Consider the following 109,203-nt stretch of genomic DNA (forward strand, 5'->3'; position numbering starts at 1 on the left):
GAGTGGATGAAAGCACCCCACAACCTTGCCTCTGGGGCCACCTCACATCCTAGGGCTCAGGAACGCCCTGTGCGGTGGCACGTAGAGGGTGGGATGGGAGGCGGAATGCTCTACACCCATTGATCTGGGGTGCCCCAGTCAGGAGTATCTGTGGGAGGACTCAGGAAAACATCCCGCGAGGGCTAGGAGTGCGCGGGACGTCTTCCCAGTGCGATCTGGACTTTTGCTCTGTTTGCTCCAGGCTGTGAGAGCCAGGAGCACCTCTGCACACTGAGGGTTGGGGTGCGGGTCACCATAATCGGGGAAGGGGTGAGGGGTACGAGGAATCGGGTCACTAGCACACAGATGTGACCAGGGACGCAGGGACACGTTTCCAAGTCGGTTGGGATTCCTCCACGTTAGTCCCCGACCTCGCGCGCGCGCCCCCGCCGGACCTGTGGCGTCCCAGTGATTGCACTGACAGCTACCCAAAAGAAGTGCTCGAGCCAGCTCTGCTCGGCTTGCGCCACCCGCTCCGGAACCAAAGTGCGGAGGGTACAGTGTGGGGACAAGGAGGGTAGACGGACCTGCGCCGGAAGTGAGGCACTTAGCCCCCGCGGCTGCTGCTATGGCGCACATCACCATTAACCAGTACCTGCAGCAGGTGGGTTTCGCTTGGTGTCCTTGTCTACTAGCCACGGGGTGAGTCCTAGAACCGAGTCGGACAGTGCCTGGTGTCCTGCAGCTGGCCTCGAGGCGAGGAGGGTCTGCTACGTGCACTGAGCATCCTGCCTTGCTCAGAAGTTGCAGGTGCTTCCCGGTGGGACAGAGGAGGATTCGAGGTGGAGGTAGCAAGATCGGGGTCACTTGTGGAAACGGTTGTCTGTGTAGCACTGTCTGCACGAAGCACTTTGTGTCTTTAGGCAGCGGCGTCCATCAAGGCTTTGCTCACAGCCTGCCAATGGCACAGGCAAACAGTGTTGCATCTGGGCGGAGGGTTGTGTTTGCGTTTTCGACACAAACCTAGGGCAGAGGGCCTGTTAGGATGTTGAAGGTGTGAATCCCACTAGGCAACACACCTGGTGCATTGGACAGCCAGATGGGAAAGTCTGATGAACGTTCTAACTGGTTATACTGCTGCACATGGCCGTTTATGAATCTTGGATTTGCACTTAGCCCTATTGTCAAGACCCCCTTTTTCTGTCCCAAACACCTCAGTTTGTTTACTATAGTACGAGAAGTAGTACTTGCGTGTTTCTTAAGTAGTGGCACTATTTATTGTTGGTGCTGTGTGTCCATGTATATTCACTTTGATTCCATCCCAAGGCCCTCCTTAAAGAGCTCTCGATAGGTGGCCAACCCAAGTCTTCTCAGCTCAGAAGCATCAGTTGAAACAGGCTCAGATTCTGGCTCTGCATTGCACATATTTAATACTTAGCAAGATGCTGTTTCTGGAGATCATGCTGGTACTCCAGTGACCTCATTGCTGGCTAAGAGACCAGTCTTTATTTCAACAAATTGGCAACAGCCTGCCTGTTGACAAATTGTCTCTCTTTCCCCTGATTCCTACGTTAATTTCCCAATAGCTGTTGGGATAGGGTTGGTTGAATTTTGCCATCCTTGCAGATAAATAAGGTAGCCTGTTACTCTTTTGTGGTTGCTTGGGCCAGGAATAAAAGTTTTTCTCTCCTATCACAGGGAATGGTATGGCATCAGTACGCTTGTGCTGGTTCCTGGGTATCCAAGTCCCATAGTGGTGATGTGATGGCCTGCAAGGAGTTCCTGCCTGTGTTTCAGAGAGGAAAACATGGAGTTTGAGTAATCTATCCCTTACAGCAAGGAGTGAGGTCTACTTTTCTCCAAGGTCAAACAACAAGGAAACTTTACCCCTTTCCCAAGGTTAACAGCTATAAAGCACCTCTAATTCAGAACCCACAGCCAAAGAACATCATAGACATCATAGCCTTAAGAACAAGGGCATTCCCTGTAAGCACCATACATTTAGTAGCCTGAAAACTTTGACACTGACGCACTCTTCATTTTTCACTCTTCTGCAAATTTTCTTAGGGTTTTTTGAGTCCAGCAATCATGTTGCACATTGCATGTATTCTTGTTGTGGATCATGTGAGGCTGTGAGCTTCCTGTCCTCCAGTCCCCTTTGTAGGGGTGGCTTACCCTCAGGAGAGCCCTTTCCCAAACCAGGCACTGTATCAGTTGGCCAGGCTATGACTTCCTCTTTTCCTTTATATTGGTTCTCTTTTTATGTGGACTGAAACACGAGGGTCTTATGCATCTGGGCTGGGGCTCTCATTCATTGAGCCACATCCCAGTCTGCTCTCTGTGTCTCTGCTACTTGTATTTTAGGTTAAGGAGTAGTTTCTGTGGTGTAGAGATGGCTCGGAGGCTAAGGTTATTGCTGATCTTGCTGAGGACCTGGGGTTAGTTCCCAGCACCCACATGGCAGCTCATAAAATAAAATAAAGTAGCCAATTTTTGTTTGTTGGCTTGCTTTTTAAGACTGGCTCTCTTTATGTAGTCCTGGCTCTCCTGGAACTCAGTAGATTAGGCTGACCTTGAACTCAGAGATCTGCCTGCCTCTGTTTCCCAGTGCTGGAATAATAGCATGTGCCACCAACACTCAGCTAAAATGAATAATAAAAAGTAAATATTAAAAAATAATTTCCTTTATACTCTTTCTTTAAAAACAATTATGGATATGTAGGTAGGTAGGTAAGGAAGTAGGTAGGTAGGTAGGTAGGTAGATATTTGAGACAGGGTCTCTGTACATAATCCTGACTGTCCTGGAACTCACTGTGTAGACCCAGCCTCCTTGAGCATACAGAGATGTAGATCTGCCTCCCTCTGCTTCCCAGGCGCTGAGATTAAAGGCATGAGCTGTCGTACACATTATGGATTATTTTTTAAAGGAACAAATCTTTTTTTTTTAAAGATTTATTTATTTATTATATATAGCTGTCTTCAGACACTCCAGAAGAGGGCATCAGACCTCATTATAGATGGTTGTGAGCCACCATTTGGTTGCTGGGATTTGAACTCAGGACCTCTGGAAGAGCAGTCAGTGCTCTTAGCCGCTGAGCCATCTCTCCAGCCCATGGATTATTTTTAATACCTAGTGATACTTTATCACCACTGTTACTCTTTGAAAGCTCAAAGTTCCTGAAAGCTGCCTCAGTTGGTTTCTATGGCTTCTGAACCTGGCCCTGTCCTTCCTTGAGCCTTTTTAGGGCCACATGATTTTTAAGCTCACCCAAGCCTCCCCTGATGCAGCTCTGGCATCAGCCCTTTCTCCAAGGAGCTTTGCTGTCAGTGAGGAATGGAACTTGTAAACAAGCCTGGTACCAGGTATGTTTGCTGTGGGATTTCTAGAGAGAAAGGATGTGTTCAGTTTTAAGGAACTGTGAGGTTTAAGAGCAGGCAGTACCCCGTGGACTGACAGGACCTGAGAAGACCTAGGGTAGTTGGGAGAGATGTCCTCTGGGGTACCTGAAGCACACTCTCTCCTGATGTGCAGGCCCATTGTGCACAGGTGCCGCTTGGGATATAAATCCATGGTCCAAATGGTGTCTCACCTAAAAGGATGCAGCTTCTGTGTTAGCGTGGCTGGCTGCCAGGGATGAGGTATCTATGGAGTGAGCAGACACTTAAAAAGAGTACTGGGGACTAAACCCAGGAACTTGCACCTGCTAGGACCATGGGGCTTCATCCTCAGCCCCACCCCCACCCACGCTACTGTTTTAAGATTTATTCTTTTTTTTTTTTTTTTTTTTTTTTTAAGCTTTGCTTATTAGGGCCTGTCACCACCCTTATTCTTACCCACTCCTAAGTTCCTTATGTTGTTATCGAGGCAGGACTCTGACAGGACTTTCTTAGAGAGTCCAGGCTTGTGCGTGATGTCCGCTGAGTTGTGCCAGTTGCTAGCTAAGTTGTACTTTAGGCTTTAGGCACAATTAGGTGATTATGGATGTACAGACCTATGGTGTTAGGGTTACTTCCCCCTGCCACCTCCAAGGTCACTGACAAGGGAAGGTACTTGGGAGTGCACAGTTGCAGGTGCTGCTCCCTGCTTTGTGGGACTCTGGCTTACCTGTTCGCTCACCCTCGGCAGATCCCATGTTGAAATGACGTCGTTTCCTGGGTAGCTTTACATTTCAATTCTCCTGGCCTCTTTCACAGAGGAAGAAGCTGCTCCTGCAGCGTGCGGTTCATTGCTCAGGTCCCGTGAGAACAGATCGTGTCTACCTGCTCAAGTTTCCCCTTCCCTTTTTCAGGTATATGAAGCCATTGACACCAGAGATGGAGCGTCCTGTGCAGAGCTGGTGTCCTTCAAGCACCCTCATGTCGCGAACCCACGGCTCCAGGTAGGCAGTAGATACACCCATGGTGTCTAAAGAAAATGGAGAGGGGTGAGAGAATGCTGGCTCTCAGTCTGCAGATAGGAAGGGCTATTCACAGGCATCTTGAGAGAACTGTGGGACAGTCAGTTTTCTACAGATATTTAAAGTTCGAATATAAGTAAACTAATATTGCCACTCTCATTTGAAAATTTCTAAGTTTCTTGAAGCGAGCCTAGCTCACTTGGTCCCGGCACCCCTATGTGAGAGTGCTGTACTGGCTGCTGTTCAGCTGGGATGACAGGCGTGTGTGACCAAGTAGGCCTGTCTCTGGACAGTAATCCACTGACCTTTCATCTGATAGCGTCATGCTCATAGTCAGCATATGCGACAGGTTTTTCAGGAGGAGCTACAGAATGGTGATTTCTTTTCTTTTGAAGTTTAATTTTAAAATTACACATATTCATTTGTTTTTGTGTGTATGTATTTGGGCATGCATGTGCCATGGTGTGTGTGTGTGTGTGTGTGTGTGTGTGTGTGTGTGTGTGAAGATGAAGGTCAGGGGACAACTTATGGGAGTTGGTTCTCTTCTTCCCATGTGTGGGTTCTGGGAATTGAACTAAAGCCACCAAGCATGGCAGCAAGCCCCTTCACCTGCTGCGTCATCTCCCTAGCTTGGAACGGTGATTTTCTAGTCTCAGCATTCTCCCTTCCCTCCTTTGTGAGTAGGTGTGCGGGTCTGTATTACGATGGTGAGTTCTCGCTGACTTCCTTTTCTATTAATTCACTTTGTACTAGTTTACTTTTAGGAAAACAACTGGTAGATAGGAATGCATTTATACATGCGTAATTCATACATACACTGAGATTGATTTCTGTGGATGGTGTGCCTATGGAGGCTGAGAAGGCCCTTGTGTGACCTGCCATCTTCAGCTGGAGCCCCAGGGAAGCCAGCGCTGCAGGTAGACCCAGGCCTGCCTGAGATGCGATAGTGTCTCAGCTCAGACGGCTGTCAGGAGCCACAAGGCCGTGTTCTCTTTTTTCCTGTTGAGCCCCTGAACTGGTTGGTGGGTACTCACTCTGCTAGGCAAGGGTGTCTCTTTCACACAGTCACCAGTTCCAGACACCCTGAAGTCACACTCATCCTAGGTGCTCTAATGCCAGTCAGATGACAACATGTAAAATTCATCCTCAAAGGTGTACTCAACTCATCTAGTCTTCACCACGGAAGGAAGGGAAAGTTAGAAATTACTATTGACCCTCAGCCCAGGACACTTGTTCCTCGTAGGAAGCTGTGCAGTGACCCCTCACATGACATGTGAATTTATTTATTGACTTTATTTATGGAAGGAGCTCTACACCTTGTTTATTAAACCATAGGAGTTGCTTATGTGTTTCTTGACTGACTAGCTTTAAGTACTAGAATATGTGTGAGAGCCTATGAGACGGAGGGTTGAGTAAAAGTCTTACTGAGCAAGCCTGGACTTCTGTGTGCCATGGCATATGTGGGCCTACACACACACACACACACACACACACACACCCCAAATAAAATATGTATGAATGTGCCTAGCATCTTTTCTGGCCTGCAGCAAACATCTGAACTGGATTCTTGGGCTTCTTGTTTCCTTGAAATACAGATATTGGTGGAGCAATGAGCTTCCCTTTAGAAGTGCCAGAGTGAACTATTTATTTCTTTGGGCTGTGAGGTTCTGAGCATGCTCATCTGAAGCTCTTTGTGTACATGGATGTCTTTCATGCCCCTAACTTTCTTTTGCTCCTTTCTCCCTGTGGATTAGATGGCCTCTCCAGAAGAGAAATGCCAGCAAGTTTTGGAGCCCCCTTATGACGAAATGTTTGCGGCTCATTTAAGGTAATCTTCTGACAGTAGGAAGACAAACATATGACAGCTGCATGCATGTAACACACAGCTGCATGCATGTAACACAACACTTGTTCACTCTGACTCTATCAGGCGTCATTGTTTGCAGCAGTGATAATTAACTTGGAAAAATGGACAAATGTGTCATGTGCGTCTGTGTCACCCTGGTATTTCTCCTGTCCTCCTGTGCTTGTAGGAACTGAGGTCTTGCTCTTCCTGTGGCATAATGTGGTTTTAATATCTGCTTTGTGGGGAAGAAAGAGAAGACCCTGAGCGAAGCAAAACAAACCATTGCTTCTTGTTATTTACACGTCGCTGCTTTCACTCCCTGTGTCAGGCAGTTCAGACAGAACTACGTATCCTAAGCCATGTGCACAGGACCATGCCTGCCTGCGTCCTGTTGTATTTCAGAGTGAGCCGGGCCAGGCCTTGAAAGGGTTGGGGATGCCGCTGTTGTTTCTGGCAGGAAGAGGCAGCCCTGTGTTTCTAGCTGTGTGCTCTCTGCCGTGAGGTTCCAGAGTGGTGACGAGTCGGCTCTGGCTGCAACAGGAACCTAGACAGTGAGTGTCTTTGGAGGCTCACTGACAGTGAGGGCCATGCTTGTCTGCAGTCCCTCTGCTCAGAGCTGCTGAAGGATTTCCATTCTAGCATTCAGCAGAGTAGTGTTGAACCTGTGGGCTTCACCGTCCGTCAGCCACTTTCAGTCAGTGGCCCTGGTGTTTCCTACATCTGCGGTTCCCTCAAGCAAGCGCAGGAAGAGGTTGGGCCGGGGTGTGAGAGAACTGCACTCTGGGTGGCATCCGGGTGCAGTGCGTAAGATGCTCTTCAGGCTCTCATGTCTTTTCCAGGTGTACCTACGCTGTGGGGAATCACGACTTCATAGAGGCGTACAAATGCCAGACAGTGATAGTCCAATATCCTTTACCACTTGTGTTATCGAGGCTCACAGGCTGCAAACATTGGACCAGCTCTTCAAACCTTCAGCTACAAAAGAACTAGTCTCTTGGATTCCTATATTTAGGCTGACACCATAATGGATTTTATTTATTTATGCTATCCAGGGTTACATGAGGCTGCTTTCATGCCAATGTATTTACTCTGAGGACAGTCCCTCCCATACCCCTCTACCCCATCCTTTCTTTCCTTTCTCCAACCCTCCCATTAGTCCCCTGAGCTCTGCAGACAGCTCCTCTTTCCTTAATGTCATCGATAGATACATGGAGGGTGAGAAGAACATAGTTTGTGTTTGCGTGTGGTGCATGTACATAAATGCGTGGGTGCCTGAGCCTCTGTGCACACACACAGGTCAGAAACAAAAAAAGGATGTCTTTCCTCTGTCTTGAGGCAGGATCTCTCACCGAACTACAAGTTTACTATTCTGAGTAAACTAGCTGGCCAGCAAGCTTCTAGGATCTCCTTGTCTCCGCCTCCCAGCACTGGGGTGTCGGACACACATGAATTTCCAGATGTTACAGACACACACAGCCATTTCCAGATGTTCATTTAGGTATTGAGGTATTAAGTAGGGTCTCATGCTTACACCAGAAGCACTCTTACCACAGAGCCATCCCTAGCTCCAAGAATAAGGTTTTGTTTGTTTGTTTTGCTTATAGACTAGCTATAAATGGCCTTTGAACTCTACCAGCTTCTGCCTCTCAAATTGTGAGATTAAAGGCCTGCACTATCATGCCCAGCCAAAAATAATGTTTTGATAATACTGTTATGTATGAAGATGCCATAGTGAAACCCGTTATTTTGCATACTAGCCTAAAGACGTAATTAAGAAAAGACTGTTTTGCAAGTGTGCTCGGAGGAACTGGTTAAGTCATAGTGCCCATAACCCAGCCTGAATGGAGAGGAGTGGGCTCACATACGTAAGTCACCCTCATTCCGTGACCCGAGAGCATGCTAAGTATTGGTAGAGCTCTAGATTTTAGGTAGAGCTAAAATTTAAACCTAAATAAAATTTAGGTTTGAAAGCTTCTGTGTTTAAATACAGCAAGAAGAGAATGCTACTATTCAAGTCTCCCTACAATGTAGGACTTACTAGTGTTGGTAAAACAAACCTTATAGTAGAGATTCTTGACCACTTAAATGTTGCTTATAATCAATGGATTTAGAGAAACCAAGTACAAATGTAAAAGAGAAAAATCTCATGACAGGATGGGGACATAGCTGAGTTGGTAACGAACTTGCCCCATAAATATAAGGACTTGAGTTGGAACCCCAGCACCCACAAAAGAGGCAGGCGTGGTGGTGGTGTGTGCTTATAATCCCACCACTGGGCAAGTGGAGACGGGTTCATGGCTAGTCTAATTGATGAGCTTCAGATCCCAGTGACAGACTGTATCTCAGAAAAGGAGGTGAATGGCCTAAGGAATGACACACACATGCACACACAGGCCTGTGTACGCACACACACACACGCGCGCGCACACGCACGCACACACACACACACACACACACACACACACACACACACACACAGTATCTTTCTTTTTAACTGGGGGATAGGGTCTCACTATGGAGGCTGGCCTGGAACTTTCCTCTCCCAAGTGCTAGGATTAAAGGTGTGCCCCATGCCCATCTGTATGAAGTGAATGCATTGAGTCTACTTGGCTGCTGACATGTGGATATCGTGGTGTGTTTTCTAGCTTCAAAATTTTACAGAGTCATCTAAAGAGCACACTTTGCCCTTAGTCTACTTTTACTAAGAGTCGTATTTCTTAAATTCTGTGCGACGCCTTCCTTAACACAGCACATCATTCCTTCGGGCTTTCCAGGCTCACAAAGAAGAAAACTGGTAAGCATAAGCAGGAGCGGCTGGAGATGGTGCTGTCAGTGTGGGCTCGGGTTAGACTGACATGGACAAGTCGGTAGTAAGCGCTCCCTCAGGGTTTCTTATCACCAGACTGCCCTGACCCGCCAGCTCCCAAGTGATGACAGACTTATTTGTGAAAGCTCAGGGCATAACTTAGGCTGTTTCCTAACCAGCTCTAATTAACCTGTTTACTCGTGCTCCGCCACATGGCCGTCAGTCAGTCACCTCTCCTCAGTACCACCAAACTCTGGGAAGTCCAGCCTGTCCCTTCCTGCCTCACTGTAGGCCTTCAGCTCTTTATTGAACCATTCAGAGGGCAGATGAGGAGGATGCTTACAAAACACTGAGGCAATGCTTCATAAAAACAACAGTGCCAGAGCCCTGCCCTCTGCTCTGCTGGGACAGAAGTCAGCATTTGAGAAATACAGAGGCAGCCTTACACAGTGCATAGGAAATGGCCTCTGCTATGAGAAGGGTTATAAATACCTTGTCTCCCCCATGTTTGCCAGTTTTTAACTTTGTGTTTTAGACAATGGGTGAAGGCCACTATAGGTCTTTTGTATTATCTTAAGCATTTTTTTTTCTTCAGTGCTGGTACTACCCAGGTCCTTGAATGTGTTGGGCAAGCACTCTGCCACTCCCTAGACTTTTTAACGAGTTTTCTGAGACAGGGTCTCAGAAGCCCTGGCTAGCCTCAAACTCAGTGTATCAAGATGGCCTTGAACTTGCTTCCATTGCTTTAACACTGAAACTGCAGGCGTGTGCGGCCACCCAGTTCACACCGAGCTGGGGATCAGGCCCAGGCCTTGTGCATCAGCTCCCTGACTGAGCTACATCCTTAGCTTCCAGTTTTTGAGGGGCAAGAGTTTGAGGCAGGATCTCTGTAGTTTGGACAAGCCTGGAAGTTTTCATTCTGCTCCGACTTCCCAATGCTGTGATTACATGTGTGTTCTTTCATGTTTGATATTCATATTCTCCCTCTCCTTCGACTTCTCCCTCTCCCTCTCCCTCTCCCTCTCCCTCTCCCTCTCCCTCTCCCTCTCCCTCTCCCTCTCCCTCGCCCTCGCCCTCTCCCATCCTCCCCAGACAGGGTTTCTCTATGTAGCCCTGGCTGTCTTGGAACTTGTTCTATAGACCAGGCTGGCATCAAACCCAGAGACCCACCATCCTCTGCTTCCCGAGTGCTGGGATTACAGGCGTGCACCACCAGCAGCCAGCTGTACTGTTTCCTTCCCGAGTGAAGACTTAGCTTCTCCATAACTGAGAGCTCAGTGCTAGCAGCAGTTGCACACACACGGCTCCTGCTCAGAGCCTCAGTGTTTTCAAAATGGAGCTGTTTGCTGGTGGTGGAGACTTCGGGAAGGACACAGTTTTGGGAGCTCCCAGATAGACTAGGATCCAGTTCTCTAAGCAGGGTTGGGATAGTGGTATGGAGTAAGAATTAAGTATTTGGCCAGGAAGTCTGTCTGTGTGATGCATGCAGGATGAGGCGCAGCCACCTGAGCGGGGAGGCGTGGACCTGGTTCTGGGTAGTGTCTGGGTGTGGTGGAGGGATGCTGGCCTTCGAGCTCCTGAGATGTGTTTGCTTCTCGTCCTCAGGGCTCTGCCTGTCATGTACGCAGTAGCACTTGACCTCCGCGTGTTTGCCAATAATGTAAGTTCAGGCCCTGCCCCTGTTGCCTTGAGTTAAACATGTTGGGTGACTGCCTCCTGCTCAGTTTCCAGTCTTGAGGGATGAGTAGGTGGGAGGTATCTGGTGTGAGGAGGGAAGACCGGGCAGCAGCTTGGCCGTTTTGTCCCCTGTTCATGTGGACACACTGTGGTGCTGAGTGGACTGATGTGGAGCAGGTTTGCTCCTCCCTTTCTTCTGAGCTGTGGCCTGCACTCAGGTGGTAGCTAAGGGGGCACAGATCCTGGACTTTACAGTCAGCCTCCCTCAGGGGGCAGCAGGCATCAGCTCTGGAGCCAGAAGCATCTACTGGGGCTCAGACCCTTCATGGTCTGTTGGTGATTTCTGGTTCAAGACCAGCGCTCTGTTCTTCTCACAAGGCAGTTGCAGACCTGGGACTGTTAGGCTCACATAGCTCTGTGACAAGGACCAGGCTTCCTGTTGGCTCTGTGAGAGCCTGGTTAGGACAACAGAAATGCCATAGGCAGGGATGAGACCTGTGATACAGGGTAACTGCCCCGCTCAGCAGCACTGTCCGTCAGACTGTCTGCTCCAGTGTTCCACAATAAGTCTGCAGCAGCAAATAGCAAGGCCTCGGCCCCAACCCACTTGCCAGCAAAGAGGTGGTGACTATGCTCTCCCAGTAACACACGAGGCCAGCAGAGAGCCACTGAAATGGCACATGCACAAGGCCTGTACCCCAGAAGCCGCCGACCCTGAAGAGACTTCCAGCAGACTCCACAGCAGTCGTTGGATGAACCAATGCGGGTTTCAAGGCAGCCGTCACAGTAGTGCTTCAGTGGCAATGAGGGGCAAACAAGTGAGAGAGAGCACTGAGGTTCCCAGCAAAGAGCTAGAAGATGCACAGAACCAAGGGGACTCAGACTGGAGCAGCTGAGGAGCAGTAGGGGCTAGAGAGGCCGCTCAGTGGGTATGGACACTGGCTTCCCTTACAGAGGACTGGGTTTGATGTTCAGCACCCATACGGCTCCTCACAACAGTCTTACTCCAGTCCTGGGGCATCTAATGCCCTCTTCTGCCTCCATGGGTACCAGATGCACACACGGTGCACAGACAGACATGGGTACCAGATGCACACACGGTGCATAGACAGACATGGGTACCAGATGCACACAGTGCACAGACAGACATGGGTACCAGATGCACACACGGTGCACAGACAGACATGGGTACCAGATGCACACGGTGCACAGACAGACATGGGTATCAGATGCACACACAGTGCACAGACATACATGCAGGCAAAACACTCAGACACATAAAGCAAAAACAATCTTTTGGTGCTTGATTTAAACAGACAAGAAGGGAATGGCATTACCTGTGTCTCAGACTCTTGACCTAATTCTGTTTAACAGAGACCATCTGGGTCTTGCTGACCTGCATTCATTCCATTGTAATGTGCTATTTGTTCTTGACATAACCAAAGCCCCAGAAATGTGTGTGTGTGTGTGTGTGTGTGTGTGTGTGTGTGTGCACTCACGTGCTTAAGGAGGAAGAGGCAGCCTCAGATGTCACGGTCTTGTGACAGGGTCTCATCAGCCTGGAACTTGCCTACTAGGCCAGGCTGGTTGGCTGGGATTACAGGCACTGCACCAGGTGTTGTGTTGTTGTTTAAACTGTTGCTCTGGGAATCTAACAAGGACCTGTGCTTGTAAGGCAGCCGTTTCACTGCCTGAGCTGCCCCCCAGGCCCTGAAGCATGTCTTAAAGGGTGGTACATTGTGGCTCCCATGGCTGCATAGCTAGGGACCCCCTGCCTGGGCTCAGCCCTGCCTACATTGAGCCGGGCCCTCCCACATCAGTGACTACTTAAGAAAGTACCTCAGAGACAGGACTACAGGTACACATGGAGACATCTTCTCAATAAAGATTCCCTCTTCCCAGCCAGGACTAGGTTTGGGTCAGGTTGACAAAAACCAACCAGGTCAACTGGGGCTGGTGTCAGCTTGACTTGAGGACAGATATGGGAAAATATACATACTTCCCAGTTCTTAAAAGTTGTCTGAGAAGGGCTGTAGAGATAAAGCTCACTGGTTAGCACTGGCTGCTGCTCAGATGTGTGCACTGTGGAGACTTTAGTTTGCCTCTGTTTGCTTTAAAAAGTAAATCGATTTGTATCGCTAGGCAGATCAGCAGTTGGTAAAGAAGGGGAAGAGCAAAGTTGGAGACATGCTGGAAAAGGCCGCCGAGCTGCTGATGAGCTGCTTCCGAGTCTGCGCCAGTGACACGTGAGTGAGGTCTGCGGGCTCTGTCTGTCTGTCCGTCTGTGCCAGTGACACGTGAGTGAGGTCTGCGGGCTCTGTCCGTCTGTCCGTCTGCGCCAGTGACACGTGAGTGAGGTCTGCGGGCTCTGTCCGTCTGTCCGTCTGTGCCAGTGACACGTGAGTGAGGTCTGCGGGCTCTGTCCGTCTGTGCCAGTGACACGTGAGTGAGGTCTGCGGGCTCTGTCTGTCTGTCCGTCTGTGCCAGTGACATGTGAGTGAGGTCTGCGGGCTCTGTCCGTCTGTCCGTCTGCGCCAGTGACACATGAGTGAGGTCTGCGGGCTCTGTCTGTTCGTCTGTGCCAGTGACACGTGAGTGAGGTCTGCAGGCTCTGTCTATCTGCGCCAGTGACACGTGAGTGAGGTCTGCGGGCTCTGTCTGTCTGTCCGTCTGTGCCAGTGACACGTGAGTGAGGTCTGCAGGCTCTGTCTGTCTGCGCCAGTGACACGTGAGTGAGGTCTGCGGGCTCTGTCCGTCTGCGCCAGTGACACGTAAGTGAGGTCTGCGGGCTCTGTCCGTCTGTTCGTCTGCGCCAGTGACACGTGAGTGAGGTCTGCGGGCTCTGTCCGTCTGTCTGTCCGTCTGCGCCAGTGACACGTGAGTGAGGTCTGCGGGCTCTGTCTGTCTGTCCGTCTGTGCCAGGGACACGTGAGTGAGGTCTGCGGGCTCTGTCCGTCTGTCTGTGCCAGTGACACGTGAGTGAGGTCTGCGGGCTCTGTCCTTCTGTCTGTCTGTGCCGGTGACACATGAGTGAGGTCTGTGGGCTCTGTCTGTTTGTCTGTGCCAATGACATGTGAGTAAGGTCTGCGAGCTCTGTCTGTAAAGGGAATAAGAAAAGGCTGCGTGCACACCGTGTCAGAGCGTGTGTTGGTCTGTCCCTGAAGAGCTCTCCCTGGACTCTGTCCTTGGTGCTGTCCACACCTTCTTCCTGACACTTCCTCTGTCTTCCCTTTTGAAGTCCCTGCTAGGTGCACGCAGCCTGGTTCTCTCTCCCTGTCAGTGCTCTGGGCAGGGCCCTTGTCTGGCTCCACGGTTCTGACAGTCAGGCCCCCTCACCCCGGGGGTACACTGAGCTTCTCTTGTCACTGACTTAAGCACTGCTGCTCTGTCTAATGAGGTTTTAGTCTCCTGTGGACAGTTCATTGAGTGGTTGGTTTATTAGATTCTTTTGTTCTTTTGTTTTTGTGTTTGCAAGACAGGGTTTCTCTGTGTGCTTGTCTGACTTATTTTACTTTTTAGTATTTAATTTTTCATATCCTCTTGATCATGCTCCCTCTTTAATTTTGTGTAATTTGTCTTAGCTGGTTTGCAGCATAGCTGGTTGGATTTTTTTCTTAACTAAACCTTTGTCCATCTTTTCCTAAAACTCCATCTCCACCAATGTGCTATATAATCGTGTTACTTCATTAGGAGTTTACAGGAAGTGCGCATGCACAGGTGTTAAGGTGAGCATGGTCTTGCTTTACTACCCTTGCTCTGAGCTGTCTCAAGGCTTTTCTTCCCTGTATTCCAAATTGACTGGTTTGTGTTGATGTTTGGTTTTTGTGTTTGGAGACCTTGGCTGTCTTTCAGCTCTGTCCTCCACCTTTCTTCATGTCCTTCCATGATTAGAGGTCTCGGCTGTTTCCTCACCTCTCAGCACCAGTCTTACCTGACTGTCCTTCTGTAGGTGAAGGTCTCAGCCATCTTCAGGCTCTCACTGCCCAGCCCACAGTGGATGGAGTTTCCGCCCATAAGCTCCCACTGTGCCTTGCACTTAGCACTGTCACGGGTGGATGCTGACCACTAGAGATGGATTAGACCACTGAGGAGGGCTCCTGCTCTCTGACCATCCAATTCCTGCCACAGTAGCTTGATACCTGTTTATTGAGTGGACAGTTGGAGGTTCATGGTTCTCCGCAGCATGACCTCCTTGACCTTTGACTGTCGGTGGTTTCTCAGATTAGTTTGCAAAAAAACCCAAGCACAGTAAAAATACCTGTGTATCACAGGACACCACCACAAGTTGAAACAGCCATATTTAAAAACATTTGACATAGCATGCCTGATAAAGGTCTAGTATGGGCTGTGAAATGAACTGTTAGAACTGAACAAGAAGGGACAAACCCTGTTTAAATGAACGTTTGCCTCTTTGGTTTTTGTTTTTTTTAAGACAGGATTTCCCTGTGTAGCTCCAGCTGTCCTGGAACTTACTTTATAGACTGGGCTGGCCTTGAACTCACAAAGATCCGACTGCCTCTGAGTGCTGGGATTAAAGGTGCATTCTACATGCCCAGCTGTAATGACTATATATTTGGAAAATCTAAAGAAGAAGAAGAGGAGGGGGTGGGGAGAGGAGGAGGAAGAGGACGGAAGGAAGGAAGGAAGGAAGGAAGGAAGGAAGGAAGGAAGGAAGGAAAGAAAAGAAAAAAAAAAAAAACAGGTGGCTAGTGACAGGCCCTAGCCAGCTCTAAATCAGCAGTCACCATGGACCACAGTGAGCTTCCTCCTGTGCCCGTTACAGGGGCTGGGATCACAGAGTAGGAAGTGCACACTGCAGGTGGGCTGGGTGGTCAGCTGCATGGCTGGGTGTGTGACTGTTTCTCAGAACGTTAGCCTGACGTTGACATGTGCCACCGTAGCCAGATGCTGCCCAGAAGGCAGGCAGACTGAGCAGTCTCCTGGGCAGTGCAGGGATGATGAGTCCAGGGATGATGTTCTGTGTAGCTCCTCAGTCATATACCACGACTTTCCAGAAGGGCTCCACAGTCTCCTGGGTGGATGATAGTGTGGACATGTTGTTGTGGATGCCCTCAGCATCCTTGATGGGGCTGAGCAAGTTGGTGGTGCAGGAGGCATTGCTAACAAAGCTGCGAGAGTTGTCCTACTTGTCATGGCGCACACCCATTGCAGTCATGGGCTCGTCAGCACAGGTACACAGGATAACGCTTTGTCCCTACTATTAAGTGGGCTCTACAGCGTAGTGGGCCCCAGCACCTCCTCATTTGGTGCTGTCTGGATCTCACTCCCATTGATGGCAGGTTTCCTGTTCTTAATTAACCTGACCGTGCCATGGAACTTGCTGTGGATAGAGTCCTGCTGGGACATGCAGACCTTGAGGTCATTGAGGGGTCATTGATGGCAGCAATATCCACACCAGTGCCAGCGCTGAAGGCAGCTCTGGTGACCAGGTACCTGCTGCAGCTAAACCCTTCACTCCCGCCTTCGCCATTGTGTGTCGGAGAAGAGCTGGCGTGCGGGAGGACACAGCTGTCTCTGGGACGGCGAGGAGCAGAAAGCTGCTCTTTCCTTTTTGACTTTACCTATTAGAACCTTTTCTTTGGTGACTGGCGTGAGCTGTGGGGCTTTCTCTCACAGTAGTAATGTGTCCTGGTGGTTTATTTTGTAATTGATCACTTTTGTTTGTTCTTCTTGTAGCCGCGCTGGCATAGAGGACTCTAAGAAGTGGGGGATGCTGTTCCTGGTGAACCAACTATTTAAAATCTACTTCAAGGTTTGCTTTGCATGACTTTCATAAAGTCTTGTTTTCTGTCTGCCTAGATAAATTCTTGCTTTAGTGTGCCTTCTGGCATGCATTAGGAAGGGATCCTAACCTCATCTACATTAATAATCCTAATTGCTGGTAGTCAGTTCGTGCCTCCCAAGAGCAAGGCTCTGTTTTAAATGCAAGGCCCAGAGCTCAATGGAGAAAGCCTGCACAACCTTCTTCAGAACAGGGCCTGTCCTGTGCCACAAAAGCAAATCAGAGCTGAAGGTTCCTGAAGACCCGATTTAGGATAGCTCATGGGATGCAGCTACTTCAGACACAGGCCTGAGCACTGAGTGACCAGCCCCGTGGGGATGGGAGTGCTGAGCGTTTAGTAAGTGGTCCTTGAAACAGAGCTGGCCTTGAGTGTGTGTGCCCACTCTTTGGAGCCTTTCGTCCTGTCCTGTGTTGTAAAAAGAACTTTATGAAATTAGGGGGATATGTAGACATGTGGCTGGACAAAGGAATTGAGTTTTGCTTCATAAAGACAAGTGGGCAAGGGGCAGCTTGTCCCACTTGATGAAGACTCTGCCTTTTACTTCGTGGGACATTTAGTTTGTCCGTGTCGGTGTGCGCCTTGAGTGCAGGCTTTTCCTCAGACCTTGGCTCTAGCTCCCCTCACAGAGTCCAGGCTTCTCGATTGAGTGTTGTCTGTTCTACATAGTTTTTTATTTTTTACGGAAATGTTGATGTCCTTGAAATTCATGTTACAAAAGTAAAACAGACGTTCATGTCTGTCCTTCCATCTGCCTGTTTTGTTGATATTGCTTATGAATATTTTAAATGGCTTCTTCATTGTAGATCAACAAACTCCATTTGTGTAAACCTCTTATCAGAGCCATCGACAGCTCGAATCTGAAAGATGACTATAGCACGGCACAGAGGGTCACATACAAGTACTATGTGGGGCGCAAGGCCATGTTTGACAGTGACTTCAAGCAAGGTATGTTGATAGCTCTGTTCCAGTGCTCTAGGTAAGGCGTGCGTTCTGCCTTACTGACTGACGGGGTGGTCTCAGTGAGTGTAGTGACTGTGTTTTATTAAGGTGAGCTGTATGTGTAAACCAAGTCCAAATTACAGAGGGAGAGGGGGAGGAGAGAGAGATGGGGGGAGAGAGGGGAGAGAGAGGAGAGAGAGCGAGCACTGCATGCATATCCACATGTAAATGTATGCCACATGTGTTGTGCATGTTCTCACAGAAGTCAGAAGAAGGTGTTCGATTCCCTGGAGCTGCAGTTACAGGTGGTTGTGAGCTGCCCATGTGGGTCTGGGAACTGAACTTGGGTCCTTTGGAAAAGCAGGAAGTACTTTGAGGACTGAGTCATCTGTCCGATGCCCTCTTTGCTTTGTTTTTTGAGACAGGGTCTCACTCTGTAGCAGACTGTCCTGGAATTTACTATGTAACCTAGACTAGCCTCAAATTCATGGGTATCCTCCTGCATCGGGCTCCAGAGTGTCCTGGGATTATAGGGATGAGGTACCACACCTAGATTTGTTGTATTTTTGAAATTTATTTTGTGAGGTGCATGTGTGTGTGTGTGTGTGTGTGTGTGTGTGTGTGTGTGTGTGTGTGTGTGGTGTGACTTTTGGTGTGTGTGTGCCGTGGCTTATCCATGGGAGACAGATGACAACTGTGGAACCCTTAGGTGGGTTCAAGACTTCCCTCAGCCCTTCAGGCCTCACAGCCAGCCCTGTTCTCAGCCATCTTGCTGGCTCCTATTCTTTTTTATGTATTTTTCCAAGTGCTTATATTTTTGACAGTAAAGTAATTATGCAAGTGAAAAGTGATACTTAGAAAATCTTACTCTATGTAGCATTCCTTCTCTTTTTTTTTTTCTCTTTTTCAGAGCTGGGGACCGAACTCAGGGCCTTGTGCTTGCTAGGCAAGTGCTCTACCACTGAGCTAAATCCCCAACCCCTTTCTATGTAGCATTCCTAAATGTATGTCAAAGCTGCCCAGCTATCCTGCAGAGTGCTCAGGGGTGGGGTGGCTGGGTCAGAGGGTAGTTCTGTTTTTTAAGACTGATTTACATAATGGCTGTATTGATTTTCACTCATACCAGCAGTGAGTAAGGGTTTTTTCCCACATCATCTCTCATATTTGTTGACAAATTTCTTTTTTAAAAAACCCTTTTTAAGATTCATTTTATTTTGAGTTAATTACATGGATGTGTATTGGGGTAGGTATTTGCACGCCTTATTCTAGGAGGCCAGAAGCTTCAGATCTCCTGCAACTGCAGTTACAGGCATTTGTGAGCTGCCAGGTGTAGGTGCTAGCACCTACGAACTGAACTCGGGCCCTTTGGAAGAGTAGGATGGGCTCTTAGCCATGCTGACTGTGGTGAGTTGCGGTATCAGAAGTAGTTCAGTGTCCATCACCCAATGCCCTGTTCTAAGATAGCCATGCACTCCTTCTCCAGGATGTAGCAGGGAGTCAGCCTCCGAGGGGCGGGTGCTTAGCCTCTGCTGTCTGCCCGAGGTTCTGTGAGAGCAAACAACTGCCCCTTCTGTGGAGAGAGCTTGAGCTTCAGGCTTGCATAGCGTCTTTTTCCTTTTCACCTGTGTTTTATAGATGATCCAGTTTTTACAGAAGGGATCTCCTTGATTATTGCCCGTTTCTCTTTTCCATCTTAAGCAGAACGCCTAAGTTAGGGACATTAGAGATGACATCACATTGGAGAGCTCAGTGATATTTTGGGAACCCTAATAATAGCCAGGTCGGTGTATTCACGCTGCTTCCCTGATGCAGCCAGGTGGGTGTATTCACACTGCCTCCCTGGTACAGCCAGGTCGGTGTATTCACACTGCCTCCCTGATACAGCCAGTGGGTGTATTCACACTGCTTCCCTGGTACAGCCAGGTCAGTGTATTCACACTGCCTCCCTGGTACAGCCAGGTCGGTGTATTCACACTGCCTCCCTGGTACAGCCAGGTCGGTGTATTCACACTGCCTCCCTGGTACAGCCAGGTCGGTGTATTCACACTGCTTCCCTGGTACAGCCAGGTCAGTGTATTCACACTGCCTCCTTGGTACAGCCAGGTCGGTGTATTCACACTGCTTCCCTGGTACAGCCAGGTCAGTGTATTCACGTTGCCACCCAGGACTTTCTTTCCCAGCTCTTTTAATGTACTTTAAACCTGAATGATCTTGAGCCATTGGGGTTGCTGAACTATCTGTGCTCTGAAAAAGAACTAGGCTTGTCCCTGAGTATTCTGTCTCAAGCTCTGGTTGGAAACCATCCATTTATCCATCCATCTACCCATCCATTTATCTTTCCTTATTTCCTTCCTTCCATCCTTTCTCTTTAAAAATTAATTTCTTGAGAATTTCATACAGTGTGTTTTCGGTATATACATTTCTCCCAACTCCTCCCACTTGCCCCCCACTCCTTACCCCTCTTTGCTTATAAAACCCTATTTATCTCAGAGCCTCCTCATCATTTGTCTCTCTGTTTTAGTTTCTGGGCCCTGAGGTCACAGAACCGTCACGCCTGGCTGTCAAGTTCATTCCCTCCCCTCCCTTCCTTCTGTCTGCCTTTTCTTTTCTTTAAAATGTATTTTTATTTTATTGAGTGTTGCCCACATATATGTAGGAATCACACTGTGTGTATGCAAGGTCCATCCAGGCCAGAAATGGTGTCTGATTCCTTGGAACAGAAGTTATGAATGATTGTGAGTCCCCCAATGTAGGTTTTGGAACCAAGCCTGAGTCCTCTGAGAGCTCTTAACAAAACAACACACAGAGACACATAACAGGTCAATGTTGCTGCCCATGTATGTTTTCTTGGGTTTGGGCTCCCCACCACAGTGTCCCCTAAAGGCCACAGTAGGAATGTGCTGACTGGAGTGATGCACCAGCTGTTGTCTTCCCTGACAGCCGCACCTCTGCGGGCTTCCTATGAGACAGTTTGGGGTGGGTGACACAGGCCTGCCCCAGTGGTGGTTACCTCCAGGTGTGAGGTGAGAGCTTCACTTTGGCAGAGCCACACTATTTGGGATCAGAGGTGGCTCTCAGTGCAGACTTCCTCAACGCCAGACTCTAGTCTGTGTGAGGGCACCTGTGCTTCCCAACATAGTTGTGGCCTAACAGTCCAGGAGAGACCTCCACAGCAGGTACAGGTCTGACCCCCAACACCGCTCTCCTCTGACCTTGAGGCTTTGCCCCTGAGGAAAGGCTTTCTGCTCTCAGCTGAACAGGTCTCAGTAGTGGGGTAACCTCTGAGATCCATGCTGGCTGTTACTGCACAGTCTGCCTGAGGGCATGGCCTTTGGCCAACTGAATATTTATTTTCTGTATTCTTAAATCTATTAGGTGTGGGCAGGACAGGCTTAGATTACAGGTTGCTAAGATCATGGTTAAGCGCGGTGGTTTTAAGTGACACTGTGTGCTGCCCACAGCCGGTTTTCTCACCTGAGTCCTGGCAGTGTTTTACAGATGTTGCATTTGTGTTTCCCAGATTTAACAGTAATCTGCTGATGTGCAGGTGACAGTAGCAAATTAGAATCTCAACAGGAATTAATATACATAGTTTCCTGTTAACTATGCCACCTCTGACCACCATGGCAAGCCAAGGACACCCAGGCAAATTCTTGTTGAATTTGGGGCTGTGGATTTTACATAAGAAAAGTCACCGTATGAAAATGAGGCAGGGTTGCTGCCAGAGTTTCCGGAGGGAAAGCTGCCTTTTGCACAAAGGCCATGGTGGTGGAACAGTCAGAGGGTAAGATGCGGGCTGTGCGCTCGGATCTCATGGGAGGGGTCCGCTCTCTGCAGCTGAGGAGTACCTGTCGTTTGCCTTTGAGCACTGCCATCGCTCCAGCCAGAAGAACAAGAGGATGATTCTGATCTACCTGCTGCCAGTGAAGATGCTGCTGGTGAGTGAGTGGGAGGAGCGGCCTTCGCAGCTCACTGTGGCTGTGGTGAGCTTGTGCTGAGACGTGCTGGGCCTGCGCACAGCACAGCAGAGCTTGCACATGTCTGCACGGCATGCCCACAGCTCCAAGGCCTTCCTGGGAGCTTTGTTGTAGTTACTTCTCCTGACGGAAGCTCTGGACTGCAACAGCCCTATAACAAGTGAAACCGCACACGTTACTTCTGTTTCTTAGAAGCTGAATTCAGGTCAGTGAGTTAACTAGAAGGGAAAAAGCACCATCCCAGCTGCCTGTGGGAATCTTAATCATAATAAATAAATATTTTTGAGACAGTCTTAAGTATCTCAGGTTGGCTTCAAACTTAATGTGACCTAGACTGTCCTTGAACTCTGATCCTGTGCCTCCACTTCCCAGCTGATGGGGTTGCAGGTACATCTCACCGTGAAGGTCAGTTGATACTTGACCAGGAAAGCCTCATGGGTAGATATACCAGTCAACTGGCACAGCGTCTGAGGAAGTGCTTCTTTTCACATCTGACACGCAGCTGGGGGAGGCCAGTAGTGCTGCATGTGGCTGAAACAGATAGTTCAGAGTAGTTTATACTAACGGGAAAGCAGTAAGGTCGCCACCTCCCACCCCCAGTCCTCCTCTGGGAGACATCCTCATCCCCAGCCCTGTGCTTACCCTGGCATTTCTTCAGTTGCCACTGCTCTCAGAGCATAAGTGACACTGCACATGGGATGGTCACTGCTGAGGTCATGCCAGCACATAAGTGACACTGCACATGGGAAGGTCACAGCTGAGGTCATGCCAGCACATAAGTGACACTGCACATGGGAAGGTCACGGCTGAGGTATAGCCCACTGAGTTGAAAAGCTGGTGGTGCCCAGGCTTCCTTATTTCTTGACCAGGGTTTCCGTTCTCCAGCACTGTCACATTGACGTTCTGTGTTTCTCTGTGTGGCTGTGCAGACCGCAGCACTCAGAGCTCAGAGGGTGACTGTCCCCCTTCCACTCTGCGGGGATTGAACTTGGGTCATCAGGCATGGTGGCAGGTGCCTTGACCTGTCCAGCCTTCTACCTGGCACAGACTGGGATATTAAAGCCTTGTTCAGCTTCTTACATTTGGTTCCCTATGCTTTCGTTTCTCTGTGTGATTTCGTGATGAGAAAACCGTGGAGATGTTGGGGCTGCAGAGACAGCTCAGGGTTAGCAGTGTTTGTTGCTCTTGCGGACATTTGGAGTTGGACGCCCAGCATCTGTGTCACAGCTCACAGCTGCCTGGAACTCCAGCTCTGGACGATCAAATGCCCTACAGCCATACTCATCCGTACTTTGTTGTAAAGTGGAGCTAACTTCCTGTCGTAGGGTCACATGCCGACCATCGAGCTCCTGAGGAAGTACCACCTGATGCAGTTCTCAGAAGTGACCAGAGCTGTCAGGTAGGCCCAGGCTTTCACAGTCTTAAGAACAGGAGACTAATAGATTTTGCACACGTTGTCCTGGAAGCCATGTTGACCTCTCTTTCTGTGATTTTGCCCTATGGCCCACGTGGTGTTTCTCCTTGCCCAGTGAGGGCAACCTGCTGCTGCTCAATGAGGCGCTGGCAAAGCACGAGACTTTCTTCATCCGCTGTGGTATCTTCCTCATCCTGGAGAAGCTGAAGATCATCACTTACAGGAACCTCTTCAAGAAAGTGTGCGTGCCTGGGGCGCTCAGTGAGCAAAATGCTGTGTGTAAGCTTGTGGGCCGGTGCTGGAGCCCAGAGCCCATGTCCAAGCTGGAAGGCCACATCGGGCATCTTAGGTGTAAAAGCAGCAGAGACAAGGAGAGCCTCTTTCAACAAGGTGGAAGGACGGCAAGGACTGGCTGAGCTGTTCTCTGAGCTCTACATACACACCTGCATTCTCACACACATATACACACATACACACCCTTCATACACACACACACACACACCCTTCATACACGCACACACCCACACATACACACCCTTCATACACACACACACATCCTTCATACACACACACACACCCTTCATACACACACACATACACACCCTTCATACACGCACACACACACACATACACACCCTTCATACACGCACACACACACACACATACACACCCTTCATACACACACACACACATCCTTCATACACACACACACATACACACACACACACCCTTCATACACACACACATACACACCCTTCATACACACACACACATACACACCCTTCATACACACACACACATCCTTCATACACACACACACACATACACACCTTCATACACACACACACATATATGTACACCCTTCATACACACACATACACACCCTTCATACACACACACACACGAACACACACACACACACACGCACACACACACTCCCCAAAGAAAAGAGAGTGGGCTGCCTTGCAGAGATGATGTAGCCCATTGTAGCCTATGGGGGCAGCATCCTGGCCCTCTTGGGACAGAGGCTGAAGGCTGTGTGACGACATAGCAACAGATTCAATATGAACTTGGGGTGCCTGACACCTGCCTGTCCCCGCTGTGGAACTGCTGTCCTCTTTCCTTTTCTGCCATGGCAGCTGGCTTCTCTTCTCAGCACTGTGTGTGAGGAGTTAGATGGGATAGTTCTTTTCCTGTGTGTGATTAACAGTGGCTCTGGGACACAGAGTCCTGTTTTACAGCTGAAGGCAGTCTATCAGAAATAGTACGGAGGAACAGGGATCATAGGCCATCTCAGAGTTAATTGACTTATGACAAAGTATGATTGAAGATTTAATAACTACTCAGGAGACATCTAAAACATTCTATTCGTACAGTGGCTGCTTACAGTACAAAGCTTATCCACCACCGTGTTGAATAGCTGCTGTTTGTGGGCTGTGTTTTAGGTGTATCTCATCAGGAAGGACTTAAAACATGTGTGAACATTTGCTCACCAAATGACGTCTTTTCCTGTCCTCTGTCCTCTTGTGCCTGTAGTACTGAGTCCTGTTGTTACTCACAGCAGTTTCCTTTCTCTGTAGATATTTGCTACTCAAAACACATCAGCTGTCTCTAGATGCCTTTCTGGTTGCTTTGAAGTTCATGCACGTGGAAGATGTGGACATTGACGAAGTCCAGTGCATTCTGGCCAACTTGATACACATGGTGAGTGAGTCTTGGCCTGCTCTCAGCAGGGCTGTGATATGGTGACAGTGTCACCAGAAGACCTTTTCTATTTATGAGGGCATTTTCTAGTAGAACTGATTTTCCCCCAGTAAATACTATTTAAAGGGCCTCGTGTGGGTCAGTGTAGAGGGGTACAGCCTGTATTAGTGTGCTCTCTGCCACGTGTGTCCCCAGGGAAGGGAGTTTCCATCATCATGACATAGTTGACGTGACTGGGACTCAGAAGTGTAAGCCTCTATCTTTTCTCTGTTTCAGGGTCACATTAAAGGTTATATCTCCCATCAGCATCAGAAACTGGTCGTCAGCAAGCAGAACCCTTTCCCTCCGCTGTCCACGGTGTGCTAAGGCCCAGGCCCTGCAGGTGGAGAGCTCCTTTTGCAGCTGTCCTCTGTAGCTCAAGTCTCCGGGGCTTCCCCAGCCCCCCGAGGCAGCTGCCAGCACCTGAGGGACTCGCCGTGTTCCCATTGTCCTAATCATGCCAGCCTCGCTAAGACCTGGAATTCTTTTTCAGGACGGACAAACAGCCTGCTGCTGGCCTGTGGTGCCTGTGAACTTCTGGGAGGGAAACAGCTATGCTTCCGTTTTATGTTGTTTATGGAGGCTGTCTTTGTAACACTTTGTAGTGTTTTCTTTCTTTCCTTCTTTCTCTCTTCCTTTTTAAGAACAGGTAATCCACATTTATACAGCGGGCGGGCGCCTTCTTGTGTGTTAAGTGATGTATCTATTTTCATATGCGAAATGTCAGCCTTTTGTGAGCTCAAAATGCTTAGTTAACTTGAGGCTTCTTTTTAAAAAGTAGAATTTAGGGGCTGGGGATTTGGCTCAGTGGCAGAGCGCTTGCCTAGGAAGCGCAAGGCCCTGGGTTCGGTCCCCAGCTCCGAAAAAAAGAACAAAAAAAAAAAAAAAAAAGTAGAATTTAGGGGGTGGAGAGGTGGTTCAGTCAAGACAGCTACTGCTGTGCCAGAGGGGGTGTGTTTGTTTCCTAGCATTCACATGGCAGCTCACAGCCATCTAACTCCAGTTCTAGGAATCCATTGCTTTTGGCCTCCATGGGCTCCTGCACATGTATGTACATAAGCTTACTCGGGCAAACGGGCAAATGTAAGCAAATAAGTCTTCTTAAAGAAAAGCAGAATTTAGTCTGATGTAAAATTTTCAGCTCTCTGCTCATTTTCCTATGGTTCTGAAGGCTATGGGACTAAGGCAAGGCCTGACTGTTGGGCTCTGGTCAGGGGCCCTTCTGCGCTACTGTTGCTTGTCCTCGGCCTCTCTTCCTTTTCCTACAGCCTCTGTGCTGCCAGGCCCTCACTCTGCAGCTATGTCCAGCTTAACCCCTTCCAGAAACTCTGTCTCTAGGCAGTTGGCCTGGACAGGGCTTCAGCAAAAGATTCTGGGCACAAAACATCCTGCAGTGCTGGAGACTGCTGCTGCTTTCTCCTTCCTCTTCTTCCTCCTCTTCCTCCTCTTCTTTTTAATAAATAGTTTATTTATTTTATGTGCATTGGTGTTGTCTGCATGTATGTCTGTGTGAGGGAGTCAGATCCTAGAGTTACAGATAAACAGTCTTGTGGATGCTGGGAATTGAACCCAGGTTTCCTGGAAGAGCAGTGGGTGCTCTTAACCACTGAACCATCTCTGCAGCCTCTGATACTCCAACTTCTTTTTTTTTTTTTTTTTTTCCCGGAGCTGGGGACCGAACCCAGGGCCTTGCGCTTCCTAGGCAAGCGCTCTACCACTGAGCTAAATCCCCAACCCGATACTCCAACTTCTTAAGAGTGTATGTTTCCTCTGTGTGTTATTCCATCCATCCATCCATCCATCCATCCATCCATCCATCCATCCATCCATCCATCCATCCATCTATCTTTTTATACAGCCTGGCTGGTCTGGAACTCAGTGTAGACCATGCTTTCTCATGATGTCTTCTCACCCCTGTGTCTCCAGACCAGGTGCTCAGGATTACAAGTGTGTGCACCGTGGGAGGCTTATGTCCCCCTATTTATGAGAAGTGCACCAAGGTGGGAAAGCTAATATTAGTCTCTGCAGCGCTGTTGCAGTCAGAAGCCGCCCCTTGTGCAGACAAGTTCTGATGGAGCTTACGTGTTCTCAAGTGGGGCAGGGCACAGGGCTTCCCCTTATGTGGCTGCTTCATTAGCATCCTCTCGCAGATGACAAAAATCACCCATCCCTGCCGAGAAGCACCAACATCCCCACCATCACTGTGCCGGGAAGCACCAACATCCCAACTTGCCAAATCTTTGCCAGGTCAGACTTTGTAGCTTTTGGTGTCTGCTCCATGTGAAGGGAAATGGTCCTGGGGCTTAGAGGGCAGTTCACTCATGACTGGTGTGGACTGGGACGCACTGGGCTCATTGGGGTGTGCACGCGTGGACAGCTTGTATTCCCCACATGGCCATCTCCAGCAGCTGAAGCTGGGTTCCACAGGAAGCGGTGCCTTGAGTTATGAATTTTACCATTCTCCAGCTGAGAACATTGCCTGTGCCACGTCCCTGGTCATGTCCCATGACCCCAAGACGTACCCTCTGAACCGGTAGCTACGATGTGCAGAGAAGCGTCTGGCATTGAGTATGGCCCCTATCTGGCAGTGCTGATGACCTGTCCAGTGCTGAGCCTGCCCTCCCGTGTCCTCTGAGTCCTCTCTACAGTGTTAACTGTGCAGAGCTACCATGAGAAGCTGACCCAATGAAGTGGCATCCTTGCAACTGTTCAAATATTGGGGTTGCTATGAGCAACCTGGATCCCATCCTTCAGAGTTTAGAAGCCACAGAACCAACTTTTCAGGCTGCTCCACGTAATTTATTAAACAGTGACATCCCAAGTCAGAACCTGAGTGAGATGATGAACAGTTGAACTTGGCAGTAAAGAAGCAATGTGTGCTCATGTGCTGTCTCCACAGTGTGTGCTTGTGTGCTGTCTCCACAGTGTGTGCTCGTGTGCTGTCTCCACAGTGTGTGCTCGTGTGCTGTCCCCACGGTGTGTGCTCGTGTGCTGTCCCCACGGTGTGTGCTCGTGTGCTGTCCCCACGGTGTGTGCTCGTGTGCTGTCCCCACGGTGTGTGCTCGTGTGCTGTCCCCACGGTGTGTGCTCGTGTGCTGTCCCCACGGTGTGTGCTCGTGTGCTGTCCCCACGGTGTGTGCTTGTGTGCTGTCCCCACACTGTGTGCTTGTGTGCTGTCCCCACACTGTGTGCTTGTGTGCTGTCCCCACACTGTGTGCTTGTGTGCTGTCCCCACAGTGTGTGCTTGTGTGCTGTCTCCACAGTGTATACTTGTGTGCTGTCCCCACACTGTGTGCTTGTGTGCTGTCCCCACACTGTGTGCTTGTGTGCTGTCCCCACACTGTGTGCTTGCGTGCTGTCTCCAGTGCCCTGTGTGTGAACTCCAATGTGGCACACAGACCCATACATTGTGGCTAATTTGCATCAACATCAAACACTCACACTTAACCCTTGCCCAAGGATACACTGGTTTGTTCCCTTATACTTGTTTTTGTGAGACAGTGTCTTACTCTGCAGCCCAGTCTGTCTTCAGATTTGGGGTTCCCTACCTCGGCCTCACTTCACCTGGCTTTCCCTCCCCCCTTTAAATGTCATCATGCTATACCTCAGCTATTCCTCTTTGAGATGAGGGTGCCAAGGCCCAGGACACTAGGATCTTCATAAGCACAGCCTCACTGGCCACATGGCTGAGCTGCAGGGCTCCAGCACTCCCGGGAGCTGCTGAGGGCTTCACTCAGTGTCTAGTGCATCCTTGTCAGAAGGTCCACGGCCCTCTTCCAGTATTAAGCCTGCTCGCCTCTTCCTGGCCGTCAGTGGGCCATATCAAATCAGAATGGGGTTACCCTTTTGTCTCCCTGGGAGCTCCGAGAAGCTCCTGTTTCAGAGATGTCTGTTACAGTGTGGTTTGTGACACACCAACTGTGACGTAACCATGTGTGTTCACGGCCTCTCTCCACCTAGCTCCCACTCAGTAACTTAGCTGGTTTACGACAGACACTGATTACTTCACAGTTCCTAATCTTTTTCTCCCCCTGAAGCCCTTTGTTTAGATAAAAATTACCAAGGCAACTTCCTGATGGCTAGCTTTCCCAGGGCCAGAAGATCTGTGCTAGCTGCAAGGACGCAAAGGCAGCAACAGTCTTAGCAGTGTAGACCCTGATCCACTATACTGACATGCCAAGCAGGACGTGCACACTGCTGCCATCGGGGCATGAGTGTTATGGGGTAAATAACTGCTTCCTGGTTGATTTTGAAGCCTCCTCCACAGGGATTCCATGCTTGAAGCTATCATCTTTGTCAAAAGCTTGTGACTGGGGGTGGGTGGGGGGTGTCATAGGCCTAGGGTAGAAGCTGCTAGTGTTACTTTGCTAAATGGTCATGTTAAAAATCACCCTCTAAATGTGTTCATATCCTTAGAGCTGGACTGTTCACAGAAGCTTCTTTTATAATGGGCCGAGATTAATGCAAAGCTGCAAAGTCAGTCAAAGCATTGAGAGTAAGGGGCCAAGTGCTCAGTCCTAAGTGGGACATCTTAATCAACAGGCCGCAACTCTCCCCTTCCCTTGTACCCTCACCTCCGCCTCCACCAGGCTTAGGGAACTTTGTGGAAGGGAATCAGGAAGAGCATACAGTGAGGAATGGCCTGAAGTGCTGTCTTCTGGTCACACAGACTCACAGCAGCTGTGGTGACCTGTTCAAGGCTGCACAAGATCAAGCCAATGGGATTGTGGCATAGATGGGCATCCACTGTCACACTCCTCCCTGGGGAGCTGTTGGCAGTCGAAAGCTGCTGGGGGGGGGGAGGAAAATTACGTTTTTGAGGATGCTCCAGCGGCTGGCCCGTCACCATACACACAAAGATAGCGCTAACTGAACTTAGTGGGTTCTCAGAAAGAAGACATGTAGGAGAGACACATTGAGGGAAATATAAATGGGGTTGGAGAAGGGAAACAGGGTGTGGGTGTGGTCACATTTCATTGTATGCGTGTAAGAAATTCTCAAGAATAAAGAAAAATGTAAAGTCCCAAGGAACGAGAGGCCATCTTCCAGTGGTAACTGTGACAGGATTTGACTGCTTGGCAGCCATCGTAATCTAAGTCATCAGCTACTTCATGATCTGGTTAAACCACATGGAGTATCTCGGGACTGAGGTGAGGAGGAGCATGTGTGATTGCCCTGGTGGTGGCGGCGAGCTTAGGATCCCTGTGAGGAACCAGGTGCCCTTGTGCTGGCGGGTCACCACACTTCCTTCCACCCAAGGCCCCATCACTTCACTGCCCTTCTCACAGCTTGTCCTCGTAGTGACGGTTACATTCAGGATCTGTCCACATTCCTCCCCATCTGTTTGTGTGACCGAAAGCATCGTCAGTGTGCGATCCAGGTCTATGCCATTAAGCATCCAGCCGCTGAGGACACCCTTCGTTCCAGGGATAAGGACATGCTCTGCAAAGTCCCTCTCTGGGACACAGACAGGGAGCGCTGGGATGGGACACTGCAAGGGTTTCTCCAGCTCGAGCAGTGAGACATCGTTCTCCCCCGTCTCCTTGTCGTAACGCATGTGCACGTGGGCGCTCTTGATCCTGATCTGCTGGTCATCATCTGAAACCATGAGCAAACCACCCAGCTTACATTGCTTTGTCTTCAATGGTGAGACAGCCGCCAGGGACTAATTGCTCAGTGAGACCCTGGCGGGGCAGCAGCACCGTTCTTTGGGGACACAAGTGCAGATAACAGAGTGGGCCAAGCCGACTCGTTTCCTGGGCCTCATCACACTGTCCTCTAAAAAAGTCAAATGTTTATTCTGGAACACAGAACTGCACGGGGAATGGGGAGCGGTTAGAAAACAGGAGACGCTGAAAAGAAACAGCTCCAGGGCAGACTGAACGCACTGCTCAGGGTTTCTAGACACATTTGGCTTGTTCAGTTGGGGTCTCAGCTAATAGCTTGTTTCCACGAGTATTTAAGGACAAGCGGTGAGACGCACTCACTTCAAGGCTCGAATTTGCTGTTAAGTACATCCATGGCCGATGCTAGGGCCTTTCCAACGGGGGAAATGATTTAGGGATGGAGAATGGAGCTACAGGTAAGTCTTGAGATGGGACAGGATTACAGCCCAAGATGATAGGAAGTCAGGATTTGAACCCAGCCCCTCTGGCCTTCAGCCAGCCCTCCATGTCCAGGTAGTGGCTCCACTGCTGGGACTTGTCCATGCTAAATGCTACTTAGCACTGGCCTGCTGTGTCCACATTCTACTAGTCATGTCTTGTTTGTCTGTGACACTGGCCTGCTGTGTCCACATTCTACTGGTCATGTCTTGTTTGTCTGTGACACTGGCCTGCTGTGTCCACATTCTACTGGTCATGTCTTGTGTGTCTGTGACACTGGCCTGCTGTGTCCACATTCTACTGGTCATGTCTTGTGTGTCTGTGACACTGGCCTGCTGTGTCCACATTCTACTGGTCATGTCTTGTTTGTCTGTGACACTGGCCTGGTGTGTCCACATTCTACTAGTCATGCCTTGTTTGTCTGTGACACTGGCCTGCTGTATCCACATTCTACTAGTCATGTCTTGTTTGTCTGTGGCACTGGTCTGCTGTGTCCACATTCTACTGGTCATGCCTTGTTTGTCTGTGACACTGGCCTGCTGTATCCACATTCTACTAGTCATGTCTTGTTTGTCTGTGGCACTGGTCTGCTGTGTCCACATTCTACTAATCATGTCTTGTTTGTCTGTGGCACTGGTCTGCTATGTCCACATTCTACTAGTCATGTCTTGTTTGTTTATGGCACTGGTCTGCTGTGTCCACATTCTACTGGTCATGCCTTGTTTGTCTGTGACACTAGCCTGCTGTATCCACATTCTACTAGTCATGTCTTGTGTGTCTATGCTTGCAGTTTACAACCATCTCAGTATTTCTGATGCTGTTTTGTGTCTTTTCCAGTAGGATTTCCAGTAGGATTCATTTCATCCCTCTGTTGGATTGCTTCATTTATGAGCGCTTCACTTATAAAGCTCACAGAAGAGACACTCACCTGCTTTCACACTGAGGTTGCTGTGCAGTAACGAGCACTTCGCTGTTGTCAGCACGAAGTTTTCCTGGAGTAACACGCCAGCACAGAAGTCCTCTCCTTCAGAATTTGTTAATCTGACCTTTCAAAAAAGAAAAAGAAAATGGCTGTGAGGAGCCAATGTGACATCAGGGGGCAGTAAGGCTGGGTGGGTGTCCTGGGCACGTGGGGCAGTCAGTCAGTGTCCACATCCCACTGCCTCTTCCATGGCCATCAGCACTGCTGACGGTGGCCTTGCTGACAGAGTCGAGTAATAGCTGTCAGATTTCCCCTCCCCCTGGAACAAGGGAAACAGATGGGATTGAAGGGCTGGTCACCAGGGATGCTGAAAGTCTATCAGGGGCCAGAGCTTGTGTGACTTCTGAGTTTGCATGGTGCAGAGCAGGATGGATAACTCAGGCAGAGTCCACCGAGTGGCAAGGGAGTGGAGAGCCCTGGGAGACACCATGGTGGGCGGTAGCTGTGGGATGGACAGGATGCTAAGGAGCTCAGGCTCCGCCCCATTGTCAGGAGCCTCGTGCATTTGTTTACGGAGAGAAACTACTTAAGGCCAGGGAAGCTCGTTCCAAAGGGTCAGTGGGACAGTTCAGGGCTCAGGAATGCTGAAAGTAATGTGTTAGACCAGCTGGTTGAAAATGTAGCCAAGCTACATTTGGTATACACAGCAGGGTCCTGTCTCTGTAGGGGAAGCAACTGGCCCTAACCACTGCACCAGCCTTCCCCAGCAAAGCCTACAAGGGAGGTACAATTCCATTAAGCCGTTTCCAGGCATCTTACCATGTTTCAGAGCATCGCTGAAACAAATTGATAGAGCACAAGGCTTTCTGTAGATAATAAGTTATAGCTCACAAGCTCTGCCACCCATTAGTAGTCGCCAGGCAGAAAACCATGATCCGTGTTCCATACTGAGGAGAAAAGTCAACCCAGCTGACTCAGAATGAACTGTTAGGTGGGGCACAATGTAAGAGCGATAAAGCAGCTTTGACTATTCCAGAAACTCAAATAACTAAGTAGAGGGGAAAAACACAAGTTAAAAGGAGGTGATGGACAGACTACAGACTGTGGATTAACAGACTGGATGCGGCAAATGCAAAGACTACTGACCTTGAGGATGACGGTGGACATGATTCAGATTAAGACAGGAGCCTAGAAGCTCACCCAGTCACACTGTGTGCACACACCCACACTGTGTCCACACCCCAGGCCTGTCTGGGGCCATTAACAGTCTGATAAGCATAGTTCTAGATCCTTTTGCAGCAGATGGAGACAGTTATTGAAATCCATAACTGGTCAGACACAGAAGGTGAGCATGGGGTCCCCATACGCACTTGATACATCCTCAGTGCAACCCCTAGCCCTATCCTTTAGACTCAGGGGGATTTGAGGAACGCAGTAGAAGGAATTATAAAATCCGGAGGACCAGGAGGCCTGTTCTGAGGTAACTAGTTCTAGACAAGACAGGGAAACTACACCCAGGAAATAGCACCAGTGTAGCTGCCTAAACAATTCTGCATAATGGCAGCTAGCACGGGTGGAGAAACCTCACAAAGAGCCTACTCCTAAATGAAGAGCAGTCAGTCCATGAGCACTGAGAGAAGAATCTGTTTTCTTCTGGGACCAGCTAATAGGTTATTCCATCCCAAGTGGTCAGCCCTAAACACATGTACATACAAGCAACTTCAGACAGATTTAATAGATACGTGTGTTCCCCAACTCCCTCTCAAATTAATGACCTCTTCCTCTTTAATTATTATTGCAACACACACACACACACACACACACACACACACACACACACACACACACTACTGGGTCCATTTGATGTTGCATATATATGTATATGTATATATATATGAATGAAATAAAATCTGATTTATTTTATATTTACATATATTTGGTATATATTTAGACTGAATTAAGAACATTAAAGCTATTTTTACCTGTTCTTACTTATATCCGTGTGACTACTAGAAATTTCTTCACAGCCTACCTGGTGGGTACTATACCCCCTTTGAGCAGGCTTTTCTATGGAAGGTAATGAAGCAGAGGACCAGGTTGCCATAGAGATACATGAATAGAGTGAAAAATAGGGAAGTCAAGGCCAAGATGGTGGCATAGAACCACAAGGACCAAGCAAGGCCCATGTTGCGGTGACAAAGCAGAGCAAGCAAGAACTTGATTACTGGCCAACTAACTGAAGGGTGACAGTGAGGGGCATGGAACTGATGGACAGGGGGAATCCTATACATTGTTGCCAAGTCGCGAGTGATACCTGGCAAGAGCACTGTCAGGTGAGCAGGCCTCCAGTGCTTAAATTCTAAGTCAGTCAGAAAAGGGGAACAAAGAGAAATGGGCTGAAACATAGTAGCTTTGAGTCCAGGAAGGGGGTGCATCAGGGGCTGCGCTCAGTCAGCCGCCTGCCCTGGTGCTCCACTGTGGCACAAGACATAAAGAGAAAGCCATTGGTCAGACACACATGGTGTATCCTGGTGGATGGAACCAACAGAACTCCTAATGAGGAGCTAATGGTGCAGAGAGCCCAGTTTGCCCTCTGGGAGAGCCAGTGGAGCTCAGGAGAGAGCTTTCCTAACTCACTTAGTAGTTACCTCTTTGGGGCAAGAAAATAGAAACAACAGAATGGAGTTTGTAACAAAACAGAAGCTGTTGCGGAGTGTTATTACCTGCCACGGGAAGCTAGGCCAACTCCGGCAGATGTCGTCTGTCATTTGTGTCCTGATGTGCTGGGAAGTCAGGGCCCCGCATGCACATTTGTCTTCAGTTGTGGGTGACATGGGGGAGAAAAGCAGTATCTTCTGAGCAGACGTGGGGTCCACAGCGGCACTGACCTAAAGTCTCATCTGAGTGCTGGCAGACTCGAGGTCATTGGTGCCCATGGGGAGCAAGGTAAGGCTGAACTGCCTGCTCCCGGGATTACTTATGGGGCAGCTGTGGATAATAAGAGTAACGGGCCTTCTGACACAGAGCACATCCAGCCTATGGTTGCTCTACCGTGGAGGCCAGAACCCGGAGTCAGCAACTACATCCAACTAACTACAGCGCTCCAGCCCCTACTCGTGAGGCAGAGGGTGGGCGACTGCCTACCTCTGAGAACTCACCACTTGGACTGCATGATCTGTGGTCCTCACCCAGCTTGTAGCCCTTGGCACAGCTGCACATGTAGGATGACTGCCCTGGGTGGCAGAAATGCTGGCATCCGTCCGTCCTCTCTAGGTGACATTCATTTTTAGCTGAAAGGGAAGGAGAGGGTCAAACTAGCCATGCTGGTGTGTCAGTCCGTGTCATTGATTCCCGGTGCATGGGTCTGGCTTGCCTGCTCTGCTGTTGCTTGTATGTTACATGTCCAGGGGAAATATAAACACGGTACTACATCTACAGTCCTGACTCTCTCCAGGCCTCATAGAAAGCTTCCCACACTCAAGCGCCCCAGGAGAGCTCGTGGAGACGCAGTGAGGTGGCACCTATGTTTGGCCTCAGGAGGAGTCCCATGCGGGCGTCTTCCACTGCCCTAGCATCTATGTTCCTGGTTGTTTCCTTTCCTAACGCAACAGGTGCTATCTTTAGATGGTTCCTAAGGAACAGAAATGGGACCGAGAGTGGGTCAGAGCCCAGGACAGATGGCTGAGCAGTGGAGGAGGGGCTAAAGTCCTTCAGCACAGTCTAGGTGGACCACTCCCAAAGCATCACCAGGGAGGTGATGGCCTGGGAATCTAGTTGAGAGCAAAGGACCTGTTCTCCACAGAGCTGGCTCTGAGCTGCCAGAAACACTCTTTATTCCCATAGCCACCAATTGTCAGGAATCCATTCTCTTGGCTCCATGACATCATTTGCATGGGTATTATGGGACTGTTCTTAGTCAGGCCTGGTGCTACAGGTCTGTCCATCATAGCTACTTTGATGTCTGAGGGAGGAGGACCATTAGTTCAAAGACTGCCTGGACTATGTAGTAAGTCCCTTTATTTATTTTTTATTTATCTGAATGTTTTGCATATATGCGTGCAGTGCCCACAGAGATCAGAAGGAGGTACCAGACTCCTCCTGGGACTGAGGTTAAAGAAGGTTGAGAGCGGCCCTGTGGGTGCTGGGAATCGAACCTGGAAGAGCAGACAGCCTTTTTAACCCGTGGGCCATCTTTCTAGCCCCATGCATATCAAGTTCAAGGCCAGCCTGGGGAACTTACTCAGACCCTGATCAAAATAGAATGTTAAAAGGCCTGGAGATATTGCCCAGTGGAAGAGAGTTTGCCTGCACATATGGGACCCTAGAATCAATTCCTAAAATTCAAGAAACAAAGGCTATTTATTTATGAAGCTTTGCCTTGCTTTCTCTCTATCTAGAGTATCCCCTGACTGGCATACCAGTCAGACACAGTTGTGTACTGCCCTTCCAGCTTGGATGCCAATTATGGACTAGGGGGAATGGTCAGGAAAGAGGAGAGGAGACCCCTATGCTGTGAAATTTTTCAACAGAGGTAGGGCCAGACAGTAGGGTCACAGGATACGGCCAGGACCTGGGGCATGATTTCCAGGGTGGGGCAGAATAGGGGAACCAAGGAGCCCCCTGAGATGAGTGTATCACGGTTCCTGGGCACCCTCCTGTGCCTGAGCTAGCTGCTGTGACTTCCAAGAAGGCCCCTCGTGGATTGGGAATGGACGGCACCTCACCCATTGCACAAGTCTTGCCCTCATAGCCGGGGGCACACGTGCAGCTGAAACTGCGGATGTGGTCCTTACATGTCCCGTTGTTGAGGCAGGGCTGGGAGATGCACGGAAAGCCACCTACGGAAGAAGGGCCTCTGAGACTGCACTGTGGACTCTGAGCCAGGACCCCGAGCTTCTCCACCAGGGTAGAGGAGGCCATGTTCCAGGCGCTTCCTGTCCCACTGTGCCATGTGACCCCTATGCATCTCTCGACATTACTATCATGCACCCAATCTCCCATTCATTTCAAAGTGTCCTTGAGCTCACCCACCCTACATTCTCCATTAAGCCTTACACCTCTTTCTGCTGACACCCATCCCATGCTCCTCCTGAGGATAGCCTGCAGAGCAGACCCCGAGACAAACATCAGGGTTCCAGCCACAGTTCTCTCATATGGTGCACAGCCAAGGTCTGACCCAACAACTTCTGGCCTACAGCTTGCTCCTTCCCAGAAGTTGGACAAGCTATGAGGTTGGGAGGAAGGAGCAATCCTGTCTGTTGCCTGAGCCCTAGCTGCCTGGGAACCCCCAGATATCAAAACCAGAGGCCTCACTGTGGTCCTCACCAATGTCCTTCCCTGGCAGACACCCTGTCCCTCTCAGGAGCCAGAGGCTTAGAATATGAGTCCATGGGCCTCAGCAGAGACCCATCTCAGAGCTGAAGAGGAAGGAACACAGGCCAGAGAGAGCTGGAAGGGCACTCACCACTGTACTGACTCCAGAACTCATCCTGTGGAAGCAAAAAGTAAGAATGTTACCACATTCTTTCTGTATTCAGTCTACCATGGATGGTGCACTGGCTGGTTCTGTGTGTCAACTTGACTCAAGCTGAAGTTATCACAGAGAAAGGAACCTCCCTTGAGGAAATGCCTCCATGAGGCCCAGCTGTAAGGAATTTTCTCAATTAGTGATCAAGGGGGTACACAACGCATTGTGGGTGGTGCCATCTCTGGGCTGGTGGTCTTGGGTTCTATAAGAGAGCAAGCTGAGCAAGCCAGGGGGAGCAAGCCAGTAAGTAACATCCCTCCATGGCCTCTGCATCAGCTCCTGCTTCCTGACCTGCTTGAGTCCCAGTCCTGACTTCCTTTGGTGATGAACATCGATGTGGAAGTGTAAGCTGAATAAACCCTTTCCTCCCCAGCTTGCTTCTTGGTCATGATGTTTGTGCAGGAATAGAAACCCTGACTAAGACAGATGGACTCAGGGGTGAGAATGCATGGATTTTACTCGCTTGTTGAGATGATGTGGGTTTTTCGTGTATGGTTTCTATTTACACGGAACAGGAGTGGAATACTCTATGGCAGGTTACTGACCATGTCTCACAGGGAGGGGGTGAAGTGCGTGAGCACAGGAAGCTACGCTGTGCCTTGTTTCCGGCCACTTTCCCACCTCACTCTACAGAAATAGATGCATCGTGTCGGTCTGAAATCTTGACTTTGTTTTCCCAATAAGCTGTTATAATTGTGAAGGCTCGTGGGGGTGGGACTAGAGCAGAGGCCTCGTCCAAATGAGCTATTCAGACGCGTGGCATGTCCCCAAACCGTACCTCCTAACGATGTGTGGATGATGTCACAATTGCTGTTCCCCTCACAGATTGGAATTTAGGGCAGGTTACTTAAAAACTTTTCCTTGCTTTCTCTAGATGACAGTTGGGCTGTTCCAGAAGGATCCTCTATAGCCTAGGGGCCTTTAGGAAACTATAATTAAAAATATTTAAACACTCTATAGAAAAGAGGTTAATGTTTTATTCACAAACAGTTTTAAATATTGCTACATTTACATGTGAAACTGTCACAGCTCTGGGAATTGAACCAGGACCTCAGGCAGGACAAGCACTCCACCGGCGTGCCACACCCCGGCCTGGGAAATTGTTATTAAATGCTTTACAACCAAATTCTGAAGTATTTATGTGGAAATAGTCGTCGTTGCTTCAGTTTTGGCTCCCTCTCTCTGCTTGTGGCAGACCTTATGAATAATTAAAAGTGTCGAATTCTTACCCGATTGTCTAGTGTGCATGCATGTGTGAGGAAAGAAGCCACTTATGGATCGTGGGGAATGTGCTCGCTGTGTGTCTGTAAGGGAAAGGTTTCGTCTTCCTAAAATTCCCCTGGCACGTGCAAGCGGCAGAGTGCTTTGGTCGTGGCGTGATGGACAGGTCTCCTCAGCTAGGCAGCCTGACCAGAAGGGAGTGTAGAGAGAGTGGGGTCCTCGGTCCCTGCCATCTCTAGGGCTGGCTTCTCATCTGTGAGGTCAGGCTTGCGCCAACCCCACCATAAGAAAATGGACTAACTGATCCCGAGCCAGCTGTGCCTGAACCGGGCCCCGAGGGCTTTCGTACCGTGCTGGCGTCATTTTCAAACACTTCTCTTGCCTCCTCGAGGTTGCAGATTTCCTCGTAACACTCCCTTTCTAGGTTCCCCTGGAGGAATTCTTCCAGGAGGTAAGAACTGGCCCGCCTCCATCTCAGCAGAATGTTGTTTGCCTCCGAGGCTGGAAGAAACACTGCAGAGAGGCAGGACAGTGTGAGCAGGAGCCCTCTCTCACCCAGGGCCTCAGCCAGCGCATGCTGCTCCCCCCTGGTCAGCAGGGCCTGCTCTGAGCATCCCCAGGACCAACTGCTTACATCTCAGCTGGGCATGTACTTTCCATTGGTTGAGTGAGTGGATGGCCCTTGTAAGATTTGGGCAGACACATTGGCATTTTGTGGATAGAGGATCCAGGCCCAGAGAAGCCATGATCATCTAGGTAAGCGTCCACACAGTAGTAGGAGGACATGGGCAGGAACACCATTGTTTGCTTCAGTGTTATCTACCCTGGTAATTTTAAATCTTGCAACACCTGTGGGCAGACGCACAGCAGGTAAGGGCTTCATGGAGAGTGGAGGGTGTCCATGTGTGAACAAGAAATACAGGAATGCAGGCATTGAGTGGCTTCTCCACAGTAGGAAGGAATCCTGGCCAGGCAGGCAGGCAGACAGACAGACAGCTCTGGGGACCGGGTGTACTAGGGTAGGCTAAGTCGCTCCTTCAGGCACAGCTCAGACCCACACAGTTTTCCTTCCTGCACATTCACAGGATAGAATTGGGCTCTGAGCTCCTCCTACCCTTGCTGCCACTTTGGACACTTAGAGCAGTGGTCTGAGGAGAGGACCGGCTGCCAGGAAGATGCACACAGTTTGGCATTGATGTGGCAACAAGGTTTTGTCCACCTCAGGGACAGTGATGCCATCACAGGGCTTAGAGACACGGTCCTGCTCACCAGGAGCACCTAGCTCACAGTCACTGTCAACAGGATGACGGCAGGTATGCAAGCCATCTTTTTTGGGCGATCTTTTCCCCCAATACCGCTGAGGAAAGTGCCAAGTAGCCCCATTTGGCTAAGATTGTGTAGACGTGGACCACAAGGCTTGGCAGGCTCAACCCAACAACAGTGATTTTCTGAGCAGCTCTGTGCTCAGGCTTGGGTGCGTGTGGAGAGTGGGCAGATAGAACTTGCCCGTGTGGGCTCCACCCTCACAGGAAGTTGGCGTTTAGCAACCGTTCCACATGGAGTGACTGGTGAGGACGAGTGTCAGGCCTGGATGGGGGGAGTGCGGAAGTCAGAGAGAGTGAAGATCAGTGGCCCGGAACCACAACACAGAAGGCCCTGCAGAGTCTCAGAGGGGCCAGGAGTGCCACAGAAGGCTTCGACGCTCCAGGGTAGAGAGAGCGATATGGATCCAGGCTCGGGTTGGCTGCCCCACAGCCTCTGGCACAGAACAAGAACACCCGACATGTACATGGACAGGCTACAGCCTAGCTTTGGCTAAGGTGTTCCCAGCCTGGTCTCGTCCTGCACAACTTAGGCTGTACTTGGCCTGTTAAGGCCCCTGTTCCTCTCAGCAGCTGTTACCACACTGACTTTCAGGAGGGAGAGTGAGAACACGGCTTGTCCTTTCAGACCCCTACAGACAAGATCATCTACAGAAGCATTGAGTGTCCCGAGGATGAGATGGCTAGGTCTGGTGATTCATTCCTGTGGTTCTAGCACGTGGGAAACTGAGGTGGGGGATTGCCAAGAGCTGAAGAGAGCCTGAACTGTAGAAAGTTCCAGACCAGCTTGGACTATAGAAATAAGACTCTGACTTAAGAAAATGTCTTGCCCTGCAGTTACTTGATGTGCCAGAGTGGGTTGGTACCCAGGGGGCCTTTCCCCTTTTCAGAGGAGAAGGGGAAGAGGGGTAGGGGAGGGGCTGTGTGATGGGCGGACTGGGAGGAAGGGGGGGCTGCAATCAGGTTGTAAAGTGAAAGAATAAATAAATTAACCGGGGTGGGGGCGGGGAGAGAAAATGTTCTTTAAAAGAACAAAACAGCAAATGCCTACCTGACAGCTCCACCTGGTGCAGGGCGAGGGTGAGGACGAAGGAGAGAATGAAACCCCGGTGCAGTGAGATGCAGTCAGCCATGCTGACCCAGAGCCTGGCTGGCTCAGGCAGAGCAAAGTCTGCAGGTAACCAAAGTCCAGGGCTTCGGGAAGCACTGTGGTCAATGTGTGCCTTAGTACACATAGAGCGTCTAGATGACCCATGGACCCCGCCCGGCGTTGATGGCTTGCAGAAGAGGCTCCTTCTCACTGTGCTCCCCTCCTGCCTTTATGGTTAGGGAGAGGTAGACACCGAGGGGCCTCTGCATCGGTCGGATCCTTTCCCTGCAAGGCGCCTTCCTGGGTCTGGACACAGCACTGAGTAGGGAGGAGGTTACCACAGGGATGTGTAGTCTTACAAGGGAGGGGGCACATGGAGTGAACAGAGAAGGGGATTTTACAGTGCAAAATCCCATGATGGAGACGGGCAGGTGAGAGGCCTCGGTGAGAGCGCACAGTGCGATCTGAGGCACGTGGGAGGAAACCAGGAGGCGTGACTGGAGCCACACTCGCAGGGACACGGGAGTAGGGGTACATGAAAGTATCATGAGCAATGGGTCCTTCTACCAGTGCGCTGGTGCCTGTATCTTTGGTTGACTGTAGGACACTCGCAGGGGCAAAACTCGAATGACACCTTTAATAAATAATAAATAAACACGATTATTTATTAAGATAGAGAGGGAAGGAGACAGAGAGGGCAGCACCCTATCTTCAACACAAACACTGTGGAGTTGTTTTCTAAAAGTTGGATGAGAAGCAAATTCAACTGTATCTGTAGTGAGTGACCTAAGCTGGAAATTAATTTTCTAGGATCAAGCAGGGTGACGTACAGGCAGTCTGGAGGTCTCTGCGCTGCCTCCTAGGAAAAGGCTGGAGAGATTTGTCTGTGGGGAATCCATCCCACGTGGACATTTACACACCATTAACAACTGTTAAAACCAAGAACAGCAGCTTGAGAATAGGGATCCAAATCCTTCTGGTCAGCACTCAGGGAGCTCTGAGGAAGAAGAGGTGGGGAATCTGTAAGAGCCCGAGGGGACACAAGACAACAAAGAAACTGGGCCTTCTCGATACAGTGGGACAGACTCACGTGTGAACTCAGAGACGTGGCAGCATGCAGGTCTAAGCTAGATGGCTTCCAGCGCTGGGAGGGGAGGTAGACACAAGCACCACCAGGAACCCAGAAGTTATCTCTAGTTGGCAATTGCTCTCAAAGGAAAAGTGAGTTTTCCCCAACGGAGTCCCAGTAGGTGTACAAACCACACTTAAAGACAGGTCCTACACCCAGTAGATGGCCAACACAAAACCAGCTCAATGAGGAGTTGGGGATTTAGCTCAGTGGTAGAGCGCTTGCCTAGCAAGTGCAAGGCCCTGGGTTCGGTCCCCAGCTCCGGAAAAAAAGAAAAAAGAAAAAAAAAAAAACCAACTCAATGGTATTTTTGGAGGGTTTGTTTGTTTGTTTGTTTGTTGACTTTTGGGGGGATTTTTTTGGTCACATGATGCTCCAGCTGGGCATTTCTTTCTTACCTCACGGGCCTTTTGATTATACATTATGGCCTCAGATTTTGTGTTTTTATGGTGCCTCTGTGTGGGCCTCCCCATCTGTGTATGTTTCTTGTGCTTTTTCTTTGGCTTTTTAAAAAAAATGTTCCTTTTAATCGTATTGTATATGTAGAATTTATCAGAGTAGCTTACAGACAGGCCCTTCTGGTCTGATAATGGCTGTCTTCGGTCCAGGACCAGGATCCAAACGCCGTTCAGTATCCAGGGCTGGATGTCTCAGCTGCTGTTCGATGTACACCAGGCTCCTGAAGAGGGAGACATTCCAGCCGAGGGACTGGCTTGCCAGCCAGAGTGAGGCTAAACAGCAAAGTGAACAAGCTTCCGTCTCCTGCGTCCTTTACATAGGCTGCCGGCAGAACACGTGGCCTGGATTAAAAGTGGGTCTTCCCACTTGGAAAAGATCCAACCAAGGGAAAAGTCCCCCACAGGTGTGCCCAGCCACTTAGTTCTCAGTTTATTCCAGATAGAGTCTTTGACCCAAGAAGAACCATCACCGGCCCTAAACGCTCAGACTCGGCATCTCTGGCCTCAGCTATTTCTGACAGTTCTGGGCTAATATCACCTGGTCACCACCCCCCCCCCCCGAAGGATTTTGTCCTCTGTCTTCCCCTGCCACCTAGGACCACTTTAAGTGAATTCTTTGGATGAAATCGAGGCCCAGGCATGGGGAGCAAATTCCCAGAGGTGTTGCCATACTGCTCAGAGCTGAGGAGAGAAGCGCAGGCCTGCTATGTTTGACCTCCTGGCTCACCCACTCTTTAGGCATAGGGTGATAGACAGCAGGTCCACTCTAGAATCAGCTTCCCCAAACCATCCAGGATATAAAACCACGGAAGACATCTGGGGCTCAGGTTCCTTAGCACCAAGAGGGGCATGGTCTCTGTGGAAGCCACCCTCCCTCCGGGGCAAAGTCTTTTCTCCCTCTGCCATTTGCCAGTGAGAGGCCATTTTTATTTTATTTTATTTTATTTATTTATTTATTTATTTATTTATTTATTTATTTATTTATTTATGTTAGGTTCAGACTCCATTTTAGAGAACCTGACCTAAGTTTGAACTCAGGCAAACTAACAGGCTGGTACCTAGCATCCATTTCCAAGTTGACTCCCAATAAAACCAGAGCCTAGCTCCAGTCTGTAGGCTAATCCCCAACAACAAAGCCCACCCTCTGCCTAACGACCACCAAGACAGAGGGGAGTAGAAATTAAGTTTATGATAGGACTCCCAGCACCAGCCAATTATGTTAAAGGCCACAGGAACTCCCCAATTAGATGCCTGCACACTCAAACCCGCCTTGCTCCTTACCGTAAAGCCTTGCCCCAATAGATATTTGGGGCTCCCTGCCCCCCCACTAAAACCATCCTGCGTGACAGCGGTGCTCTGGGGTGACCCAAGTCAGCTGGAATAGAATAGAAGACCCTGCTGTGAGTTGTATCAGACTGGCTCCTGTCTGTGTTTTAGGGTTCGACCCTTCCCTACCACTACACTAGGTCTTATTTCTGGAATGGAAAGTATTCTTAGGAGCAGACTCTGCTCTTTTCTGTATCAGTTTAGAAACCACCACCATCTGCCCTGGCAATCTAGAATCTCATCGTTAGCATACCCAGGGAGCCTGAGTCCCCAATTGCTAGCACCCCGGGGGAGCCTGGTCCCCAACACCAGTACTCCAGGGAGCCTGAGTCCCCAATTGCCAGCACCCCAGGAAGTCTGAGTCCCCAAGATCCCCAATTGCCAGCACCCTTGGGGGAACCTGGTCCCCAACACCAGTACCCTAGAGCCTGTGCCCACATTGCCAGCACCACAGAGATTCTGGGTCCCAACTCTCAGAGCCACAAGGGGGAGATGCCTCACTAAATCCAGGATTAATCCAGCCCTGAGACTCAGTATCTGGATGATGAATTTCCTGCTTCTTTTGAAATTATTGGTGATTTTTTTCCCTTAATGTTTATTGTGGTAAAATGTGTATAAACTAAAAGTGTTCCTGAGTAAACTGACTTTTTAAAACATGGTCTTTTAAAATAATGTATTTATTTTGTATTTTAGGTGAATTAGAATTAGTGTTTTTCCTGCATGTGTGTCTGAGTAAGGAGTTGGATTCCCTGGGACTGGAGTTACAGGCATTTGTGTGCTGCCATGTGGGTGCCGGGAACCCCAGGTCCTTTGGCAGAACAGTCCGTGCTCTTCACAGCCCAGCCATCTCTCCAGCCTGAAAACTCATATGTTAATGTCCCCGTGGACTGACCCCACACCCACACAGAATATCCTGCTTGGCTTTCTGTTGATTCAGAGACCTGTGTGGATGCTGGCCTTGTCCTGGGGCTGTTGGAGCCTGGGAGTTCTTCTTCTGAAGGGCAGCCGCAAAGTCCATCCCTGGAGGCAGGTGAAACTGTGGTCGCCCACTGCTGACCTGCAGGCAGGGCCACTGGACTGTGCTACAGAGAAGGCGCTCTCCTCCGGTATTCACGTCACCGTCCCAGCTGCAGCCGCTGAGGTCAGCTCTGCTCTCAGACCCCAGACCTGCTCTCGGCCACTATGGTTCTAGGAAACCAAGTGTTGTTTTTGTTGACTTTTCCAAAGGTTGCAAAACCTGTTTACAAAGGACTCTGCCCAGCTCTTGATTTGGGGGAAATTTTGTACTGGAACCTTTAACCTTTGCTTAGGAAAGTTACGGAAAGCCAAGCTATAGGTACGTTTGGAATAAAAAGTTACTCTATTTACTGAGTGTAGGCTTGGTTTCCACAAACATTTATCTTGGGGCTTGGAAGCAATGGAAGTCTAGAGGGGACAGACATGCTCTGAACCCTGTCCAGCCACGTCAGGCCACTCGACGGACACCCGCTTTGATGGCATGATAGTGTCTGGAAGAGTTCCAGAAACCTCTGGGTTAGGCTCACTCTAGAGATTTAGAATTGAATGCCTTGGTTAAGACCATGACTTAGGTTTTGCAAAGACCCCGGTGGGCTCTCCTAATCAAAGCCAGGGCTAAGGCCCACATGTTGGTGGGGTGGGGCCTCTATTAGCAACTGGCGAGCTGACAATGAGCTCAGGAAGAAGGGCCTTGCACACTCGACATCACCCAGTTTAGGTCAGGGGAACTCCGTACACACTCACCGGGGAGCCCGTCTTGGAAAACTCTTGTGTGCTCTTACCACACAGCCCAGCCCAGCCCAAGGAGATAGCAAGCATGTGTACTCAACGTTCAGCTCCGCACGTCTGTGCACACTTGGCAGACAGCGTGGTGTGAGAAGCACCTGTACGCGATTAAAGTCAACGCGGCATAGGATTGTGCTTGCCTTGACTTAAAGGGTCCCTTTATTTAGACAAAGACCTTAGCCTTTCTTCCCAGGATCCTTTACTTTCAGTGGATGTCACGGAACCAGCAATTCCATGTTGCCTAGTTCCCAGAGGAGAGTGAGGGCTCTCTGGCTGGGATATGGGGTATCAGAGTCTGGGCCTCTCAATCTAAAACACCTGGTGAGGGGCTGAAGTCTGTGTGTGTGTGTGTGTGTGTGTGTGTGTGTGTGTGTGTGTATCAAGGCAGTTAAGCACAGTCAGTTGAGAGGGTCCGTTTGACCACTCAAAATCAGAATCGTATGCTGCAATTACGGGCAGAGATGGCGCCATCCAAGTGTGTGCAGACACCTAAACCCCTAGAGCCAGCAACACCCTGAGTGTCTTCCAGTCTGGTTCAGGAAGAGAGACCTTTGCTCAACTGCTGCCCATTTCTTACACACGAAGTCAAGGGAAGAAAGGCTGAGGAAAAGAGCTCCCCGGCGCCGGTGGGCAGTCGCCCCAAGGACATTCCGGCTTGGGTGGCAACATTAAACAACACCAGACGTGACCCAGCAGTTCTGGAGAAGGACTGCTTTAATAGGGTGGATGGGTTAACCTTGGGGTCTCAGAGGTGGGCCCCACCCTGGCTTTCATGGACCTGTCAATCCATTTGAGGAAGGCCGTGACCTTCGTGTAGATGCCGTATTTCCCTTTCCTTGCACACCCCTCTCCCCAGCTGACGATGCCGGTCACAAAGTAGGTGTCTTTGAATCGTGTGACGTGAGGGCCACCGCTGTCCCCCTGGCAGGCGTCCTCTTGCTTGGCGTCATAGCCTGCGCAGAACATATTCTGCGTAATGCTGAAGCTGGTGGAGAGCCTGCAGGTGTTGCGGTCCACATAGGGCACCTCCATCATCTTCAGGACTTTGGACTGGCGGCCCTTCTCGTGCGTGCGTCCAAACCCGCTCACGATGCCTGTCTTTTGCGTCATCAGTGTGGCCTCGGCCCAGTCTTTCTGAGGCAAGCAGGCAGGGGCCACGTTCTCGCGGAACGTGATGGGGGTCTTCAGCCTCAGCATGGCAATGTCGAAGTCGTAGGTGTCCCTCTGAAACTTGTTGTGCTTGATGATCATATCCACCTCGTGCACCATCTCGCCGCCGTCTTCCTGTTCCGTGTTCAGGTCCCCTGGGGCCAGAGAAAGAGAAAAGATGGCTGCATTCCCAGAGGGCCACGTGTCTGTGTATCCACTACATTCAAAGAAGCACACTCAGAGGAAGTAGAGGCAGGTGAATCTGTGAGTCTGAGGCCAGCATCATCTATGGTAAGTCCAGGCCATCCACACGTCAGAAACCAGAGCCTGTCTCAACAAGAAAACAAGGAAGGAAGGGAGAGAGGGATGGAAGAAAGGAGGAAAGGAGAAAGGAAGGAAGGAAGGAAGGAAGGAGGAAGGAAGGCAGGCAGGCAGGCAGGCAGGCAGGCAGGCAATGTGCTGTTTGGCTTTATGTTACCTTGTCACAATCTAGTCATCTGAGAGGAGAGGACCTCAATAGAGAAAATGAGATTGGGTTGTAAAACACCAACCATTGAGTACCCAAGGAGGGACCCATGGCTCCGGTCACACATGTAGCAGAGGATAGCATTGTCCACCATCAATAGGAGGAAAAGCTCTTGGTCCTGTGAAGGCTCGTTTCCCCAGTGTAGGGGAATGCCAGGGCATTGAGGTTGGAGTGGGTGGGTGGGAGTGGGAGCACCCTCATAGAAGCAGGGGGAGGGAGAGGGAGGAAAGGGGATAACATTTGAAATGTAAATACATAAACTATCTGGTTGGCAGCGGGAGGCCACACATGCCTGGAGTTACTGTAAAAGACATTAACTAGCAGGAGTTCCTCAGAGCTCTGGCAGCCTTCCTCAAAAAATCTGGGAAGCTGAAAGTCCCCAAATGGGTGGACACAGTCAAGTTGGTCAAACATAAAGAGCATGCCCCATATGAGGAGAACTGGTTCTACACACGAGCTGGTTCCACAGCACGGCACCTGTACCTCTGTGGTGGTGCAGGCCATGACCAAGATCTACAGAGGACGGCAGAGAAACAGTGTCAGGCCCAGGCACTTCAGCAGAGGCTCTAAGAGTGTGGCCCGCCGGGTCCTCCAAGCCCTGGAGGGGCTGAAAATGGTGGAAATGGACCAAGATGGGGGCCACAAGCTGACACCTCAGGGACAAAGAGATCTGGACAGGATCGCCAGACAGGGGGCAGCTACCAACAAGAAGCATTAGAACAAAGGATGCTGAGTTAATAAATTGCCTCATTCATAAAAAAATACATAAAATATCCAAGAAAAATAAAATATATAAAAAAAGAAAAAGACCGGGCTGTAGGCAAGCCTGCAGGCATTTTCTTAATTAGTGATTGGTGAGGGAGAACCCAGTCCATTATGAATGGCACCATCCTTGGGCTGGTGGGCCTGGTTTCTATAACAAAGTGAGCTGACTAAGCCATGTTTTGCAAGTCAGTAAGCAGCACCTCTCCATGGCCTTTGCATCAACTCCAGCCTCCAGGTTCCTGCCCTGCTTGGGTTCCTGTCCTGACTTCCTTTGATGGTGACCCCTGATGTAGAAGTGTAAGCTGAATAAACCATTCTCCACAAATAAGGTTTTTTTTCCTGATAGGAAACCAGACCCAGGCCAAGGAGGGTATGCTTGTATTCCTAGCAGTCAGAAGTATGAGTCAGAAGTATTTGTAAATTCAAGAGCAGCCAGTTCTCTGTAACTCATCTTGAAAAATAAAAATAAAGGTACTTAAAAGACACCCTGTCTTTCTTCCAGTTCACCTTCTCCTCATATTTTTAGAAATCTTTTTAAAATGGTTTATTTTTTTATGTGTCCAAGCGTTTGCCTGCGTATGTATGTATGCACCTGTGAGGCCAGAAAAGGGCATCGGATGCTCTTGAACCTGAGCCACAGACAGTCGTGAGCCACCATACACATGGGTTCTAGGAACTGAACGGAAGTCCTGTGCTAGAGGGGTGAATACTGCCAACACCAAGGCAGCTTCTGTGTTCAGGCTGAGGACTCCAGTCCTTTCCAGTTCCACATGCTTTGGCAAATGGTCCCTGAGTATTTCCTGGAAGCTGGGTCTGTGGATTTGCTCAGGGCCAAGGATCTCCTATGCTAGATCTGGATGGTGCATCCGTCCTCTTGGGTGCCGGTGCACTGGGACCCACCGGGTCTGAGCCGGGTGAACTGAAGGAACAGGGCTGCTGACAGAGGAAGGAGAATGTGCTAACATCTCATCCACAGCAGAAGTTTTATTTCTCGCTCTATGCATGGAAAGTCAAGGCCTTGGGTTCACAGCCTGAAAGGAGAGATGCTGAGACACCCTGAACAATCTGTACTTGTTACATTTGTAGCAGAGAAACGTCGGTCCTTTTCAAACTGCATTTGAGGCTTGTGCTGCATTGTTACTGGACAGCTCCTGGGTCTTGGGGAAACATGGAGGTGCACTAAATGACTCAGTGAAGGTAAGAGGCCCCAAGAGTGTTGATGGGAGAGGATGGTTGGGAAGGCTTCTGAGAGATGGACACTAAAAGGAGTGTCCTGGAAGACACACTAGAGACTCTGAAGAGAAAAGTCTCTTGGGGAATGGCCTGGTCTGGGGAAGTCCATTAGATGCCTATCCTCTGCAGGCTCCTCTCTGTCCCTCTCCTCTGAGGTTCCGGACTCTCTTCCCATGAGATGAACTCTTGGTCTCCAAGCAGGACTTCTGCATTTGGGCGAGTGATGCTTACAGATCCTATGTGTCTAGAGATCCTGCGGAGAGCAACAGTGTTTCTAGGGTTTGAGATGGTGGCCACCGCAGGGTTGGAATGTCACTTACCTACCCTCACCTTGAATCGCTTGGCTTGATGGAGACAATGGGCGGCAGTGAGGATGTAGAACTCATTCAAGATGGTGCCCCCACAGAACCCATCAGTCTCTTCGTCGCTAAAGAGCAGAGCCTGTGACCAGAACAGAATGTTTGCAAACCACCTATGGCCTGCTGAGTCCATGCCAAGCTGACTAGGCCATTTAGGCTCTCTGAAGACTTTCAAATAGCCATTTCTAGGAGTCTTATGCTTGTTTCTCTGTCCACTGCTGTGAGCTGCCTAATTAGGAGCCAGGAACTGAGCTCTGGTCCTCGGGAAAAGGCATATATATATATATATATATATATTAACCACTGAGCCATCTTCCCAGTCCCCATCTGCCTTTGGTAATTACATAAACTCAAACCTTGCTCGAGTGACAAGGGAGTCAGTGACAAGCCAGTGACAAGGGAGAGGACCCAACAGCACACATGCTTTTCTTTAAGGAGCAGGTTTCTCTCACCTAGACTCCATCAGGGGCTCTAGTGAATATTCCCCAGCCTCCCTGAAGATAAGAGATCTCATAGCCCACACATAGCAGCCACTCTGGGTCCAGCTCAGTGAGTTCTCAGTACGTGTGTCTGAAGAGTGCTGCACGAGGTTGCCTCTGGCTAACAGCACCTGCCCTGCACCGTGCAGGTGGAGGGTGTTTAGATGATCTCGGGGGTGTTGCTGGTGGCTCTAGACCAGTGGTTCTCAACTTCCTGATGCCTTTAATACAGTTCCTCGTGTTACCGTGACCCTCCCCACCCCCACATAAAGTTATTTTGTTACTACTTTATAACTTTGTTACTGTCATGGATCATAAGGTAAACAACTGATATGCAGGGCGTCTGATACTCGACCCACAAAGGGCTTGTGACCCACAGGTTGAGAAACCGCTGCTCTAGGTTTGTTTGTTTGTTTGTTTTTTGCTTCTAGGAGAGGCATTTAGGTTTTGGACCATGCAAGTCTCAAGTGCCAGCTGAAGTGATAGAGGAGGTTCAGAGCACGGGATCGGAAGTCAAGCTGGGATCAGAAACAGTAGCTGAGCATTTTCCCACAGTGTTCAGGACATATTTACCTTAGGGAGTGAGCCCGGCCTCACGGAGGGCCTTGGGCTGTCTTTCCTAAGTTTGGCAGCCCTAGATCACATCAATAACTAGAGTAGTTTAAAAATAAATAACATTTTGGGGTGGATGCTCCAGGTGGGGCAGTCTCTGGATAGCCTTTCCTTCAGTGTTGGAGATGCCAAGAGGTGCACGCTGACAGGAGCCTGATACAGCTGTCTCCTGAGAGGCTCTGCTAGAGCCTTTTGAATACAGAGGTGGATGCTTGCAGCCAACCACTGAACTGAGAATGGGGTCCCCAAAGGAGGAGTTAGAGAAAGGACTGAAGGAGCTGAAGGGGATTGCCACCCCATAAGAAGAACAATACCAACCAACCAGACTCTCTAGAGCTCCCAGGAACTAAACCACCATCCCATGAGAACATAGGGATGGACCTATGACTCCATCCACATATGTAGCAGAGGATGGCTTTGTCGGGCATCAGTGGGAGGAAAGGCCCTTGGTCCGGTCAACGCTCTATGCCCCAGTGTAGGGGAATGTCAGGGAGGGGAGATAGGAGGGAGTGGGTGGGTAGGTGAGGGAGCACCCTCATAGAAGCAGTGGGGATGGGATAGCAGGTTTCTGGAGGGGAACCTGGGAGAGGGGATAACATTCAAAATGTAAATTTAAAAAATCCGATAAAAGAAAAAAATTTTAAAAAGAGACACTTTGAATGTAAATAGATGTATCTTTCTTTAACATATTTTACCTGTTAGCATTTAGATGTTTTTGTTTAAAATTTTTCTCAAACTAGAAATGGAATGAGAAGGCCACTGAGAAGGACCCTTGCAGGTCTGAGTGGCTGACCAGAAGAGGGTTGTCCCATCAGTCTTTGGTGACGCTGAAAGGGTTCTTTTTACTTGCAGCCAAGACTAGCTTAGGCAAGTTACCTGCCAAGGACATTCTCCTCTCTTGCATTCTTGGCCACCCACAATCCGAATAACGTCATCACTGTTTGCTTCAGGCTCTGTCTTGTTGAGATTGAGCAGTTCAGAAGGACTCTCAGTAGGATATAGAATATCTGCATCAGGCATGAGGTCTTCAGGGTCAGGTTCACTGTTGCTGGTATTTAGGGCCACAGACCTCTTCGCGCGTCCTTTATTGGTTTTTCCACAGGGGAAGGGAGCTGAAAGAATAGGACCACAGAGGCCTCAGCAAAGCCAGAAGCTGCATAGGCCTTGTGAGGCTTCCTGGCTGGGGTTAGATGGTTAAGCCTACTAAGAGTCAAGTGAGAGATTAGTAAAACATAGCTAAAATAAATAAATAAACAAATAAATAAATAGCTAAACAAACAAACAAATAAATAAATGTGAAAATAAACCCTTCATCCTTTAAACTTGGTTAGATATCTTGTTGCAGTGCTGAAATTCTGACTAATATAAATATTTGGTACCAAGAGTGGGGTTGCTACTTTGGTTACTTGGTCATGTGGTTCAAAAGGTTTGTGACTAGTTTTTAGGAAGAATTTGAAAGCATTTAGAGATGTGAGCTGGAGTTGGCAGAGCTCAATGGGTGGTTCCAGTGGGATCTCAGAAGACTGAAATGCTGATCGACTTGTGGGTAGCAAATATTATGGTCATGAACTTTTAGAAGGGATCAGAAGCTCTGTTGGGAATCAGATTGGAGGCAATTGACTATAAAGACCTTGTTCACATTTTATCCATGCCCTGAAACTGTAGAATCCACATTTTAAAGATGATAGGCAAATTACGTTGGCAGAAGAAATTTCTCGATTGCCCAGCATTCAGGCTGTGGCATGGTTGTTGCTGGCTGTTTTTAACTAAGTTTACAGTGAAAGACAAAAATATGAATCAGAGTTAAAAAACTTGAAAGCCTTTATGTTTTGCACGAAAAGGAGCAGAAATCAAGAGCAAGAAAAGGGCCATGTAGCAGAGACAGGGCACAATGGCTATTCTGTTGCTAGTGATGGTTTGAGGTCAAGTGGTTACAATGTGGCTTTTGCTTGGGTTCCCAAGAGTTGTGATTGTGACCTTAGCCAGTGAGAAGGAATTGGGGACTCTCACCTAGAGACATGGTGCCAATCACCCGGAGTCTATTATCTCTGGGCTGAAATACGTAGTTACGACCTTTTAAGTATGCTAGTAAGCTCTCTACTACTGAACACACCTTAGTTTTTTTTATGTTTTCAGATATTAAACTTCATTTTGAATTGATTTGTGAGTTAAAATAGTTTGTGATCCCTGGAGTTAAAATAATCTGTACACATATCAAAAAATAGCTCCAGTTAAAATTTTCTTAACTACTTTAAGCTTTAAAAATGTCAGTAAAACAAAACAAAACACAAAACTTCCTGTCTTTTGGTTGCTGAGAGATTTCTTGTTAAACTATTGGATTCATCCTTGAAGGGTGTATCCAGAGCCACTCTTTTCTGATCACTTAGTTCCTGAGGTAAATTATCTTCAATGAACATCAGAAGATAAGGTAAGAGGGTAAGAAGGACAAATGGGTTGGCATGTAGAATCCCATCTCATCTCCTCTGTGTTTGGTTGTCTGCAAGCTATGTGGGCTTGAGACATTGCACTCCTGGGGGCTGCTATGGTGGGAATTAGGGACCATCTATGAACCAACAGCCTGGCTTTTTCCCAGCTCATCATGTCTGTGTTGCACAGATGAACTTTCTCTAGATCTTACAAGGGATTCATTGCCTTGGCCCTTCATGTTTCTCAACCCATCTGGCACTCCCTGCTCCCTAAGAGCCTTGTTAGTTAGTGGCTCTGTGCCCTTCAGACCTGGCACATCCAGCTCTCACCAGGTAATAAATGAACCCAATCAACATGGAGCTGGAAAAATGGCACGATTGCTAGATGCCCTTCCTGGCCACGCCTCCTTGACCCAGGAGGGTCCTGCTTTCGTTCCACCCTGGGATATTGTGACAACTGTGGCTTCCAGGCCCTTAGGCCAGAGGAGCATGGATACCCTGCACAGAAGTCATTGTCAGAGCTGTGGGTAGAGCCCATCAGAGCTGTGGGCTGCCTCATCTCAGCCACGCCCAGGCTGAGTTACCTGTGCAGTATTAACTGGGGCCCCCTCCTCTCAGTCACCTTTGCAGGAACAAGGCAACAGTGCCAATCACTTCAGGGGAGGTCCTGAGGCTCAGCAGCTGATTGTCCCTAGATCTAACATACCTTCTCTCAAACCTAAAGCTGCTTGAACTGTAGATCCAGAGCCCCAGCTCTCGTTCTCCATTTCCTGAAATTATCAGCTTCAAGTCCCACCAGGACATGTGCAACACTGCCCACAGCAGTGGAACGCTGTCCCTGTGACCCCCTGTCCCCTACCCATCAGTGGCACACTGTCTCTGTGGACAGATGACCCCTACCTGTGGAGAGGCAGGACTTGCCGTCATTACCCAGGAAGTAACCCTTGGCACAGGAGCACACCACTGAGTTCTGCTCCTCACGGCAGAACTGGTCGCAGTCTCCGTTGTCTAGGCTGCAGAGTTTCCGAACAACTGCCAAGCAGAGGACAGATGAGACGTTCTCATGGGCACGTGATACACTCAGACTTGCCAGCTACATCTGCCTCACCTCAGCCACGCCCAGGCTGGGGTGTGCAAAGGAGCAGTGTTCCAAGGGATACTCACACGGTAACAGGACAGTCAGCCAAGTGAGACGCCTTTCTCCCCGCTGCTGCCTCCCCATACCACGGGAGTGACGTTTGACCTATGCACAGGTTCTAGAAGGATCACCTGACATCCTCACAGGCCATGACTGGCAGGGACATTTGGCATCCTCACAGGCCTTCAGAAAACACTTGGCATCCATTCAGGCCATGGGAGGAACACTCAGCATCCCCACAGGGCTCTCCACACTTTGAAAAGCGTTGTGAGGGATGGCAGGCATGGGTTCTATGTCAAGGGCTGTGCACCTCCTCCTGTAGGGTGCTGCCCTTGGCCCGGGGGGAGGGTTGCATCCTAGCTGCAACTCTTTCTTCCCTCACCTAATAAAAACCAACAGTATGTGGGCCCTGACCTGGCCGCTGCCGTGGACATGTTGTGTTTTTAGATCTGGGTTCCTGTGAGACCCGGAATAGTCCTCTATGGGAGCATGTGACCGGAAGCCAGGAACCAGGTCGAGAGCATATGGAAGTGGAGGTGGGGGTGGGTGTCACTTAAGTCCCTCTGCTTTGTATCTGTGATATTAAGTCACGGAAGTGAAGGCGTCGGGGTACATGAAATTGTGGCACAGTGCCCTCTTGGTAATGTCTGACCTGATCATTGTATCTCAAGGCTGACTGAGTCCACCTCCACCCACAGCATCTTGGAGCAGAGGCACCGGTCTCCTTCCAGCGTAGGCTGAGCCAACTCACACTAACAGCCATGTCTGCAGCAGTCTGCAGTACAGCTCGTGTGTGAGCTTGGGTCAAAAAACAACTATGGAATAAAATCTACCTTAATGGAATCGTAGCTCCCTGCTTGTGCCCCTCACTAGACCTGTTGGTCTGTTTTGTGCAGATGTCTGGGGTTCTGTGGTGTGCAGATGTCTGGGGTTCAAAACCAGCAGCTTCACTGGGGCAAATCCTGAGGGTGCCCACATAAAGATCTCATTCTATAAGGGAAGTCACTTAACCCTGGACGTGGTGACATACATCTGTTATTCCGGTAGTTGGGAGGCTGAGGTAGGAGTTCAAATCTAGAGTGGGTTATACAGTAAGTTCTAGGCCAGCCCCAGTGAGTGAGACCCCGACTCAAAAAAGCAATAAATAAAGACGTAAAAGAAATGCCGTTCTTCCCTGTAAGGGAAAACTGGTCTGATAGTAACCTAAACTTCATTAAAATAATCTAATCACCACGGTAAAAACAGCTTGGTGAGTCTCCCTGTAGAATCGGTTAAGTATGCTGCTTATCTAAAACTGGGCAATCTAGAACATTCCTCATTGATGTTTGTGGTGACCAATGGTCTGAGACCATTTGACCAGAGCAGAGTGAACAGTCTACCCTCTGTGACTGTCACCTGCCTGGTGGTGCCCTTCAACAGTTCTGGTCCGCAGAGCACTGTGTCTCACACAGCACCCCCGCTGAGTAGCTAGGGGACAGCTTCAGTGGTTCAGTTGTCAGAGATGCCTTAAATTGCCATCAGGCAATCCAGTATCTTCCCTCTTCCCTACTCTAGGATCTGAAGGTCTTTCAAGCAGAGGGACTTACAGAGTTCACAGTTTTTGCCTTCGAATCCCTCCGTGCAGGTGCATGTATAACTCCCAAGGCCATCTCGACACTCGCCTTGGTTCTGGCAAGGACTGCTCTCACACTGGTCACCATCTGCAATGAGAGGATTTAGAAACTAAGGTTGAAGGCCTCATGGCAGACACCACTGACAGTGTGTGGGCCCCGCCCCTACATCCACTTTGCACACAACACACAAGCTCATTTCTCCTAGAGAAGAATTTGTCATATCTAGATTGTGTTTATTTCCCACTCAGGTGGCTATGCATGTGTGATACCCCTGTCTCCACATCATTGTCTGGGCCCCTGATTTCTGCTGCAATGTATTGCAGTGCGTTTGTGGCCAGGGGGAGGTGCTTTGCCTTCTCTGGAAAGGAGAAGGACAAGAGGCCAGTGTGACCCTTGTTTCTGGTGTGTGCTGATCAGAAAACACAGAGAACCTTCTTCCCAAGTCCTCTGGGCACGGAATGAAAATCCAAAGATGATCGTGCCCTAGCACAGGCTCCACCTCTCCTGTAGTCACTTACCCAGGGATAGATCTGATCGCCAATTTGAAATAGCTTCCAGGTAGTCATGATCAGGACCATCTCTGGTGCTTTGAGCAGTCGTCAGGGTGACTGCTATTTACAGAGTCCAGGCTTCAGATCCCCACCATTTGATCTAACTTGCTAGACTTATTAAAAATATCATGGAAGATGGTATCCTTAGATGAGGGAGAACTGACATAAATTTGTATCTGTGCCAGACATAGTGGGAAAAAAATCCACCGTCCCAATTACTCCAGAGGCTGTGCTCTGAGGGTGACTTGAGGCTGGGGGTTTGGTGCAACAGGACAAGATCACATTTAAGAAGATGTACATTTGAGTAAATAATAAAACTGGACTCGATATAAAGTTACTATAAAATAATTATTTATAGTATTATGGAAACCCATAGGGGGAAAGTGTAGATAAGTAAGATTTGAACAAGAACGTAATTCAAAATGTTTTCAAAAGCCAGTCCTTATTACTAATTTAAATACGTTTAGGAGCCTCTCCCACGTAAGATTGAGACAGGGGACATCTCACCTTCATATTTGTTCCAGAATTCTGTCTAAAAGAAAAAAAAATTTAAAGCACATTAGAGAAAACAGACATTTCACACTAACAGTAACCATTACCAGTAACCTGCCCTGAGGAATGTTCCAGAGCTTCTCCATCTGAAAGGGAGCTGCCAGTGTGTTTCGTTCCTCAGAGGGAACTTTCCTATCTCCCATCTGCTTTAGCACAGGGCTCTTGCTGAATATCGAAACATTTCAAGGTAACTAACAAGAAGTAGGCCGAATGGTTTAGTCCTTGGGAACACTGGGAGTGGGGGGTTTGGTTGGGTAATATTGTTGTTCTTCCTATGGGGTTGCAAACCGCTTCAGGCCCTTCAGTCCTTCCCCTAACTTCTCCATTGGGGTCCCTGTTCTCAGTCTGATGGTTGGCTGCAAGCATCTGCATCCCAGAGCTTCCAGGGACTAAACCACCATCCAAAGAGTACACATGGAGGGACCCATGGCTCCAGCTGCATACTTGGCAAAGGATGGCATTGTCTGGCATCAATGGGAGGAGAATCCCTTGGTCCTGTGAAGACTTGATGCCCCAGTGTAGGGAAATGCCAGGGTGGGGATGTGGGATGGGGGGATGGGTGGGGGAGCACCTTCAGAGAAGCACGGGGAAAGGGAGAGGAGAGGGAGTTTGTGGAGGGGAAACCAGGAAAGGGGCTAACATTTGAAATGTAAATAAAATAACCAATACAAAAAGAGAAATAGACTGGATGAAATGGATCCATTCATTGTTCACCACTGGAGTGTGGTGTTCAGTTAAAGGATCCCTGTGCTCAAAATTAAGAACAAGAGCACCAGGGGCTGGGGATTTAGCTCAGTGGTAGAGCGCTTACCTAGGAAGCGCAAGGCCCTGGGTTCGGTCCCCAGCTCCGAAAAAAAAAAAAAAAAGAACCAAAAAAAAAAAAAAAAAAAAAAAAGAACAAGAGCACCGGCTGCCAAGCATCATTACCCCCGAATAGGAAAAGTGTGAATTGCTAATTAGCTTAAAACAGGTCAAGGTCTACACTACCCTAACAGATGGTCCCACTATGCACAGCTCCACAGGCAGTCACACCACAAACAGCTGCACAGATAGTCACACCACACACAACTGCACAGATAGTCACACCACAGCTGCACAGACACTCACACTACACACAGCTGCACAGACAGTCACATGGCTGCACAGCTGCACAGATGGTTACATTCAGATCTAACTGGGACCCCAGACTATGATCTTAACTAGAAGTGGAACTTAGTGGATGTGAATTAGGGTGAAGACCCAGGTGAGATCATCCAGAATTATCATATCCTTAACCAATGGTAACATCCATGTCAAAGTAAAGAAAAGACCTGGGAGGTAACAGCGGAGGAAGGGGTCACAGGGGACAGCAGAGGTCTTCAAAAGGTCCCAGCCTGGCCACGTCCTGATTTTGTAGCATCAAGTGAACAAATCATTGTTACTTTAGGTCATTCTGTTTATAGGACTGTTGTGGTGACACGGCAATGAATATGCTGTTATTAAAATATCTCAGTGTAGACTAGGAGAAATGGCCTGGAGTAGAGTTCTTGCTTAGTTTGTGGGAGGCCCTTGATTCAGTCTCAGGGGGTGAGTGAGAAAAAGACAGAGATCTACAGAAATCTTCTTGGTGCAGAATATATTTCCCAAAGTTACACAGAGATAGGTATGACCACACAGGACTGTGATCCTAGCACTTTGGAGTTGAGGCAGGAGGACTGAAGTTCAAGGTTATTCCTCAGCTTCATTGTGAGTTGGAGGCCAGCCTGGGCTACATGAGTACCTGTCTCAAAAAGAAAAGTCAAATAGTTCTCCTAATTTACATGTCAACACAGTAAAACCCATTTTCGGTGTGCAATTCTCTGAACATGTAGAGACTTCTGTGACCGCCCACACAATGGAAACCCACAGCCCCATCTTCATCCAACCTTTCAGCCACAGCTCCCTGCCCAACCCTGAACCTGCTAAGTGCTAGTACCCACCAAAACTGGCTGCTCTTCAATAAAGCAATAGCTTTTAAAGAATGTCTGATAAATAAAATCAGACGTGAAACAAGCTTGTGAAATTCTCTTCCATGGGCTGGAGAGATGGCTCAGTGGTTAAGAGCGCTGACTGCTCTTCCAGAGGTCCTGAGTTCAATTCACAGCAACCACATGGTGGCTCACAACCATCTGTAATGAGATCTGATGCCCTCTTCTGGTGTGTCTGAAGACAGCTACAATATATTCATATAAATATAATAAAAGTAAATCTTTTAAGAAAAGAAATTCTTGGGCTGGAGAGATGGCTAAGCGGTTAAGAGCACCCGACTTCTCTTCCAGAGGTCCTGAGTTCAATTCCCAGCAACCACATGGTGGCTCACAACCATCTGTAAAGAGATCCGATGCCCTCTTCTGGTGTATCTGAAGACAGCTACAGTGTACTTATATATAATAAATGAATAAATCTTTTAAAAAAAAGAAAAGAAATTCTCTTTCTTTAACACCATGCCTCCAGAACACGTCTAGGTAACTGTGTACTCCATTTTGATCTTCCTGTTGCTGGCCTGCAGTGTCCTTACCTTCACCCAACAGTGGGTGATGCTCATGCTGTTTCCAGCTTGGGATAGTTACAATTGGAGTTGTACCTTATGCAAGACAGTTTTGATTTGACAATTAGTTTTTGTCTTTCTCATTTAAGTGCCCTGCAGCAGTGTGTCACTCTATATGGCTTTCTGAGAAATTCACACATTTCAAAGTGCATAAACTTGGACTTCCTGGTGTCTCTGAAGTCCCCCCCTCCCCCGCCACCTCCTATAGCCAGCCACTGGCCACAGGTATACTGATACCCACTGTCAGCATAGCGGAGCTCACTGTACCTTTATCTCCAATGCCTGAGATAGTTAGTGGTGTGGAATATCTTCTTGGGGGGCTTGTCACCATATTCTGTCTTTGGTGATGTGGCTGTTTGAGTCTTTTGTCCATTGAATTTTCCTAGCTGTTCACTTCTCTTGGGCTATGAGCTCTATATAGTTTCTGGAGCCCTTATTTGGCATGTGAATTGCAAACACTTTCTTGGTGAGTAGCTTGCATATTCACTTCTTAACTGTTTTGTCCTTTCCCAGAGAAATTTGACAAAGTCCAGTCAATTTTTCTCTTTTGAATTATTTTGGTGTCATGCTTAAGAATGCTGGCTAATTCCGTGTCCTATGTTTTTATTAAATGTTTTTGTTTTTCTTGTTTTGATGTTATATCTCTGATTCAGTTTGTGTTAGGGTTTGTTTGGTGTGAGGTGTGTCTTTTTAGGATATAAATGCACAAGTTGTTTGAATGTCTCCTCCGTGTACTGCCCTCCATCCACAGGCTGAGACTCAGTGTTAGTATCTATAAAGACTCTATCTCCTGCTGAAGACATACACTTAATTCTATGTGGTAGGTCAGAGACCTGGTTTAGGAACCACACCTAGGAAGACGAGTTCACCTGAGGACAACACATTTTCCTTCCCATAATTCTCACCCTCTTGCACATTCCCTAGGAACTACCATGAGGGTCAGCGGTATCTGCCCAACTTTCTAAGTCTTGACATGATGAAGGCATAACTATCTTTTTCTTCTTTTGGATGATGGCCAGAGTCTCACTAGACTTTTATACTCCCCAAACAATGCACTAGACTTCCTGGTTCTTTTAAAGCTCCCCAACCTGCTGTGAGGCTGCTGCATGCCACCTTGTCTCTGTTCCTAAAACTTGCCTGCCCTTGGGTTGTCCTTTTAGACTCTAATATATTATTAACAGGACTAAGTGGGCCCTGATCCCCCAGATTTCATAGGATGGCTTTGCAGGGGGATTCCCCCAGCTCCCTTGCAATAATGCTTCTTCCCTGGGTTTTCATTCTTTAACTGGCAGAGAAAACCAGCCGACCCTGCGGCCCTAGATGGCATCAACTAAGGGTTAAGGCTTTTATGTGGTGATTGGGTCGTGAGAGCTCTGCCACCTTGGTGACTGAAGCCTTGTGAAGCTTTCACACATTCCTCCTTGTGCCTTTCTCTGTCTTCCAAATGAGGACTTGGCCACACGGAGCTTTCTGGAAGCAGACACTGAAACTGCAGTCATCTTGTCCTTGGACTTCTCACCCTCTGTGAGTAGTAGAACCTTCATGCTGTTTGTAAATTGACTAGCCTAGAGTATTTTGTTATAGCAAGACAAAGGGATTGAGGTGATTTACACTTACTGAAAAAGGCAATTCCTTAACAGTTTTGTATTCATATATATTTGTGTGTGTGGGTACATAAATTAAAAATAGTTCCTGCAACTATGGATTCTCCCATTAGATAGAAACCATCGTTTTGGTAGCAAAGAATTAAAGGAATTTTTCCTTCCTTCCTTCCTTCCTTCCTTCCTTCCTTCTTTCCTTCCTTTCTCCCTCCCTCCCTCCTTCCCTCCTCCTTCCCTACCTCCCTTTCTTCTTTCTTTCTGAGATAGACTTTTACTATGTATCCTTGACTGGCTTAGAGCTAGTTATACAGACCAGGCCCTCAAAATCACATTGGTCCACCTGCCTCTGCCTCCTGGATGCTGGGGTGAAAGGCATGCTCCACCACGATGAAGAATCAAAAGAATTCCTGATTCCTTTTCTGTTTTTTGGTGGCTGAAATGAACTGTGGCAGCCCAGTGGACAGCAACATAGGAACTCTCTCGAATACCATGATCTGCTAAAGTGAGGTGGAACCTGGTCATGTGACCCAAGTGTGGATTTCTCTCTAAACTGACTTGCAGGGAGGGGTGTGCTTTCTGGGGTGTTCAACTGGTACATTTCTTTCCTCCTCTTGTCTCGTGTGGCATGGCCCCACCACAATCAATGGCCTTGGCTTGATTCTCAAGAGGCTGTGTCAGCTCAGTTTAAGCACTGCCTGCAACCTTCATGACCAAAGATCCAAGTACCCCCCTAGAGTGTCCTTAGAGTGAGTGATCCATTGACTAGAAGACTCCTTGTTTGCAGGTGAAGCCCAGCTTGACTTCTCTGACAAGCTTGCTGAGGAGCCTTGATATGGGATGAGGTGGAGGGCTTTAAAAGCTTACATCGCATAGACGGTATAAGGAGTATTACGGGTCTCTCCAGTCCCTAACGGGTTGGTTTCTGTCAGCTTCATTGCCACGACTTCTTCAACCTTTTCTACCATGCCAATTTTCCCCGACTGGGATAAATGGACGAATCCCGGAACTGGCGCTCATGTTCTCTAGTCAATGTTCCAGAACAATCCTCATGTCTTGAGTTCACATCTGTTTTTTTGTGTCTGGTGATGCAAGGCGGGGGTGTTTCTGGAGAGCCAGGGACTGATTTTTAGGGTGCACGGCGAATTCCTCCCTGAGGAGATCACTTAAGTCCAAATGGTTTCAATGACAATGCACTTGAACATCCTTGAAGGTAAAGTGAGGACATAGGGCTTTGAGAACCCAGAGGTGCCCGTGTGGCTTCGTAGAAGATGGCACTAATCCTCCCCATGTTTCCAGAGTCTTGAACTCAGAAAGCCTCCTAAGGCCCTTTCCTGTTTGAGGAACATAAATGTGTCCTTTAACGGTGCCTAGAGCCAGCTTTGCCTTGTAACTTGGCCTCTCACGGTTTGAATATGAACTGCCCTTCTGAAGCTCATGTCCTTGGTCCCCGGGTGGTGGCATTTTGGGAGGTTCTGCAAACTTTAGGTGGGGCACATCTGGGGGGGATAGCTGACCTGGTGGGGGCTGTCCTTAGAATCTTGGCTCCAGTGCTTTCCTGTCTCCCCCTTTTGCTTCCTGTCTGCCCTGAGGCGAGCATGCTCCCGCTGGCTGCTGTTGTATTGTCCTGCATAAGCTCATGGAATGAAGAGGTCACAGACCAACAGAACCCTGTGATAGCGAGAGCTGAAGCACTTTATGACTTTCACTGTCCCCTCAGATGTTTAATGACAGCTCTCCGAAAACAACCTTTCTGACTCCATCCCTCAGGGGTCACACTGGCCTAACCCCGCCTTGGTGATCTTGGTCACACATCAGGCTGCAGGTGACTGAGTTCCGAAGTGGAGCCAGTAGCATGACGGTGAAGTGGTGCAGGCCTGACCCTGTGGCCTTCAGTGGTGGCAGTGGACCTTGCAGCTTCCACTTGAGTCCAACAACTGCAGGTTCCTCCCTAAGCTCTCCCTTGGGCTCGTTTTTTGGGGGGAAGAGGACTCTCTTCTCCTTAGCTCATTCTTGTTTATTTAGGCTCAAATTTCCACCGGGCACCTGAAGGTCCTCTTCTTGGGGACAGGGGGAGCAGGCTCACTCCTGCTGCTGCAGGATTGGTGATGGCAGTGCTGTGGGCCTCCTGTCATGTGTCTGCATGCTCCACATGCTCTTCTTAGCCACAGCTCTTTACCCATGGGAGTGGGAGGGTGAAGGCAACTGTGCATTCATCTCCCACAGGTTAACTTGGTCACACTCACGAGTTCTCATTACCCTTGTGTGATGTGCCGGGTCACTTCCCCTCAGTTTTCCTACTCAGGAAGAGAGAGAGCTGGAGAGATGTGAAAGGGATAAAAATGAATGTCCCACAGGCAACGGCGAGGACGCTATGCCTGCTCGTCTCGCCCCTTGGTTGCTTTCCCTGACTACCCCTGCATAGGCTGACTACCCTTTATCCAAAGGTCCAACTCTGGGCCAGCCTGGAACTCTAGCATCCCAGAAGCTGAGGCGGTCCAGCCTCAGCTAATAAGGAAAGTGGGATGGCCTAGCCCCGGCACCCTAACATGGACCTGGCCTGACTCACCGTCTTCTCATTGTCCTCAAAGACTTCGCGGGCCTCTTCAAAAGAACAAATTTCTTCCACACACTCCCTTTCCAGATTTCCTTTCTTTATCTCCTCAAAAAATGAGTTTGCTCTCCGAATCCTCTGCAGGACGTTGTTGGCTCGTTCCCGGTTAATAAACACTAGAAGACAAGAAGGTGAAAGGCCCTCTCAGCCAGCGCCTCCACACAGGCCTCCACTGTCAGCCTGGGAGACTGAGACACGTCTAGGGGTACTTGTGAGGGTGTTTCCAGCGAGAACTAAGTGAGGGGGAAACGTGCACCCTGAGTGTGGGCGGCATCACCACATGGCCTAGGGGCTCGAGGAGAAAGGGAAGTCTCCCTTTCCTCTGTTTCCTGGTTGCCACAGTGGGAGCTGCTTTGCCTTATCATGCACACCCTCCCTGCCATGACAGACTAAGCCCTCAGAAATCACGAACCCTCAAGTTGTCCATGCCAGGGGATGCAAGAGTGACTGGTGTGTCTGCCCAGCTGCACACAGGGATAACTCCGTTGTATGACGATGCTTCAGGAGCATCCTGACCACCTTCACACCCCCACCCCCCTGCCTTGTCCTGTTTCTGGTCACAGTGCCAGCAGCTCTCTAATGTCATGTATCTCCTGGTCTTCAACTTTCACCTCAGCAGAGATGTGGTCCTACAAAAACATTTGGCTTGTCTGCCTATGGCTGCCCCTAGACCTGGAAAGAACAGGTGCTTAAAGTCCCTGCCCAGTGAATGCAGGTGGCTGGTCTGGCCTCCGGGTCAGGCTCTTTTGACTAATCTCAGTCTCCATGAACGGCTTTCCTGGGACACTAGCTCACCCCCTAGACAGTCACACAGACCCACCCTGCCACTGGCAGCCATAGGTTCTGATTTGAGTAAAATCAAGCCTGGCACCCCAGAGCTAAAAGCATAGTAAGGCCATGAACACGGTCCGTGGGACTCAGCAAGGCCTCCAACTGCCCTGACACAAAGTGTCCTGCTATTCACTGTTGACTGTGTGTTTTGTTACTGGTGGCCTTTGATTGTCCGGTTCCTACATGTTGCTGCCCTCAAACCTGTGGCTGTCTTGGGATGACCTTGTCAGTGGCTTGCTGGCATCGACCCCATCGATCGAGTGGTAGCAGGTTTCCCAGCGATGTTTTCCTCATTAAGGCCCGAGTGGATGGGAGGTGCCTTGTGTTGCTGAGGCTTCTCCTTGTACTGGAGCGAGGCCAGCTCTACGTGAGCAGAGCCTGCTCTGGGTTAGCTGAAATAAGGCCCCCTTTGGGGGAGCAGGCCTGGGGTTTGCTCATTGTCTGTCTGTACTGCTTTGCTTTGCTGTAGTCTTTGGCCCAGCTGAGTTTCCCAAGCTTGGGGGCCTTGGCTCCTGTGTCTTCCATGTCTGTGGTGGCTTTGTCTCCTTGTCACTTTCTCTGTGCTCCCCTCTCTCCTTCATCGCTGTCTCTCTCTCTCTCACATTGTCTCCATTCCCTTCCTCTCCTTTCTTCGGGTTCTTTCCTTCCAAGCTCCATGTGCTTTGCACGAGTTATCTCAGCTGGTTCTAACTATACTGTTAGGAGTCAGCCTGTGGCTGGCCAGCTAACCAAGCATTTCTCCCCTCCCCACCCCACAACCCCCCACCTTCACCTCCTCCTCCTGGGCCGCTCATTAATGTGAAGGGCTGGAACACTTACCACTTCTCCCCGGGAGCAGGAGGCTGGCCAGGACAACATAGAGAAGGCTGAGTCGCACCGGGCTCTCCATGATGTGGTCAAGGACAGCAGCTGCTGTGACAGGCATGGGGCAAGGTTCACTCACCCTAGGCCCCAGGTGGCCATGGTCAGTCTGCTTATCTCAGCCTTCTGATTGGAGCCCTGGGCCAGCGATGAGGTCAGGGGACTGGGGACTGTGGTGACCAGTCCCAGCCTTTCCTGGGGAGGCTATCCGTATGCAAACTGCCTGGCAGGGCCTGCTTCCTGCTGAGAGCAGCAACAACCCTGGTGGGGGGGGGATTTCCTGGTTTCCTAACACTCATCTCAGCCTGCTGGTTCTTACCCATCTGGCAGAGGGGTCAGTTCCCCCAACTTGTTTTCAGGAATAGAAACTGAGACCAACATGAAGCAAAGCCTGGGTGTCAGGTCAGATGTGGGATTTTTATCCAAGCCCTCAATCCCCTGACTGGTCCCCACTGACTCTGGGCACAAGTGCATGTGTGAGACTTGTGTGTCTCCTGGAAGATGGCTGTATATTGTAGTCATGGAAACAGGCTGGGCTATTGGGGGACAGGAGCCCTGAACTGTCCGCATCTTGACACAAGTTCACTTCTCTGATACATTACATCCAGGGAAGTCCACAGGGACACAGGGCACACATCAGGGTTGGGGGCCTGCCACTTCCAGCCTTCCTGCAGGCCTGGAGGGTGGAGAACTCGTAAATGGAGTTTTGGTGTTTGATCGCCAACAGCACTTCTGTAAAGCCCTTGTCTCACACCCTGGGTCGGTTCCACAAAGGAGCAGTCATTTTCCCTAGGTCCTGAAAGAGGAGGTCAGAGAAGGGCAAAATAGCTCCTTCGAAGCTTCATCTGGCAGAGCTGTTTTTTGAGTCTGCGGCCCATGCACACTGTGCCTGCTCACTAGTGAGTAGAAATGGGCTCCACACACTCACTATCCTGGCTGCAGCCCGTGCTGGTCACGGTGTTTAATTAGGCAATGGCTCATAACTGTGGCTGCATGCACGTAGCCAGGGAGCACGGTAATGGCATTTGGCTCCCCCCAACCCCCTGTTACCAGTGCTGGGAGGACCTTGGCATGCTGTGGGTCCCTGATGAACAAACACACCCGTGACGTCAGACGTTGAGGCTAATGCTGGCGTCTTACCAGGAGGGAAGTCACTGTCATTTACCAGGCTGTGACAGACCATGAAGGAAATTGGAAAAGATGTGTGATGCTCTGAACACTGCCCTGCCTGGTGATACCTGTGTCCAGGTCACTGGGCCTACACTGAGGCTGTGAGGTACTCACAGCAGACCCGTGGTCTGGAACTAGGGGCAAACAGTAAAGCTGGCTCGAGGGGGTCTTCCCTTTGTCGCCTCCCTTCTCTGGGGCCCACACTGAGCATGTCAGTCTTCAGGGAGCTACAGCCTCAGTAAAGCCTCTGAAGGGAACTTGGTGGCATCTCAGGACAGCTTGCTCTGTGAGATGGATGCCTGCATACGTACTGATAACTGGGGAAACCGAGGCTGGGCAAGACCTCAATCAAACCCTTTCAGTGTCTTCCTTTTACTCCCAGTCCACCTTCCCCTTCCCTTCCCTGGAAGAGCAGCCCTGCAGATGTGTATCTGACTTGACATCAGAGGGCTCCACGCAGGGACTCAAGGTCAACCCAGAGTAACAGCAGGTGTCCTCAAGACGTGCTGAGGCCAGCCAGTCCCTATGGGGGTGGAGTGCACACTTTACTTCAGAAATACTCCCTTAGGCAGCCCAGAAGGATGACATGACACATGCCGACCGTGTTTCTCATTTAATGGAAACAAAGACAGGGTGCTCGCACTAGACGAAAGGGAACAATAGTACGAATGACGTGTGTAGTATGGGCACACGCACACGCACTCACATTCACACGTCCTACATGCATGTGAACACACCTACTGTGTAGCACTGCAGACAGAACCTGTGCAGACAGGAGGTGGCTGTGGGGGAGACAGGAGCAAGGCCTGAGCCTCGTCTCCCTCAGGACACCCTGCCCTTCTGGCTGCCTGTCTGTGGTTGCACTGCCCAGACCCTCTGAGTGACTTGCTAGTCTCTAACTCAGACTCTTCCCCTGCTTTCTGTTTCCCCTCTCCCAGCCCCTCTCGTTTGATCTCTTCCTCTGCCTTCTTCACCCTTCTTTAGCTCCTTCTCCTCCCTCAGGAAAAGAAGAGCAGGCAAGTCGATAGGATTTGATACAAAATAGCTTCACAAGCCTCGGCTTCCGTCTTGGACAGGCTGGACTGTCCAAGGAGCTACAGTAGGGAGACTCGAGAAATCCCAACCCGGAGCTTGGAGTCCATGTATTTGACCAGCCAGTCTATGTACTGGGAGACCCTGGTGTACACCCCGATGTGGCCGATAGCTGCACAGCCCTCCCCCCAGCTGACCACACCTGTCAGATACCAAGTGCCATGGTAGTGGGTGGCGTGTGGGCCTCCACTGTCACCCTTGCAGGCGTCCTTGGTGCCGTCCATGTAGCCGGCGCAGAACATGTTCTCCGTGATTCTGGGGGTGTTAGCACTGTGTTTGGCATGCTCCAGGCAGTCCTGGGTCATCAGCCGGGGCACCTCGATGACCATGAGCTCCAGAGCTGTGGCACCACGGTCCAGTAGCTGGCCCCAGCCGCTGACCCTCGAGAAGCGGATGCTGGCTAGGGTGTTCTCGGAGAAGGCCCGTTCAGGCAGACACAGAGGTACCACGTAGTCAGTGAAGGTTACAGGCCGGTGAAGGCGGACCAGGGCGATGTCATGGTCAGTCCTGCCGCGGGTGTACTTGTTGGGCATGATGACCTGTTCCACCAGCCGTACTTGCTCAGTCCCCTCCTTCTCACTGAAGTCGTGTTCACCTGGGGGACGTCACGCCACTCATGGGACATATCCTACCACGTGTGGCCATGGCCCCACACAGAACTCTACTCATGGGACATATACTACCCTGAGGGCCATGTCCCCATACATAACTCTACTCATGGACATATCCTACCACATGTGGCCATGTCCCCACACAGAACTCTACTCATGGGACATATCCTACCACGTGTGGCCATGGCCCCACACAGAACTCTACTCATAGGAAATATCCTACCACATGTGGTCATGGCCCCACACAGAACTCTACTCATGAGACATATACTACCCTGAGGGCCATGTCCCCATACATAACTCTACTCATGGACTTATCTTACCACGTGTGTCCATGTCCCCACACAGAACTCTACTCATGGGACATATCCTACCATGAGGGCCATGTCCCCATACATAACTCTACTCATGGACATACACTACCATGTGTGGCCATGTTCCTACACAAAGCTCTTGTTTATCTTGCTCCTCTGACCTAGAGTATGTGGACAGGGCTGTGGCCAGTCCAGCCTCTGGTGTCTAGTATTTGAGTCCTTGCTAAGGTCTCAGAAGAAGCCTGCACCATGGCCCGCTGCAGTTCTGAAGGGGAGGTTGTGAATGGGCTGGGCCCGGGGGAGTGGATGGGATCCTTGACACCCACTCTGAGTAGGGCAAGATGAATAGAGCAGTCTCCAATCTCCCCCTATTCCCTGACGGGAGAGGAAGTGGGTCATCTCCAGTGCCACTCTTATAGATATCACCTGGTTAGGGATTCTGATGGGCCGTTGACCCTCAGCCCCTGAGCCAATGTTAGTCTGAAAAAACCCTCAGGCCAGAGGCCAGGGACAGGCCATACCTACCCAACACCACTGTGATGTTTACCAATTTCCCGAATTTATCGAAGCAGTGGGCTGCAGTTACTATCCATCTGGTGTCCAGCAGGACGGCCCCACACAGCAATGCCTCATTGAATTTCAGCACAGCCTGGGCGGGGGCACAGAGACGAAGAGAGCCACACTATTTTTATGGTCTCCTTGCTCTTGAGGAAGCAGCTGACTTGACACAATTCCTGTCCACAATCCCTCTGGGGATTGCCCCAGGGGGATACAGCAGCCTTAGCTCTGCTTTCTCTGGTAGACAACAGGGGTGTGGAAGGATGGGATACATGGATGATGGGGTGCATATGGCTCCTCAAGTGACTCTCGTGAGGCAGCTACAGACCTTGCATGGTTTCTGCATGGAATGGGCCTCAATATGGGCTTTTCTTCCCTTTCTCTGAACAAGAGTGCACAGGAGGCTGGCCCATGTTCCTTTGTGTATAAATTTAACCCAATTCAAAACTTCCACACCCCAGAGTAGAAACCACGAAATCAGGGGAGACCGAGCTGGAAAAGTGAGGTTTGCAGGATGGAGAACCTTACCTGCCATGGGCACTCCCCTTTGGGGCACACATAGCCTCCCACAATCCGGCCTTGGGGTCTGCTGAAGTTTCTTTTTTCTACAACAGGTATTCTCCCGCATGGGTACTCAACTGTACAAACAGAAGTCAGAAAGAGCAGGGTTCAGGGTGTGGGGTGCGGGATGCGGGTAAAGGTTCTTGTGGGCAGAGGATGAGAAGCACCTGGTCCCTGCCATAGCTCCCGCTGGGGACAGAGAAACTTGGTGTTTCCATCTAGAGTGGGCAGGAAGGGCCTAGTGCAGCAGCTAGGAGAGGAGGCAGACATTGGTTTGGGGAAAGTTGAGACCCGGCTTTCTAGAGCTGGGGTCTGCTAGATCCTCACAGGGAAGACATATAGTTCTGGTTCGCTAGAAAGCGAGAAATGATCTGTGTAAGTGTGAACCACCAGTGCAGAGACACAGGGTCTTTTAACCAGACTCGGGCCTCATGCTCCTCACACGGCAAAGGCCTCAGGTAAGAAAGAGCATTGAGTAGTGGCCTTCTGACTTTCCGGTTTCATGGCGCAGGTTGAGCCCATCCTCTTCTGAGGAAGCCCGGCCTTTGGAAGCAGAGCCCAGACAGTCTTGTTGTGGAGAACATGTGTTTAGAGAAGAGGGCAAGAGTTTGGCTCCCAGCAGCCACTTCAAGCCGCTCACAACTGCCTGTAACTTGAGCGCCAAGGGATCTGACATTCTCTGACCTCTGTAGGACTGCAGTGATATGTAATACTGCCCCACCCACCTGCATATAAATAATAATAATAATAATAATAATGACAATGATAATGATAAAGTCATCTTATGCTGTTAACTGCGGCAGTGGATACAGATGTCAGATGTGTCTGTAGGACTCCCAAGTATGTCTCAGAGACTCCATTGGGCATTAGAGGAGATGTGAGGACTCCTCATCCACCCCTGACCCGCTTCAATGGTCAGGGCACTTGAGACAGTGCAGGATGCTGGCCCAGGGTTCCAAGCTAACAGCTCTCTGGTGGGGTGTCCTGCAAGCCTCAAGTCCTCTATCTTAGTCAGTCAGCAAACTCGACAAACAGGAGTCTGGCCTTGTTAACACCTCTTTGGACTAATAACTTGCCACAGACCAGCACAGGTGACTGGCTCTTCAGAGTGTATTGGAGCTTGTTACCTTTTGGTTTGCAGGACACCTCATCTGGCTGCAGCACGTAGTCCTCGTGACAGCTACAGGTACGCTTGGTCCCTACGTGGTCCCTGCAGTACTGGTCACAGTCACCATTTTCATTTGCACAGATCAGCTGCTCATTCTTGTCTGAGGACAGGAGAAGACAACCTGAGAGGTCTCTGCAAGGCCAGCTCTGGCCATGATGGTGGTCTCCCTTGTCCCCTTGGAACATGGCATGTCGCTGTGGTCTATTGAGGCTGAACTGGCATCACCTGCCCTGTGGACTGATTTGGAGGGATGAGAGCCAGATCTGGGAGTCACATGTCTGAGCCATCTTGACAGCATTTGGAGGATGCTAAGCCTACGGTATCTGATGGTGTTTCTTTCCAAGACTCTAATGAGAAGCTGGGAAGGGTTCTGGAGGTAAGTGAACCTTTCTCAAGGAAAGGAAATGTTCTCAACAGAATGGAAAAATGGCCCATGGACTGTCAAAGGGAGAAGTTACTCTAGCAACAACCCTCATGACCACGTGAGCCATCTAGGCCCTTGGTTCTAGTGTTCTAGACAGAGAAGACGGCGAGGGTAATCAGTTCAGTTCTGCAGCAGCCCAGAGCCTCAGTAATGGAGGCCTGTGTTGTGACTCACAGTCACTGCTCACCAAACCTTACAGGCCTCTGGGGTCAGTGACTGTTAGTGAACACTTCTTCCCTTCCTCTTTACTCTCTCTGGCCTCGTTCTGGTCAGAACAGGAGGAGGCAGCTGATACTGGGAAGAACCCATTTGGCAGTAAGGGGCCCTTGGTCTGAAGAAAGGACACCTCTGCCCTAGTTGAAGAGCTGACCTGGGGGGACCCCCAACTGGAAAACTGCTGCTTGTCTGGGACCTTGGGCCATACCAGGTGGACAGCAAAAGGTATGATTGAAGGTAGGTTGGGCCCCAAGGGGCTGCAGACAGGTCCTTCACACCTAGGTCTGGGGTTAAGTGACTTTCTAGGTCAGTGATACTCCATCGTACTTTACATGGATTCTAGAAGAACTGAGCTGTCTGTGTGAGCCCACAGAACAGAATGTCTGGAAGCCTGCTCCTAGACTTCGCAAACTTTGGTGTAACAAAACACCCCGTGTATGTCTGCTGTCAGTGAATTCTATGAGGCCCACTAGTGAACTGTTGAGCCCAGAGTGGTTTGGTGGTCTCCAAGAATTTGATATTTCAAAGCTGAGTAAATACTTCACACCTTTAAAACAGCAGAGAAAAAGAAGTTTACCCAGTTGATTGTCTGGTGGGGACAGAAGCTGGACCCTCCCTCCCCCAGATCTCTCCAGACCAGCAGGATTCTAGGACAAGGAGTCAAAAGGAATGACCCAGAATCTGAGACCCAGAATCTTAGACTCATAAACCAAAGGCCCTCCATTTAAAAGGAGTTCTTAACGCCTCCTAGATCAATTTCCTACAGGGGCTGAGGCTGGCCTGGGGCATCCTCTCCTTCCTTGACGAGACTGTTATTCTCTGGAACCAGTCACCCAGGCCCTTCCCTCCCCTCCCAACTACAGTCACCCAGGCCCTTCCCTTCCCTCCAACTACAGTCACCCAGGCCCTTCCCTTCCCTCCCACTACAGTCACCCAGGCCCTTCCCTTCCCTCCCATTGCAATGGAGGGAGGAAGTTGGTCTCACTTTTCTCACAGTTCCGGCCCTCAAAGTCTAGGGGGCAGAAGCAGACATAAGACTTGAGGTGATCCTGGCAGGTACCCCCGTTCTGACATGGATTCGAGGCACACTGGTCGCCATCTGTGGGTGAATTGACGTTAGTGTGCTGTAAAGGAGGGGTGTGGGGGAGGGGCACAGATGGCTTTCACCTACTCACCGCTGTAAATAGTCCAGAACTGCTTCTGAGAGGGAAGAAGAAGCCATGTGAGTTCATGAGAAGTAGCACTTAGTGTCCAAGGGAGGAGCTCAGGAGCTATAGGTGGGGCTCCTGACCTGGGCATCTGTGTGGGGCTTGGGAAGATAACATTCCTGTGGAGGAGGCCTTATCTGAGGCGGTGTTTCTCTACACCCTTCCAAGAGACATGTAAATCACCATACAGTTGCCTCTCCCAAGTGAGAGTACCTGAGTTCTCACTCTGATCCTGCTTTCTCCAGCTCTGGCCTGGCCCTCTAAATGTGGTAGGTGTCATCCCATGGGAGTTCTGGTCTGAAGAAAAAGGAAGTGAGCTGGCACCAACGCCTGTCACTCTCCACTTTCTGACTGGGTGCCCTGTGACTAGCTGTTAGCATGCCTTCCTTGACTCCTGAACTACAGCTGGAATAAACCTGTCTTTCCTTCAGTGATTTCCTGTCAGGTATAGCCCCACCGGTCAGTAAGGAAAGTAACTTCTCCGGGCTCCCTATGTGAGTTGTTCTGAGTGTGAGGGCACTTGTGAGAGAGATGTGCTGTGAATGTGAGGTCTGCTGTGTAATTTCCTGTGCGGAGCATCCTTTGGATTTGTGAGGTATCCTGTAGGAGTGAGAGATCCTGTGTGAGGTGTTCTGTGGGTGTAAATTCTCCGGTACATGTGAACCTCACGTGTGAGGGCTTCTGTGAACGTGAGGACTCTTGTGTGAGAGAGAGGTGTTCTGTGAGTGTGAGGTGAGCCTCCTGTGAGTGTGAGGTGAGCCTCCTGTGAGTGTGAGGTGAGCCTCCTGTGAGTGTGAGGTGAGCCTCCTGTGAGTGTGAGGTGAGCCTCCTGTTAGTGAGTGTGAGGTGAGTCTCCTGTGAGTGTGAGGTGAGCCTCCTGTGAGTGTGAGGTGAGCCTCCTGTGAGTGTGAGGTGAGCCTCCTGTGAGTGTGAGGTGAGCCTCCTGTGAGTGTGAGGTAAGCCTCCTGTGAGTGTGAGGTGAGCCTCCTGTGAGTGTGAGGTGAATGAGCCTCCTGTGAGTGTGAGGTGAGCCTCCTGTGAGTGTGAGGTGAGCCTCCTGTGAGTGTGAGGTAAGCCTCCTGTGAGTGTGAGGTGAGCCTCCTGTGAGTGTGAGGTGAGCCTCCTGTGAGTGTGAGGTGAGCCTCCTGTGAGTGTGAGGTAAGCCTCCTGTGAGTGTGAGGTGAGCTTCCTGTGAGTGTGAGGTGAGCCTCCTGTGAGTGTGAGGTGAGCCTCCTGTTAGTGAGTGTGAGGTGAGCCTCCTGTGAGTGTGAGGTGAGTCTTTTGTGTGAGGTGAGTCTCCTGTAAGTGTGAGGTGAATGAGCCTCCTGTGAGTGTGAGGTGAATGAGCCTCCTGTGAGTGTGAGGTGAGCTTCCTGTGAGTGTGAGGTGAGCCTCCTGTGAGTGTGAGGTGAGCCTCCTGTGAGTGTGAGGTGAGCCTCCTGTGAGTGTGAGGTAAGCCTCCTGTGAGTGTGAGGTGAGCCTCCTGTGAGTGTGAGGTGAGCCTCCTGTGAGTGTGAGGTGAGCCTCCTGTTAGTGAGTGTGAGGTGAGTCTTTTGTGTGAGGTGAGTCTCCTGTAAGTGTGAGGTGAATGAGCCTCCTGTGAGTGTGAGGTGAGTCTTTTGTGTGAGGTGAGCCTCCTGTGAGTGTGAGGTAAGCCTGAGGTGAATCTCCCGTGAGTGTGAGGTGTGATATGAGCCAAAGCTGGTGAGAAGAAAAGCCATTGGAAAACAAAAAAACCAGCCCCTCAAAACTGCCCCTGGAACCTCACAAATATCCCCGGGGTTGTGACTATTTTTTCCAGAGATGATGACAAAAGGAAACACAGTGGACCCAGTCTCAAAGCCTTGTCCTATCCCAACACACCTCTGGGAAAAGCCTCCAGAGGGAGATGTCTAACCACATTCAGTGATGTATAAATAGGCATCCTTTACAAAATGAAACCACACGGCCAGGCAGGGTAGCGCATACTTGTAATTCCAGCAATTGGGAGGCAGATGAAGATGAAGAATTGGAGGTCAGCCTGGGCTATAAAACAAAAACAAAAAACAAAACAAAACAAAAAACTAAAAGAAATAAACAAACAGATAAAAAGAATAACTCAGGAGCGAAGACAAATCTGTGCACAGGGCCAAGTGTGGACGAGGAAAGCTAGTGTTCCTCACACATTTCTGGTGAGGACTGCACATGTGTGTGTGTGTGTGTGTGTGTGTGTGTGTGTGTGTGTGTTATGGTGTGTTGTGTGTGTGTGTTGTGTGTGTTATGATGTGGTGTGTGTGTTATGTGTGTTATGATGTGGTGTGTGTGTGTGTGTGTGTGTGTGTGTGTGTGTGTGAAATTTTCCTATCAGGTTAACTTCATGGGCAGCCCTGGATCCTTAGGGAATAAGGGATTTCCCTTTGGGAAATAGGAGACACAGCCAGTGTAGTTTAGGAGTTGTATTTCTTGCAAAACTTACATGTGGTATTGTTGGAGCAGAAACCTGTGTGTGTCAGGGTTCCTGTGCATCTATGAGTACTGAGTGGCAGCCTCCACAGAGAGGGGAGACAGACTGAGACACACAGGCGTGACCCTCACGACCCCCAGCTTCCTTCCTTCCAGTCTCAGTTTGCTACACAAGATCAGGCACGGGGGAGGGGGCACTCACGGTTCTCTCAGGGCTCTTGAAGATCTCTCGGGCCTCCTCAAAGGAGCACCGCTCTTCATTGCACTCCCTCTCCAAGGAGCTAGACCAAAGCTCCTCTAGGAGTGAGTTGGCACGCCTTTGCCTGTGTAGGACACCGTGTGCTTCCTCCTGGGTTATGAAAACTGAGAAACAGAAGGTCCCATGAAATATGGGAAGCCTTCCTCAAGCTGCTGAGAAGTCGCCCACTCCTGATGGGCCCATCAGTAATGGGAAACACCCACACCCGACCATTCCAGTGAATGAGGGGAACCACACAGCTCGTGTAAACCACCCACACCAGCTCTCTCAGTGGTGGAGACATCCATCTCCCTCAGTGATGGCAGCCGACCTACCCACATTCATCTTTTTCCACTCCACCCTTTGGTGGGAACCAAAAAGTTCCTGTCTACCTCAAGGATCGGAGGGTGCACAGGCTGGTTCCTTCCATGGCTTACCCTCCACTGTGGCCTGAAGGTCACAGAGAACAACATAGCCCAGGCTCAGCTGAATTTAAGATTGGATGTGTTTTCATTGATGGTTGGTGACGGATAGCCCTGGCGCAGCCTTATGTAGAACTATGTGGCGATGCATTTATTAGATGAGATGAATGTTTACCATATCCATGTGGTTTGGCACTCTGACCATGTCTCTCTTAGGGATTTATAATGAGGAAACACTTGGAGGGCTTATGAAAGTCACAAAATGATATGTCGGTAGTAACAAGACTGCCAAATGGTGGTCCCCTGTGAGGCCAGTGAACACGAGGCTTACGATGTGATGTCAAGCCAAAAGGAGACAGCTAATGCCACATTGTGCAGTCCCTTTCTTGGGTACTCACAAATGTGCGCACAAACACATTTAGATCATCCTCTATTCTCACATCTATCCCCCTATCCTGTGTCCAGGGGGTCAATCCAAGAATCTCAAGTCACACAGCCCTGGGGCTTCAGATCTTATAACAACAGCGTCAGCTCTAGGTGCCAGGCCACAGCTCCATCACCTGGGCTTCCTAGTCCTGTCCTACACTGGAGGTGTTTCAGATGCAGCCTCCACTACACCACCCTGCCTGTCAGTGACCTTGACAGTGTTCCCCACTTGGCTTTGGAAAAGCAAAGGTTTGGCGAAGGCAGCCACAATAGTTTGGACATGCTGGATTTGAGGGTTCTTTGGGATACCCCAATAGACATGGGGTCTGAATCCCACAAATGTGAGATAGGAATGCAGAAGTTTAAATCATCTAAACTTAGTCAGGATGAAGCTGAGGCCCTCAAAGTGCTCATACGGCAATGATGTCACATAAACCACGTGCCTGGGATGTCTTTGGAAGGAGCAGCCATTCATGGGAAGCCATGTGACTGAGATGGGAAGAGAAAAGAGCCAGGAAGGAAGGTAATTAGGGGAGACCCCCAAAGCAGCCAGTGTATTCAAGAAGAAGGCTAACAGAGACAGCTTTCCCTATGCAGAGGAGACTCGTTTAAGGGAGGGAAAACCTGTATGGGCCTTGCTGGGAGGAACTAGGTCCAGGTGGGGCTGAAAAGGTGGCTCTGCTCACCAGGAGGATGTCGGTGTGCCCCAAAGGACAGTCCTCTGGAAAGACAAGAGTGGAAGTCAGATAAATCATTTTGGGAGGGGACAGAGAGAGGGAAAAGGGCTGAGGAACACTCTCTGGTGTTCCTCGAAAGAGGATGGAGACACTGTCCAACAGGACCAGTCAATATCCTTCACGAGGCAGAGAAAGATCTATATGTCACCAGCCATTGCACTTCTCCAACGAGTAAGGGGTAAGGGGTGGGCCCTTAGGAGAAGGCAAATGTACTTTAATCCTCCTCCTGGAGATCCGAAGCAAACCCGAGGCCCTCCCCATTGCTGCAGAGAACTTGGGAAAGCCGGGAAAGGAAGACAGGAAAGCCATCCATCGCTCTGGTTACTACTCAGTTCCACTGGGGAACCCGCTGCAATCCCCACTTGCCATGGGCTTCCATTGGCTAGCCCACCGACCAACGCCTCTATACGTGGGAACATTCATGGCAGCCTCAGACTACAGTTTGTGACGCCTAGCCACAGGCTTTCTCCCCTGAGGCCTTAGAGGCACGTGTATGTGTGTGCGTGGGGGGAGCGGGTGGGGGAGCCGTGACTGCGGACATGGAGCCGAGACCATGAGCGAGCCCTGTAGCACAGTGCCCTGTGGCTGTTCTGATGTCTGATCCCTTGCCTCAGAGCTCTGTACTGAGTGACCCCCCCAGGATCTAACTTCACAGGCAAATGTCCGTGTCCATAGAGGGCAGGAAAGCACCCTACTTCTAAAAAGTCTGTGGAAGACAGCAGCCCAAGATCCCACCCCTGTGAAGAACTGCCTGTCTCCGGGTGGCAAGCATCCAGGTGCTTTTTGCTTTTGTCAGGGACATACATCAAATGGAGCTGCCCGTGAGGGAGTTCCTGTTGATGTCCCAACCGCCGCTACAGACATCAGCCACTCAGTCCACCGTAAAACCTCCCTGGACAGACAGACGTATGTACGTACCCACAGCCCCTAGGGGTCCCTGGAGCTGGAGCAGAAAGTAGAGAAGCAGCAGTCCGTGAGTCTGTGGAACCATGATGAGACTGTTGCGTTTGGCTGGGGACTGTCCAGATGCTGCCGGGAGGGCAAAGGTCAGGGAGGAGGGGAGAAGGGTGGAGAAAGCTGGAACACTGGCTGGAAGCGTCTGAGGCTGGTTGGTTAGGTCTCTGGCACTTGCACATTGAGGGAAAAGAGGAAAACCATGACAGGCAAAGTGGGCTCAGACTGGAGGTGTGAACAGATCTCACCCACCAGTGGATGCCCACTCCACCGTGACAAAGGTGTAAGCTGCTGGCTACGGGCCTAAGACCTGGAAAAGACCTGTAGGGGAGGCCTGTGCTGTGCAGCCCTCAGTGGCTTGCAAGGGCCACCCTGCCCCCTCCTTCCCACACCTTCCAGTCGGCAGGTGGCCCGTGACTTGTCCCTTCGTATCCTCAGGCCCAGGCCCCAGGTGGAGTTTCGGACACTGGGTTCCCTGAGATCAATAAGGTTTCTCAGCATGTGAAACTTTCTGTGTTAAAAGCTGGGTCCAGTCCAAGAGCACTCGGTTTATGGTCCACAGCCTCCTGGATGGTACTGTGGGTTTCAGTTGGACCCTCTGGGGAAAATGTTCTTTTCTGGGACAGAGCAGTACAAGGCTAGACCGCTCTTTTGGGAGCCAGACCTCATTTGTGGGGCACTACAGTACCTCTCCCTCCCTAGTCAGTGGCCTCCATCTTGGCCATCACAGTCTACCTCAGGGGCACCTCTGACTCCTAGGGTCCCTTCACACTCTGGTTATGCTGCTTCTTCTGGGATAGAGGTCAAGGTTCATACAATAAAACCCAATCCTCTCATCACAGGATAACCCCAGGGACATAAGAGGAGCCAGCAGCCATTCACCCCAGATCTCTTGTGTGAGTCCAGGCCTGGTCTCAGGATTCCCTTCCCTTCTGAGCTCCAGGACATGGGTATTTAGATTTCTGGGGCAGCAGAACTACCAGAGTTGATTCAGAGGTTACATGCTGAGCCCACTTGGTACTTGGGCTCTGCCTAAAGCTTTTCAGCCGATGGTGACCTCCCCGTGGCACGTGCCTTGGCTGGCTCCTGAGTCTCACGTGGACGGGCAGGGGCCTGGCCTACTTGGTCTTCCTTTCACACATGTGCCATGGGTACCGTTAGCACTGTGCCTAGTGCAGACACATGGTTTGGAGGGATAGGTGTAGGGGTCACCATCTGTCCTGCTGTTGGGCTCCTCCCTACGATATCTTCTCAGGGAAGATAAACAGTCTTCCCCTGGGATGCCAGGGCCCTCCTTGTGTGTACATTCCTCACATGTGCTCAGGGACCATCCGCCCCTTCTCTGGGAAAGGAAACTCTAAGCCTCTCCCCCAGTCAGCTTCTCAAGGGCTCCCCCACAGCCTGCAGAATGGGACGGGCGTCCTCAACTACATGTCAGCTGCTACATGTCTGTCTCACCCTTGTACACGTGACACACATGAGAGACCCATAAGCGACCTGGAGACACACATGCACTGTGCTCACACTTGCATATGGACTTGTATGTGTGCACATCATCTTTGTACAGTTATATACCATTCTTACACACACTCCACACACAGCCCATGCACACTCTTACATATATGCACACTACACTTTCAGCCTCACATCATCTGTGACACCTACACAAACGAAGGCTCCCTCACTCCACAAGGAGGCAGATTCTTAGGAGTGGTTCTAAAGAACAGAGTTTGATGATGTCTGTGGGTTCTGACACCCTGTGAGGTTGGCAACCAGTGGCAATGACATCAATAACTTGAAGTTTAGGAACCAGTCAGTTGACCTGAGTCAGAAACGTTGATATCACTTTTATTTTCTCTGGATCTGTGTCTTCCTATGGATCTGTGACCTGCTCTGGATCTGTGCCCTGCTCTGGATCTCTGTCTTCCTATGGATCTGTGTCCTGCTCTGGATCTGTGTCTTCCTATGGATCTGTGTCCTGCTCTGGATCTGTGCCCTGCTCTGGATCTGTGTCTTGCTCTGGATCTGTGTCCTGCTCTGGATCTGTGTCCTGCTCTGGATCTGTGTCCTGCTCTGGATCTGTGTCCTGCTCTGGATCTGTGCCCTGCTCTGGATCTCTGTCTTCCTATGGATCTGTGTCCTGCTCTGGATCTGTGTCTTCCTATGGATCTGTGCCCTGCTCTGGATCTGTGTCCTGCTCTGGATCTGTGCCCTGCTCTGGATCTGTGCCCTGCTCTGGATCTGTGTCCTGCTCTGGATCTGTGCCCTGCTCTGGATCTGTGCCTTGCTCTGGATCTGTGCCCTGCTCTGGATCTGTGTCCTGCTCTGGATCTGTGTCCTGCTCTGGATCTGTGCCTTGCTCTGGATCTGTGCCCTGCTCTGGATCTGTGTCCTGCTCTGGATCTGTGTCTTGCTCTGGATCTGTGTCCTGCTCTGGATCTGTGCCTTGCTCTGGATCTGTGTCCTGCTCTGGATCTGTGTCCTGCTCTGGATCTGTGTCCTGCTCTGGATCTGTGCCTTGCTCTGGATCTGTGCCCTGCTCTGGATCTGTGTCCTGCTCTGGATCTGTGTCCTGCTCTGGATCTGTGTCCTGCTCTGGATTTGTGCCCTGCTCTGGATCTGTGCCCTGCTCTGGATCTGTGTCCTGCCCTGGATCTGTGTCCTGCTCTGGATCTGTGTCCTGCTCTGGATCTGTGTCTTCCTATGGATCTGTGTCCTGCTCTGGATCTGTGTCCTGCTCTGGATCTGTGTCCTGCTCTGGATCTGTGTCCTGCTCTGGATCTGTGCCCTGCTTTGGATCTGTGCCCTGCTCTGGATCTGTGTCCTGCCCTGGATCTGTGTCCTGCTCTGGATCTGTGCCCTGCTCTGGATCTGTGCCCTGCTCTGGATCTGTGTCCTGCTCTGGATCTGTGCCCTGCTCTGGATCTGTGCCCTGCTCTGGATCTGTGTCCTGCTCTGGATCTGTGCCCTGCTCTGGATCTGTGCCCTGCTCTGGATCTGTGTCCTGCTCTGGATCTGTGTCCTGCTCTGGATCTGTGCCCTGCTCTGGATCTCTGTCTTCCTATGGATCTGTGTCCTGCTCTGGATCTGTGTCCTGCTCTGGATCTGTGCCCTGCTCTGGATCTGTGTCCTGCTCTGGATCTGTGCCCTGCTCTGGATCTGTGTCCTGCTCTGGATCTGTGTCTTGCTCTGGATCTGTGTCCTGCTCTGGATCTGTGTCCTGCTCTGGATCTGTGTCCTGCTCTGGATCTGTGTCTTGCTCTGGATCTGTGTCCTGCTCTGGATCTGTGCCTTGCTCTGGATCTGTGTCCTGCTCTGGATCTGTGTCCTGCTCTGGATCTGTGCCCTGCTCTGGATCTGTGCCCTGCTCTGGATCTGTGTCCTGCCCTGGATCTGTGTCCTGCTCTGGATTTGTGCCCTGCTCTGGATCTGTGTCTTCCTATGGATCTGTGTCCTGCTCTGGATCTGTGTCTTGCTCTGGATCTGTGTCCTGCTCTGGATCTGTGTCCTGCTCTGGATCTGTGTCTTGCTCTGGATCTGTGTCCTGCTCTGGATCTGTGCCCTGCTCTGGATCTGTGTCCTGCTCTGGATCTGTGCCCTGCTCTGGATCTGTGCCCTGCTTTGGATCTGTGCCCTGCTCTGGATCTGTGTACTGCTCTGGATCTGTGTCTTGCTCTGGATCTGTGCCCTGCTCTGGATCTGTGTCCTGCTCTGGATCTGTGTCCTGCTCTGGATCTGTGTCCTGCTCTGGATCTGTGTCTTCCTATGGATCTGTGTCCTGCTCTGGATCTGTGTCTTGCTCTGGATCTGTGTCCTGCTCTGGATCTGTGTCCTGCTCTGGATCTGTGTCCTGCTCTGGATCTGTGTCCTGCTCTGGATCTGTGTCTTGCTCTGGATCTGTGTCTTGCTCTGGATCTGTGTCTTGCTCTGGATCTGTGTCCTGCTCTGGATCTGTGTCTTGCTCTGTGGGTTACTCTCAGGGACTCTACTGTTAGCAATGTGTGAACGCTCCTGGATTTTCTGGGAAGGAACCGGTACTTTCAATGCACAGGGCTCACTTCTTGCTCCGTTGTGCTATTCCCTATTCTAGTGGATGATCTTAATAGTGAGACATCCTCATGTTTGTCCTGAATGCTGTGAAGGCTCTTGCTCTCCCCTCTCTTTGATTCTTGCCTGGATGAAGATACTTAGAGCTTTTAGATACTTGAAGTTTTTGTTCTGAAGATTGTTATGGATGCTTTATCAGGTTAAAAATGGGTTTTAAACTCCTGGTGCAATAACCATGATAAATAAATGATCAATAAAAATTTTGTACATCTGTGAAGCTGCTGACTTGTCTGATCCAGTTTGACACGGTAGATGATGGCAGTACTATTTGTACCATACTTGTATTACATAGACACATCTTATGTAGAATGTGTGGGGGTTTTCCCCCAACATGGGTCACTCTTCTTGGTTGCTCACCATAACTAGCTGATTGCTGAAGCTACACCATACTTTATCTGCAGCACACAGAGAATCGGACTGGAAGTGACCTTGAAATTTCCTCCCTGGTGGTTAGTTTTCATAGTTCTGGAAGTACCCACTGGAGGAAAGAGTCATCAACTGTCCCATTCATCAGAGAACCCTGCATGCTGGAACAGTGACCTGCCAGATAAATGAACCTGTGAATGAAATAGTGGTATGACTGTTAGAGGGGTAACCAACTATGACTGTTAGAGGGGTAACCAACTATTACTGTTACAGGGGTAACCAACTATGACTGTTAGAGGGGTAACCAACTACAACTGTTACAGGAGTAACCAACTATGACTGTTAGAGGGGTAACCAACTACGACTGTTACAGGAGTAACCAACCATATATGACTGTTAGAGGGGTAACCAACTCTTCTCTGACTTGGATTTGAGGCTGGCTCCATGGAAGGGAATTGTCTGGTACTGTAAACCTGGCCAAAACCCAAACCCCATGGTTTGGAAGGTTATTGGCCCTATAGGGTGTGTGTGTGTGTTTGTGTGTTTGTGTGTGTGTGTGTGTTCTATTACTGTTGTTTTGTTAAACAGACATGTTGTCACACTGTATGCTAAATAGTTTCTTAGTTTTTTTATAAGTTGCAGTCAGTTTTTCTGATTTTCAATAATTAATGTTTTGATTTTGATTTCTTTTTATTTTGTTCCCTCAAGGTAGTAATTTCTTTTTTATACTTTGAGCTTTACTGATTATATTTGTTATCCACCTCATTCGAGTAATGCAACAGTGTTGTCATATTAGATTAAGTGCAGAACCACCTCAGTCATAGTTCAGCTACACCCTCCTGTAGCAACATTAGAATAATGGCTACAGACTTCCAAACACCATTTACAAAGTGTCTATTTTCATTGTATGTTCTGTGTGTGCTGAAAATGGTTACCATTTCCTGTTTGATAGACAGGTATCCATGTCTATGACAGCAATATTGACTACCAAGGCTTGCTGTCTGCATTTTGAGACACTTACTAGCATAAAAGTTCGGGTTTCCACCTAGTTCCTTATCGTCTAACTGTGCTAAATTTCATTTTTGTTATTAGCATTACTATGCCAGCTTTCTTTTGCTTTTATTTGGGCTAATCTTTTCGCTCTCCTTTATTTTCAGTCATTGCCTTTCATTCAGGCTCCCCTTTAGCGGTTATTTATCTGGCCCATTTGGTGCTATCCAGCACATCAATTAGGACAGCGATCGCATTGTGAGTCAGACGTGCCGGCTTACATCTCTTCATTACATTTTTGTCTTCCCTGCTCACTGTTCTTTCCCCATTTTCCCACCCTTCTTTTCTCACAGATCAACAAATCTGCCTCACTTTACCTTTTCAGTGAGGAGTTGTCAAGTGTGTTATCACTATTCTGGAATGCCTCTATTGGATTTCTCCAGTCTCCTTCACACTCAGCACACATGTAATGTCTCTACTCCATGACTCAGGTCTCCTTCACACTCAGCACACACACAAGTATATGCTGCTACTATTTTAACACACTCACCATCAGATAAAATAAAACACATATCCTAATATGCTTGGCACCTGCACTTCTTCCACACCCTACCACGTTCTGCCTCATATCTTACAGTAGCCATACCAGGCACTGGTGGCAACCACTAAGTGCCACTGGTCTGGGAACAGTGCTCACACCAAGAGGGGAGATGGTCTTTATCCACACTTCATCCAAACAGTAAAGACTTCTGACTTTAAAATTTTATTTATATCAGAAGAAAGTAAGAACAATACTGAACGAGGTGTGATGTTTGTTGGTTGGTTGGTTTTTAGATGAGGTCTCACCGTGTAGCTCTTGCTGGTCTGGAACTCTCTATGTAGAACAGGCTGGCCCCTAACTCAAAAAGATGTACCTGCCTCTGCCTCCTGAGTGTTGGGATAAAGGCATGAGTCATCATGCCTGGCAAAAAAAAACAAAAAAAACAAACAAACAAAAAAAAAACCCAAACATTTTTAAGTGTCTTTATGAGGATGAGTGCCTAAAAGAGGGTGGCCTTTTAAAATCAGCTGGGCAGATATGTCCCACGATTCCTCCCACATAACATATACACCAGAAATGCGATAGTCTTTGCACGTTTTTATTTAATTACCATTCTCTGAAGGTGTAGCCAGTAATGGCTTTGCAAGCCATAGGGCAGGGAAGAGGGTGGTTTTCCTGGACATACAGTGGTGAACGAGCCTCGGTGGCCTCCCATGGCAGCGGGGTGAGGAGACAGGGAGGGACCGTAAAGTGACACATGTTCAGCAGCGTGAGACCATAAATACATCCTTTACACCAGATCATATGTACACACGTGAACATATATACACAAGTATAAAAATACCTGCCCTACTCGGCACAGAGTTTCCAAAGAACAGAATCGATTTCTGAAACACACACATAAAAGGGGGAAACAAGAGTCTGTGGCAGTTCTGCCTGACTTGAATGGAGGCTGCAGGCCCCCCCCCCCCATGAGCTCAGTTGCAGCCCCTCCTGCTGTAGGGCAGAGGTGGGTGGGACTCGGGGAGGGGAAGTCGGGCCTGCCCTGACATGGAGAGGCAGCCTGTGCCTGAGTTGCTGAGGATGGCTGACAGCATGGAGTTTTACATTTTCTTTAAAAATAATAAAAATATCCTAATTTAATGATGTTCTTTTAAAAAAACAGAGAGTCTCCTTTATATTGTAGAAAAGAAGGCTAATATTTTAAATTATACTTTACATTTCTTGTGAAAATGAAACCTATGCAGATGCAAGACTCTCAGTGATTTCCAACGCTTTTAGTGGAGGACACGCCCCTCCCTGGCTAACCAGGAGGACACACCCCCTGGCTAAGAGGACACGCCCCCTGTCTTACCAGGAGGACACGCCCCTCCCTGGCTAACCAGGAGGACACGCCCCCTGGCTAAGAGGACACGCCCTGGGCTTACCAGGAGGACAGGACCCTGGCTTACCAGGCCTTCCAGCACCTGTGCTGCCAGGTCTCAGTGAGAGTGCCCCAGAAATCAGTCAGTTGTATAAACAACGTGCTTTGATGTAAACCCCAGTAACAAAAAATAGTTTTATATCAAATACAGTATCAAATTGTCATTTCATGTAAACACAGTGATTCTTGGTTTAGGATTTGAGGCCAGAGTACCACAGAAAAATGGCCATGGGATTAATCCCTGTTTGTTTGTTTTTTTTAAAAAAAAAGTCAAAAACTTATAAAAGACAAGAGTCCCTTGATCCCCTTCTTAGGCTGTTGGTAGCAAACTCTTTACTCCGGTTAGAAGTGGCTTCCTCAGGATGATGTTCCCGTAGAAAGCACCAGAGAGGCCAGGACACCGTGGAGAGGCTGTATAGCAGGGGCTGCTGGCTGTGCATGTGTGGAAAAGGGCCGTCTCCCATCTTTCTGCAAGGGGTCTCCTGACCCATAGCCCTGCCTCTGTCCACCCTGGAGTCTCTGAAGAAGCTTTGGTGGTGAACTGTTGTCTCCTGCCTTCTGCATATGCAGCAGAGTCCTGGTTCCAAGGCCCCAGTGTCCTCTGAAGCCCATGGTTGATAGGTCCTCCTGTTTCCAGATATCTTGGAGCACCATCCCCTCCCAAACTAAGCAAGCCCAAGCAAAAAGAAAAAACTTAGAGATTTGCATGCTGGTCTACTGCACGGTGGCCTTGAGCGCCTGCCACAGAGGCCTGGCCACTACCCCTGGAGCTCGGAGAAGGGAGTAGGGTAGCCCTCGCTGCAGCTGGATGAGTTGCTCAGCACGGCTGACCCTGGGCTGGAGTCTGCGGGAAACCAGTGGAGACAGGCTTCGGCTCTGGCCCTTTTCTCTGCATACCTAGAAACCCCTCTGCTTTTAAACAGGCTCTGGGCTGAGGATCTTGGCAGGCTCAGGGCACAGCTGGCGCGCACAGTGGGTCTTACCTGAGCTGCTCAGACACTGGGCTGAGCTGGATTTGCCCAGGAGGGTGGCTAGGCTGCTGGCTGGCACCCATCCCTCCTTGCTGCTGGTCAGGTCCCGAACATACCTGAAAGAGGAAGTCAGTGTCTGTAATGTTCCCCAAGCCTACAGTCTGTCCCTGGGTGCCTCTGAGGTGGTCATATGGATGCATCTGAGGTAGGAACATACAGAGGCATGGCTGAGGTAGGATAGGAACATAGGTCATCTCTGAGGTGGGAACACATAGGCCATGTCTGAGGTGGAAACTCATAGGTCATGTCTGAGGTGGGAATCACAAGGGTCATGTTTGAGGTAGGATCACACAGGAATATGTTTGAGGTAGGAACACAGATCATATCTGAGGTGGGAACATGCATGTCCGAGGTGGGAACACATAGGTCATGTCTGAGGTGGGAACTCATAGGTCATGTAAGGTAGAAATCACACAAGGTCATGTCTGAGGTGGATTACACAGGGTAATATTTGTGGTAGGATCACACAGGAACATGTCTGAGGTGGGATCACACAGGGTCACGTCTGAAGTAGGAATCACACAGGGTGATATTTGAGGCAGGAATACACAGGTCATGTCTGAGTTGGGATCATACAGGGACATGTTGAGGTAGGAACATTTATGTCACATCTGAGGTGGAATTATACATGAACATGTCTGGGGAAGGAACACACAGGTCACTCATGTCTGAGGTAGAATTGTCTGAGGGACATGTCTGAGTAGGAGAGCTTACTGCTATCTTACCAGAGGCCCTCAGTTCCTTCTTCCACAACCTCCACCATATCTCCACTCCTCATGGCAAGGGTGTCAGAGCCCCCTTTCTCACCATCCATCAGCACTGTGTATTTACCTGGAACCTGGGGTGACAAGGTATAGCACTGAGGTTTCCTCTTGTTGGCACTCCCTCCCTCCCAGCGCCAGCAACACACCCATCCTCCTCGCATGTGTGTAGCAAGGCTCTACACTAGCCACAGTGCTCACATTAGAACTAGCAAGGGGAAGACCCATGCAGAGCTGGGGTTCTGCCATTTGTGGAGGTTTTGGTGAGACTTCTGGCTTAAACTGAAAGACTCCTAGTGTTGGGGAGATGGTACAACTCATACCGTGGCCATGTTAAAAAATAAAGATGTGTGTGCCAATGTGTCCATGTCACTGCCCGTCTTTATGGCGGGGCATCCTGAGCTTCTTGCTGACCTTCAAGCCAGTGTGGGCATAGCTTTATGAAAGCTTGGCTAGGGTGTTCTTCCAGTGTGAGGTGTGCGTACGTATGGGCTGTCCCCTTAAGAAGGGAGGAACCTGAGCTCTAGCAGAGGCAGGTGGGCACGGGGTACCTGCCATGGGGCTGTGGGTGGTGGATACTGATCTGAGTGAGCACCTCCAGGTGATGAACAGTGGCTGCAAGGACGGGCCCAGGCCATTGTGCATCCTCACTACACCCAGGGGCCCACCCTGGGACACCACAGGGAAGCCATGGTTACCAGCTTCCTAGGGCCCACTCCTCCGTCTTCCTCAGCATCGGATGAATTGATGAGCTCCTCAGCACTGGACCAGCCTCCGTCCTCCTCAGGGGCCTCCAGTGAGTGGGATGTTTTGCTCCAGCCTAGGAGTAACAGTGCCCGATGAGGTGTGTGCATTTGCACGTGCACGCATGCGCACCCAGACACACACACTCTGCAGCCACCATTATCCAAGTGAATTCCCTATGAGGTCCATGGAACTCTGAACTTTAGCCTACTATCTTCCTTGGTTCATTGAAGTATGTGGCATGTGACAGCTTTCTGTCACTGGAATCACCTGCTTAGACTCCCCACTGGTCTCTATGCTGTTGTAAAATGCTGGGTCCATTCTGCTGTGTCTGCACAGCACAGGGAGATGCAATGTGAAAGTGTCTGTTATCTACTTGCTGGGCCACTCTAAGGGGTAAGATGAGGCCTGTAACTGCCCCGGATGTGTCCATCTTCTTCAGGCCCCTGGCTCTACCAAATCCACCTACTTATACCCTGCAGCAAACCCCGTGAAGGGGAGCCGTCTTCAGATAAAACTCTGACAGTCAATACCTACTCTGCTGCCAGGAAAAACAATTTCCAGCAAGAATAACTAAGTAAACTCCTGACCTGTGAGACACACAAGTTAATGACCAGGAATATGTCAAGCCATGTATGGGTAACCTAGTAATGACAGAGCCCCAGTCCTGCCTTTTGGAAAGTCCACTGGATTGGCCAGTGGGTCCCCGAATTTCCCACTACTTCTTTCTTGTTTATCTAGCTGTGTGCTCCAAAGGATAACCGCGGTATTTCCCATATTGCAGAAGTGGAGATGATGAATTCCTACTGGGTAAATTCTTCACTCATTAATAGGTTGGAGCAACTACCCTGTCATACCTGTGTTGAATGACACTGGAGGACACATCACCACACAAAAAGCACAGCATGGTAGGCCAGCTTGCTTGTTGGGTCTGAAGCTAGGCATATCTGACAGGTGCGGGTGCAGTGTGGTTCTTCCTTGTAAGGGAGTGCGGGGTGTGATGGGATTACAGAATAGCCTCTGTGACATCAGGGCAACGAAGAGCCTGTTAGCTCCTCAACCACTCCATGGCTGAGCCTGCCCAGAGCCAGTGATGGAAACCTTCTGTTTCAGGACACTGGTAAGCCTCTCTGTCTTCCTAGGGAACAGCTGGGCCCAGATACTTCTAGCTACTGGGTAGGCAGGCACAGAGCCCACCTAGCCATGGCAGGAACAGATGGAGCCACTGTCTACCTCCCTGAGGCCAGACTCCAGGGCCTGGGGACGGACAGCTATGTACTTGGTCCTGGGAAGTGTCACATCAGACCTGCATATACATTAAGAACTGAGTTCTAGAAGTTTCGGTCATCTCCCTTCTTGCTCCAAGCACAGGTGCAGGCAGCCTGAATCAGTCATCGTCTTTACCTCCAACTACCTTTGTGTTACTACAGAGCTCACGTAGGGGCCTCGACCTGAGCAGAGGAACACTTCTGAGTACACAACTTTCCAACATCAGAGACCACACAGCGGGTCACAAACTATATAAATGGTTGCCTCCCTTAGTGTATCTATGAGACACTTCAGTCAGCTCAAGCGTTGGCAGTTGCCATAGCTGAAGTGTCTGTGACCAGAGCAGCACCAGGTCATGATGCTGCCAGTAGCTTCTGGACACTCAGTTAACAGGGAGCCCAACATGCTGGCCTGGCAGTGTCTAGATTAGAGACAAGAACATAAAAGGATTTACTAGTATTGATGACCACAAACCAGGCAGCCGCAAAACATCTTTCTCTCTGTCTCTCTGTCTCTGTATGTCTCTCTGTCGCTGTCTTTCTGTCTCTCTGTCTCTCTCTGCCTCTCTCTGTCTCTGTCTCCCTCTCTCTCTGTCTCTCTCTGTCTCTGTCTCCCTCTCTCTGTCTCTGTCTCTCTCTGTCTCTGTCTCTGTCTCTCTGTCTCTCTCTGTCTCTGTCTCTGTCTCTGTCTGTCTCTGTCTGTCTCTCTCTCTCTCTCTCTCTCTCTCTCTCTCTCTCTCTCTCTCTCTCTCTCTCGGCCTGCATCTGCACCCACATGATGCAGTGCATGATGGCAGGCAGGAAGGAAGGATGGGGACACTAAGCTGGAATGGCACAGCCCCAGCTCTGACTGTCATCTCCAAGTGCCATGTCCCATGGGGATGTCTCGAGGTCTGCGTAACAAGTGGACCGTGCTGAATGGATGGGAGCGACCTTCAGAGGTCTCAGGCGGATGGGAACACAGCCTCAGTGGGCGGGGCATCTACCCATCCGAGAACTCTAGGCGGCTGCCTGCCTCTGAGGACTGCAGTTGGGTAATTAGGGCTTGGGACACTGTTTGGGGGTAGAATAAGTCTGGCAGCATGCCAGGGAACCCTCGCCTGGAGTCTGAGATCCTCGGGGGACAATGGAGGACTTGGGACAAGGAAGGACCAGAGAGTCAAGCCCAGAGTGTAGCTGACTCCAGTGACCGTCTGCCTGGTGCAAAGACTTGATCTTGCAGCTTGTTTCTACCCAGAAGGACTGGGCCAGCTGGTGACTCAGGGGAGGGCGCTGGAACTGTGACCAATAGGGGACCTGCAGCCTGCACCAGCACCGAGTGGCAAATCTCAGAGAAAAGTTGGTCAGCCAAGCGGGGCCTGGGCCTGTGCTCGCCAGCCATGGGCCAAGGAGCCAGAGGGAATGTGGCGTCTGTCAGCATCTGTTACTAGGCATCAAGCTGTGAACCATCAGTTACTGCTGCTCCTGGCTCCTCTGATCTACTCGCTTTCACCCTAGGTGCACATCCTGCACAGCCAGACAGCATGCCGGGCTGGGTTCAGGGGCTGCAGCGCTACCTCGCAAACCAAAGGGAGTCGGGTCGCTCTTTACTTCATGCCGCTTAGCTTTTTTGTCAGGACTGGTCGGAGAGGCTGCAGGAAGAGGAAGAGGAAGAGGCAAAAATACAACCATAGAGAGAAAGCTGCAGAACTGTGTGGAGGAGGCAGGCGACAGATTCGTGAGATGAAATGGCTGAGGGGTCTCACAGGCAAGGGAGAGGCCCGGAGAGTGGAGGTGGTAGATGGTGGCCTTAGCCGTCAGTCATCCTCTTAGGGGATGCCCTCAGCTCTGCTTTAGAAAGACTGCAGGAACAGAACAGGCTTTGTTTGTTCAAGTTCGAAGCCAGGTAAGAATTATAAATTGGGACTCATGCTTGTCACTCGGGGAGAGCGGGAATTGGGAGGGAGCCCTGTGCAGAGCTGAAGCATCCCAGGACTTTGGTCCCAAAGAGCATCCCCGGGTGACAGAACTATTTCAGCTCTCAGCTAAAAGGCTTCTTTGCCACTGTTCACTGGCAAACACCCTGGTGGACGCCTGGCCATAGAAACCAGCACTGGAGGGTCACTATAGCAGAAAGGCAGAGGCCTGCAGAGCTGACAGGAAAGTGTGAGGTGAGGCAGAGGGAGGAGGGGCAGAGGACATCAATCAGGCTGGAAAAGTGGTCAACAGCCCACCTCTTAGGAGGCTGCACCTACTAAGTTGTCTCTCTCTGTATCCAAAGGCACCCCTAAAAGATAACGTCAGGCGTCTGTATCCACACAGCATTGGCGGGCATGAATGACAGGGCAGGAGATGGGCTTGTGTGGCTGCAGGTGGCCCCAGAGGTGGCCACAGGAAGATGGTGTGGAAGGCAGTGGGGGCACTGCCTCTTTACCTTTCTGACCTTTGAGGTTAGCCAAGCCCTGCAGCGTGAAGCGCTTTCTGGAAAGCGCAGAGCTTTCAGAGGTAGAACTAGGGACCGCATCGTCTAGGAGGGAGGAGAGACAGAGTGCAGATAGCATCCAGGAGGGAGGCTGGCAGGGTGCACAGGCCATGGCTCAGGTAGGCAGGCCGAGAGCAGTTGAGCATCCCAGGGTGCACTGGTGGAGGCGCCCGGTGACCATGAATGAAGGGTCTCCTACTGTGTGACCCGTGTGCTGAAGGGCTCCTGGGTTCTCCCATGCTGGCTGGTGCGCATCCCAGGAGCAGTGTGTGCGCTCACACGGCAGCCAACACTCACCTTTGCCCTTCTCGGGGGGCTTTGGTAATGATGAGCTCACGCAGCCTTCCAGGCAGAGCGGGTCCGTCTTCCGATCTTCGAGCTTCTTGACATTTCTTGTGCTCCCTTTTGTGGGACTGAAGGCAACACCGACCCATAAAGAAACAGCATGCTGGTTAGTGTCTTAGGGCTGACCGAGGACTGTAGCCATCAAGACATTTTGGCTTCTACACTGTCTTCTAGGAGCTGTCCCTCATTCAAAGTTGGTGACCAACTGCCACCTGGCTGTACATTGGTATGCTGACTATCACGAGAGGTAATCTACAAATAGGAAGCTGTGAAGCCGCTCTTCCTCTTAGGAGGAAGTTAGGGCCTTGTGCAAACTGTGGTGTTTACAGAGATGCCGCTATTCTCCCTTCTGTTTTAGGGACAGTTCCACTCTGTAGCTTTAGCGGATCCTTTTGCTGCCGTGTCCTGTGTGCTGTGATTCTAGGCATGCCCAGTAGAAAACTCCCCTTCCTGGGCTTCTGACTGATGAACTGACATGCTCACCTGGTGCTGGCTGGCGTGGGCAAGGGAAGGCTGTGGGACTGCTCCAGGGCTCGGTGCTGGCTGGCTTCTGTGGAGGAGGGGCACACACCAGTTATCAGTGGGAACTGAGCACCGTTGCACTCACAGGCTAAAGGCTCTTGGGTAATTGACAAAAGCACAGGAGAAAACACACAGAAGCCAAAGGCAGCCTCACCCCGGCAGGCCTGCAGTTGGCTGGTCAGCACCTTCCGAATCTCATTCACCCACGCTGCTTTAATCTCGGGAGTTGGTGCCTGTCCCAAAAGATAGATGGGAGCAAATGATGAGAAAAATGTACTGCGGTTTCCACCAGATACCCTCAAGGAGCATCCTAGGAACTGAGGGACCCTGTGTAGGAAGCAGGAGCAGGTGACAGGAATGCCCCCTTGGGGGTCCCCCTGCAGCACAGGACTGCTGCAAAAGGCTATGGATTTGCGCGGGTATCCAGGGCACAGCAAAGACGGCCAGTGACTAGCAGGGAGGCCATCTCTTCTGCTGATGCTGGTGTGCTGGGCTAGTGGCATGTCCTGCAGGACAGGTCTTCCAGAAGTGTCCCTTATTTGACCTTGTTTTAGGTGATAGGTACAACAGCAGGTCTCTCACTCACACAGGCAGACAAATGGGTGTGACTGGGCTCAGAGTGTCACCTGTGGCCAGGACTGATATCCAGTGTTAGTAAAGTGGTGTGAGGCCCAGCCTGAGTACTCCTGCCAGGACAGCTGCTGGGCCCAGACCTTGATTCAGGTAGTGTGGCCTGCTGGGCTGGGTATAAAACTAGAAGGCACAGTGGAGCTACCACACTACTGTGGCCACTGTGTGCTGGCCAGTAGCCAATTTACCTTGTGACTCTGAGGGCAAGTGAAAGGCACAGCCATGCTGACTAGGCCCTTAATGGAGTACTTAGGTCTCATGGAGAGGATGCTACCCCCTGAGCCTATATTGTAGCTCTGCCCTCTCTCCCATGGGCCAATAAGGACTAGCATGCCATACATTCCACCAGACGGCCAGGCTGTGTGGAGAAAGTTCTCTAGGGCTAGTGACAGAGGTGGGAACCAGAGCCACTGTAGTGTGCTTCTAGCTCCCCAGCTGAACTTGCTCCCAATTTCCATACTGTGCCTAGCACATCTTGTGTCCCAGGACAGTAGCTCCTGTTTCTGGGGGATGCACCTCATTGAAGACTGTTGGCCTGGTTCTCACAGGAAGTCTCTCACTGGTCACCCTGAAGAGACCCCAGGGTGCCCTTGGCTCCTGGTTTGCAGGGCAGGTGGGTGGCTGTACCTGAATGATGTAAACCTCCTCCCTTGCGTTGTACCAGATCTCGAACTTCTTGGTGTCACCCTTCACATTCTCTGTGATGCCAACAGCAGTCATCTGGCAGGGGTAGGAATAGACAGGCATCAGCATGTATCTCACCCAGAGATGGTGGAAGCTGAGGGAGCCCCTGGGGGCGGGGTAAGGACTAAGGATGGCGGAGGTCCCAGCTCCCACTTCTGGGTGTCCACAGCCCTCAGTGTTAGATTGAGACTGATTTCCCTCCCTCTCAGTGCTGCTCCAGTCACTCACATTCAAGGACTGCTTGTAGCTGTAGGAAGGAGCCTTCTCGTACCCCTCCCCATTCTCCTCCCTCTTCTTGCAGAAGAGGACGGCCTTCTCGTGAAGGAAGAGGTGCCGCTGCATGGGCTTGAACCTGGCTAGCTCCTTCACCTTGGTGTGGCCCTTCTTGTGGTCCGTCCACACGCTGAAGGAGCCTTGCATCAGCAGCTTCCCCAGGTCCCCAAGGTTTCCCTGTAACACAGGACACGTGCTGGGGCATGCAAGGCAGGTGAACTCAGGCTGGCTGGCATCCCATGCACATTGGAAAGACGCACACCGCAGTTATCCTTGCAGCACATTCCAGAGGGGCGAATTAGGGGAGGTGGCAAAAGACTGGACAGTCACTGCAGGGGTGCGGCCAGGGGAAAGAGGAGGCATGGCACGGAGGAGCCACAGACACTACTGTGAAGAAGGGACAGCACTTAGAACCCGAATCCATAGTAGGTTTCAGTTAGCCACATGTCCCCAGGCCCTATTAGGTGTAAAAGGTGTGTCACTGGGCTGAGGCAGGGATGGATAGGGATTATGGAACCTGAGCTTCATACTCGACTGTTATAAATCTAAAACTATTAAAAATAAACACAACCTAGTCATTAAAGAAAACCAGAAAATGAATGCTAAACGGACGTTCAGAGAAGCAAACCCTTCGATGTTGACTCGAGGTGGGCCTGTACAAGGTTTACTCTAGGCAGCCACCTGTCTCCGGCCACTGGACCACACACCTTATCACAGAAAAGAGAGGGTCCCAGCCGCTGTTCAGGAAGTAGGCAGGAGGGAAGGTTTCGGGTGTATTCCTGTTGGAGAGGCCCTCACCCTCCTGGGGGAACAGTCTTGGTTTGCTTCACATATGGACAAGCTTTCGACTCAGAACCCGGGGCTGTCCTAGGCCCTCGGCCATATGTGTTTACTTCAAGGCTCAGGGAGCTTGGAAGTATCGATAGAATTTCCCTACCAAACTGCTCACGAGACAAGGACAAGATGGACAAAGGCCAGCATGTCCTCAGCACCACATGTCACTATGGGGCCTTACATCATAGCCAGTGATGGCTATGAGGTGCATGGAGTCGTTCACTGCCTTGAGGATGCCCAGGATGGAGCTCAGTGCCTCTTGCAGGTCCTCGGCCCCTTCACAGTGCTTGCTGTACTTCAGCATTTCCTGAGGAGGCACACGAGAGAGAGGATGCAGTTAGACACCACGCGCTTCCGCCTCTCCCCTCCGAGCAGCTGACTGTCCTGAAGACGGAGTCTGTGGAAGCCTGTCCTGGACAGACACCAGCACACCAACCACCAGATTCCTGCTGCTTGTCGGAAGGTCACCTTACACCGTCCCAGAAGCCAGGTAACAGACGGACAGCTGGGTTCTGCGGGGCGGGGGTATCTGGCCAGAAAAGTGCATCCTTGACTCACTTGCTGCCAGGGCCCTGCCGAAGGCATGGGGATAGAATCCCCTTCCTGTCCGGCCACACTGAGCTGGAGGCTCCTCACTCTCCACTGGGCTAGGGGCCAACGGGACAGACACGGCTCTTCTCTCATTCTCCGTGGAGAGGCCATGGCCATCAACATAGACTCCTAGGACAGCTGGCCATGGGCAGGTAACTGGCTCTACGATGTTTAACACACAGTAGGCCCACACACATGGTTCAGTGAATCAGGGCCACAGCAAGTGGCTCACAAGAGTTCCCTTGGGCATAGGATCAGGGCTCCGTGAGCCTGAGGGCAGCTGGCCCCAGGTAGGCAGGTGCGGCTGACCCGGGGCAGCGGCTGGCGCTCACCTTGAGCAGCAGCTGGTACTTGGTTATCCTCTGCACAGGCTTCAGCAGGTAGGAGTCGAGGCTCAGCTTGTGGTCCAGCTTCTTCTGGCACTCCTGCGACCACCAAACACTTGGTCATGCAAGGTCACGGCTCTGCCCAAGGTCACCGGGAAGGAAATGCTAGTGCGGGAAGGAAATGCTAGTGGGGGACGGGGCTGGGGACCAACCTGGAAGAAGGGACAGTCAGAGCACTGTCTCCACAGGCTCTCGGAGCGTGGCTTGTTCTGACAGTACTTCTCATAGATCTGGAACTCCTCCATCTGCAGCCGGGAAGGACAAAGAGCACAGGCTGCTTCCCAGTCAGGCTGGGCAGCTTTCCGACCCCAGAGCTGAAGCTGCTGCTCAAAGGGCACTCCCCGAGTCAGGCTTGCTGTTCACCGACATCGGAGCCTCGGATTCTAACCTCCTTGCCACCGACCATTCGCAGCCCAGAGAGGTGGGAGGGAGATTGTTCATAGTACCATCTGTGTATTTACATAAAACGTCAGGGTGCTCTCAGGCTACTTTCCAAATTATATAGGTTATTTATAGAATACACATGAGCAAGATGGCTCATGTTAAAAGCACTGGCTGCTCTTGCGGAGGACATAGGTTCCGTCGCCAGCATCCAGGTGGCAGCTCACAACTGTCGGTACTCCAGTTAAAGGGAATACACACACACACACACACACACACACACACACACACACACGCATGCACACACACACATACATACATACACACACACACATGCACACACACACATACACACACATGCACACACACATACACACACATGCACACATGCACACACACGCACACACATACACACGCGCGCACACACACACGCACATATACACGGCATATATATGCATACATGCATACATACATTCAGATACTCATATATGCATATTAAAAATAAACCTGGATATTTTGTAAAATCAAATTGCCCCTGGGTGCTCAGGGAATGTAGAAGGCCCTGGGGTGTGGCTAGGTCTAGGACAGAGTGCTCTGGGGGTTGCAGATGACTTGGGGGTACAGCAGGCTCTGGGTCTTTAATGGCTAAGGGTACATATGGCTATAGATCACAGAAGTTCCTGGGGTATGGAGGGATTTAAAATGCAAAGGGTCTGGGATAAAGACCATGTGGAGATACAGTTTAAGACATTTGGAAGGCAGATAGTGGTGGTCACATGGTTCTGTGGCATGAAATGGGCCCAGGAACATAACCTTGATGGTTTGTGGGCACAGAGGACACCGTAGAACAAAGGTCATCTTCACAACCTATCCCGGCTTGCTTTAGCAGGATGGCATGGGTGAGCTCCTGCACCCTCCACCCCCGATGCCCTTGCTCTCCCTTTGACTCTGGAGTCCTCCTGGGCTTTGATTTCTATCCCCAACCTGTATGACCCCCAGCTCACAGCTGGGATCAAGTGAAGCCGTGAATGAGACATAAGCAGATAGCCTCAGCCCCTGATGCTGCCTGAGTCCTGTGCCACCGTCCCCAGCTGCGGAAGGTCAGTCGACGATGTGCACAGTGAGTGTGGAGCAATAACATCTCCAAAGACAGAGGGTAGCCTGCACCTCACCCCTGCCACTGTGGTTACCCCAGGTTACCCCACCCTCGCTGTCTGACAGCTGGGCAGCACCTCCCACCAGAAGGTCACTTCCTAGGGCTCTGTTAATCTGAATTCCCTTTCCATGACTTCACAGTCCAACCCCACATAGGTGGCCTCTCACCAGAGTAAGGAGCTCTTCAGGACCTGGACCACAGACTCCTACTCTAGAGCTTGGCCCAACCACTGTGCTGCAGATGAAGGGAACGGTTTCCGGGTTATTCTGTAGGCACAGCCCTACAACACTGCCCCTGAGTATCTCAAGGAGACTCGGCTGGCTCTGGGGTACCGACGGCTGTGGAATAAATGCTGGGGTATAGAGGGCTGTAGACACTGCATGAGGGATTCTTATCAGTCACAAGGGTGCTGCTGCTGGCTATCGGCCACTGACCCACAGAATGATGGCCACCCCAGGTTTGGGGACTCGGAGATACACTAATGACCAGGCTGAGCTAAGACAAATATGGGTCCTTCTTCCCTCCTACGTGGAGACAGGGTGTCACTGTCACCTTTGATAGCCTAGAATTCACAGAGATCTATCTGTACCTACCTACTAATGCTACGGTTAGAGGTGTGGGATGCGGACCACCTCATCTGGCCCTTGGCAGTGACTCCAGAGCCTCAGCGCCCAGTTCCTGCCCAGACCCAGTTTAGTGTGGGGATAGAACCTGGGACCTGCTGACCTCGCAGAGGGGAGGTGTGGCTCTGACACAGTTCACGGTGTTCAGCATGATATCCTACAGGTCTGAGAGAAGTTAACCGTATATTCTGCTCTTTCTGCTCAAAACCTTTCCACACGCCCCTCTTTTAAACTCCTCTCCACTACTGTGTGAGGGAAAACCTATGAGTCTAAGAGGAGAAGGTGGATGAAGAGAGGCCCAGTGCCCTTTCCAGTGATGTCCAGGTAGCAAGGCTCAGGCAACAACAAACCAACCCAAGGGACGTTCGGCCACACTGGGCCTCAGAAACAATGACTCTAGCAACTCCAGACATTGCGCCTGATGTTTCCCCTCCTTTCCCACTACACTGGAGACACTGCTGTCTGCTCTGAGGGCAGTGGGAGCTGAAGACAGCAGTGGTTGGCAGCCTTGAGGAAGCAGGCGACACATGGCGAGTGTGACACAGAGGCACCAAGGCACCTCACATGCTTAGTGATGTACGTTCAGGACCCCTCGGAGGAGCCCTGACAGATACGCTACCCATGAGACCCACAGTTAGAGATACATACCCTCTCCAGAAAGCATCTCCCCACCAGCTCTGGGCAGTCGATGCAGCTCTCCAGCTCCCGCAGGAATATTCTGTTAGAGAGGTTGTCAGGGAGGCAGTGGACACAGCAGAATCAGGTGACACTGTCTTCCAGAGACCCAGAGCAATCTCTTCACAGCATGGCGGTAACCCCCACCTGGCCTGGGAGCCTGCAGCCCACACCCGTCCCTGGCTCCTCAGTGCCCCCAGCTGTCTTCTTTATCCGGCTTGGTGCTCTGCGCTAGCCTTGGAGCTACCCTTCTTGGGGCAGAGGTGAGATGATGGGCAGAGTCGGGCTCTGCAGGCCCTACATTCGCTGGCCGCGAGCTTGTGGGTTTTCTGGGATCCACCAACTCCCGTGCGTTCTGTCTGCACACTGACTTGCACCTGTCCCCTGGGGAGGTTCCAGGAGAGGAAGGCTGCCTGGGGTCCACTGCAGTTTGAAGCCACAAGGGCCAAGTTGAGATCTAGCTTCAGTGATGCTAAAGCGAAGGCTCTGAGCAGAGAAGGATGGCTGTGTGAGGACTGGGCTGGGGGGGGGGGTGAGGTTGGGTGGGGTCGGGCGGGCAGCCATTTCCTTTGTAAGCCAGGAGATGCCGCAGAAGGACCTAGTCTTTGGAGGTCCCACACTCTAAAGAGGAATCACAGGGGCCGGCCTGCTTCCCAGCATCCTATCCCCTCAGCGGGCAGTACGCCTATCGTCCAGCCACTTCACTCATGAGCCAGCAGGACAGCAGCTCACAAGCAGCTCAGAGGCAGAATGCATCATGGGTACCTACTGCACATGCCTGTGGCTCTCTGGGAATTCTCCCTGGAGATTTGACCCAGCCAACACCCCAGGGCTATAGATGTGTGCCTCCCGAAGGCAGCCATGCCAGAAGCAAGAGATCACAGGGACTGCGTGCGTCCACATACGCATGTGTCTATGACTGGGTGAAGTGCCCCACCTGTTGTGGAAGTGATAGATTTCCTCCATGTTTCCAAACAGAATGTTCTTCTTGTTTTGCAGGCCTGTTGAGATGAGGTGTGCCATCAAGGGGTTGTCCATCTCTGCAGCATAGCCCTGCAAGGGAGGGGAGGGGCTGTCAGCCAGGAGAGCCGTGCCTGCAGCTGACAGGAAGTGTGGTGGGCTTGGTACCACTGAGTGTGAGTATCGGGATCCAGGGACACTGCCCCGATGCTTTAAGTGAGCCAAGTGCCTAAGAGGAAGCCAGTGGTGAGTGCTCGCCTGGTCTGCGTTCCATCCACAGAACCCCCCGCAGAGACAATGACACTGAGGTGCCAGCTTGCCTGTCCATGCTTGCCTGCAATGGTCATCTGGAAAGGACTCATAAAATGACCACAAACAGTACCCAGTGTGGAGGCAGGTGGAGCGCCCATCTTCCTTTCTGACCTTTCTATCCAGGCAGAACCTACACAAGGCAGAGGCTGTGCTGCTCCTGTCCAAATTGTCTTGACTAGGACCCAGGGGCCCCTCCTCAAAGTCCTCTTACTCCAGACCTGCCTTGTTCTGGAACGTTCTTTTCTCTCTCTCTCTCTCTCTCTCTCTCTCTCTCTCTCTCTCTCTCTCTGTGTGTGTGTGTGTGTGTGTGTGTGTGTGTGTGTGTGTATACTGGTATAGTCTTCAAGCTGGCCTTGAACTCGCTCTATAGTCAAGGCAGGCCTTGAACCTGTGACCCTCCCACCTTGGTATCTAGAATGGCTGGAAACACTGGCCTTTGTCAACAGCTCTACCTCCAGCAACAATTTAAAAGTAGAGCTGTTAGTTGGGGATTTAGCTCAGTGGTAGAGCGCTTGCCTAGCAAGCGCAAGGCCCTGGGTTCGGTCCCCAGCTCCGAAAAAAAAAGAAAAAAAAAAAAGAAAAAAGAAAAAGTAGAGCTGTTGTGCGATGGCAGGCCCAACACCTGAACATGCCCAACCTCACCTCTAAGACACAGAGCAGCTCCTCCACGTAGGCCCGCTCCGTGTCCAGAAGTTCATTCATCACGTGTCTGTGGAGAGAGCATGGGGAGCAAGGATGTTAGCGAGAGAGCATCACCTGGATCACTGAGTGTGCAGACTTACCTGTGAATGGAGACGTCAGGGCATCTTAGGACTCGCCCAGTACGGGGATTTGTGGGAGAAGTTGCCCAGCCTCCACTGCCTTCTGGGGTTTCTCTACCCACTTTCTGGCCTCTGTGGCCATCTGTACACTCAATGCCACTTGCACACACACACACACACACACACACACACACACACACACACACACACACACACACACACACGAGACCGCCCTGCTTCCTTTACAAGCACTGGAGTCTCGCCAAGATGTTTAGCACGAAGCTCCTCCGACCTCTACCCCGGAGCCTCTGAGTAGGTGTGGCTCTTCAGTTTACCACCAGCTCCTGTCCTGCACACGAGAGCTATATGGTAACCACCTGCAGCCCAGCAATGAGCCAGGAGACGAGCACAGGCTTACAAAGCATCCAGCCATCCATGCCTTTCAGATGCGAGGGCTGCCAGCCAATGCCTACAGCCAATCTGCCCCCTTCCTCCACAAAGGCCACAGCCCATGGAGTACCGGACTGAGACCCGGGCGTGGACTATTATAACACAGTCAACAGCCAAGTGACTAGCGGGGAGCCACCTCCATACCAGGGCCCTGTGTGTTGTCCTGCCCGGAAGTTTCTCTGCTGTCTACCCCTCTCTGCCTCTTGCTCCCCATCTTGCTTCAGAACCCAGAAGTGGCAGAACGTTCCTCTCATATGGAGGTTTAGCTCCATAATTCACTGTCCTGCATCTCCTACGGGGGACACTGCTGAGCTTGTTGGGAACATCTGGAAACACGTCGCCTGTGTGCACCTGTTTGCTCGAGTGCTTCCACAAGCCGTGTCTTCATTCCTACATGGAACAAACACACATAGGTAGGACAGTGGGGCTGACCCTTTGCTTCCGTCCCTGAGGTCATGGCCCCAGTTCCTGGGTGACACACCCCTGCGTGTTTTTTCTCCTTTGCGGTTTTACCCTCTTGTGTTCACGCCCTGGCCTGGATGCTGCTCAGACTTCATGAGTGAAGGGACTTGGCTGAAGGGACAGGCAGGTTTCAGTGGGGACATCTGAGTGCAGGCCTTCAGTGTGTCACGGTGTTCAGCCATTCCTCTTCAGGGGCCTTTGTGCTTAGGTATGCATTGTCATACAGCAGAAGGCAGGCTGCACAGGAAGGGCTCAGATGGTCACTGGCCCAGCCCAGACATGTGTGTGTGCGTGTGTGCTGTATTATGTGTGTGTGTGCTGTGTGTATGTATTGTGTGTGTGTGTTGTGCTGGGTGTATGTAGTGTGTACTGAGTATATTGTGTATGTGTGTACTGTGTATATTGTGTGAGTTGTGTGTATATGTAATTGTGTGTGTATGTGTGTGTATGTATTGTGTATGTGTGTGTAGTGTGTGTGTGTATGTGTATGTGGGTGTGTGTGCGTCTCCTCTAGCTCACGTGTTTGTTTCCAGTGGCCATATACATGGTGCTGGCTTCTTTCCTGCTCTGTGTACCAAGGTCTACATGCTGCTTACTATTTTTGTGTTGCCAAAACCCAGACACTCACAGCCCTGCAGCTTGGTGAGAAGCATGGCCCCTCACCTGCGCAGGATGGCCAGGCTCTCCTCCTCTTCTCCTGTGGAGCTGGTGCGGCCCTGCCGGGGCTCACTCATTTCGCTCTGCAGAGGGAATGGCATGCTGTGCGTGAGGAGGAAAAGTGCTCCCTCAGGCACTGACCACCCGGCCTCATTTTCCATTCGGAATAGAGTCTGAGGGGGGCAAGTAGATGCCCCTGAGAGGCCAAGAGACCCAGAGAGGGATCACATGGACAGCCAGGTCAAACCATAGGAAGATGCTGTGCTCTGGCTATGGCAGGCACATGAGGTCATCACAGCAGGAGCCTCACCTTGGCTCTCCTGTAGGGCCCTCTGCGGAGGGCGTTGCCCTCAGAGCTGGAGTTCTCAGAGCTTCGCCAGGAGCCTAGTGTAGAAAGGGGCAGAGAAGGGTGTTAACCCTGTCAAGAACTGTACCCGGAGGGGAAAAGGAAGAGAAGAAAGGATCACAGCAATTTAGACGGGAGAAAAGGGTGATCAGTGAGGGATGTTGGCTGGGGCCCCCACAATCCCTAGACTGGGAATAGCTATAGCTGACGAGAGACAGTGGACAAGAGGGGAGAACTCTCACCGGCACCTTAGAAACCTTGGAATCCCTTGCTTGGGCCATCTCTCCAACCAGCCTCCACCATGGGGGCCAATGGTGGGGTCTTCTCCAGGACATCTGTGGCTGCCATTGGCCAACACAGAAGCCTGCTCCTCTCTGGAGTTTTTGTTCCAGAGTGGAAAGGAAAGACTGCTCTCCTGATATAGTGAGGAGGAAGTCTCTAAGCAAGGGGAGGGCTTGCAGACCATGACACCTTGTGGCTCATGGGGTCTGGAACATGGTTCCACAGTCAGTGACAGCCTGGAGGACTTGGGAAGAGGTCAGAGCTGATCAGGGCCACTGTTCTGGCAACGGCTCGCGATAGTGGATGTGGGGGGGGAGAATGGGCCAGGGGAAGTGACTTGAGGCCCTTTCTTAACAGCTCAGTCAGTGTTCTGTGGGTCACCAGAATTCAGATGAAAGGACCCGACTCCACTGTGGCCAAGGTATAAAAGCAGCCACAGGTGATGATACGTCGCAGGCAGAATGTGGCTGAGTCTTAGTAAAATGAATCAAAACGGGTGACAGAATAAGCCCCGAACTGCAGGCTCTGTTGACCATGAACTGGACCAGGGAGGGCAGGGAGACAGTGTGGCAACAGACTTGGCTTCCTCAGACAGGCCACTTGGCTGCCTGAGAGGAAGAGTGTACCTGGCGAGGGGGAGGGGGACTTGGTTAGCGCCTCTGGTCGGGGGGCCACGGGCTGCACAGGCCGTGTCTGCTTGGCTGCCAGTTTCTTCAGGCTAGCCTGCCTGCGGTGGAACATCTCCTCGGTGCTCTCTTGCTTCTGAAAGACTTTTTGCACGTGTTCCTGAAATGACATGGCTTCTGAGATACCTGCAAGTGTCAGTTCTAGCCCTTTAAAGACACCCTGTCACCCAGAGAGTGTTTGTCAGTGACTGTAGTCTCTACTTCAGCTGAGAGAAGTTCCATGACTTGTGCTGTACCAGCTCTGGTCGGACAGTGAGAGCTGTGTGAGACCCCCGGCAGGACTGGGAGCTCTCTCCACAACTCAGGAAGGATGGTTGTGGATGGGATGGGGGGAGGATTGATCTCACCCCATCACCCCAGAAGTGGAGTTAGGGCAGCTGACTGGGGACAAGGGGGAGCCAGCCAAGCTTTCATGTAATGTCAGCAGTACCGTGGTCTGCCCAGGGTTCCAGTGAATGCCACATCACAACCCCACACCTATTCCAGGAGCTGCTGGGGGAGGTGTGGCATGGAATAACTTCTGTGGTGGAGGAAGGGCTCTCCTTCCTGATGCTCTCATCCCTGCACTTCTACTCACCAACCCCCGTCTCCTACTCGAAGGTCTCTTCTGCAGCTGAGGTTATGGGTCACTGATGTTGCCTAACGTGTGTGAGGCCCTGGGTTCAATCCTTAGCATCTCAAAACCACGTTCTTTTAATACCCTATGCAGTGGTTCCCCAGTGCCCAAACCATACCACCCAGAGACAGAAACCCACGCTGGCATTACCAGAAGGTCCTGGTTGAGGATGCATTCATATTCCTTGTAAATCTTATTGAGCTCCTGAATCTTGTTTTCTGCACCGGTCTCCAGAAACTTCTCGATCTCCTGCAGGGCTGCCTCCGCACCATCCTGAGATTGGCATTTGTCCACAGGCTGAGAGGCCAGCAGGAAGATGCCCTCGTCGCTCCACTTCATGGACTGGAAACAAGGGAAGGCTGTCAGCCTTGGCACCTGCTGCCCCATCCTTCCCCTGTGGCTGCCTGCCGGACCCTGTGCTTGCATGCCTGCCTCCTGTCTGATGCACCTGCAGGAGGTGAGGTGCCTGCCACTAAGGCAAGGGTCCCTGGAGGGATGTGACACTGCAGGCTGACTGGGTTTCCAGGCCTGATCTCACCATAAGCAAGGGGTCAGAATAAAGCAGGACTAACAGAGCACCCAAGAAATCATTACTGGGACACTGAGTGCATGGGGACCAAGGCTCTGAGTGGACAAGACAGAGGATGCGGAGGTGGGTGGGGGAGCTCTAGTTGTCCAGTTAAGTCCAACTGGGTGTCCTACCGTCTCCAGGAGGCTATGCAGCTCCAAGGACTTGCTGAGAAGGTCCCGCCTCCTGGTGACCTCAGAGGCGAAGTGGTCACAGAGGTGCTGGAGTTCCTCACACTTCGGATGGATAGAGTCTACAGCATAGTGCCGGTTCTCAATCAGCTGCTGCCCCTCCAGGGACAGGGCTCTGGCCTTGTCCACGGCCACCTGCAGGACACATCAAGCTAGTCTGTTTAGTCCTGTGTGGAGAGACAAATAGTAAACCCAGTCCTATTGGTGTCTGTCCTGAAGCGGGTGACAGGTGTGGAGTTTGTGGCGCTGTGGCTGCCTGAGGCCACTGTATCCTCAGCATGTTCTGAGGCCAAAGGTTGAGAGAGTCAGGAAGGTGTTGGGCTGCCCGGGCATACAGTAAGAACAGGTTTGAAAGTCAAGAAATAATGACAAAGCTAGACAAAGGGCTGTGGAGGACAGAGTGTGAGATGGCGGAGGACACTTAGGGGTCCCTGCACACTGCCTGTGTGACCCCTTAGGTGCCACTGGAGCTTATGTCAAGGGGAGGCTCAGTCCTGTGCCCTCTGCATGGTCAGAAGATGCTGTGACATTTCCCCTCCCACCCGTGCCCGGCTCTCACGCTGGACTTCTCCTCAAAGGTGGTCAAGTCCTTCAGGAGGTGCTGCACATGGGCCAGGCTGTTGCCAACATCTGTGAACGCGGCTATCTTCTGGGACATGGAATCCAAGGCGGTTTTGACCTGCAACAGAGGAAGACTGGCCTGAAACATCTGTGCCTCATTTAGGGCCCCATGCCTTGAGGGGCAGGGATGGTGACCCCATCAGCAGCAAGGTGATGAGGGCCATCAGGCTTTGGTCAGTCCACTCGGGCCTGCAGAGCCTCTTGGGGGGCTGTTCCTGCCCACAGCCTCACTCCAGGAACACTTGGAAACCAAACAACTCCACAGTACTTCTGAATGACCCACAGGCCACTGGGGAGGCTTTACAGGAAGTACAAGACATTACATACAATGAAAATGGAAAATCTGAATTCGTGGGGTATGTCAAAGAAAGGGGGTGGGAGGGAATGGTTAGCATTCCTAACAAATATGCAAATTATTGATAAGCCGGGTATGGAGATCATTGTGGGTCACCACATCACCCACACCAACACAAGTGCACACCCAACACATGCACACCAAACAGCCCCCCGAACACACACACACACACACACACACACACACACACACCACACACACCGTACCAGACCAGGCTGAGATAGCTTCCCAGGGTATCACATCTAATATTTACAGAAGAATTGGGGGGCTCAGTCAGTAAAGAGCTTGTCAAACAAGCTGTGGACCGAAGTTCACGTCTCCAGTACTCGTGTAAGTGTTGGTGTGGTGGTTTGTACCTGTAACTCCAGTACTCCCTGGGCTTGGGGAGAAGACAAAAGGATTCTTGGGGCTCAGTCTACCTCACCCAGTGAGCTCCAGGCTCGGTGACGAGTTATGTCTCCGCAAGGTAAGGCACAGCATGAGCAAGAAGGACACCGACATCCCTTCTAAACTCTGTGCTCATACATCACTTGTGTATGCATATGAACACACGTGTGCACAGACCCACAGGGACACATATGTAAGCACACATACAAAAAATTAATATTAATCTATACAACCTTCTCCAGAAATTGGAAGTATCCTCTTTCGACTGATTCATTTCCCTAAAATAACAATGTCCTGATTCCAAAACAGGAGAAAGAGTGAAAAAGAAAACCCCAGGTTGATGCGCTCTGAGTCCCTGGACCCCTGCTCCTCAAATCCATGGATCTGTGCGCCCTGAATTGGTTGCAAAAATTAGCAAAGTATTACCAAACTTGACTCAGCCAGACATGAAGCAACGAACTAACCACACACCGTGACCAAGCTTTGTTTCAGAGAAGCATGGCGGGGAAGAATCTGAAAACCTAGTCACAGAGTTTGCAACAGGTCAGAGGTCACAAAATCCATTAGTTGAGGCAAAGAAGGGGATAGACTGGAGATCCACCCTGTCTTAAAATATCTGACAAGAATGGCAGCTGAGGACTCTCGACTTGGTCAGGGGCTCCTGCAGAGGCCCGACAGCCACCAGGATGTCTGGCTGAGGAAAGGGGTGTTTCCCCACGTGGGCCTAAGGCATCCGGGTAACTTTCACTGCTCCTTACTCAAATGGGGAGGCTGTAGCCAGTGTAACGGGGAGAAGTAAATAGGGAAAGAGACACAGCCAAAGGGGAGAGATTCAAGGGTCCTTCTTTGCAATGGCATGATCACCTATGTGGAAACCTCTAAGAACTCGACAGAAGGACAAAAGTAGAGGTGGGCGTGTTTGATGGAGACACACAGGCAGCGGCATGCCTCTGTACTGCAGCAGACACACTCAGAATAGAAACTCCACACCATTCGTATCTTTAAACCAAGCGGCTCAATATTCGTGCAGTAAGACAGCTGAGACCATGCTGAAAACCATGCATCCCTGATGAGTGACGCCAAGAAAACCTGGGCATGTGGTGGCCCCGCTGCTCTGCTGGACTGGAAGGTGGAGTTTAACTGGATGGGCTGGTCTCGTGTGTCCACCTGACACAAGCTGGAGTTATCACAGAGAAGGGCACCTCATTTGAGGAAATACCTCCATGAGACCCAGCTGTAAGGCATTTTCTCAGTTATTGATGAATGGGGGAGGGCCCAGCTCATGGTGGGTGGTGCCATCCCCGGGCTGTGGTCTTGAGTTCTATTAGAAAGCAGGCTGAGCAAGCCCTGGGAAGCAAACCACGGAGTAGTACTCCTCCATGGCCTTTTCCCTGCCTTGCGTGAGTTTCTGCCCTGCTTGAGTTCCTTTCCCCGATGAAGGACAGTGATCTGGAAGCTTAAGTCACATAATGGTCTCCAGGGACTGGAGACATGAGGAAGCTGGGTGGGGCCGCAAAGGGCAGCCCAGGGTTCTGTGTGATGGGTATCCTGTACCTACAGCTCCCAGGTCAGTCTGGGCTGCAACATAGAGCTATGGCTCAGGGAACTGGTGTCAGGATCTCTCTGCGTCATTCTGTAGGGCTACAAGTGAATCCAGAATTATCTTTGAATAGAAGGTTTGATTTAAAATGCTATCTGTGGCTGAGGTGACTCGAGGGGCAAGAGTGGGGGACTCGAGTCAAATCCCCAGCACCAACATAAAAAGCAGGACGTGGCTTTGTGTGCCTGAAATCTGAGCACTGGGGTTGGGGTCCAAACTGCAGGGTGCTGAGAGCTCTCAGGCCAGAGGGTCTGACTAAATAGCAAGCTTTCAGTTCAGTGAGAGACCCTGTCTTCAGGCCATGAGTGAGAAAGGTAGACATCTAACTTCCTGCTTTAGCCTACACGTGCACACACTATATGTATGCACACATATGAGTATGTGCACTTACATACGTATACACCCCTTCCACACATAAATGACAAACACATTTGAAATGTCACCTACTCTGGAAAGCCTTCTTCAGTTTCTATGTAAGTTAGACCAGCAGTTCTCAACTTTCCTAATGACGTGACCCTTTAATACAGTTCCTCATGTTGTGGTGACCCCCAACTACAAAACTATTCCTGTTGCTACTTCATATCTGTAATTTTTTGACTGTTGTAGATTGAAATATAAATAAATAGCTGATATGCAGGGTGGTCTTGAATGATCCCTAGGGGGTTGCAACCCATGGGTTGAGGACCGCTGAATCAGAAATAAAGCAGACAGACCTACTCCTACTTCCTGAAAGGCAGCGTCCTGTGGCCGGTGGCTCAGTTACTCACCTCCCGGAAACCTTGTTCAAAATGTCGCAGCTGTAGGCACTGTTCCAGCTTCTGCTGATGCTTTGCCCAGAACTCGTCAAAGGCAGCCTCGGTCTCATTCAGCTGGGTCAGGAGCCTGAAAAAGAGAGGAAGGGGTTGCAGGAGTGAGGAAGACTGTGCCTCCCAGGATGCACAGAGGTCTCCCTGATAAGCTTTCCAGTGATTCCCCAGCCTCACGAGCTCAGGGTTCTGAGGGATACAAGGGAGATGGATGGCAGACAAGACCCCAGGGTCAAACTTCTCTCCTGCACCCAGCCTTGTGTCACACGGATGCAGCAGGGCAGAGGCCTATTTGTGTGTGTGTGTGTGTGTGTGTGTATGTGTGTATGTGTTTGTATGTGAGTGTGTGTATGTATGTGTTTGTATGTGTGTAAGTATGTGTGTGTTTGTATGTGAGTGTGTGTGTGTTTATGTTTGTATGGTGTGTATGTTGTATGTTTGTATATGTGTATG

General features: G+C 50.4%; 5 protein-coding genes and 1 pseudogene across 56 annotated transcripts in view; 2 read left to right on the top strand and 4 right to left on the bottom strand.

The window, feature by feature from the left end:
• Positions 1-593: 593 nt before the first annotated feature.
• Positions 594-26,059, top strand: Pcid2 (PCI domain containing 2). 2 transcript variants are annotated; one of them, NM_001169144.1, is made up of 14 exons: positions 594-643; positions 4,269-4,358; positions 6,131-6,204; positions 7,062-7,127; positions 8,975-9,016; positions 10,634-10,688; positions 12,848-12,951; positions 16,403-16,478; positions 17,313-17,454; positions 21,286-21,386; positions 22,751-22,824; positions 22,955-23,080; positions 24,420-24,543; positions 24,820-26,059. In NM_001169144.1, exons 1-14 carry the CDS (start codon positions 608-610, stop codon positions 24,907-24,909), a joined length of 1,200 nt encoding a protein of 399 aa, NP_001162615.1. In that variant the 5' UTR covers positions 594-607; the 3' UTR covers positions 24,910-26,059. The 2 variants fall into 2 exon arrangements, with proteins under 2 accessions (NP_001162615.1, XP_087444867.1); XM_087588741.1 differs by lacking the exons at positions 594-643; positions 4,269-4,358; positions 6,131-6,204; ... (2 more) ...; positions 10,634-10,688; positions 12,848-12,951 and adding an exon at positions 13,572-13,582.
• A 1,300-nt stretch (positions 26,060-27,359) lies between these two features.
• Positions 27,360-40,894, bottom strand: Proz (protein Z, vitamin K-dependent plasma glycoprotein). Of its 4 annotated transcripts, none has more exons than NM_001309433.1 (8): positions 40,730-40,827; positions 38,706-38,869; positions 37,073-37,097; positions 36,333-36,446; positions 34,767-34,898; positions 34,332-34,423; positions 31,615-31,732; positions 27,360-30,180 (listed from the first exon to the last, which is right to left on the bottom strand). In NM_001309433.1, the coding sequence occupies exons 1-8, from the start codon at positions 40,809-40,811 to the stop codon at positions 29,687-29,689; spliced, it is 1,221 nt and encodes a 406-aa protein (NP_001296362.1). In that variant the 5' UTR covers positions 40,812-40,827; the 3' UTR covers positions 27,360-29,686. The 4 variants fall into 4 exon arrangements, with proteins under 4 accessions (NP_001296362.1, XP_087444649.1, XP_087444650.1 ...); XM_087588523.1 differs by having other exon boundaries at positions 28,391-30,180; positions 34,797-34,898; positions 40,730-40,889; XM_087588524.1 differs by lacking the exon at positions 36,333-36,446 and having other exon boundaries at positions 28,391-30,180; positions 40,730-40,894.
• Positions 40,895-46,180: 5,286 nt separating this feature from the next.
• F10 (coagulation factor X) lies at positions 46,181-65,647 on the bottom strand. 3 transcript variants are annotated; one of them, XM_087587997.1, is made up of 8 exons: positions 65,316-65,647; positions 63,621-63,781; positions 56,843-56,867; positions 55,758-55,871; positions 53,934-54,065; positions 51,484-51,719; positions 49,488-49,598; positions 46,181-46,788 (listed from the first exon to the last, which is right to left on the bottom strand). In XM_087587997.1, the coding sequence occupies exons 1-8, from the start codon at positions 65,419-65,421 to the stop codon at positions 46,780-46,782; spliced, it is 894 nt and encodes a 297-aa protein (XP_087444123.1). In that variant the 5' UTR covers positions 65,422-65,647; the 3' UTR covers positions 46,181-46,779. The 3 variants fall into 3 exon arrangements, with proteins under 3 accessions (XP_087444123.1, XP_087444122.1, NP_058839.1); XM_087587996.1 differs by having other exon boundaries at positions 46,181-49,410; NM_017143.2 differs by having other exon boundaries at positions 49,478-49,598; positions 65,316-65,488.
• Positions 47,448-47,877, top strand: LOC134482530 (small ribosomal subunit protein eS19-like; annotated as a pseudogene).
• A 1,474-nt stretch (positions 65,648-67,121) lies between the features above and the next one.
• Positions 67,122-77,946, bottom strand: F7 (coagulation factor VII). Of its 6 annotated transcripts, none has more exons than NM_152846.2 (8): positions 77,863-77,946; positions 75,324-75,484; positions 72,647-72,671; positions 72,457-72,570; positions 70,791-70,931; positions 69,631-69,740; positions 69,070-69,193; positions 67,122-68,214 (listed from the first exon to the last, which is right to left on the bottom strand). In NM_152846.2, exons 1-8 carry the CDS (start codon positions 77,933-77,935, stop codon positions 67,622-67,624), a joined length of 1,341 nt encoding a protein of 446 aa, NP_690059.1. In that variant the 5' UTR covers positions 77,936-77,946; the 3' UTR covers positions 67,122-67,621. The 6 variants fall into 6 exon arrangements, with proteins under 6 accessions (NP_690059.1, XP_087443704.1, XP_087443703.1 ...); XM_087587578.1 differs by having other exon boundaries at positions 72,647-72,798; positions 77,863-77,944; XM_087587577.1 differs by lacking the exon at positions 72,647-72,671 and having other exon boundaries at positions 72,457-72,595; positions 77,863-77,944.
• A 6,533-nt stretch (positions 77,947-84,479) lies between these two features.
• Positions 84,480-109,203, bottom strand: part of Mcf2l (MCF.2 cell line derived transforming sequence-like) — a 145,625-nt gene continuing 120,901 nt past the window's right edge. For 10 of the 41 annotated variants that reach the window (XM_087587410.1, XM_087587409.1, XM_087587417.1 and 7 more), the window contains 24 exons: positions 108,712-108,826; positions 105,541-105,660; positions 104,925-105,116; positions 104,373-104,564; positions 103,547-103,706; positions 102,603-102,676; positions 102,299-102,375; positions 100,605-100,671; positions 99,628-99,743; positions 98,664-98,733; positions 96,008-96,100; positions 95,802-95,894; positions 95,060-95,185; positions 94,000-94,221; positions 93,715-93,807; positions 92,612-92,690; positions 92,419-92,485; positions 91,888-92,003; positions 91,543-91,635; positions 90,686-90,760; positions 87,816-87,937; positions 87,082-87,194; positions 86,309-86,412; positions 84,480-86,169 (listed from right to left, as the gene is read on the bottom strand). In XM_087587410.1, coding sequence (XP_087443536.1) covers positions 86,084-86,169; positions 86,309-86,412; positions 87,082-87,194; positions 87,816-87,937; positions 90,686-90,760; positions 91,543-91,635; positions 91,888-92,003; positions 92,419-92,485; positions 92,612-92,690; positions 93,715-93,807; positions 94,000-94,221; positions 95,060-95,185; positions 95,802-95,894; positions 96,008-96,100; positions 98,664-98,733; positions 99,628-99,743; positions 100,605-100,671; positions 102,299-102,375; positions 102,603-102,676; positions 103,547-103,706; positions 104,373-104,564; positions 104,925-105,116; positions 105,541-105,660; positions 108,712-108,826 — 2,665 coding nt within the window. In that variant the 3' untranslated portion in view covers positions 84,480-86,083. Of the gene's footprint in view, positions 86,413-87,081; positions 87,195-87,815; positions 87,938-90,685; positions 90,761-91,542; positions 91,636-91,887; positions 92,004-92,418; positions 92,486-92,611; positions 92,691-93,714; positions 93,808-93,999; positions 94,222-95,059; positions 95,186-95,801; positions 95,895-96,007; positions 96,101-98,663; positions 98,734-99,627; positions 99,744-100,604; positions 100,672-102,298; positions 102,376-102,602; positions 102,677-103,546; positions 103,707-104,372; positions 104,565-104,924; positions 105,117-105,540; positions 105,661-108,711; positions 108,827-109,203 lie in introns of all 41 variants that reach the window. The other 31 variants (XM_087587422.1, XM_087587421.1, XM_087587432.1 and 28 more) reach the window with 9 other exon arrangements.

Source organism: Rattus norvegicus, chromosome 16, assembly GCF_021556685.1.
Source record: "Rattus norvegicus strain SHRSP/BbbUtx chromosome 16, alternate assembly SHRSP_T2T, whole genome shotgun sequence".
Classification (NCBI taxonomy): domain Eukaryota; kingdom Metazoa; phylum Chordata; class Mammalia; order Rodentia; family Muridae; genus Rattus; species Rattus norvegicus.

What these genes read in the sequence shown, in the direction of transcription:
- F7 (NM_152846.2), bottom strand. Translation starts at nt 77,935, where the DNA reads ATGGTTCCACAGACTCACGGACTGCTGCTTCTCTACTTTCTGCTCCAG. An exon ending in TCAAGAGCCCTGAGAGAACC is followed by an intron (nt 72,672 to 75,323) that starts GTGAGTGCCCCC and finishes CTTCCCTCTCAG; the next exon opens with AAGCAGTTCTGGACTATTTA. An exon ending in GGGCCGGAACTGTGAGAAAA is followed by an intron (nt 70,932 to 72,456) that starts GTGAGACCAACT and finishes TCCTGTCCTCAG; the next exon opens with ACAAGAATGAGCAGCTGATC.
- Proz (NM_001309433.1), bottom strand. Translation starts at nt 40,811, where the DNA reads ATGGCTGACTGCATCTCACTGCACCGGGGTTTCATTCTCTCCTTCGTC. An exon ending in GCACCAGGTGGAGCTGTCAG is followed by an intron (nt 38,870 to 40,729) that starts GTAGGCATTTGC and finishes GCCTCTCTGCAG; the next exon opens with TGTTTCTTCCAGCCTCGGAG. An exon ending in TTGAAAATGACGCCAGCACG is followed by an intron (nt 37,098 to 38,705) that starts GTACGAAAGCCC and finishes TTGCTTCCACAG; the next exon opens with GATGAGTTCTGGAGTCAGTA.
- Pcid2 (NM_001169144.1), top strand. Translation starts at nt 608, where the DNA reads ATGGCGCACATCACCATTAACCAGTACCTGCAGCAG. An exon ending in TTAACCAGTACCTGCAGCAG is followed by an intron (nt 644 to 4,268) that starts GTGGGTTTCGCT and finishes TCCCTTTTTCAG; the next exon opens with GTATATGAAGCCATTGACAC. An exon ending in GAAGTGACCAGAGCTGTCAG is followed by an intron (nt 22,825 to 22,954) that starts GTAGGCCCAGGC and finishes CTCCTTGCCCAG; the next exon opens with TGAGGGCAACCTGCTGCTGC.
- F10 (NM_017143.2), bottom strand. Translation starts at nt 65,385, where the DNA reads ATGGAGAGCCCGGTGCGACTCAGCCTTCTCTATGTTGTCCTGGCCAGC. An exon ending in CCTGCTCCCGGGGAGAAGTG is followed by an intron (nt 63,782 to 65,315) that starts GTAAGTGTTCCA and finishes CTTGTCTTCTAG; the next exon opens with TGTTTATTAACCGGGAACGA. An exon ending in TTGAGGACAATGAGAAGACG is followed by an intron (nt 56,868 to 63,620) that starts GTGAGTCAGGCC and finishes TTTTTCTTTTAG; the next exon opens with ACAGAATTCTGGAACAAATA.